The sequence below is a fragment of the Miniopterus schreibersii genome, assembly GCF_964146895.1.
Source record: "Miniopterus schreibersii genome assembly, chromosome: 15".
Classification (NCBI taxonomy): Eukaryota; Metazoa; Chordata; class Mammalia; order Chiroptera; family Miniopteridae; genus Miniopterus; species Miniopterus schreibersii.
In genome coordinates this window covers 48140333-48275645 of record NC_138115.1, presented here as the reverse complement: position 1 = coordinate 48275645, position 135313 = coordinate 48140333, and the positions used below count along the sequence as shown (strand labels likewise).

Below are 135313 nucleotides of genomic sequence, written 5' to 3'. Positions count from 1 at the left end.
GCTAAGCATTCCTGAGCAAGGGTTCTTTCCTTTTCCTGAAGATATGGAGGTAATGTGTACATGGGGACCCAAGAAAGGGAGCCCGCCCCAGTGGCCCTGCCCACGTCACAAATCCAAACCTAAGTCAGCAGGCACTTACTGGAAACGCCTCAATGTTGAAGAAACATAACATACCCCCAGCATAATCCTCCAACTCCGCCTCAGCTAGCTCACCTTGCCCCCGAAAACAGGACCTGCTCGCCTTATACGGAAATCCCTGTCCTTGCCAGCATGCCCTGTGTCCACGGTGCCCCCTCTGCGGCTCTGTGGAACTCACTCCTGCCCCAGGCCCCTCGGGAAGAGTCCTCTGCTGCTAGTGAGGCCCTGCCCTCCCCAAGTCCACACTGTTTTCCCTTGAATAGAAGACACCAAATTGGTTACTCAATTGTATTATTTTTGTCATTTGATATCAGCAAAAAGAGAGCTGCAAGAAATAACTCATCCATCAGACTGTACTAGGAGAAACCTGGGGGGAGAGAGAATTCCTATGACAACAGGGCCATCAGCGGCAATACCTCGACAGGCCACAGAAGGGGCACTTGTCCCGTCAGCCTGGCCAGGCTCGGTTATTGTTTTGATCCATCATGTTAAGAGAAATGATCCAACACTTGAAAGTTAGGCAAAATGAGAGTGCTGTCCTTTCAGACATCACTCTCTGGGGCATCATCTATCAAACTCACACGCAGATCAGTTAGAGCGCAAAGAAATGAAACTTTTGCTTGACTTGCTATTGATGGGGTCCTAGACTCAGTCAGGGTATATGTCTTTGTAGAAAGTTGAGAAGTTGCCGCCTAACCAGCGTGGCTCAGCAGTTGAGCATCGATGCAGGAGATGGAGGTTTGATTCCCGGTCAGGGCACAGGCCGGGGTGCGGGCTCGATCCCCAGGGGTGGCATGCAGGGGGCGGCAGATCCATGACTCTCTCTCATCATTGACGTTTCTATCTCTCTCTCTCCCTTCCTCTCTCTGAAATCAATAAAGATATATATATATTTTTAATAATAAAAAAAAAAGTCACTAAGTTGCAAAAGATTTTGTCAAGTAGAGATGCGGACGAGCCCCGTCCCACAGAGAGGAGCGGGTGGCCGTCCCCCTTGGCGGACGTGGGCCAGTTGTGTGCCTTAACCTTGCCCTTGGACTCTACCCGTCGGCTGTCCTGCTGAGGATACTTTTACTGTAGATTGTGAGCTTCAGAAAAACAAAGGCTTCTTGTGGGCTAAGTGTTCTTCTAAAACAAGCTGCCACCTTCAAGGGAGAGAGAACAACGCGTATCCGAAGCGCCCAGCAATCCTGCCCCCGCGGCCACCCACCGGGGCGCTGGGCTGGCGGCTCCCCACGCCGTTGGCAGGAGAACACGGAACAGAGGCGACGTCGCTGGCCGTCAGCTGCAGGACGCACAGCAGGAATGTCCCCGTCCTGTTGGGAGACCCATCTGTTCAAAGAAAGGAGGAGAGGCAGGGGAGACCACCAAGAGCGGCTCAGGGAAGGGTTGGGGACCCTGAGGGAAGCGGGACACCCCGATGGGGGGCAGCCCCCAAAGGTCTAGACAGAATCTTGTCTCCTCACCCAGTGGCAGCGGCTGAGTTAGTTAAACTGCGGCTGTGCCAGCTGAAGACCCGCTTGCCCTCCTCTGTGTCCTCTGTGCCCCTGGCAAGGTCCAACGGTGGGATGCTGGTCTCTACCCTGCAGACCCAGCCTCTTGAGGACTGGCTGCGAGGGGACACGAGCGAACTTCCTGGCTGGTGGAAATGTTCTGGGTGGCGATGGGGGTGGCAGGTTCTACTGGGGGTAGACATCTGTCAAAGCCGATCAGCTGTATACTTAAAATGGGTGCATTTTATTGAATGCAAATTTAACGTCACTAAACCTGATATAAGAAGAAAAAACACTAATCAGGATTTCCTGTGTTTTTTAAATAGTCTGTGATTCACTCTAAGCAGTGACTGGTTTGCAGAGGCCAGACTTTGATCTCCTGCCATTTGCAGTTTCTGCTTGAAATGCAAATGCTGATGAAAACAAATACTGCAGGATACCCAGCAGAGGCACAGCCATTCCTTACATAACCACCTTTACGAACAAAACCTCACATGGATTCATAATTCAGTATTAACTGACCCACTGCCCTTCGTTTCAACTGGCAAAAAGCAAAGACTTTGGAAAAATTAGAATTAGAAGGAATGTTGAAGATTATCTAGTGACCCACACATTCATTTTACAGATGAGGAAACTGAGGCCCAGCTGGAGAAAGGGTAAAGGGGAAATGTGTTCTTCAGAGGTGATCCTGACAGTCAGGGGTTAGATCTTTCCAGAAAGCTTCCTCACCACCTCCGGAAAGGCAACCCAGTGATATTTCTGCAAATAATCTCTCGGACAAACACCGGCAACAGAGATACTTCCAATAATGAAGACAAAAATGGCTCTTACCTTGTAAAAAAAAAAAGTCTAGTGTCAAGTCACTCTGGTATACCCAGGATGAAGTATTTCCAATTATGCTTCCTATAAATAACCCAGATAACAAGCCCCCTTAATAAAGTCTTTGTCTTTGGTGTTTAAAAAACAATCGTTCTAATTTATTTCCTCCAGGCCGGGGACATTGATTCTTCAGATGAAAATTTACACTTGCTCCAGATGCTGCAAGCACCGACTTCTTGCACGAATAGATCAAGATGTTTCTATTTGTCTGCGGGTCCTTGCCAAGGGCTGAGCAGTAACCAAGCATGGCATCACACCCGCTTCGGCCTGCATGAGGGATGCCAGTGTGGGCAGCACCAAACCGTGTGGCATTTATTCTGCGCTGTGTCCAACTCAGTTCAGTTGCTTCAGTTCGCTCTTATTGAATACCTACTATGTGCAAGACACTGTGCTAAGGCTCAGTGGGGAAGCTGCCCTGCAAAGTGCTATGAGGGAGGGTTCAGCAAGGGGGGGGGGATTACAGATCTTAGGTGGTGGCAGCCACTCATTCGCTCATCAGGCGTGGCATGCTTTCTTGAGCTGTTAAGACCCTTTTAGGCGAGAAGCGTGAATGTGGGACCGTGCCTGGAGGAGCAGTAATTAAATGTGATGCGGGCCCTTCACCAATTTTTATTCCGTGTTCCAATGCAGAGCTTTTGTTCTTAGCCCTGTTCCCTAGGCAACAGACTGCATTGCAAGTTATTTAGCAAACGCGCTATATTAATCTATAAATCAATTAAGGCATATTGCGGCGATTTACCACTATTATTCTTTAACTAATAACTTTCCTTTGGGGTACTGGGAAAGAAACCCACGCGCTCCCTCCTGGCCTTCAGGAATCCTGAAGACCGGAGCAGCTAGAAGGTTATAGGTTGTGCACCTGTAAGAGGCAGGCTCACCTCGAGATCTCATCTCGATTCCAAACCTCTGCAGAGAGAGCGACTGTTTCTTGAATAGCAACCTAGCCCTGGCCGGTGTGGCTCAGTTGGTGGAGCGTCGTCTTGTGCACCCAAAGGTCAGTAGTTCAATTCCCGGTTAGGGCACGTGCCCAGGTTGCAGGTTCAATCCCAGGTCTGGATGTGTGTGGGCGATGTTTCTCTCTCTTGCTCCCTTCCTCTAAAATCAATTAAAAAAATATTTTAAAAAATAAATAAAATATTCTGCAACCCTGCTTAATTTCCTTTCTATTAAAAAAAAAAAAAAAAAGAATAGCGACACTCTGGGGCATTCTTGGTCCATCCCGTCACACCCAGGATTTCCGTGGGGAGACAGCGGGCGCGTCTACGATGCTTTAGTTCATCTCAAGTTTCTGAATTAACATTTTCCAGGTCCCCTTCCCCAAGGTCTTTGAGGACCCAAAGAATCAGGAGGAGGGCTTGAAGATACCGGCTGTGCCAGGGATGAGCTTCGGCAGAACAAGCACTGCCCTTGACCCGTGTGAACCTAAGACGCTGCGTTAGTGATGACAAGAGGAAAGGAGAAGAAAATCCAGGCCTTTCTGGTTTTAAAGGTCAAGCTCTTACCCGGGGGCTGTGAAGCCAGGGCCCAGCCTCCCCCCGGCCCTCCCCTCCCCCTCTCCCGGTGGGGCCCTTCTCTCCATCCAGTCTCCCACTTCCAAGCTACCATTTTAAACTGCTTAAAATGGACCAGGGAGAAGACAACTGCCTGAGCCTGAGAGGCCTGCGGAAGGGAGCCTGAGGTCTTGAGAAGGGGGAGGCCCGAGGGCCGCGGGCCAGGTGGGGGGAAGGGGTAACGGGGTGGGGTGGAGGTGGGGAGGGAGGTCCAGGATGTAGGGCGTTGGGGGAGGGGCGCATTGGAGAGTCAGGGATCCAGGGGGACGGTTGGTGTGGTTAGTCTCGCGGTGGTGAGCTGGAACCCTCTGCCCAGGCCCGGGTCCAGGCCCAGGCCCAGGCCCAGGCCCAGGTCCGGGTCCAGGTCCAGGTTCAAGTCCAGGCCCTGTCCACACACAGTGGGGGAAACGAGGACAGCGCTTGGCCAGGATGGAGCCCTGCAGAGGGGCCTGGGGACCAGGCCTTGCCCGCCTCCCAGGGTGCCTCCCACACAGGCCTCCAGGTAGAAGAGAAGAACCTTGGGCCCTCATCGGGGAGCAAAAATAAACCCCATTAAAACCAGGTCTGAGGCCCCCAGCGTGAGAGTGAAGAAATGGCTAGGAGCCTGATCAAGGACTCAGGCGGATGGAGAGCCAGCGGAAGGGGGGGGGGGAGAGGAGAGGAGGGGGAGAGAGAGAGAGAGAGCCATCGATTTGTTGTCTCGCCTGTCTACGCATTTGTTGGTTGATTCTTGTATATGCCCTGATTGGAGGTCGAACCCACAACCTTGGGGTATCGGGATGATGCTCGAACCAGCTGAGCTATCTGGCCAAGGCTGCAGAGGAAGTTTTAACTGATGAGGAGCTCTTGCTTACGGGTGGGAGGAATGGGCAGGATCAGTTCCTTGGTTGGGGTAGAATTAGAACCCTAGTCAGGAGTCCCGTGTCTACCTCAGCTGTACGCACCTGACACTGTCTTGCCTTTCATAGGATGGAGACAGAGCCGAAGCTGGAGTGGGAACAGGCGGCCCGTCTCTGCCCCATAGCCAAAGGCACCTGGAACGCAGCTGGAGCGGTGCTTTGCTGCGAGGAGCAGGCCACTGAACGCGGCGTATACACGACGAGGAGCCCGGGGCATCTCAGTGCAAGGCGTTTCGGGGACGCCTGACAGAACACAAGCTCGGGTTCAGGCTGTGGGGGAAGCTTCCAGGAAGCGGGGTTTGCTCTGGATTGGTGCTCCCAGGATCAGGTCCACGTGCGGTTTTTACCTACAAGGTGGTCAGATGAGAGCAGCAGAGCTAGGGCCGCGGTTGGTAAAGAGACAGACGTCACTTGTCTTAGCTGGGGGGGTGGGGGGGTGATCGCTGTGGTTTGCGCTGTGGCCTCTGTGCTCAGACACGATTCCAGAACCATCTGGTTTTGTCTGCCCTTGTCTGATGTTGGCGGACCGGGATCTGCGAGATTGGATTCTGCTCAACCGGAGACCGTGGCGGCCCAGCTGTGAGTGCCTGGCCGGGGCTGCTCTTCCCTTTCTCACAACAAAGGCAAAGCCTCGATCCCCGAGGTCCAGCCGGCTCTGCACCCCAGTCTCACATCTTCGTGGTGGGATAAGCATCATTATATATGACGGGGGGGGAAGGGGGAGGGACAAGAATGAGGGGGTCTGTTTGGGGGTGAGACAGCATCTTAGCCCAGAGCCTTCATATCTGTCATGGGAATGGACCCAGGGCTCCACTCCTCTGTCTGGATAGAGTGCGATTCCAAAGCCATGCTGGGGGGGGGGATTAGGAAAACGTTGGTGTGCCGGTGTCTTCCGAATTGCTGGAGGAAGTTCCAGGTAGAGGGGTGGGGAAGGCAATAAGAAGTGGCCGCTCTTGATATAGATGAGATCCTCACGAGCCACAGAGGGGAGTCTTTCTAGATTCTTCCCCATCTGCCACACTTAGGTCACATTATGATGCTAAGGTAATGCTCCCTTCCTTTAAGCAGGTAATGGGAAGAGTCACGCTTCTTCCTGGGTCTTTGTTTCTTAAAAATAACCAGCTTAGCCCCGGCCAGTTTGGCTCAGTGGTGTGTCAGCCCACAGACCGAAGGGTCTCAGGTTCGATTCCCAGTCAAGGGCATGTACCCGGGTTACAGGTTCCCCGGCCCTGGTAAGGGTAAGGGCACCTCGTTGGGGAGGCAACCAATCGATGTCTCTCTCTCATGTCTATGTTTCTCTTTCTTCCCCACCCTCCTCTCTCCTTTCCATTCTCTCTAGAAATCAATGGGGGGGAGAAGGGGGAATAACTAGCTTAAAATAATTGATATTCCCAAGCGGCATATTTTGGCAAACCCTGCTTCCCCTCACTGGCCACTTAACCTCCCCGAGCCTCAGTTCTTTCATCAGAAGATGGGATTGACCTTTGATGTGTTCTCACTGGCTGTGTTCTCACGTTGCATGAAACACCAGTGCATTGAAGTGGAGAAAACGGTGGTTTTGTAGGTTATGCTATGATTTGTAGATTGAAAGAAAGATTCATAAACCATGCTCATAAATGAGTCACCCATGGAAAGCAGGTGACACAGAAGTAGCGTCAGGCTTCAGAAATAGCCCCAGAAAACCCGGAAGGAAAGCCTGTTTTACAGGATCCCCTACCTCCCATCACAAGTGCTGTCTGTTGGAAGCCTTGTAAAAGGAGTTTCACCTGGTCTTTCGCCGCTTCCTCATTGTCCCTTTGTCTGACCAGGCAAAGAGGGGAAGGGGGATTGTGGAAGAGGCGTCTGCTGTCGCTTCTAGTCGAGCAACGCAGAAGTTGCAGATCTAGAAATTGATTCCTTATCACTCTTCATGTGCACCCTGGAAAATCCTCCCAATTTTGTGAGCCAGGGCCAGGACTAGTGAAGTGAGTGACGGACGCTCTCACTTGGGGAACAAAATTCAAGGAAGCACCAAAAAACCCTCAGTAATCATGATAAATAATGCTTGGATGTGATACTTTTAAAAATCGAAATTAATGCAAAAAAATTCACGATGAACAAAACATCAAAATTTAAAATAAAGATCCCAGGACAGGTGCGCCCCAGCTTGAAGTCCACAGGCCTGGGTCGGGAAGGTAAGGGCACTGGTGGCTGGTGAGCACGGGTAATGATTCTCTTGCCAATACTGCCACCTGCTGGGGGAAGTGAGTAATTCTCGCTACCTGAACAACAGGTGCCCACAAGGGCGCTTCTCCACCAGGGCCCACGCTCAGGCACAGAGGCGCGGTGCCCTCTTGCCAGCAGCCGCCCACTTCAGGAACTTTGAAACGCCCCTGGCCACCTACTTCCTGCCAGATGGCTGAGTGGGGGTAAAAAGAGCCCAAGACTCAGTTGCAAGACCTACATTTGAGTCTCGGCTTTGCCTCTGGCTTGCTTGGGCCTCCTTGAATAAATCACATCACCCTCCTGGACCTGCGTTTCTGCACCTACAGTGAATCTCATTAGCTCTTCCCTTAATTATGGAATTATGTGAGAGGCTTTCTGTGACAATGCCAAGCAGACTGGCCCAAAATATGCTGCCTCCACCAGCCCGCCCACTACCATGGATCGAATCAAACTATCACCAATTTATTACCGAAGGCGAGACAGCCCAAAAGACAGCCAGGCAGAACAAGGTGCTGCGGAAGTCCAGGCCGTGGATGGTGCCGTGGCTGATGGGATGGGGAAGGCTTCCCCTAGGAGGTGTCGCTGGAGCTGGGCCTACATGACTGGAAGGGCCAGGTCATGCCAAGAGCTGGCCAGTAGCCTCTGGGGACCGCTAGGCCACTTCTCTCATGATCTATCTCAGGAACATTCAGTACCTGAGGTAAGAATTTCTGTGATGGCAGGAAGGCCAAGGTCCTTGTCATCAGCCCTGGGCTAAACCCTGGCTCTGCCACTTACCAGCTGCGTGATCAAAGGAAAGACCTTGAGCCTCAACTTACTTTTCTAGGAAATGGGGATAACACATCTCGTCCTGGGTGGGTAAGATGAAAAAAGACAGCATCTCCTGCAATATGATGGACTCAGCGAGTGGGAGCTGTAATTGTTCACATGAGTTTTCTGCGAGGAGCAGGAAGGAGAGGGGCCCACCAGTCAGGCAACGCTGGCAACCCTCACCTTTGGCTTCTGGCCCCCCCCCCCAGTGTGCTGAGCAAAGGGGGGGTGCCCATCCCCCTCGGAGCAGCCTCTGCTCTCACCCCAGCCCCCACCCCAGCCCCAGCAGGACTCAGCATGTCAGCGCACCCCAGAAAGGGACTCAGGACAGGAGGGGTTAGGGGTGGGGGAGTCTCCCCGGCCCTGAAGTTGGGCGGGGGGTGCTGGATTCCAACACAGGGAATGGGGTTTAGAAAAAGAGGCCTGGAGACCTGAACACGGCTGTAACTCAGATAACGCCGTCGGACCGGCGTGGGCTCCCCACCTCGACAGCTGTGCTGCGCTTGTGCGAAAACACCTGCTTTCGGGAGACACTCTCAGGTACCTGGGGGTGGGGGCTTCGCGCCTGCAATTCACCGTCAAACCGCTCAGAAAAAAATAAGCAGAAAAAACATATATGGGGCAATGCTATGTTTGGAGAATCTGATGGAAGGGTGCACAGGGAATGCTTGCAGCTGTTCTGCAGGTAGAAAACGATATAAAAAGCAAAAGTTGCCGGGCCTGTGTGGCTCAGCGGTTGAGCTTCGACCTAGGATCCAGGAGATCCCCGTTCGATTCCTGGTCAGGGCACATGCCCGGGTTGCGGGTTCGATCTCCAGTCGGGGGTGTGCAGGAGGCAGCCGATCCATGACTCTCTCATCATTGATGTTTCTCTCTCTCTCCCGCTCCCTTCCTCTCTCTGAAACCAATAAAGACATATTTTAACAACAACAAAATATATATATATATATATAAAAAAATAAAAAGCAAAAGTTATAGAAAGAAAAAGGCAGCAGCGGTCCGCGTGCTCTTGCGCCCGAGAGCCCACTCGCGACGCGAAACGCGCGTGTCCCGCCTCCGCCCGCCCGCCCGCCGGTCCCCGCACGGACGCAGCCACGCCCCGAAAGCTGCACGGACTTTATTTGCAAAAGGAGGCTCCAGGCCCTGGGGGGCGCCCGCGAGCCGCCCCGCCCCGGCCCCGCCCCGCCTCGGGCCGGGCTACACGATGGCGAACTGGCAGGCGTAGGGCAGCCGGTCGCGGCAGCGCCGGTCGAACCACTTGCCGAGCGCGCCCAGCGCCGCGCAGTTCTCGGCCGCGCCGCCGTCGGGCTGCGCCGTGATCTCCGCCTCCCAGTTCTCGAAGGCGGCGCGCGCGCCCGTCATGTCCGCCCAGGCGCCCTCGGCCGCCAGGTCGTTGAGGCCCAGCCAGCTCTGCGCCTCGCCGCCCACGCTCTGGCGCAGGTACTCGTGCAGCGCGTCGTTCTCCGCGCCCGTCTGCGGGGTGCCCAGCGTGCCCCCGCGCGAGATGCAGTCCTCGCTCGCCTCGTGGAAGGTCTTCGCCTGCGCGAAGGCCAGGAAGCACTTCATGTGCACCTTGGTGCCCTTCAGGCAGACTGGGAGGGGGAGACACGGCGTCACCAAGGTGCCCCCCGCCCCCCGCCCTGCCCCGGAGCCAGAGAGCCCGGCCATCGCTCAGGTCCTCTTGCTGGGCCCTAGGCACGGTCCCGGGACTCATGCGCCCCCTCCTCCTGGCGGGCAGGGCCCTGGCTGGGTGGCCCCTGCCTCCTGGTGCCTGGCAGAGGCACGCTGGGTGGGGATCTCACGTGGGGTTGCTGACTGGGGGAGGAAAGGGGCAGATGCTGGAGGGGGGTTGCTCCCCTAAGCCCTCAACTCTTTGGCTAGGTCAACAGAGCTCAGGTGTGCTTTGGGTGGGCTTTAGACAAGGTGATCTGCAGGCTGTGGTCGTGAAGGAGAGGACAGTAGGAGGGAGAAGGTCCCCAAGCAGGCCAGGAGGCCGCGTGAACCTCCTGGGAATCAGCAGAGAAGAGGGGGGTGCTGGGACTTCCAAATGCCTGGGCTTTGTGCAGGGAGGCCCCCACCAGGTTCCCTCACCTCGGGGAAGTGGCATCTGGGTTCCATGGACTGTGCATAATCAGCACAAAGCTTAGACATGAGCGACCTTAGAGCTTTCCTGCACATGTCCCCACCCCTCCCCCTTTACAGATGAGGAAATTGAGGCCCAGAGTGGCACTGTGCTCATCTGGACACTGTAGTTGACCCAGCCAACACCCCTTCCCACTCCCCCCTCCTTGTCTGTCTCCGCTGCGAAGGCTGGGAAAGCTCGTTGTTCTTGGAGCTGCAGAGCTCTGGTAGGCTGGAAACGGGAGACCTTCGCTTTCCTAACAAACGGGACAGGTGTGGCTGGTCCCCCTACCCTCCTCCTCCTTGCCTTTGATGCAGTCGTGACACCTGGAGCTGGGGCAGGCATCTTGGGGTCATGCAGTGAAGCTTCTGAGCAAAAGGAGCTACCTGCTTCCAGATCCACTTGTTGTCTAAGCTACTGTTAGGTTTTCTATTACTTGAAGCCAAAGCATGGTGGACACTCCCTTCCTAGAGCCCCTTTCCCCACCGGCCCGGTTAAGCAGGTTGTCCAGAGTCATGTGCTTGTCCTTCCTTAACAAAGACGGCCACCTGCACTCACCCGTCTGCAGGGCCTGCTGCTCCTTCAGCAGGGCCACCTCCTGGGCCAGGCTGTCCAGCTGGCTCTTGAGCTCCTCAAGCATCTTTGGGTTCACGACATCTAGGGTGAAGTCAGAAGGACTTGGAGATGATCACAGACAGGTGAGGAGAGCAGTAGAGATGGGGGTAGGGCAGGGGCTGGGTGGGGTGGATCCTACCTCCATCAACCACAAAGGACAAGGGGGAAGGACTCCCCTTGACCTTGATCTCTTGGCACGCTTTGTGTCTCTCTGTCCCTGCTGGTGATAGTACGAGTCATTGTGATTTTCCTCTACCAGGGAGCAAGGGGCTAATAGTGCTCCACCGAGGAAGGCGTGGGAGGAGGGGGAGCCTCTCCAGCTCCGGGTGAGTCAGGAGGCCCTCGCCCTGCCCCCCTATCTCAGAGGCTCAGATTCCTGGTGTGTGTTTGAAACGGATGCTGTCCAGGTCCCCCCGTTTCTGTTCTAAGGGCCCGTCACCCCCTTTGTGGCCATCCTGCCCACCTGCGCTCCTTGACCAGGTGTGGCCACGTGGCCCCTGGAGTTCCAGCTGCCTGCGCCCTCCCTGCGCATCTCACCTCTGGCCGACCCTGTCTTCCTCCCCAGAGGTGATCACTGTTACTAACTCTTGTAAGGCCTTCCAGGAAAATTCTGTGCTTATACAAGTAAATGTGTATCTTCCTATAAATCCCCTTTTCAAAACAAATGTCAGCATGATATCCATTCTTTGTTCACTTTATAAACCGAATCTTGGAGATTATTTTCCATCGGTTCAGCCCGTTCTTTGTTGCCGCCCTGTGGGCCTCCCTGGTCCTGATGTACCTTCACCCACTTCACTAGTCCACGGCCATTGTCAACTGTCCACTGGCAGAGGAGGCCCAGAGAGGGGCCTGAGGGCGGCCCACACACCCTTTCCCTGCTTCGTGCTTTCTGTGCTCTTGGACCTGGCCGCCTGCAACTCTGCCTGGACCGCTCCTAGCCTCTGAGCCCCGTGGGGGTGACAGCTGGTGCATTGCCATGGCATTTCACAGATGTTGTCTCAACACAGCTCGGGGTGACTTCACTGCGGGCAAGGCTCCAACGGCAGGCCTTGCTGCAGCCAAGGCGGCCCAAGGACACCCCAGACCCCAGAGGCGACAGAGGGAGAAAAAGCTGCTTCCAGTATCCTGGTCTGAGTTTGAACATTTTTATTTCCTCAAGGGTGGAATACACTATAGAACCAAGAATTAACGAATTCCTTTCCCCACCCTGTGCATCAAGTATATCTTATGTGCCAGGCACTGTATATGTTTTGTATCATCAAGTTCTCACAACCTTTGGGGCAAATGCCACGATCCCCACTTTACAGCTAAGAAGCCTGAGGTTCGGGGATCTCAAAGCAGAGCCCTCGGCTCTCTCCGGTGAGGGTTGAGCGTCTCCATAGAGGTTTGATTTCATTAAAGTACTGACGGGGAGAGGAGTGGATGCCAGTTCTGATGATCTGGAAGATTCTTTCTGACCCTGAGAGTCATTCTGGCAACCACCCCTGCTATTGGAGAATGCCCCCCAGGCCTCAGGGGGAATTTCACTAAAGTTCTCTGGACTCATCCAGAAGAAAATGAGCCCGAGGATTCAGCAAAGGAGAGGGTGACCAGCTCCCTGGAAGACGGAGAGGGGACCCTCCCCCTCCTTACCTTTCTTGGCATTTGCAGCCTTCTTGACCTTAGGGGATGGCGGTGGCTCCGCGGTGGCCTGGGCCAGGAGGGAAAAGAGGCAGAGGAGCAGGTAGGCCCCCCAAAGCTCCATGCTGCTGCTGCTGCTGCCTGCGGGGCGCCTGGGTCGACCTGAGTCGGAGAGCAGTGGCGCCAGTGACCAGGGCTGCACAGCTCAAGCAGCTGCCACGAGGACCTCTGTCCAGGAAACCCTCCCAGACTCGGCTGCAGGCGTGCCAAAACAAAACAAAACAGAAGGCCTGCAGAAGGGGGAAGGCCTGGGAGCCACAGAGCCTCGCCTCCCAGGGAACACCCACCCAGCATCCTGGCCCTGCCTTCTGAGACAGTTTCTAGGGTTCTGAAAAATACACGATAGTCGTCAGAGCTCACACCTTGGGCAGCTGCGGAGTCACGCCCTTCCCTGGCGTTAGCTCAGGCCTCCCACCAGCAAGAGGAGGGGAGTCCTGTCATCTCCCCATTTTACAGTTGAGGAAACTGAGGCTCAGTGGGCCTTGCCCAGGAGCAGCACCAGTATTTAAACCTAAGCATGGCGGCTCCAGAGCAGTTACACTACATTGGGGATGTTCGTTACGATGTTGCTTAAGGAAGGAGGCCAACATGCCATTATGACACAGGGCCAGCATGGATTTAGGTCCAGGGGCCAAAAGCAGGGACGATTTGAGCATCAAAATAGTGATGGGTACAATAAAATAGGGAACTGTGAGCACACACAGATATGAATAAGTGCACACACAGAGTCTGATGAGGAACAGGGATGTTTTCACAGCTGGAGGCCAGCGATCAGACCACACTTTTGGGGAGAGCACTGTGGCTGCTGAGTGGGAGCTGTATTGGGGGCCCCAGAGGGGTCGCAGAGACGTTAAACGTCTGTCCAACACTAGCTCCCGCCGAGGCAGGCGCACACCTTCCCTTTTCCTACCTTACCCGGCAGCTGGCCCCTCCTCTCCCCACGGCAGGAAGGAGACTCGCTTAGAGGGCTGTCCATCAGCGGAGAGCCGTGGCTTCGAGGTTTTTCACCCGGCAGTTTTCACAGGGGTGTGTGTGTGTGTGTGCAAGCATATGCGTGCACGCAAGTGTGCCCTGCTTCATATTTTTGTGTTAAAAGTGCTGTTTCATTCAATGTAAGTGTTTAAAACATATCACTACTTTTGGGCAGCCCTGATTTGCCATGTCATCGTTTTTTCATTGCTCCAGTGGCCCACTGTCTGGACCTCGGAGTTAAAAGCAGCTTGGAAGAGGCCGTCTGGTCTAACCGCCCCTGGATGTGGGATGCCACTTCCCACTGACCCTGCCAGACGTCCTGTGCTTGCTTAAATCCTTCCTGGGACAAATGGCTCATTACTCGGCAGAGCAGCGGTTCCATCATGAGACGCTCAGCTTGTTATAAAGTTCCCCTGTGGTGAGGCCGGCAGGCTGATGAAATGTCACCCAGTCCCTGGCACTGCCTCTGGAGCAATCTTGTAAGAGGCCAGCAAATATCTGAAACAGGCATCGAGTCCGTCTTTGACTGGCTCTGCACTGTGTTCCTTTCCCCTTTTTCTCACAACTATTCCTCTCCCATATGGTTCCTGGGCTTTTAGAACCTTCTGGAGAGTCACCTCTGGGTGGAATTTTGCTTGTTACTGTCCAAGCTGTGGTGCAGCTCCCCGAACAAAGCATGTTCTCCAAGGGCCTGCCTGCGGTCGGGGTGTGTCTCCTGGGGTCAGGCCGCACGCTCCATTCCGCAGCCACAGATGCAGGGGCTCTATGTAGCAACCACGTCTCACTGTTGCTAGTCGTGAGCTCATGGCCATTAATCCCCAGGTCCCCTTGACACCAGCCGCTCTCCCTGGCCAGGCGTGAGGACCACGTGTGCCCGCCTGCAGTGGACTCGCCCACGGCCCTGGTGGGGTCTGTGGGCCTCATCCTCCCAGCACGAAAGATCTGTGCTGGCACCTTTCCCCCGGCCTCTGCCCGCCAGTAGGGCAGCAAGCAGGGGTGACTTCAGCCAGGAGACGATGTCAGGCTAATGTTCACAAGTGACCCACCCTCACAGAAATGTCCCCGCACTAACGCACCACCCCAAGGACCTGGCCTTTTCATACCAATTTTCCTGCACAAAGAATGACCTTCCTGACGAAATCCAGAGGCGGCAAGATCAGCAGAGAGCTCGAAAAGGCACATTTCAGCTTTCAAGTTTCCTTTTGCTGTTTGTTTTTTCCCCTCCAAACTGTTGGAAGTCTCGGTTATAGAAAACAGGCTCTGGCCACCCCACCCATGTCATCCCAAACAGCATGAAAACCTCTGGCCCAGCATCATCCCCACCCCCGACTCTCGCCCTGCACAGATGTTTCCTCTTAGCTCCACTGGCCCTGCGTCAACAGAAACTGGCCCGCCCGTGGGGGCAGAGAACCTTCCACGCTCTCTTCAAAGGTAAGCGCAGCCAGGGTGCGCATCTCCAAGGATATCGCCAGGGCAGTCTCGGCCCTGAGTGAAAACCAGACAGAGGGCCTGTAATCTTGGCCTCAGCGACCCTCCCTCGTTAGGAAAGTCGTTTTTCCCTTTCCAGACCTCGTTGGCCTGGGGCTGCCCTTCATTCATCACTCAGCAAGTGTTGCCTCTGCTCAAGGTCTATGGTCTTGTGATGAGGTCCTTCAGTGAGCCTGTGTTCCTGGCCTGTGAACTTCACAGTGCTTCTCAGTCCAATCGCCCCCACCCCTTAGCGGGGACAGGATGGCTGGAGTGGGCTGCAGGGGGGTATTTCCCTTCCTCCAGGGCAGTCAGGTCCTGATAAAACCCCAGCAGGTGAGGCTGTGGTTCAAGTGCTCCTGAGGGCAGACCTTGTGAAATAGAACAGTGTTCTGACGTATTTCAGAACGGTCCCTTGGCCCATCCTCCTGCACGAGGGGAATTTTTCTCCATAATTCACTGTGAGAACCAGGTGGAGCTCCTGGAGGTAAAATGCACAGACGTGTGGGGCCCCTGATGCCCAGGTTCCCCTGGAGTTTTAACTCTGAGCTGCGGGCACCGAGCCTCCAGCGACTCACCAGTTGTAGCTCAGCTTTCCCTTCCCTGGTTCTGTTTCCGCAGAGGTTTCAGTGGGTTTCTGCCTTAGTAAGGTGTGTCTCTCTCCAATTTGGGGAGCAGAGGTTCACCCTGTGACCTCGCTTCTCTCACACATCTAAGAAGAGTTGTTGCCTTTCCCATTTGTTCAGTTCTGGTAGCTCCTCCTCGTTGACTCCATGTGACCGGCAGGTCCATACTCCAGGGGGCAGCCCAGCAGTGAATCAGGAACAACTTCAGGCCTCTTTGCTGGGACGTTAACCCGCTTTCCAGCCAAGGGGCTGGTCCGACACCCTCAGGATCCGCTCCCCGTCTATTCCCCTGGCACATGCCAAGCCAGGTCTCGCCGTTACTCTGATGAGTAATCTAGTGCTTCCCACAGCAGGGACGTGGCTCCTGAAGGCAACGAGAGAAGGGGGCAGAGGTGAACAGGCACCATCTCCCAGGCCTGACTCAGGTATGGCCTTTGCAAGGCGAGTGGTAGAATGTTCCTTTCAGGAGATGGCTGCTTTCCCCAAGCTAGGTGGTGGGGGCTCCTGCCTGCCCAAAGCTTTCAGAGAAAGATGGGGGACCAAGACCCTGTCTTTACCCCAGGCCTGAGTCCCTTCCTTTCCTGCCGAAAGCCGACTTTGGCAAAGGAAACCTGCCAAGATGCACCTGTGCCGCTCTCACAGCAGCAGATCTTGGGTCTGAACGCCAGCAGGTCTACCCAGCAGCTGCAGGTCAGTCTACACCATGCCACAAGGTCTTCTGGTCTTTAGAGCACACAAGGTGAGAGTTGGCTGATGAGACTGCCATCTTTTTTTTTTTTTTAAGGTTTTTGATAGCAATGTCAGCCAACTAAACAATTTTTTAAAATGTATTTTTATTGATTTGAGAGAGAAAAACATTGATGAGAGTCATTGATTGGCTGCCTCCTGCATGCCTCCCTGCTGGGGATCGAGCCCGTGACCCAGGATCGAACCTTGATCTCCTGGATCACAGGTCAATGCTCAACTGCTGAGCCATGCTGGCCAGGCTCAACAATTCTTATGACCACTGACTCATTACTATGGTGTGGTAGAGCTTTCATATAACCCAATGCTCCACTCTCCTCCTGTACCTTCCTTACCTCAACCCACCCAGGCAAGTCTTGGGGTAACGATGCTACTGGATGTCCTGGTATCACCAGCCCACTTACGACCACCCACAGAGCCTCTGCTGCCCTCTGCCAATGACTGACCCAGTCCCTAAATCCCATTTAGAGGGCCTGCTTTCTAAGGCCAATTCCAGTACCGATTGCTTCATCTGGGTTCTCCCCAAAAGCAAAGCCTGAGCCGGACTCATGTTCGTAGTTTATTTGGGGGGTGGTCCCACAGGGAGCTGGAGGGAAGGGCTGGGGAGAGTAAAGGGGGGAGGAGTGGTCACAGTCATGGGCGTAGAGGTGCGGCCCACCTGCACACTTGGATGAGTGTATTGGATGCCTCAGAACCATCCATCCCAGGATCAAATGGAGCAGCCCCACGCCCAGTCCCCACTGGCACCTGCTCCGAGGCTTATTCAGAGGCGTGAAGTCCCCGCACTCTGGGCTGCACACAACCTGATGCCTAGCAGGCTCCTGCCAGTGTCCTGTGACACGGGTGTCAGAGAAGCTGAGTAGCAGACAGCAACAGGTCTTCAGGAAGCACTGGAAGCAAGCCACCCGGACCCTGGCCAGGGGCTGAGGGTGGAGCTGCCCGCCAGAGGCATCCGCAGCCTGGAGCTTTATCGACCCATCTCCCCATTGACTGGCACTTACCCGGTGGCCACTCCTCCTGGGGTGAAAATAATCCTGCGACGAACTTTGTTTCACGTTTTCACTCCCCTCGTGTCTTGAATGAGGTACTTTGGTTACATTCCCAGAAGTGGAAATATTAGGTCAAAGGGAAGGAACATTTCCAAGGCCTTTAATGCACAATGCCAGACCATTTCTGAAGTTTGGAGTAGCACAGATTTATGCTCTATTGGCAGTTTATATGTGAGACCACTGCCCGAGTGAGCAGCATGCAAACTGCTGTTAAGTCTAAATTCATGTGTTTTACAGGCTTGAATTTACACGATTTGGGAGACCAAGGAATCACAAATACAGTAAACTATTTTCAGTGTCCCCTAACACCGCACTTTCCACACCCAGCCTCCCCCAAGCACCTCACTGACAGCTGGCGGCTTCAGAGGCCCTCTCCCTGATGCTTTCTAATGGCCGCGGGGTCTGCTGAAGCTGTGGGCTCTCCAGGACAGTGTTTCCCCGTCTCTGCCTTCGGTTTTCTCTCCCCTTGTTCTGAGGGCTAATCAGGGATAACCACACATTTGTAATAAATGCCTCTCCTGGTGTTTTTCTTCATTTGTGAGGTACACCTCTTACAGGCAGGGGTGGCCTTCAAGGAGAGGTATGGGTGGGACAGTCAAATGCTAACACACAAAGTAGGTTTACAGTTGTAATACAAATAAATACAATTAATACATAAGACAATAAACTTTTGCGTACTCACAACTGTAAACCTACTTTTGCCCACCCTGTATTTCTCTCTTCCCGCTACTTGCACTGTAACTGCTTGGCCAGGCAGCCCCGTGGGAAGCTGCCGTACAAGCATCCCGGCCGTGCCTCACTTGTCTCGTCCGTCTTTAATCATCAAGACCAAAGGCTTGTAAACTACTCAAATCCTGGCTGCCTCTTGACCACTGTCAATGTTCTATCAGGAGCCGGAGGACGGGGCAGGGGGGAGGCAGGCTGGTCTCTGCGTCGTGAGCACTGTGATGGCACCCATGGGACAATCACTGGAAAAATGCTAAAAAATAATGAAAACCCAGGCTGTGCTCTCAACAGGGCAGCAGCGCCAAGTCCAAGTGCAGGCAGTTGCTCCTCTGCCAGGATGGACCTGGCCACGCGGGGGGTGCCCACGCCAGGAACTCTGGAGCCAGGCTGCCAGGGCTTCAGCTCACATGTTCTTCCATTAGGCAACACGTTCCAAACCCCTTACCCTACTTGTCTAACTGAAATGCAGACAGCAAATGCCGTGGTAAATACTCCCCTTCGTGAAGCAGCGCCTTCCCCAGGGCTAAGATTGACTGGGAGGATCTGATCCCCTGGAGGAAACAAGACTGCTCCCTCCGCCTGTGGGCAGACCTGATTCCAGCACACTGCGCTCCGAGCAGCATATGGGCTGACAGGGGCCTTCTGGGGCCTCCGAGACTGGCTTTCCTGTCCCCCGAGGATGAAGGCAGGCTGAGTAATCAAATGACAACATCTCTAAAGCAGCCTTAATGCTGACAGAACAAGAAAATCTTACAAAACACCAGGGAGTGGTTATAAAACAGAGCAATTTCAAAACAAGACTGATAAGAAAAGTTGGCTAAGGGCCACAGTGGCTGCCAAGCCCCTCATCCTGGGGGCTCGGGCTGGATCTCTGGGAGGGCAGGAGGCAAGAACTGGGCTGCCCCAGGACTTGGGGAGGCTCACCAGCCAGGCAGAAGCCCTGGGTGGATGCCTGGGCAGTGTCTCCTCTTTTCTCCTCCTGCAGAAGCACCCAAATGCACAAGGCAAATGAATCTTTGTGTGTGATTCTTATACTGTAAGGTCTCCAGGGGGAGGAAATTTTCACAAAATACATATCATAAGCATTTCCTCTAAGCCATTTTTCTCACGGGTCCTTATTCCAGTGTGTTCACTGTGGTTCTGAGCTCCTGCAGCAGGAGATAAATGAGTCCCCTTGGGAAGCCCATGACCAGAGCCCTTTCCAGACTCCCAGAGGCATTTTACCGAATGGCATCTCAGCTTACAGCTAAAGAATCCTAGCCATACCAAACCAGACCAGAAAATAGACTTTATTTCACACATACAAATGTTGCTTTAAATTCATAATAGTTAAGAAAAATATATACAAACTTCATCTTAAACATAAGTGAAAACCAGCACTCTGTAGTTGGGGGTTGATGTGCCAGTCACCCCAGGAAACCAACCTTCTGTCTCTTGGGCCCCAGGCTTTCCTCCTTGTGTAGGATGCTCTGCAGCGAGGCGTGCAGCACCTTGCCCACACGCTTGCTGGTCTGCGGGGCAGAGGGATGAGAGAGAACACACGTGAGGCACACGCTCTGACTGGGAGCAGCTCTGCTCTCGGCCAGCCTGCCCTTCTAGGGCCATGCACATGCCATCTGCCTTACCAGGCCTTGATTTAATTAAACAAAGCAATATAAAACAAACTCCAAACCTTGACAGCATAATAGTTCCCATCTGAAAAAACCATCCTAAAAAAGGGGGGGGGGGATGACTCCAACCCCCAGGCATCAAGCAGCAGAGGCTGCCTCAGCCGTTAGCTCACGCTGAGCATTCCTGCTGCTGTTACAAGAGCAGCAGAATTGTCAACCAAACCTGGACTTGGTCACCGCCAAGTCCCACAGTACTGTAGAAAGGCGGCAGAGAGACCACAGAACGTGCACGTGCATTCTGTCTGATGAAGGAACAGACAGTGCTGAGGATTTGTCCTGACAAGCAGTTTCTAATGTACCTGCCAGCAGGTCTCTAAGCAGAACCGTGCAGAGGAGACCAGTCAGTACCTGGACAGGGTCTCTGGTGTCCTTGACACTATACACACCACCCATTTTTGCTTTCAAATACAATGATAAAGAGAAAACAGGCACCAAGGGCTCAGAGTCTTTTGTGAAAAGCCAGTGTTTCCAGGAATGAAGGAAGAGAGTAGAGGGTGACCTTGCCTGCTGTGAGGCAATGACCTATAGACACATGTTGTGATGTGACACAGCAGTTACCTAAACAAACAACACCTGCTCTGGCTGTGTTCCTGGCAGGTTGGTCAGTCAGTCAGTCAGTCAGTCAGTGTCGGGGTCCTCAAAGACTTCTCAAAGTCGCAGTGGATGGAGGAAAGAAGGTCTAGGAAGACACAGGTAGGCAGGACCCAGTCCCTGGGGCAGAGGGGCTTCTGGGCCAGTGAGGCAGACAGAGCAATGAGTGCAGAGCAGCTGGAAAGAGCCCTAACGGTGCTGCCAGATGGGTGCAGGGGCCCGAGGGAGCAATCCCCCCTCACCGCGGGCTGGAGGGAGGACTTCCCACCACTCCCACTCATCCCCACTGAGACACTCGAGGCCCGTGAAGGACGGGGAGACGGCCATCCTCCAGCCCCTGGCCCCGCCTTTGCTGACTTCAATTCCCTCATCGAATCACCAAAGCTGGGGGCCTTAGAGTCACCAGTGACTCTTCACATTATCAGCTCAACACTTGCATTTGGAAACGTGGGATCAGGGAGAAGATAAGCAACTGTCACTGGCAGGTTCCTGAAAGCCCAGAGCCCCACTGCCCACCACTGCTGGCCACGTCAGCGGACACCCTGCAGGCCGCTGGTCTGGGTCAAGGGTGTAACCGGAGGGTTCTGATGGTGTGGCCGAGGCGGCAGGAGGCAGCAGGCACTCCCGCCAGCCCGGAGCCAGCCTCACCTCCATCATCTCGAAGATGCTCTCCGGGTCCAGGCTGCCCTTCCCCACCTTCCTCATACATGTCACGACTCCCTTGCTGGTCACGGACACCAGCAAGCTGGCCAAGGAGCAGGCCTCCTCCCGGAGGGTAGCGTCCACCACATGCCGACAGCCAATCTGCAGTCGGGCGACAGGGCGTATGTGTGGGTGACCCCCCCCGATACCCCCAGGACAGCCCCCTTGAGGGAACATCCACACCAGCAAAGGGATCCTGCCCATGCAGGATTGAGCGCTGCAGATTCTGCTCACATGGAAAATATTTGAACAATGTTCGACCAATGTGTTGCTGGCCATGGTGTGAGCCATGAAGCATGGAATGGAAATGGGGGCGGGGGAGTTGTAGGGGTCTCTATAATTCAGAGACCATCCAAGTCAGAGGCCACCGAGGGTTTCTGACAGTGGGCACAGGGAGAATTTCACACGGGAGGCCACATGGATGTTTCCCTAATGACAAAGATGAGAACAAGTGGGAACATGCTGAGGGACACGCTTGAGAATGAGTCAGGTGTAGGTGGCTTGTGTCAGTCCCAACGCTTCACCACAGCCCAGGTTTATGAAGTGATTTTCGTGGAACTAAACCCGGCCTGTTCAGTCTTATTTTTAAACAATGAATCCTGCGTGGAAGCAGCGACAATCTCAGCCAATACAGCCCTGGGCAGAGCCCTGGGCACAGCTGGTTACATATCAGCATCAGCAAGATGTTGGCTCCACAGGCCTGTGCTCGTGTGAAAACCACATTTGACCCATTAGACACTGGGAGCTGCTACAAGCCGTTAGTCTCACAGATGTGGACGCGGGCTCACAAAGGGGGCAGTAATCGCCTTCCCACGGCATTATTACCATGTGACCAGCATAGACCCCAAGGAGCTAAGAAAACAAAAGGAAATATGCCTCGGGTGTCAGGTATGGAGAAGGAGCCTAACAAACTGAACCCACTTGTGTGCTCCTGGGAATCTGTCACCTCTTCTGATTAAGGAGAAAGGGCTGCACATGGAAGGGTCTCCAATACAGCCAAGTACTGGATTCCGGCTGAAGCCACCTCTATACAGTTTGTAAAACCTACTTTCCAATCTGTTCAGTAACCAGGGTGGAAGGAGACCCACAGGGAAGAGGAGAAGCAGCAGACAAGCTCACACCTTGCAAAGGGTGACGATGCAGGGGACATTCTCCACACTTAGCCGGACGCAGTCATAAGGGTCATCGGACAGCTCAATGTCCTTCGACCCCTCTTCATCCTGCCGCACACGAACTTTTGGTACCCTGGGGGCAGAAGCACAATTAAAATCCCCACTGGCTGAAAGATACTTTCTCTAGAGGTTGAGAACAGGAGTTAGAATCCCTGTGACTCACACAAGTCACGCTTTGCCTGCGCGCCCTACCGTTCCTGTCAAGAGCACACGGCGACACCGCAGAGCAGTGAGAAAGGCTCATGTGCAGCACTATCTGCAGCAGCCCCGACTGGAAACTACCCAGACGCCCATCAACAGCAGACTGGACACATAGCCTGGCAGTCACACAATGAACAGCAGACAACACATACGATACGGATGTCTCAGGACTTAATGTTCAGCCGGCCGGGCGTGGCTCAGCGGTTGAGCGTTGACCTAGGGTCCAGGAGATCGAGGTTCGATTCCCGGTCAGGGCACATGCCGGGGTTGCGGGCTTGATCCCCGGTGGGGGGCGTGCAGGAGGCAGCTGATCAATGACTTTCTCACATCACTGATGTTTCTATCTCTCTCCCTCTCCCTTCCTCTCTCTGAAATCAATAAAGACATATTAAAAAAAAAAAAGTTGGCTCTGTGGTTTTAAAAAAAAAAAGACCTAATGTTCAGTGAGCGAGGCAGACACGAAGAGAAAACACTGTGTGATTCCGTTTATATCAGTACAAAGCCAATCAATTGTTTTCGGACAGTGGTTATCCTCAGTGGTGCAGTGACTGCATGGGGTACTGGGTAGGAGGGATTGTGGAGGGAGGCAATGTCCTGCTTCTGGAGCTGGGTGCTGAAAAATACCCTTAACCATAGTCAATTCATTCCAATCTAGGGTGGAGGAGCCAGGAAGGAACATGTGTAACGGAAACAGCATTAGTGGTAATCTAGGGACTGACCTGCACCCTTCTGAATGGCTCTGACTATACAAAAGGTCTCTCTACAAGCCAGGGGGGCCCAGTGCCTTGCAGGGTCCCCCTTCCCTGCTGCCTGCAGCGCTCTTTTTGCTCTGAGGATGAGACTGCGGCTATGCCCACGCCAGGTGTCCTCTCCAACCTGAGCAGCTGGGTCTTACCACCCTGCTGCAGTTTGCCTGACACCTCCCCCAGAGCCCAGCAGCCTCTCCTCAGCTGGTCCTACTGTCTTTTTGCCACGGTGCCCATGGAAACTAGCTGGCAGATGGGGAGTAATTTCTGAGGCTTGAGGTGCAACAGATGGCAACTTCCTTTCTCCAACAGAGCCAAGCCCAAGCTGCTGCTGGCAGCTGGCACTCAAGCCCCGCAGTGACCACCAGTGCCAGGCCCTCGACTATCTCAGCCAAGAGTCTAGTCACACAGCTCTGGGTGAGGACTCTACAGCTGTCATTCTCAGCAAACACTCCATCCCACAATTTCTGACTCAAATTTATTTAACTTTTTTTGTTTTGTTCAAAATTATGCAGGTAGTCTAAATTCAACATAGAAAAACTCTAAAATACAGATCAATGTTAAATCATTCATAATATGAGCACTGGAAAACTGTCACATAACCATTCTGGGACATACATGTATATTTACAGACATATTAAATATAAGAATTAGCAAAAGTAAAATACAACAAAACAACAAAACAGGATGAGAGGACTGTATCTAGCGGCTGGTTCTTCATATTAACAAACCTCTACACAGGCTGCTGCGTCGATTTTAGTCCCCCACGTGGGGACACTGGGTTGTTTCCAATTTCTTACCACTACAAAGCTGCCACGAACATTCCTCAGATAGTATCTTCACTCACTTATCCAATCACTTCCTTAGGCTATTTCCCTAGAAGCTCCCACTCCTCACTTCCCAATACCCCAGGACCCCCATTACCGTAATGTAAGCTCTCTCGTGGAACGAACACCTACCCCACGTTTACTTTCAAATGCTGCAAACTTTCCTCAAAAAACTTGGTGCACAGAGCAGGGGAGAGGCTATATAATCAAACAGTCTGAGGAAAAGTCAACTCCAAAAAGGCTCAGTGCCTTGTCCCTGGCTCCGCAGCCTGTCGGGGAAGCTGAACCTGCTCTTCACTGAACTCGAAGCACAGGTTGCTGCCCTTATAGAACATTCACGTATCCAGTAAAGGGTTCCGTGAGCACCCGCTGTGTGTCAGGCACTGTTCACGGTGCTGGGGGATGGCACAGCAAACGGACAATCCCCTGCCCCATGGAGTTTTGTCCAACAACAGTGTTTGGACAGCTAACCTGTAGCTGGTTTCTACTCTTTTTGCCTCTCTGTAGCTTTCTAGTATTTTTCTACATAGTACATGTTTACTTATGAAAATAGCAATACAAAAAATAAATACATAAATAGATGCATAGATTTAGTTCTAATTGATGAAATCTGTTTTCTGGAGCTTGACATGCAATATCACCATTTTCAATGCTAAACCCCCTCGTGATCTTCACCTATGAGCTACAGTAGAAATTTCCTTGGTGGTCCATCACCAGTGTCTGCCTGGGATCTCCAAGGGCCCCGGGGCTGTTTCTGGAAGACTCACCTTGTATTGAAGAGAGCGGCCTTGACAGCGATGGAGATGGCATCGAACAAATTTCCACCACATTCCAACAGCTAGGGAGACAGGGATGAGCAGGGAAGAAAAGGCAAGCTCATGTCTTACTTCAGTATCACCCCCATGAAGGATACTGTTTCCTAAGACATGGTGACCAGTGATGCTCCAAAGAGCTCCCAGCTGTACCGCACGCATTACTCTCATCCTTGCTAGTATCTGCCCAGCTTCCAAACAAGTAGAGAATGATGGCTGCTGATGCTGCAGCTGCTACCAGGCTCACAGTCACTGGTGTCGTTACCCACTGCATGTCCTATCAACATACACCTGATGCTCCAACAGGCAACCCTCCCTTCATGCTTTATATTTAGTATAATAAAAGCGAAGGTCTTTTATACCATTTTCGCCCATGAGCAAAAGTGCCGACTGCACTTATGCGAGCTCATTCCGCAGGGAAGCTCAGAGCACACTAAGTGGAAGGTGACACATCCTTCTGTCCTCGTTTGAGAGAGGCCTTGGCCCGAGTTCACGGCATAAAGCCGCCTGGGCGTGTACACCAAGGGAGAATGGAGAGGAAGCCCGTCGTAGAAAGAAAAGCTGTGTATGTCCGTGCTTCTGCACAGTCTGTCCTCTCCTCGCGTGCACTGTGAACTCCTGAGGGCTGGACCCTGCGGGTGTGTTCTTTCCTTTACCCTCAGAGTCCAGCAGAAGGGTTGCCGTGAAGGAGGAGCCTGGAGACTATTCATAGAAGACAGGCGGGCCCTAAGCCAGGGCCTTCCAAACTCAACTAACAGTCGGCAGCGACGCCTGGCCCCTCTCCTTCGAGTACTTCATTCATGCCCAGTGCAAGTCTCCAATTCCCACCTTCAAGCTTTCCGAGCCAATGTCGCGTGCAGACCCTGCCTTTCCTACAGCTTGTATAATTACTGCTTATTAAAATATGATCCCCTGGCCCGCGTGACCACCTGGCCTTGACTGCAGCTCATTTGTCTGGCAGGCGCGCTAACTCTTCCTCCAGTAGGGATCACGCTGCAGGGTGCGTCCTGCTTACTGGAGACGAGAAAGAGCGAACGGACTTGCAATGTTATGTGTCACCCATTAGCACCGGCATTCAGAACAGCCCTCACCTGCTGGGCAGTGGCAACCAACCACTATCCACTGTCTGTTAGCTGTGTTCCCTCCACTATCGAATGAACTTAAAAGCACCCAGACAGCCCTTCCCTGTTTCTTGCAGGACTGGCATTTAGAGACGGCTGGGCTGTGCCTCCTCAGGTCACTAGTGGTCCACAGACCTGCTTTATCCTCGGGTTACTAAAGAATCTATTCGGTCAATAGCTTAGCCTTGTGTCCTCGAGCTGAGTGGAAGAGGTAGTCACTGATCTCAAGGTTCATAAAATTTAATTAGAAAGAACAAAAGAGACCAATCAAGAGCCTCTACATGAACAAGCAACTGGCAAAATTAATTACAGCTCTAAGAGGAGTTACTGTCTGATCCAAAAACCGGGCAGAGGAGTACTTGGAAGGGAAAACACCAGAAATGAAATGAGGGTGGGAACAAAAAAGACTCCTGAAGGAGCAGACTATGGAGTGGGGAGGCAGGGCCTCAGGGGCCTCACTTGGGAAACGAGAGACTCAGGGTAGGTGGGCTACAGGGTGTTTCCCAGGGAAGACGGCTTAGTGAGGTCAAGAGCAGACACTGGCACTTCTGGGCCCACTACCTGGCTTTGAGGCCTAATACCACTACTCTCGAGCTGAGACCCCTTGGGTGAGTTACTCTACCTCTGTGCGTCTCGGTTCCCTCACTTATACCTGGGGAAGCTAATTGCGCCCACTCGCAAACATTTGTACGGGATAAATGAAAACGCATGTAAACGGCTCGTTGTCACTCCACGCAGAACGTGCCCACTTGTCTAGATTCTGCCAACGACTCCGGCACCATCTAGAGAGCATCTCTTGCTTTTTCTTCCCTGACAATCTCTGTGGATAACTTTAGGTGCTACCATGATATGCTGCTGTAACTTTATTGTAGGATGGCGCTGTATGTAGGCTACTATACACTACCTTTAATTTAATACATATATGTATTACAGGAAATAATCTTTTCCCAACTAATCTCACCCCGGAAGTTGAAAGTCTCCACCTGAATAGGGAAAAGCACCAGGAGGAAAGCAGGCCGGCGGGTCTCCTGCCAGCACAGCACAGTGATCCTTACCAGCACGTCCACATAGAGGACCCAGCAGTGCTCCCGAGGACTAATGCAGAGGGACTTCAGGTCCACGCTGCTCTTGTTGAATATTCGGTAGAGGGTATTAGCAATCTCCGTGCCAAGGTCATCGCCTCCTCGACCTTCAAATTCAGGGGTAGCATTGGCTGAACTGCACAGAGGGGCAACAGAAAAGCTGGTGAGTCTTCTCAAATGCAAAGAGCAAAGCAGGGAGGCTTTATTCCAGTTGCCTGTAGAATGACGGAAGAGCCGGTGCTACAAGGGAAGTCACTGAAATGAGGACAGGACGGCATCTGCCACTTTTCCAGCCTCCAGACAGACACATACAATGGGCCAGACCAGCACCGGGCCCTGGATTTGTCAGTGTGTGTGATGGGAGATCCCTGACTTCTAACAGAAGTTGTCTTTATCCAAAGAGAAACGAGAGAGCAATGGTAAAGTGAACTCTGGTCAGTGATAGTTAACTACCTTGAAACTATAATAAAATACCTTCTCTGGCTGGCCCAGGAAGCTGGAAAGCCGAGAATCAAACAGTCTGGCTTTGGAGGGGCTGCATTATATACACCATCCCTAGTTTTCACAGCCTAAGAATGCACAGTGTGCTCTCCAAACAAAAGCACAGAGTAAGTACAGTAACTTTCCTGGAACGTTTGTGTGGTTTTGTTGTTAATCCTCACCTGAGGCAATTTTTTCCATTGATTTTTAAAAATTTTTTTAGAGAGTAGAAGGGAAGGAGGGAAGGGGGGAGAGAGAGGGAAAGAAACATTGATGTGAGAGAGACATATCCACTGGCTGCCTCCCACACGTGTCCCAACCAGGGCTGGGGATCAAACCTGCAGCCCAGGCAGGTGCCCTTGGCTGGGAATCAAACCCGAGACCACTCGGCTCATGGGCTGACGCTCTAACCACAGAGCCGCACTGGCCAGCGCTGGAATGCTTCAGGAGCTACGTAAGAGAGTACGCCAGAGCCTTGTCATGAGCTCTAGATTGTCACTGCCCTGAAAAGCAGGAAAAAGAAATAAGACAAACAGGCTTCTGCCTGGTTAAATATTAGGTGCTCTCTTTTACTTTATTTGCTATTTTTCAAAGAGAACACCTTTTCTATTTGGGCCTCTTGAATTTTATGCCTAATTACCTCAACAAAGAAGGAAGACACATCACATTTGCCACCCTAAGCATCACTCAAGTGTTTAATAGGAAACTGTGGAGGGCTCTGGCTTAACAAAAACAAACCCTTAATACCTCTGTGAGATAAGCCAACATTCCAGTAGTCACCTAACATAATGAGTAAGGCCCAGAGCGGTAGGAAGCCAGTTGTTTCAGTATGGTCTCTGCCAAATCCCACAGTGAGGCTCTGACCCCCAGCCCATCTGTGCATCCGCTCCGCCATCCGGAAGGTACCCAGCCGAATGCCAGGCACTGCAGACCCAGAGCCTGTGCACAGAGGATGCCCACCCTAAGTCAGAATTCCAGTGAAGTAGGGGGTGGTTTCATGGCTGGGAGGGAGCAAACAGCAGGAGCCCAGGATCAGGATCTCAGCAGTGTTGAGGGTTATAGGAGACCTCCAACCTGAAGATGAGCAGAAGCTGGTCAGGCCGCAGGCAGGCAGGAAGGGGGCGGGGCGTCCAGGCAAAGCTAAACCTGTGTGGAAGCCATGCCCACCCTATTTGTGTAATGCTAAGAAATGTCACCTAATATAGTGAAATATCCCTTTTGTCTAGTCCATTTTAATATAGGTATAAAAGTGAATCCTAAAACAACCAGAGCGTCCTGTTGTATAACTTTGCTTCTCTAATCATACAGTCCTCCCTGACTACTATGAGTCAGCAAAACCCCAATTAAAAATCCCCAAGAGAAACTTCATTACTGCCATAGCAACCTCACTGGTCTCTCCCTGCCTCTGCTGGACTCAGGCACTGAGCCATGAAAAAAAGCTCACTTATGGCAAAATAATCAAGTCACCAGGGACCAAGTTAATTTTGCACAGCCAGCAACACACAGCCTATTCCTAATTCAAACACTAAGCAATCAATATGAAAGCTCCATCTTTCAAGTGTTTAAAACACATCTACATAGGTCTCTGTGTAGAGGAATCCAGTCCGAGATGCTAATGCTGCAAATGTTTACCTTCCCCTGATTACAGTGGGGCACATCCTCCAGGGTGTGACTGATGACTGGAGAGGAAGCAGCAACTCCCCCACAGCCAGCCCTGAGGGGTGGCTTACAGACTTCCCAGGCCCGACTGGCTAAATTAATCGACCTACAAAACCACGCCCCATTGTTTTTTTGACACTGGGCTAATTTAAAGTGAAAAATTCCCCAATTTTAAAAGTCTTATTTTCTTTCCTTAAACATATCTTTCTTTCAGCACAGCTGGTAGACAGGCAGAGAAGACCGTTTTGAGGCGGACGAGACCACAGAAAGCTCCTCCATCTGGATAGTGCCCTGGTCATGGAGTGAATCTGGGGAGGAGGCAGGAAAGGACACTGTCCAAGGTGGGGATGGGTGCAGTGCTTTGGGTACAGTGAGAAAAGCCAGAGACTGGATTCTGCCAAAGGATGAAGAGAAGGGCTGCAGTGAAAAAGTGAGGGTATCGCCTTATCACTAGGGGCGCTCACAGCACAAGGACCCTTTCCGACAGAGTGGGTCAGAAATTCAGACCTGGTGAGGGCCTTAGAGTCTCCAGAGGACTACAAAATCAAATGCCTACAAGGGCTAGCCAGGTAACTACATGCATCTGAACAAAGGGCCATATGTAATTAACAGGGAGTGATGGAGACTGGCAAACTTTCAGGCCCTGTCTGAAGGCATTTTAATTCATCTTTGATAAAAGCCTTCATTAGTGAAACAAAAATCTTGCAGATGAATTGTGGCCTCAGGAGGACACTGTGAGACCTCAGACGGTCTGATTCTCTCACTTTACAAGGAAGGAGACTGCAACGAATTTTTTGGAAAGTGTACCACGTGCTAGACACCACTCTGAGCATTGAGATGTATTAACTCAATTCCCACAACAACCTTAGAGATCAGCACTGTTATTGACCCCATTTTAGAGACAATGAAACTGAGTTGCAGAAAGGTTGTGTAACTTGCTCAAAGTCACACAAATAGTGACTGGGAGCTAAGATTCTAGACCCAGGCAACCTGACCCTTGTCTGCGGAGCTTCGCTGGACTCTCCCTGAGTGTGCAATCTAGCACGTCTGGCTCATAGCCTAACATCAGTCAGGTTAGCTTTCCTTGGGCCTGTCTTATGCCTCAAAGTAATAAAGGGGCACTCTGGTCCTGGGAGTTATTACTAGAGCACAAATGTTGGAGTCCAGGAGTGGAGACCAAGGGAGACCTAAATAAAAGACTTCTCTATTAGGTACAAGGTTTAAAGAGAGAGAGAGGAAACAGGCTGATAACCCCCCTGCTCATAGACATCACAATCTATTCTTTCAGTGGGAGAGAGTATATAGGTCTTTTAGCATAAAACCAAATGCCTTTTTATAGTTACCCAAACCAATTCAGACCCTTTGTAAAGACCCACTCCCTCCAGGGCTGTTAGGAAATTGCTTATTGAGCTGGATAAACTAATAAAATCCTGGGAATGCGGTCCCTCCCAGTTCTCCACCCCTCCTGACTCACAGCCTCCACTCCACTCCTCCTGCTTGGCACCTCTCTCCCTGGTTCAACTGGGGTAGACTGAGATCAAGGCCACGTCTACTTGCAATGGGACTTCAGACACTAGGCCCATTGTTGTTTCCCTTACAATCAACAGAGACTGCAAACCCTGGAGTCTCACAGTCAGATCAGGCCAGGCCCATGCAGAAGTGATTTGGTGGGTATCTGGGCCGAGGCTGACTAAGGACCCTTCCCTCCCTCAGTCACCCAGCCCCAAGGCAGGTCCTGATGCCTCTGACTCATGTGCTCATTTCTGAGCCTACCGAAGTGTCCTCATAAATGGGTTGGGAATATAGCACATTTAGAGCTTGTCACCTAAGCCCTTGTTTGAAGTTTCTGGGAGAATTATCGCATCAATTCTGGAGACTTGCAAAGTACAGCTAACCTCGAATGGCTTCTGCAGGTTCTGCTCTGCTTGGCCCCCACCCCTGGCCCTTCAGCCAAGAACAGTGCCCCCTTCAAGGAGCACTAAGCAGGTAAGGATCAGATCAAGTGGCTCCACCCACCAATTCAGGGCTCAAAGCTTGTGGTTCAGTATTAGCGTAAAGCACAAGCGATCGCATGGAAAAGTAGTGAAGTCCCAGGGAGAAGTGACAAGTACCAGGCATACTGAACCGCCTCTGAATGAAACGTACACTCCTCAACAATTAAAAATCCAAGCCCCTCTGAAAGGCTCAAGCCAGACAGCTGAGAAACGACCTGATGACCGCCACCTAGTGGTAACCCAGCGTGACACACCAGCTCATTCAATTCTGACCTTTCCCTGCGCTGTAGATGGAAACCATCTTTTCCTGAAGTTTCAGAGTTTTTATTTAAATGGCCTATTTTTAGGAAACAACTAACAAAGGCATGAGACAGAAGTGAGACGGTCCGAGCTGGCTCCCAGTTTAGTGAAAGTGCTGCCAGCTTCTCTGGAGCGGAGCTCAGGAACCCAGGCCTTTACCCCTCTACTGGTAGGGGGCAGGATCAGCGCAGCGGGGTGGGAGGCAGTGTGTGTCTACCTCAGACTCCGTGTGTTATTCCAAGAGGACAAATTGAAGTAGGATGAGTTAGCAGAAAAGCAATTCGTTTTCTGAGACCACTCTACCTCTGGGGATTTCAATAATTAGAACCTGGAAGCAGCTGATAAGTACTTAAGTCAAGCTGGGCTCAGATTGGCAGGAGCCCCCCCGCCCCCCAATACTTTCCTCCCACTGGGTAAGAATTCTGTTTCAGCCTGAGCTCTTCAGCAGAGGCCCCATCCCCGGGGCCCTCACTGCTGGGCACTCTTCACTAGGTCAGAATGAAGGGGTTTGTCTGTACAATTTAGAGTAGCTCCTTGCAGACTCAAATGAGGTTCTGAGAAAAGGGGCAGCCGGCAGTGCTTAGTAATCTCTCCCTTCTCTAGGAAAATGGAGTTTTATGAATCTCTCATGTAATTCTACCTGCTGGGCTGATGGCACTAACTGAGCCACTTAAAGATGCTACAGTGTGTCATAGGAGATGATCAACCTTGAGAAAGAGATTCAGAACTCCCCGGGAACTAGAACTTCTAGGCTTGCGGGTTCTCCTGAGACTTACAAAGGGGCAAAGAGACCAGCAGGCAGCCATTCTCAGCCAGGAAAGAGGCTTAGACCTAGAAGCCAGGTCTTAGAAAAGGCAGCTCACAGGCTCCTCTCAGCCTAGAGTCACCCTCCCTTTAGAGCTGGAACAAGAAAGGGACACGAGTGGCAGGCAAACCTTAAGCCACACGCAGACACAGGGCCACATGAGATGTGTCTGCTGTGCCAAGCACCTGAGTGTGAAACCCTCCCTTTGGCGTGCCTGGTGACTGTCTTTGGTCTAACGCGAACAGGTGGACGGTAATGAGGAAGAAAGGAAAGCAGATTAGCTCCTCACACACACGGGGTCTGCCCCTCTGTGACTGTTTACTGGCCTGAATTAGGCAGATCATGGCCGAGAGGGGCAGTTTCCTTCCTCCAAAAGCAAAGGAAGCGGTAAGCTGGAAGCCTGAGCAAGGCCACCATCGTGCACAATAACAGGCCGATTCCACTGCACAACCCACAGGTGAGGACCAGGAGGAAACTGCTCCGGGGCCAGCGCAGGGGGCAGGAACGGGCAAGAAGGAAAACTGGCCAGAAAGGTGAATGCAGACATGCTCTGGGACCTCTAAGCACAATAGCTCTACAAAGCTGGCCGCCATAGGCTGCATAAAGTACAAAGAGCAAAGACTCACAGTCGGACAGACCTAGCTATGGGACCCCCGGAAAGTCACTCACCCTCTCTGGCCGCGTGTCTCTCATAAACAGTTTGGGAGAGGTGACCTTCTGTTTGGAAGCGAAGACTGGAAGACTATACTTACTATACTAATGCAGGCTAGCATCTGTGCAGAAAAAGGATGACAGCTTGGCTCTGACTTCTGAGTCAACAGGAAACTGTGTCCACTGCGCCTAGACTACTGCTGCAAAAATATGATTTATGCTGGACACTTGCCTTCCTTTTAGGAGGCTGGAATTGTGGTATGTGCTAAGCAGAGGGTGCTTACATGACCAGTACCCAAAAATATCTTGGGTGCTGAGTCTCTAATGGGTTTTCTTTCAGAATCATGTTGCTGCATTTTTGTTGCTGTAATAAATCTTACTCATGAGTACAATTATACGCTAGTCCTGTGAGTCTTTCCAGCAAATTTCCGAATGTGGGGGTGGTCTTGGGGACCCCCAACACAGTATCAATGATATATACCTGCACCTAACATGAGCCAATAGAGAGCCTTACCCACCTCAAGAAGGCCCACTGTCACCACCTCGTTAGAAATGAAGCTATAGACAGAAGATGAGACTGGGCAAGCAACCCAATAAAAAGCCCCAACCCCTAGAGGGAGGTAACCAGAGGGAGAGAAATAACACTGACTGAAAGCCCACAGGGAGCCAGGAGTCATCCTAGCCGCTCTATCTTCATGACCCCACTTCCTTATCACAACAGTATCATTATTCCCAGTGCTTAAAGAAACTAGGCAAAGAGAGACGGAGTAACTAGCCTGAGGTCACACAGCTGGCCACAGAGACTGCAGTCTGCTCTTCCCAGCACCCACGCTGCCTGCAAAACTGCCACTCCCTCGCCTGTCAGGCCACTTGGAGGGCCCTAGTCTTTGCTCTGCCAAGCAAGTCATGAGAAGTTTTCTGGAAAGCTAGTGCAGAAAGGGCATTTTAGACCAAATGATCCTTATCATCTGCATTTGATATTTTTCAAAGCATCATCTCACTTGACTCTCATGACCACCATGTGCTGGGCTGCCTGGCAGACACCCTCCTGTCAGACTGGAAAATGAGGCCTAGCGAGGGCCAGGTGATTAGGACAAGGGCAGAACTTGACCCAACGCCTCCTTCCACATATCCCAGTGCCTGGCACACAGGAGAAACTCGGTAAATGCCTGCTGGCTGGATGAATGACGATTCAGTACAAACTAAAAGTGGACTCAACAGGAAACCAGAGGTTCATCCTCTGAACCTTCATCTTTTACACTGTTTTTCTTTAAAAACATCTGCATAGTACTAACCAGTCAACAAAGAACTCCAAGTAACCTTCATTTGGCTTCTCCAGCTTCGGCGTCCCCATTTCTGCTTTCACTCCCACCAAGATGTCCGTGTGACCCTGCAGACATATGCAAGAAGGGTCCTCACTCCGGGCAGGCAGCCAGGTACCCAACCATTGCCCTCCTCTCCCAGACGTACACCCCTGGGGGACTCTCTTAAGAGCAATGCTGGGACTTGGAAAGTGGCCCTTTGAGAAGATGAAAGGTTCTTCAGATCTAGACAGACCCCCTCCCAGAGTTTGGCTTGGGTCTTGGATTTTCCCAGGACAACTGTGCCACAAGGGCCTGGAGGGGCCTGTGGCTGGCTCCCTAGGAACTCCTCATTCTTCCACCTGGGCATGGACGGACTGTGGCCACAGCACTCACCAGCTTGACCCTAGCAGACCCACTGGTGTTGGACACCACGTCGGTTTCCACTTCGACACATCGGTAGTCCTCACATCCACGGCCATCCACGCGGAGGTCTTCCTAAGTGCAACAACCATAATCCTGAGGCTGTGATCCCAAACCAACAACACTCCCAAGCCAATTCACTCCTCTTCATTCCCCTAGAGAAATATGCAGTATATCTTTTTTTTCTTAGTGAATCATCCAAGTTTGCCACCCCTGATGCTGAAGATGGGTTTCAGAGTGGTCTAGGCAGTGCTTGCCCCTTGTCTTTTTACTTCAGTTATTTACTGATATCACTGTAACTCACAGGTGTCTGTTTTATGCTGTGGCTATAATCCAGTACTACCAATATTATCTTGTTGCTCCAGAATTGGCCACAGGGAGCTCCTTTGGGTGGGTTCCTAAGTTCTTTCAACATGCCTCCAATCTTTTTCTAGCACTTCTTTATTTTCCAACAACACAAGTCGTCCCAGCCTCTTGTATTTCCCCTGCCCCAACCCTGGGATCAGCCCTTTCTCCAAAGAGCCCCGGTTCCTTTTATTGGGGGGGAGAAAAACCAGGATCTGGATACTGGGTAGGTTCATTCCTGCTGGGGCGTCATTTCTTCCAGAGCTTCTCAGCAGACAAAGCTAGAAAGCACATGCATGTACACTCTCCCCCTGCCACCAGTGTTTATTTCTGTATAGCTACACATCTGTTAAAAAGCCATGTGTTCACACTGACAGTTGTGTCTAACCTTCTTCCTTGCCTTATGTGTATCTTCTCTCTCAGACAGGGAAACCTGGCTTTCACCATCTACCATGTACTCAGGTATTTGTTAAACCTTAGTATATATACACTTTCAGAATTGCTAACCCACACCCCTGTGAGAAACAAACTTACTAAGAGCACAGTATTTGTATCGAGTTATTTGTATCGAGTCCTGTTTAGCTCTCTTATTCATCCCTGGCAGTCTGTGTTCCAGTCTGGGTCCCCCACACCCTGTTACTTTTAATTACTTATTTACTCTTTGGGTACGTGCACCATCAGCAAAGCTATCAGAAAGGGTGTGCCCAGAGACAGGGCGCTCTCCCCTCATTCCTTCCCCCCTTTCCCACCCACACCAGGCAGGAAACCAGTCTCTTTAGCTCCAGGCAGGAAACCAGTCTCTTTCTGTATTTCCTTTGCACAAATGAGCAGATATCTGAATATTTTAAATATCCCCTTCTTCTGTAAGGGCGGCTTCCTACAGATACCCTGTGACACTCTGCCTCTTTTTAACACTTTACATACACAGGAAGTCACCCCCTATCTGAGCACGGAGATCCTACTCACTCTTCATAAACATTTTTGGAAAGCATTTTCTTTTTTTCCAGAAAAGGAATCATTAGGATTATCAGACTCTCAAAGGGGTTAATGTTCCTCCAAACATTAAAAAACACTGTCCTGAAGAATGTTAACCGTCAGAAACTTATCTTTAAACTACCTGGTTAACTGCATGTGACTTTTTTTATTTTGAGAAATTAAAATACAAAAAGGCAAAAGCTGTGTGCTCCCTCCACACAGTACTGACTACTGCCATGTGTGTTTCAGCCCTTTTACTACTCTCTCAACTCCTGTTAAAGGAAAAAACAAAACCAAACCAAAGCATCATAAGTCCGGTTGAAGTCCCCTTGCTCATCCATGCACCTCCGACCCATTCCCTCCTTGAAGAGAATCCTTATCTTGAGTCTGGGGAGACTTGGACTTGAAAAGCAACAGAATTTCAAGCCTGGGAGAATGAGTCTCATGAGACAACTCAAAACTTCAGGGCCCATCCACAGAACAGGAAGGCTTTCTAAGTCAATCTGTGACTCCTTGTTTGCTCCATCCACCCAAGGCGTGCCCCGATAGGAAAGTGAAAACCTGGCGGAATCCTTCACAGGCTGCAGGCATGGAACAACTGTGAACAATCGCTAGGAGCACTAGTCATGGGTTCCAGGCCTGGTCCTGCCATTAACCAGCTGCTTGACCTAGGTAACCTAGGACAAGTCCCTTCCCCTATAAACTAATTCCCACATTTGTAAAAAGATGGAGACTGAATTAAATGACCTCAAAGGTGCTTCTCTAACTCTGCAGATCTATATATCGATAGCCACCATTATTTGCAAAAATAGTAACTACTATTTAATGTGCATTTACCATATATGCGATAATGTCCTAGAAACACTACACAGTTAACACGCTGAATCCATTATGCAAACAGAAAAAAAGGTTGAAAGATACTAAGTGGCTGGCCCCAGGTCTCACAGCCAGTAAGCAGCACTTGAACTCCAAGCCAGAGCTCTTCCCCACAATTCCCCGGGACCACCTGCATTCTACAGGGTCTCTTCACTGTCCCTCAGAGGATGGCCTGGCTGGCAGTACCAGTTGGTCTTAATGATGATGATAACAGCTCTGAGAGCAAGGAGACCACAAGGTGACAGGGCTCCCAACTACTGCTTTAAAATACCACTCACCCTGGAAAGATCTAGTGACACCTTTGCAGTAACAACCCACATACTTGTTCCTGGGTAGGGGAGGGGAAGAGTATAAAAAGACTGGGCCTCCCCAGCTCCTGCCTCTGTAGCCTTTGAATCAGTCTCTGCCCCAGGGGAAGGCTCAGTGAAAAAGGCTCAAGTGACAAGAGGTAAACAAAGAGCTACAAATTATCCTTTCAAAGAATACATCAACTATAAATTATTTTCAAAGAAAAAAGCATGGAAAGGATAGAAGAGAAATAAACCAAAACACCAAACAAACTAGTCCACAGATCACTGCACCCAGGGCAACTTTTTTAAAAATCCAGTTTTCCTCCTAAATGACAGGAAATCGCTTAAACCTGCCTGACAAGCCTCCAATTTTTATTCATCTGCAGCACTCAGGAGCAAGGGAACTCATCCATGTGCAAACACATAAGAACAGGGGCTGCCCTGAAGTGAAGGCTTCATTTAAAAACCAACAGAGATGTCAACAAATGATGGGCAGTACCTTGGAGGGGCACCCAGTCCTTCTCAGCTGGGGGACAAAAGCACCTTTCCAGATAAAGGGCTTCAGGATGCTGGAATGGCTCCAGGTGAATTTTAAGTTGTTATCTCTGTGATCACAACTCTGCCTATAGGGTGTGGTGTGGTGGAGTCACCTCCAACTTACATTTAATTTTCTGCTGCCACAGACCAGCTTTGCGACCTTGAGCAAGTTCCTCAACAGCTCTGAGCCTGGCTCATCGTCTAGAAAGCAGGAATGGACCCTGACCTTGCAGTTATAGGAGAATCTGAAAACTCCAAATCATTTACAGGGACCTCCTCAGCACAGTGTAGCACATGGGAGGCCCCACTGGCAGTTTCCTCCTCCTACTTCTGGGGGCAGGTATTAGCTCACCAAATCCTCAAAGCCGACCATGGAGAGAGGTTACAGAGGAAGATGTTGAGGTACCACAGTTTCCTGTTTGTGACCGAGGGGAAGGACATGGGACTCAGCCCAGAGCTGCTTGACCCAGTTCACCCAGTCCTGTTTCTCCTTTACAGAAGCTGACAAGTCAGTTCTACTGATCCAACACACTTGGGAGGGTTTCAGACTGCAGAGGTCCTCTGAGGCGATGGTGACCCCGCATGACCTTGCTGTGACTGCCCAATACCTTGGAGCTCACTAGAGAACTGAGACTAGAATGCCTTCTCCCCGGAGGAAATACAAACCACTTAGGAAAGGGGCCATGACTGGTCCAGCGTTGCAGGCCCAGGCCCAAGACAGTGGGCAAAACTAAATGTCAACCTTCTTTTCACTTTCCATGCCTGTTGAGTAGCCCCTCCTTCCTTTGACAGGATGTGTTTCCATTCACCTTGAGAAGCGCCTGGGTGCAGCCTTTCTGTGCCACCAGTCGGTAAACGGAAATGGCACAGGGCTCAAAATCAAGTGTCCTGCACTGTCGATGGAGCAGTTGAGTCCTGACTGCTCAGTCTCACAGCTGAGGACCAGGCTCAGGCCCTGTTCTCCCTCTTCTGTGCTGCCCACCATAGGGGTTTACCATTAACCCCCCATGAAAAAGAGACCCTGTCCCTGGGAGGGGTGTGGATTTTTCCCAGCCGCCGCCACAGGGAGCAGCTGCTTTGCTCGTCTATGTAAGTTTCTCCTATTAAAGCTCTTATGAGTTTGAATAAGGCCTCAGGTCAGTTCTTCAGAATAGATCCCGAATTTAGATTTCTGGGGCTCTCCCCCCGCCCCCCCCCCAAGAGATAAGAGAATACAGCAGATGCATAAAAATCAGCAGAGACGAGCAAGGGAGATGAGGGTCCCACTGCCCTTGAATTCCTGGAGAGACGCTTACACAGCCTTTGCATATACACTTTTTTGCTTGAGCCTGTTGGTTGGTTAACATAACTAGCAAGTGAGTCCTCAACACACAGTGAGGTTACCTTCAACGGCTTCCAACTCCCACCCAACCAAGATGAAACATGCGGGAAATAGGAACCGAAGAAAGGCTGAGGGCGAGGGAGGCCGGGAGCTGAAACTGACCCAACAGGACACAAGGTGGAAAGTGAAACAAAATGGTGCCCTTCCCGGGACCCGGCGAGGCTCTGAGCAGACGTCGCTAACGTGCAGAGGGCGCAGGCAAGAAGCCGCCCTCGGCCGCTCGCCGCCAGGCCCAGCTTCCCCGCCGCGGGCTCCGGCGCGGTCCCACCGCAGAGCGGGCGCGAAAGGTGCGGAGCCAGTGCAGCCACAGCCGCCTCTGGGGCTCCGACGCCTCCCACCAACGGGAAACTGCAAACGCCGTGCCGCGGGTGGTGGGGCCGCTTTTCAAACACCTTCCCCCTTTGCTCGAAAGGCGATTTGTATTTTCACAGCGCGTTCCCCTCGGGCGCCCTCTCTCCCCGGCGCCTCGCAGCCGCAGGGGCGGAAGCGGGCAGGAGGCCCCGGCGGCGGGGGAGCGCGGGGCGCGGGCACAGCGGGCGGCCTGGGGCCCGGGCCTCCAGCTTCCTCCCCGGGCTCGGCACCTGGCAGACCCGAAGGCGGCACGTGCGCTTCCACCCCAATAGGACGCCCGCCGCCGGTTCTCAGCACGCCCGCGTGGCGGGCGGAGGCTGCAAACGCTGGCGGCGGATCGGTTGAACCCGCCGGGAAGCCCAGGCCCGCGCTCCGCCCGGGGAGCCGAGGGCCGGCCCGGCCCGAACCGACCCTCCCCGCGGGGCCAGGGGCGCCAGGGCCACCCGGCGGCCGCCGCCCGCGCCGCCGCTAGAGCTACCTGGACGCCGTGCACGATGTACACCTTCTCCGCCTCGCTCAGCGACACGGACGCCATGCTGCCCGGCCGCCCCTCGCGTCATCAGCCCGCGCCCGCCCCGCCCCGCGCCGCGCCGGCCGCGCCCCCCCGCGCTCTGCGTCATCAGCCCGCGCGGCGGCCGCCCCTGCAGGCGCCACCGCCAGTGCCGGGAGCTCCATGGGCTTCTCCTGTGCGCCGCCGGGTGTGTGGCCGAGTCCGGGGAGCCGCGGCGCCTCGTGCCCGGGAGCCATCGCTGCGGCCCGAGGCGGGGTCCCAGGTCGGGGGCGGCAGGGGGAGGCGACGGCGGCTGCGGCGGGAGCCTCACGAGGGGCCTGGGACTGGGGAACTGCGTCCGACTTCACGGTCAGTTGGGAGGCGGAACTGGGGTTGGGTGGAAAGGCTGGGGTGAGGCGGGCGGCGGGCGGCGCGGGCCGGGGGCGCGCGGTGGGAGGCGCGGCGCGGGCGGCGCCGAGCTGGGGTTGAAGCAGCAGGTCGTGTGCGTGGGAGAGGGAGAGACCCCGGCCCTGCGTTTCCCTGGCCCCCGGGACGGGCTAACGAGGAGGCGATGGAGCCCGTTTGGGCCGTTCTCGGCGGGAAGGGTCCGGGCCAGGGCTGAGTCCCGCGGCGTCCTCGCTCCACCCCCGGGGTTCTCCCTCCGCAGCCCCGCTCTCCTCCCCCGGGGCTTGCCTAGCGCTGACCCGGGACCTCGCAGGACCCCCGCGCCCCGGCTGGTCGCCCGGAGCGTTATCCCAAGAAGAGTAGCGGGGAGAGTCTTTGGAGCCCGGCGCAGCGCCCGGGCGTCCCCCGCGCTTCCCAGCGGCGGCTGGAAGCCCTGGCCTGATGGGGTGATTTCTGGGAGCGGTGGACAGCTGCTGGGGTGATTTCTGGGAGCGGTGGACAGCTGCTGGGGGGGGGGGCACGGGCCAGGCGGTGGCGGGATAGGACTGTGGGCCTTGGATAGCCAAGAAAGGATACCTGCAAGGTGAATATGGGGTTACTGAAGGAGCGCATTGAGGCGGGGCAGATTTTAAAGGAGCCATGTGGGTAAAGGCAGGAAAGTTAAGCAAAAGTAGCAAAGAAGGGATCTGGTGACTTTTCCAAATGCCCCGTTTTTAATTTTTTTTTTTTTTTTTAATTCCCACCAGAGGACATGCCTAGAGAGAGGAAGGGGGAGAGAGAAACATCGATGTGAGAGGGAAGCATCCATCGGTAACCCTCCACATGCTCCTGAGCAGGGATCGAACCCACAACCCAGGGTAATCGATGCTGGTGCACGGGAGGACACCCAGCCAGTGGGCCACTCCTGCTGGGCCCAAATGCCCTATTTTTGAAGAACCTGCTTGTTCTCAAAACAAGATGGCTCCATCATGCAAAGAATGTTTGGTGTTTCGCAGATAGCATCTTCATTACAGTTTCACAGATAACTATGGAGCTTACTACGGGTGGGCTTTGGGCTAGCTTTGGAAAACTAAGACAAGGAAAACACAACGTCTGCCCAGAGAAGCTCCCCAGGCAGAAGGGAAGGCCCCAGGGCCAACGTCACAGCAGAGCACCGCTGCTAAGCGCTAGGATGGTGGCACTCGTGAGCACAGTGGAATAGGGAGGTGGGTCGGAGGACGGTAGGGAAAGGAAATACCCTCCCACATTCTTAAGGACTAAACGGCTGAGTCCCCCAAATAGATGGTCACTTCTTAGTACACTAGACATCATTTGTTTCTTAGGTCTCTACATTGTTCCTTACAGGGAGGACAGGATTGCAGGGTTGGACTTTGCCCTCTAGGGAAATTGAAAAAGGTGAAGCTGGAAGGGTTTCCTTCCTAATGAAAGCAGAAGTACCCCACCTGTTGTGGCACATAGATGCCTTTGTGTTTAGTTAGACGCCTGGATTCCATGTGAGGATCTCTGTGATGAGATAACAAGGGACCGATGATGTTTAAAATGGTATTTTGTGCTAGAGATGGCTCAAGAAGGAGCGACCCTGGGCGTGGAATTTTAATAGCTAGGGATATCTAAAGATTGACGATTTTAAAAGTGGAAGCAAAATGGACAGATCAGAAAAGGCACAGAAAGAAAAGGCCGAGTTTGGATACCACGGAATCATTTCTACATAAAAATCTTTCAGTATATCTTTAAAAATATGGAACATATCTTTGAACTGTTTCCCTGACAACTGACTAAAGGGTCCTTGATGGAGAAGGGTTGGCAGTATTTGCTAAATAATATTATGAAGGATGTCTGACATGTTAGCTAAGTAGGTGTGAGAGGCGGAAACAGTAGGATGTTCATTTAAAATTCTCTACTACAGTGGCTCCTTCACTAGTTGTTCTACGTCAGTGCAGCCAGGACATTTTCACCCCATTTGTTGTGATAATGCATTCGACATTTTTAAAACCTCTAAGTTCGGAGTTCTTTTTTGGTTTATTGAAGCAATTTAAAGAATGTATTTTAGCCAGAAAATCAAGAAGCCAGGGATGGCACAATATTCTATTAAACCAGCTAATTTTTTCATCGCTGTCAGGTTCTTTGGGGAGCATACTGTTTTGTAGGTCTGTCTATTCTAAATCTCTGTGCTCTATTAATTCTACTTAACATCAGCTTACCCACTGCTTGTTATATGCCAAGCACTGTTCTAAGACACTTTACGAAGACTACCTGATTCAGTTCTCACAATAGCTCTATGAGACTGATACTGTTATCTGTTTTACAGATTGGGAAACTGAGGTGCAGAGAGGATAATTGTCTTGACCAAGGTAGTAAGTGGCACGGCCAGGATTTGAGACCAGGTAATCTGACTCCCATACTTGCACACCTGCCATCCCTTTGTGCCGTCTCCCCCCAGGCCCCATTTCATTACGGGAGTATTTGGTGAAGAAGGCCTATGTTTGTAATGGACTTGGTAACTGCCCTATAAACTATAGTTAGCTTTAATTCCAAAAGCAAGGAGTCTGTTCAAACATAAACTTCCATCCCTTGAATCTTTTTTTAGAGGAACATAGAACGTGTTGCTAATGGGAAATTCCTCTGTGTAGCCCTTTTAGATAAGGGAAAGGTTACATACAGGCTGAGTAAAGCTTAACTCAAAGGAGCCCAGGAGCCCTCAACAGCAGAGCAGGCCAGTGGGTGGAGGGTGGTATGGAGGGTTGAGATAGGCATGGAGACCCAGATTCCAACCACGTGCCTTGCACCCGGAATAGACATCTAGAAGTTCCTCAAACAGTCAGGAAGTATTTGTTTGTATGCTCATGAGTAGTGTTCTCGTGGGCCTGAAGAGTTAAACTGAAAACACATGCCTGCCTGAGAGGAGTTTAGGATTTATTATAGCTGGAGGGAGAGTCCAGGCTCTTGAACTAGTACATGAAGAAGACAATAAAATAAAATGCTCAATTGACACATGTGGTAATTAGACGAGAGGCCAGCCTATAATGAGGTGCTAATTGCACAGGCCAGGCATCAAGGGCAAGAGGTAAAGAGCTGCTGCTGGCCACCAGCCGGCAACCAGAACCTCAGAGGTGGAGTGGATCTGTCCCACCTCCCCTTGGTCCATTAAAGCGTTAAAAACCGGTGGCAGAAGAGCTTCGGTGCCAAGTCCGTGGTGCTGAAGTTGCAGAAAGCTCCTAAAAGCCCAGCAGAGAAATGAACATTTTATTCCCAGTCTTAAACAGAGGTGGCCAAGTTTTAGGTCTTTTCCTTTGCATTTTCAGAATTAGCGCCCCAGAAAAGCAAAAGTGTGAGCTACTGTTTTTTATACATCTGTTTCCTTTGAACCCTTTGCATTTGTCCTGCCTGTACCTTGTCTTAAAGAATATTCAATATAATCTGTCACAGTCTAGCCAGCAGCTCTGTGTCTGTCTTGCTGTTCCAGAAGTGATAACTTACGATTACAATGATAGAAAAATTGGTAGGAATACATGGGTAAAATTTATTCTCATTTACAGGAAGGGTCTTCACAAGTGTGTTTTATTTTGAGAGGGTGGCAGGGTGCTTCCTTTGTCTTTCATTGGGGCATATGTAAGAAAAGGGGTCACATGTCCTGATTAGCAAATCTGGAAATATTTAAACACATACACGCCCTGATAGCCATAGAATAGTAACAGAATCTGAAATAGAAATAGGGGAGTGATGTCAGGATATTGACCTGCTGGGGGACGGGGGAGAGGCTACTCCCATGCTGCCTCTAGTTTCTTCCTGTTTTTACATCTTTTAATCCTTTGCCTTCCTCTTTGGAAGCAGATTTGTGGAGACAAATGGCCAGGTCGTCCCTGGCTCTGAAGGTGCTGTGAGCTGTGAAGGTGAGAAGGCTTTATTTGCATGCCCCACCTAATAGTCATTCATCCAGGAAATGCCAGGGAAACTACACCTTTTCATAGTCTTCTCCAAACTGTAAACTTCTTGCTATGTGGAGACCTGGTGATTGAATTCTGGACTTGCTCGGTACCTGAGACGTGACTATCTCTGCAGGGTCCGAGGAGATGGAGTGCCTTTGGGTGGGATCCATTTTTCACCTTAGCAAAAGAGCCTAGTGGGACAAGCACAGTCCCATTGCAGTAAGTTTTAACTTAGAAATGTACACTTTGTCAATAGCAAAGCCAAGAAATAGTAGCAGGGAATCCAGAAAGGCAGGTTTGGTTGGGAAGATAAGGAGCTATGGTGGCAAGACTACTGGGCATCTATCTTTTCCAATGATCTGGACTTTGCCAGTAACTTGTTTTGTGACTTTGAGCAAGTCAGTTAACCACTCTAAGCCTTATTTTACCCTAAAATGCATATCTTACCAGGTTGTAAAACTTAGAATTGGAGAAATGTCTGGTAAGGTCCTTTGCCCATTTTTAATTGGATTATCTGGGTTTTTTGCTGTTGAGTTGTATGAATTCTTTATATATTTTGGATACTAACTCCTTGTCAGATATAGTTTACAAATTTTTTCCCCATTTTTTGGTTGATGTTTCTTTTGTTGTGCAGAATTTTTTTTAATCCTCACCTGAGAATATTTTCTCCATTGCCTTTCAGAAAGAGCGGAAGGGGAGGGGGGAGGGGGGAGGGGGAGAGAGGAAGAAACCTCGATGTCAGAGAGACACATTGATTGGTTGCCTCCTTCAGGAGCCCTGACAAGGGCCGGAGATCAAGCCTGCAACTGAGGTACGTGCCCTTGGCCGGAATCAAACCCGGGACCCTTCAGTCTGCGGGCCGCGTGCTCTAACCACTGAGCCACACTAGCTAGGGCTGTGCAGAATCTTTTTAGTTTGATGCAGTCCTACTTATTATTTTTTGTTTTATATTTATCTTTATTGTTCAAAGTATTACAAATGTCCCCTTTTTCCCCCCATTGATCCCCTCCCTCTGCACCCCTCCCCCCAGGCCTTTCCCACACTATTGTCTGTGTCCACAGGTTGTGCAAGTATGCACATAAGTTCTTAGGTTAATCTCTCCCCACCCACCCACCCTTGTCCTACTTATTATTTTGTATTTTGTTTCTAGTGATTTAGGTGCCATATCCAAAAAATCATTACTAAGATGCATGTCAAGGAGGAGCTTTATTCCCTTGTTTTCTTCTAACAGTTTTCGTGGTTTCAGGTCTTAATCCATTTTGAGTTAATTTTTGTGAGTGGTGTAGGATATGGGTCCAGTTTCATTCTTTTACATGTGAATATCCAATTGTCCCAGCATCATTTAATGAAAAGACAGTCTTTTCTCCATTGAGTATTATTGGCTCCCTTGTCAAATATTAGTTGACCAAATATGCTTGGGTCTATTTCTGGGCTTTGGATCCTGTTCCATTGATCTACTTGTCTTTTTTTATGCCAGTACCATACTATATTGATGACTATAAATTTATAGTATAGCTTGAAATCAGGAAGTGTGATGCCTCCTACTTTGTTCTTCTTTCTCAGGATTTCTTTGACTGTTTGGGGTCGTTTTGGTTTCATGTAAATTTTAGGAGTATTTTTTCTACTCCTGTAAAAAATGCCATTGGAGTCTTGATAGGGATTGCATTGAATCTTTTGAAGGCTTTTGGTGGTATTGACATTTTAACAATATTCTTCCAATCCATGAACATGGGATACTTTTCTGTTTATTTGTGTCTTTGATTTTTTTCATCAATGTCTTGTAGTTTTCAGAGTAGAGATCTTTCACCTTCTTAAAGTTATTCCTAAGTATTTTTTTGTTGATGCTGTTATAAATAGGATCAATTTCTTCATACCTTTTTTAGAAAATTTGTTACTGCATAAAAATGCTACTCATTTTTATATGTTAACTGTGTATCCTGCAATTTTATTGATTTAGTTGATTAGGTCTAACAGTTTTTTGGTTGAGTCTTTAGGATTTTCTGTATGTAAAACTACGTTATTTGTGAAGAGACAGTTTTGCTTTTTCCTTTCCAGTTCCGACACCCCCCCTTTTTTTTTTTAACCTCGTTGCTCTAGCTGGGACTTCTCGTGCTGTGTTAAATAGGAATAGTGAGAGTGGGCACCCTTGTCTTGTTCCTGATCTTAGAGGAAAAGTTCTCAACCTTTGCCGTTGAATATGATGTTAGCTGTGAGCTTGTAATATATGGTTTTTATTATGTTGAGATATGTTCCTTCTGTGCATAATTTAAGATTTTTTAAAAATCATAAATGGATGTTGAATTTTGTCAGATACTTTCCTGCCTCTACTGAGATGGTCATATGATTCTTTTGTTTTATTCTGTTGAAGTGTCACATTGATTGATATGTGTATGTTGAACCATCCTTACATCCCAGGGATAAATCCCACTTGGTCATGGTGTATGATCCTTTAAATATATTGCCGAATTCAGTTTGCTAGTGTTTATAGAGAACTTTGCTCTATTATTTATCAGGGATATTGGCCTGTAGTTTTCTTTTCTAGTAGTGTTCTTTTCTGGTTTTGGTATCAAGATAATACTGGCCTTGTAAAATGAGTTGGGGAGTGTGCCCTCCTCTTGAATGTTTTGAAGGAGTTTGAGAAGGATTGGTGTTAATTCTTTAAGTATTTGGTAAAACTCACTAGTGAGGCCATCTGGCCCTGTGCTTTTTTGGGAGGTTTTTGGCTACTGACTCCGTCTTCTTACTAGTAATTGGTCTATTCAGATTTTCTGTTTCCTCTAGGGCGTCCAGTTCGTTGACATATAGTTCTTCATAGTAGCCTCTAGTGACCTTTTGAGTTTCTGTGATATTCATTGTAATGTCTCCTTTTTCATTTGTAATTTTGCTGATCTGGTTCCTTTCTCTTTTTTCTTTGATAGTCTAGCTAAGGGTTTGCCAATTTTATCTTATTTTTGTTCTCTATTTTATTTATTTCTGCTCTAGTCTTTATTATTTCCTTTCTTCTAACTTTGGGCTCCGTTTGTTCTTTTCCTAGTTCCTTAAGGCATAGAGTTAGGTTGTTTAGTTGAGACCTTTCTTGCTGCTGCTGCTTCTTTCTTTTTTTAATCCCACAAATTCTGGTATACTGTTTCCATTTTAGTTTGTCTCAAACTGTTTTATTCCCCCTTTAATTTCTTCTTTGATCTATTGGTTGTCCAAGTGGTATCCCTTCAGGAAACCTGGTATAGTTACAGTAACTGGTTCTTCATTCTCTTCTGTAGCTCCTTTTTCAGATCCCTCCAAGTGCTTTTGCTTTTAGTCTCTAAAAAAAAGCAAACAATCTTTAGTCTGGGTGATGTCACAGTGGCTGCATGTCTGCACATGGCACAATGTGGTGTCGGGTGCTGTCTTTAACTCCCTTACGTGGGGAGCCTTTGCTGGTTGGTCTCTGCCTGGCATGCATGGGCTTTCTCTCAGAAAAAGCAGTGTGCTGGAACTGGGCCCCCCAGGAAGTGTTTGCCAGCAGAAGCAGATTTTAGGGACTCAGTCTTAGGGTCACCCCTGACTGAGGCTTCATAGCCCTCCCGCCTCCTAAGTTAAATCAGGATCGATCTGTCTTCTAAATGTTGGCTGGTGTTCAGCCAGGGCCCCACCTTAAAGCACAAAATGTGTAAGTTCAGGCCTGTGGCCTGTGGATGCTGCTGCGTGGGGCCCCCCCGAAAGTGCCATCTCCGCACAACCATGTGTAGGCAAGAGAGCCAAGCTGTAAGTAACCCAAAGTCATTTGTGGAGAAACATCAGCACTCCTTCCTCTTGTTTTCTAGTTACCGGGCAAAATTAATGGTTGTAGAGAGTAGTTAAAAGTAGGCTGTGAAATGAGAGCAGGCTTGGGAGTGTATCACTGTTTCCTAGAAGTATGAACCTGGGCAAATCTTTCCATGCCTCAGTTTCCTCATCTCTAAAAGGGGTGGGAAACTCAGGGTTTTTATACCTGTAAGATAGAGTAGACATGGGGATCAGGCAGGATGAGGCATATCTAGCATACAGCCCATTGGCTGGCAGGTAGTAGACATTCAGTGGACTTTGACTTTCTCGTCTATAAAACGTATTTGACTGAAATCTACTAGATGGTCTTTAAGGTTCCTTCCCAATCAGATTCTGACTCAGATTGTGATTGTTTTTTGCCAGTTAATCTTGTGCGCTGTCTTGTTTTAAAGTTGTCTCATTAATTTTTCTCAATGTTGCAACATGAAAAGCACATCCATAAAAAGAAAAGTAGAATGTGTTCCCCCAATGAGCAGTAGTTTCTGCAGAACCCCAACATTTGTATCACATGTTGTGTCATCCTGTAGGTGGGTGTGTATTTTTGTTAATAGTTCTAGAAAGCTGGGAGGTGGTCAACGAGCCAGTTGTAAGTGTAAGAACTCTTAGCCTGTCCAAATCCCAGACTTGGTTCTGAAATGAAGACCCATTGTTGGGCGTCTGAGTTTGTACATGAGTGGGTTTGATAAGAAGGCGGCCAGCTAGGAGGCAGGAAAGCAAATTTAACTTCTGCCTTCCTGGTTCCCTCAGTGAACTTTAATGTGTAGAGTTTGGTTTGGAGGCACAATATTTTACTTTTAAAGTTTTTTGTTGGAGGTTGAGGATGACAGAGACAGGAGGGAGAGACGATGTAAACCTCTGTAAAGCTCTTCCTGGAGAGACTGGAGCACTCTGCCTGTCTGGACACCTTCCTTGGCTGGCAGATCTTGACGCAGAAGATAAAGTACGTTCCTCTGGACCACACCCTTTGAAAAAAGTTTAGTGACTGAAACGTCTCATAAAACAAACAGAATGAAACAGTGATTCATGGTTCATTCTTTGTTTTTCTAAGAATCATCTAAAATGGGTATAAAATGTATAGTCCTTTTGGATTCTTACACAAGTTAAATTAAGATGATTGTAGCCCAAATAAATTAATTTTCTTCTTGCTTGGATTCATTTCTAAAGCCAGGCAGAGATCCCACCTCTTCAGAAGCCCTGGCCATGAAAAAGTCTGTTTATCTCACTCCTGCGTTTTGGGGGTACTGTTTGCTTTCTGCCTTGCTACTCATTTAGAAACCTCTGTTAGGATTATTGTGGGCGTGCCTGTGATTTACATATCCACTCATCAAATACTGATTTGAGCATACGCTCCTGCCAGTACCGGGCTACAAAGCTCCACACATGGGACTGGCAGGCAGTGGGGAAAAGCCAGCGAGACTGGTCTTACCAGGTTGGGAGCTGGGAGAGGCATGTGGCAGGGCCTGCGCAGGGCAGTGCACACGCATTATTGGCCTCATCCTCCCTTGTGGGAGCCCCCTACACAATTCCTTGCATTTAGTGGCTGCTTCCTGGATGTCTTTGTGAGTCGGATTGAATTGAAGACACGTTAGAGAGTAAACAGGGCAAGGGAATGGGATGAGGCTGCTCCCTGAGGGTATGAGTGGCTGGCAGGAGTGGTATTGAGGGTTCTGGGACGCTCCAGCCTCTTTGTGTGCCTGCTCCAGGCACCTGAGCAAAGGCTCGTGGGGCGTGGGTCAGTGGCAAAGAACCACCGCTCAACACCAAGGATCGGAGCTTTCCTAACATAAAACAGGAGGGAAAGGAGGTGAATGTTTGCCTTTTCTGTTGTTAGGGGCAGAGTGAAGGGAGTGTGTACAGTTTGTGTCAAGGTGGGTTCCCCCCCATATTTCTCAGATTTTCATTTGGCTAATTTAAGAAACAAATTTTGTTAGAGAGCTACTTCCATTGCCTTTGGAGGCCTGAGTGTTAAAAATAAACATTTTTATAGCAGTGGGCCTTGATTCATTCTGAAACTCTGAAGTGTTGGCATCTGTCCTTCAGTTCAACACTGAGTGTCTGGCTCTGCCAGGTGTGTGTCCCCATGGCTGGGCGCTTTCCCAGATCACAGGTTCTCATTCACCAGTGAGGGGTGACGAGAAGACAGAGCTTCTCTGTCTTTGGTCCCACATTGTTCAAGGATGGCACATTCTGGTTACTTGAGTAAGAATCACTGTGCATCTCCGCCATCTGGAATATGGCCACAGCCCTGGAAGTAAGCAGACGAGGCCTCCACGAAGTGGGCCTGGGGTCACAGAACTCATGCATTTTGCTCATGTATGTGTGTAATGAACACATGTAGTAAGTGGCTACTATGTGCCAGGCACTGGGCTAATGAAAAGACAGGGCTTCCAGCCCCCAACAACTGAATGGTGGGAGAGCATAGCAGGTGTTCCCTAAAGGCCTGCTGCCTGAAATGAGTCTCCTTCTACAAACAAACCTAACAAGATTTTGTTTTATTTGCTTTTCCAGCCCACAGCCAATTAGTCTGAACAGGCCACTTGGTGCGAGGTGGCAAGCCCAGTGAATCCCTGTACCCCTGAAGACATAGTTACCTAACTACTCCAGTAATTGATGTTCCTGGTAATGACTCTAAATCCTTACAAAGAAATGGATGGGTATTGTACTTAAGACAGGAAGTAAGTAGCCAGTTACCTGGGAGATCTACATGCGGAGGTGCCTGTCAGCAAAACGACACGTGAAATACAACTCTACTCTAGGCCAGGCCATTGCCACATGTGCAGTCAAGACGGAGCAGCCGTCAGAGGACAGAGCAGTCCTCTGCTCTGAGCACACGGCCAGCACAACTAGTCACTGGAAGTATCCGAACGTGAGCATTGCTCTAGACCTGATTTTCAGTGGTCCTCCATTTCTGAAAGCCACACCATTTATAATCACTGGCGAGCAGTTTGATGGAGCACACAGGCCATGACGAGATGACCCCAGGCTGCAGATGACAGGAGGGCATCTCGCCGCCACAGGCGTGTCGTAACTGATCATCTCTGCCACACCGAGCTGTTCTGCAGGGAAGGGGGAGTTGGGGTGGATCTCAGTTGTTTTCAGGATGGGGTAAAAGCAGGTTTACAGTTGCGAGTACCCGAAACACAGGAGTTTATTCTTGTATTATTATTGTACTATTTTCCATACAAACAACTGTAGGCCTACTTTTGCTCCACCTTGTATTTGGTGGGTAACAACTGCCCCAACAGACTTCTGTAAAGTGCCAGAGAGTAAGTACTCTGGGCTGGCAGGTCACACAGTCTCCGTCAGAACCACTCAGCTCTGCCATTGTAATGGCGAATCAGACATGCAGTGTGTAACCGAATCATATAGCTGTGGTCCAGTAAAACTTTATTGACAGAGCTTAAATGGTAATTGTGAGAACATTGGCGACATACATACAAATCTGTAGGCAGCAGGAAAAACCAAGAGAATGGTTGTATCTAGAAGGTGTCGAAATGTTGCGCTTCAGTCAGCCTTTGAGTCATTGTGTGATTTCATGGGATTTCACTTTTTGTTTGTTTGGTTTGGGTTGCACAGTTTAGAATTTTCAGGGCACAAGTCAAGGTGTAGACATCCCTAGTCTGTGATCTCTTGCTGTCCTGTTTGGTGCCCCAGAAGGTATCTCTGCATTTTTTCATGCCTCCGGGTTGCCACTGGCACCTTCCCGTCTTGTAGAGAGCACAGGTTGCTGTGTTAGAAAGTTCTGGCTGACGGACATCAGGAACCACTGCTTTTACTCTGCTCGTGACTTCTGGTTCCCCAGCTCCCAACTCAGTGTACCCAGGATACAATAGTCACTCTGAGTATTTGTTGAGTCGATGTTTTCTGGACAGGTCCACGGTACACATTTAGCTGCTTGTGAACCATCAGTTCTCTGCCGCCGTGGGAGAGGAAGGTCTGACCTTCCTTTATTAGTAGTAGGTGCAGCCTTTGACTCCAGAATGTCTGTCGTTTTGAGTAGTGGTTACTGCTCTGCCCACTCAGCTTTCTGGGCACATCCTACTTTTCCTGACTGTGCTGCATTCAATCCAAATGCTCGCTCTCTGTTGAGGGCAGTGGAGGGAGAAGGAAACTTGGGCAGAGGGTAAAGATAATCTAACAGCCATTGAAAACTTGCCCTTGCCGGCAGAAAGGCAGCTGGTGCTGCTTTTGAGTGACTGAGGTGACTTGAGGGTTTTTTCCCTTTTTATTGAATGTATCAGGGTAACACAGGTTAACAAAATTATACAGGTTTCAGGTGCACAATTCTACAACACATTATCTGTCCACTGTATTGCGTGTTCATCACCTCAACTCAGGTCTCCACCCGTCACCACTTATCCCCCCGGAGACTCCAGTTTCTGAAAGACTGAGACTGTGCTACACAGAGGTGGCTTTTCCATGGCACCTACATCTGGAGGTGAATGGAGCCATCATCATTTCTAACTGAGGAACCTGGGTAGTGAAACAACAGGCCATGGCATTTGAAATAAAGAGAGAGAGGCAGGAAATCTGTTCTTGCTGTGCCTCGCAGAGCATGCTCTGGACTGATAGGCATTAGTGATTGATTCTTAGTCACTTCATTGCCATATCCAGAGACCTGGGCTGCAGCTGTTAGGAAGAAGATGTCTATTGCTCAGTACTGGTTTCTGCAGGAAGGGGTGTGTTTCCTGGGAGGGACATGTGAGCACAGTCTGTGCTGCATACAGGGTGCTCCAGTCTACAGCGTCCATCACAGGCACCTCCAGCTCCCCAACCCTCACACCAACCCTGTGAGGATGGTGGGGAAACATCTTTGGACTCATTGTTCAACATTCCTACACTTTGCCCCATCAGCCACATCCTTGGTCTCTTATCCCCCGAGGAGAAACCATTTTGGCCATAGGGCTGAAAAGCCTGGCTTGTTTCAAGAACATTCCCGTCCTAGGGACTGTCTTCCCTTGTCACCGGCTAGTGCAGTGCAGTAAGTTGGACTGTCTCAATGGTTGCAGCTTAACGCTAGCCCTGGGCAACCACTACTTTCCTCCTACTCACCCGTTAACCCCAGACAGCCTCAGCATCGGCCTCTGGGTCGGTCCATGGTGTAGAGGTGTTACTGCTGGAGACAGATTTCCCAGAGGGCTTGCTCCCCTTTGTCTTTTAGGTCTTTACTTGCCTAAACATGCCTAGTGAGACACTGTTTGCAGCAGATCCCTAGTAAACGCAGAGACCTGGTTCTAGTCCACCTCTAAGTTGGTGTGTGTGCTGCGCTGCTCTCGCTGACCCTGGGCAAAGCATTTGCCCTTTGAAGGCTCACTTTTGTTATCTGTCACTTGACTGCTTGGGGCAAGGTGGCTCTGTTTCACAAGGGCTCTTAGTGCTCAGGAGTTGGGCGGGAACTCCCATTTCAAATGGACGGAAGGTTTAGGCAGCTTGTCTGCAGGAGGTTCACTCAGATACTCCTGGCTCACTTTGGTCATCTCGTCGAATCTGCTTGATAACAAGACAACAAATTCTGGGTCTTCTCTCTTCCAGATGCCAGCATGGACAGAATAGCTTATGATGCTTATCCCCACCCACCACTTCCGAGACATTGAGCGGAAGCCAGAATACCTGCAGCCGGAGAAGTGTGTCCCACCTCCCTACCCCGGCCCTGTGGGAGCCATGTGGTTTATCCGCGATGGCTGCGGCATCGCCTGTGCCATTGTCACCTGGTTTCTGGTCCTCTACGCAGAGTTTGTGGTCCTCTTTGTGATGCTGCTTCCATCCCGAGACTACGTGTACAGCATCATCAATGGGATTGTGTTCAACCTGCTGGCGTTCCTGGCCCTGGCTTCCCACTGCCGGGCCATGCTGACGGACCCCGTGAGTATGTCTGGGCTTGTTTTGACCAGCCCACACTCTCCTCCTCTGGCCCTGGCATGGCCACAGCCCGCATGCTGCCCCTGACCTCAGGAATGTGGAGAGCAGGAGGTCCAGGGCTGGGTGGGGGAGTGGATTCAGGCTCCACGGAAGAAACACTGTCTGTGCCGCAGCCTCTCTGTCTTGGGTGAATGATACTCTCTGCACATTATTGGATACTATGTATACATTGTTAGATACACTGTGCACATTAATGGTTACTATGTGTGCATTAATGGAACCTGCTGGGGGAGGGGCTTGTTCTAGGGGAAGCCTGGCCTCTAGTGAGAAAGGTGCGGTCACAACCATGAAGCCGGAGCCAGGGGAGGAGCAGAAAGCATTCTGGGGCTTGGGTCAGGACAGGGCTCCGCAGCAAAGACAGGACTGGAGCTAGGTGGACTTAAAATTAAAGCCATATCCAGTTCCAGGAACCCGCATGGGAATGGCCTTCACTTTGGGCGAGGCTCATCTTTTCCTGAAAAGCTGGACAAGCCCGTTTCAGGCCTCAGCAAGTGCCTCCTGGGGAATGTCATTGAGTAGAGCAGTGGTCTTCTGCTGGATGACTTAGCTAAATGTACCAAGCTATGCGAGTGGCTATTGAAGGTCAAAGTACCCTGGTAATAAGTCCCCCCTTCCTGCTCTTCATTGGGCATGGGAAAAGCAGGAGAGGGTGCTGTTTGATAAAGACCTCCTGTGGCTTATTGTGTCAGTACTTGGGGCGAGTGTGTTTAAAAGAAGAAAGGGAAAGCGCTCCCAATGATGGTGGCAGTAGGCACGCAGATTTCGATTCTGTGCGCCCCAGGGGTAGCTCAGTAAAGACGCTGCATCCTGAACTAGTTCCCTTCTCGAAGGGCTCCAGTCCTTGCTGGTTCAAATAGTAGACTATTAATACGTCCCAAGGGAAAGCGGCTTTCCCAGCTTGATTACATGTCAGCAGCCAGCCAGTCCAGACAGTGCCTCCCCTCACGCATGTGCCCGTGGAGATCGCATACCGGCAGGCGGCGGCCTGGCGGCCCAGTGTGAGTGCTGTCGCCTGAAGGCATGAGGTACATGGTTAGACTCGGAAGGGTCCCAGAGCACAAGGGTATGAAAGAGTTTTCCCTGCAGCATCAACTTGGTTATACTGGTAACAAGTTAAGGGTTTATTCGGAGAAATTTTTGATGCCCTTGCTATTGGGGATACAAGAGCAGACTATATTTTGCTCATCTTAAATTTGGTTTCTGTTAAGCCCCAGGCACTGTACCTGCCTTCAGAGTGCCCTCTGTCTAGAGAAGCTAGCCCCGCGTGATAGAGGCTGTGGCAGAAGGAAGCAGCGGAAGAACAAGGATGGGACGTTAACCTGTCTAGGCAGGGGGGACTGCTTGGAGGAGATGATACCCAAACACAGTTCTTATCAGAGAGGTGTTTGTGAGCTGGGGAGGGGAGGGCTGTAGGGCAGGAAGGCACTGACAACATTCCAGGCAGAGGGGGCACCATGCACAAAGACACAGGAATGCAGGAGTGTGGCTCCTCTGGGTGATGATGTGTTGTTGGGAATAGTGAGGACTTAGGAGGAGAATGGGCCAGGGTTGGCCATGTGGGTGGAGTGCCTGAGAAGCAGGGCAGGTGATGGGTGCTGAGGGGCAGTCTAGAGCCCCTGAGGATGTTAAACAAGAGTGACATTTTACCAGGACCACTCTGGCAGCAGTGAGGAGGAGCCTGGGGGCACTGAGGATGGACTAAAATGAAAGGCATGTTTATTGAGAGACAGGTTAACTATGTGAGAGGTTCTACTCTGAGCAACGGATACAGCTGTGAGCAAGACAGACCCAAATCCCTGCCCTCCTGAAGCTCACATCCTCACATAGAGGGTCAGGCAGTAACATCGTGACTGAAAGAGGTAATTTCAGAAAGTGCCGAGTGCTGTAAGGCAATGAAACAGTGCGATCGGGGTGATGTGCTGGTGAATTTTATGGGGCGAAGGGGGCTGCTTTAGATCAAGGCGGTGTGAATGCCTCTCTGAGGCAGTGCCATTTGAGCCGAGACCTGAGTGACATGACGTTGCAGCTCAGGCAAGTGAAGACCTTAGGGCAGAGCCTTCTGGGAAGAGGAGGGAGGAGGTACGAATGCCCAGAGGCTGCAGCATGTCTGAGAAACGGGACTGAGACCAGGGTGACCGAAGCATGGTGAGTGGGAGCAAGGGGCTGGATGAGGCGGAAAGGGCTGCAGGAGCCAGGTCCTGTAGGGCCTGTGGGCTCCTGAGAGCTCTGGTCTGTATTCTGAGGGCAGTGGGAAGCCATCAGAAAGACATGATGTGACCAGGCTTTGTGCTTGGGTGGGACAGGAAGGTGAGAGGTACTGTGGTCCACCCAAGACGTGTGGCTCAGACCAAGGTGGGAGCAGTGAAGCTGGAGAGAAGCTGTTGGATTTGGAACATATTTTAAGCCACTGAATTCTCAAGCCTGACTGTACATTAGAATCCCTTGGGGAGCTTTTTGAAAGTACTGATGCCTGGGCCCTTCCCCCAGACAGTCTACTCTAATTGGTGTGGGGCAGGGCCCTGGGTATTGGGATGCTTTACAGCTCCCAGGAGTCCCTCAGGTTCAGCCAGGTCTGAGACCCGCCATTCAGAAGAGCTGACAGAGTGGATAGGATCAAAGAGTGTGCCTTCCAGAGTCTTGGCTTGAGCAGCAGGGGCATTGATTGCTGCTGCAGTTATTGAATGGGGAGAGTCTGGGGAGAGTAGATTTTGGAAGAGAAATCAAGGCTTTTGTTCTGGCCAAACAGTGTGTATATTACAGGTAAGCAGAGATTCCAGGTGGGCAGTAGATAGCCAGGTCTGGGGCTGGTGAAGGGGCGGGATCAGAGTGGAGTGTAGAGGTCACTGGTTTCTAGGAGGCGTGTGAGTCAGGGAACTGGATGTGGGCTGAGGCAGGGGGCCTCCCCCTTGGCATTCCTGCTGCCTTCAGACGTGTGTGTTCTTTTACGCCACGTTGTCTCCAGGGGCCTCCTGGGTCTGGCCCCTTGCAGTTGGGTGCAAGAGAGTATGATCCTCGCCATGGTGTGTTGCTCAGCTTCCAATCCCAAATGAATGAGAACCATAGTCTGTATCCCACACTCCAGCCAACTTCTCATGGGTGTGTTTTGCTGGTTGGCGCCAAAGAAAACTGGGCAAAAATATGAAGCATCTGTCAAATATCTACCACTGTAAAGGGAGCAACTTGAAGCATATCCTGTAAACAGGCCCAGTCTCGGCTCATCTCAGGCTCTTCCTGCCCCCACCTGCCTAGCCCCATCCCAGCGTGTGACATCTTATGCAAAACCCAGTATTTAAGCAAAGAGAGGTGGAGCTGTGACTTAAGAGCCCCTGGGGCACCCTGTGCTTCCTAGGAGCAGAGTTGGGAGCCCAAATCTCACACAGAAAGCAGATCAGTTAGGGATTCCTCATTAACACCGCAAGTTAAGGCCCACAGGGGGACTTTTTTTTTTTTAAATATATCTTTATCGATTTAAGGGAGAGGGAGGGAGGGAGATAGAAACATCAATGATGAGAGAGTCATTGATCGGTTGCCTCCTGCACGCCCCCTACTGGGGATTGAGCCTGCAACCCTGGCATGTGCCCTGACCGGGAATCAAACCTCATCTTCTAGATCATAGGTCGATGCTCAACCTCTGAGCCACGCTGGCTGCTCAGGGGGAGTCCTTTTATAAAGGCGTTTCTGCAGGGTTCTAAGTTACCTAATGAGTTTATAATGTTTTGTTATCTCAAGAATTTATGTGGCCTATAACTTCCAGGAAAAGTAATACCCTAAGGTTGTAAACAATGTATGACAATGTATACATTGTATATCATTTTGGTTTGTTAATATTACTAGTAAAAAACCAAAAAGATCTTATAGTCTCCCCCAAATAGTTACTGTACCACTTCTAGCTTTGAACTTCTTATTCCAAATGTAACATCAAAACAGTTGCAGCCACCACACTTCTGGACCATTTAGCAATCACTTAGTAAACTTGAGCAGAAAAGGGAAGAGGGAATTGACTCACAGATGTTTAGGCAACCCCCTCACAGGTGAAACTCTCATTTGAGAAATGAGATAAAAGGGGCAGGCTTGTAAAGAGGGAAGGGGACAGATGCAGAGGGGCAGGTGCCTCACTTGGCAGGTGGGCTGGCCTGGAGGTGGCAGGAGCATGAGTCAGACTGGTGTTTGATGTCAGGTGCCCTGTCCTTGCTCTGAGGTTGTGTAATGTCATCAAAGGAGCTTTCTTTGTTCCTGAAACACTCAGATGTTTAGAAATCTAGAGTGGTTCCACATGCCCGACAGCCTGGACTCAGAACCCTCGTCTTGTACCCCACTCTCTCCTTTCCTCCCTCTCCCAATTTCACTTTTTCTTTTCCAGTTACCAGCACATTTTAGTTCCTCATCCTATGAACTCCCTCAGGATTCCTGAGGGATTGATTGAGATATGGGAAAACTGAGATATGGGAAAGTGCCTGTCTCCCAGAAGATGCTTAAAGCTGAGAGCATAGCTTATTTCTTTTAGTCCTGACTGCCAGGCAGCTCAAAGCCAAACTCTACACAATCACGGCAATTGTGTAAATCCTTAAGATCAGCGTTTCTTTTACCCCTCTATTCTTTGGACCTAATGTATTAACCTCGTAAATTCTCTCAAACCTTAGACTTGAGCAAAGGAGGACTATGAGCCAATTCGATTTAACCACATGGCTAAGGAAAAGGAAGTTCGCCTGCCGCCTGCGGCTGCCCCTCCCCCCTCCCTCCCCCCTCCCCCTCCCTCCCCCTCCCCCCTCCTCCCCTCCCCCCTCCCCCCTCCTCCCCTCCCCCCTCCCCCCTCCTCCCCTCCCCCCTCCCCCCATGTACTCCTGCTGTAAACAGACTTCACATGACAACCTCAGACCACTGCAGGCCACCGATTATCATTTCAGTTGCCAAAGCTCATCTGTGCAGCTGCCAGGCTCACGTCAGCGTGCAGTTGCCATTCCTCTCTGGAGCCTGTGTTGAGCGCACGCTGTGTGAGAATCCGGTAGCGGGCATTTCCTGGGGCCAGTAGCGTGGCAGCGTGATGCCAGGCCCGCGGGAACATGGAAGAGGAATGGCGCCCGGCCCTCCCAAAGCATGCTGGGCCGTAGGCCAGGGACCAGGTGCGGCCAGAGAAGGGCCTTGCCCATCTTGCCCAACGGTATTGCCACATTCCCTGTGTAGGGTCAGGGACCTGCCTCGGGGCTCATTCGAGTAGGGTGCTTCGTTTCCCCTCAGGCCAGGCAGCTTCTCACATCTGCCATTGAGTAACTTCCAAATGCCAACCTAAAAATTTCTGGTTCCAGAGAACGGAGAGTGACCAGTTGGGGATTAGCCCAAAAGAGCATATTCTTTAACAAAAGAAGAAAAAAAGCCATCTGAGGCAGGCTGGAAGGCGCCTGTGTCACAGACCCCTCGGTGTCGGGGCCTCGGGCCAGCCCGCTGGTGTCTGGCTCTGAGAGATGGGTCACCAGGCAGGTGGGAGCGGACCTGGGTGGAGCTAGGCCTCCGGAAGGCACCGGCAGATGGAGTCCGGCGGAGGGGCCGGCTTTGAGGAAGGCGGACTCCTCCATGCTGTCTGCCAGCTCGGCTGGAACAGCAGGCCCTGAACACCAGATGAGGCCTCCGAGTGCCCTTTGCGGTGCGGGGGCTTCCTCTCCCAGCCCTCTGGGGCCTCCTGAGGTTCAGAGCACATTCTGTGGCTGGGCCCTTAAACACTGGACATAGCGGGGGGGTGACGAACCTCAGCCTGCGCCTCCATGTAGGAAAACTTTCCCACGGCCTCGTGTCCCAGGGGAGGGAAGTTCCCTCGTGCTTTTCCCTTGTGCGTGGGACAGCAGTGACTTCCAGTTGTAGTTGTGTGGCCTCAGGAGTCCATAAAAGGTCACACAGTTGCCCAAACTCAATTACTTTTTACTTTAAAGAGAATTAGAAGTAAGGCCCCTGGGTGTTTGATGTTTTTCGTATCCTCAGTCAGCCTGAGGTGTCCACACACAGTCTACTGACCACACGAAACGGAGCCGTATCACTGAACATTTCAGAGTTTTTTGTTGTTTTGTTTTTATTTTGTTTTTTATTGGTTTCAGGTGTACAGCTTAGTGTTTTGCTTTTTGGGTTGGTTGTTTTTTGGCTTTTTTAGGACCCTCTCGTCTGCCTGGGCCCGTGTTCCTCTCAGCCCCTTAGAGTCTGCTGGTCTGGGTGGCCTGGGCCCCGCCTTCCCTTGTGAGTCAGACGTCCAGACCCCGACCTTCCGCTGATGCCTCACGAGGGGACCCTCAGCTGTCTCAGCATTTTGGTTACAAACCTCAGGAAAATTGGTCATATTCCTACTTTAGGTAGCTTCTTCCTGAGGTGCATTTTTTTGCTTGTCTAATGAGGTGTGTTTTGGGGGGTTTTTTGGTGTGTTTTTTTTCTCCAAAAGCTGCATGTTCATCATGATAGAACATTTAAGAAATATAGTCAAGAAAAGATGTTCCTGTGATTCTACTATGTGAGATAACCATTAATACTTTCATGTGTATCTTTGTTTTTTTATGTGTGTATATATAAAATCTTTACCAAAGTGGGCTTATATCTATATACCGTTTGGAAGTCTGCGTTCCCTTTAACAATCTAACATTTGTGTTTCCCGTGTCAATAGCTGTGCGCTGTACTTTTGTGGCACATTTAATGTAAAACTATATCCTGAGTAGCATTGGACACACCGCAGTTCTTGCCTACCAAAGTCTGTTTGCTTTAACATTTCTGTCAGGGGCTTTTCTGGCATCTGACTTCTTTTTGAACTTATAGAAAAACTTTTAATGAAATGCTTCAGACAGTTGAAAGGGTGTAACAGGGTAATATGACAAGCACCCATATGTGCACCTTTTGGCATTTCCTCAGGAAAACTGTTAAGTATTCATCGGTGTTGGCATAATTCTCAACACAGAGCCCACGTATTGGGATGAACATGCCCCATCCCTTTGTAATCGCTCCTTTGAAATGACTGTGTCCACTGTGGGATGTCAGAACGGATGGAACCCCTCGCCCAGCCCTGAGGCCTTTCCTCTTTCTTACAGGGGGCAGTGCCCAAAGGAAATGCCACTAAAGAATTCATCGAGAGTTTACAGCTGAAGCCTGGCCAGGTGGTGTACAAGTGTCCCAAGTGCTGCAGCATCAAGCCAGACCGAGCGCACCACTGCAGGTACACGTGAGCCACGGAGCTCACCTGCACGCGCACGCGTGTACACACCCACACATGCACACACGCTTCCCCCACACGGCCACCAGAGCGGGACTTCTGAACGTCCCCTGCTCTAGGCACCGAGTGACCATGGAGTCTCTCTCCTGATCCCAGGAGCTCACTAGATGGGAAAGAGCATTTGCTTTGGGCTCAGGACACCTATCTCAAGACATGGCTCTGCCACACCTGACTTAGGACCCTGGGCAGGCCCTTGACTCTCTGCCTTTGTGTCCAGATGTGTAAAATCCAGGAGATTCCTGTTCTTCCTACCTCTCAGCTCTATTTCTTTGGTAAGGGCACCTGAGAAAAAGCTGTAGAAAGTCATTCTGTGAATGTCTAGTACTAACCTATTTATGAGGTGGGCCCTGCTCTTAAGTTTTACAGGGAAACGAAGGGGTTGTCCTCCATTGATGACTTTTCTTTTTAAAAATCTATTGTTTTAATTGATCTTTCAGAGGGAGGGAGGGAGGGAGAGAGCAAGAAACATCAATGTGAGAGAGGTGTCCATGGGTCAGCTGCCTCTTGTACACTCCCCAACCGGGGATCGAACCCGCAACCTGGGCATGTGCCCCAACCGGGGATCGAACCCGCAACCTGGGCATGTGCCCCAACCGGGGATCGAACCTGCCACCTTTCGGTGCACAGGACGATGCTCCGACCAACTGACCTGCAACCACGGGCCAAGGCTGAAGGCTTTTCTTTAAAACAAAACTTCAGGAGGTCATGACATTGTAGAATGCAGCCCAGAAGACATTTCCCCTTATCTGTGATTTTTCCCTTTTGGTTTTGATTTCTTTGACGAAGTCTAGCTAAAAATTGCACTTTATCACTGCAAGGGAACTTTAAATGCTAAATTATAGAAATACAAACATATCACTTGGTCCCTTTTCCAGACTGGTGTGTGGAGGGATTTGGAGGAGTGAACTTCTGGTGTAGGGAGGTCAGAGGATGCAAGAACAGCAGGGGGGCATTTCTGTGTGTGTCCCAAGGCCCACCTCTTGGGGGAGAGTCAGCCTCCAGCACCGGTCTGTGGCCAGCTGCTGGGCGCCTCAGCCCACTGGCTCCTTGTCAGTCACCTGCCGTTGTCCCCACGGTCAGTCTCGGAGGTGGCTCTGCCATAGGAACGACTCCCTGAATGAGAGCTTACAGCTCAGGGGGGTGAAGTGGCTTTCTCCTTCCCGGAGCCCTTGGATGCCTCCACTGCCTGGCATTGTCCTCGCCGCCGCTGCCTCCCTCTCCCAGGGCCACCTGAGGGAGGTGGTATTGAGGGCTAGTAAACACATCAGCCCAGAAAACAGGAGCTGCTGTGTCAGATGAACTCGGGGAAAGTGCCCATGTGCTTCCTGCTCCTGACTCGGGAAATGTGTGCTGACAACTGCTGCTTTGTGGCGGCTCATGGTGGCCCACGCCGTCTGGGGACCACAGTTTCGGATACACAAGAGTCCTTCCCCGGCACCAGGCACCACACACCAGGCAGAGGTGGGTGTATGACTGGGTGAGCCAGGAGGCCTGCTGTCTGGTTAGAGGAAGCTGGGAGCCCGGGCTGCTGGTTCCTGGTGTTGAGGACCATGGCAGCAGGTGGAAATTCTGCGGAGGGGGCCGTTTATGAAGTGGACAGCCCAGGCGTTAGGTTCATGCCTTAGGTTCTTGCACAAGGAGGTGGAGGCCTCTGACCTTGGCAAAGCGTCACTCCCCTGCTCTCCCCACAGGCACACATACGCCGAGGCTGAGCCAGCCATGGACTGCTTAGGGCGTCGGCCAGATTCTTATTTTGTCTTTCTCTGGTTATGACTTTATAAAGGTTGTAAAGCTCTCGTATTGTTAAAGCATTTTCTTTATAGACTTTATCTCAGCCTTGGCAGGCACCAGGGCTAATTCTGCAGAGGCTGGTTTGGAGAAGCTCAGTTTCTTTGCCCAGAGCCCGAAGCGGGGTCCTGAGAGCAATGTTCTCTCTGCTGCCTTACCCAACGCCCTTTCTCAGCGGGGCCGGGAAGGGGTAGATGCCTTTTTGCTCATATTTCTCATCGTCGCGAGTGAGGTGTGAGATGAAAACACCACATGGTGCCGCTGGCCGAGTCTGTTTCTCCTTCCTTCCGGGGCAGCCCTGTCTGATGTGGGGGGGCGCGTTTCCAGGCTGGCTCTTCCCCGCCTATAGCGTCTCGGCCTTCACTAACCCCCAGCGCGCACACACGTGCATCACCACGTGGCCCAGGAGGCTGCTACTTCGAGCTTACTCAATAAGCCAGAGGGAGAGGTGCCATCTTGGCTTTTCGTGTCTCTGCAAACAGCAAACATGGACTCACACTCTGGACCAAGCTTCACAGCTCTCAGTGCGCCGGACTCACTTTTCCCTGCTCCCTGAAGGATGAGTAGCTCTCCAATTTGGCTGCCTGGTGAGACTGGGCCCTGTGAAAGCCAGCTTCCCCGTGTGCCCCAGGTCTCTGCAGAGAGGCTGGAGAGCAAAGGCTAGGTTTGCCCACAGAGCTCATGTTTGCTCCTGGGCAGCTTTCAGGGGCTGTCCGGCCAGTGGCCCCTCTCTGCTGCTGAGCAAACACTGCCCCAGAGCACCCACTCGAAATCCCCTTAGAAGTAAGTGCAACGGAAGAGAAACTGCTCAAGAGCTTGAAGTGGGGGTGGTCACCCTCAGGACTTTCTTCCCCAGACAGGGGAGGGCTCAGAAGCCCCCGAGCTGGTTGTCCTGGGAAGGGCATGCAAGAAATAGACTTTGCATGGTGACTCCATGGAGGGAGGTGGGGCCTGGTGGCTGAGGCCCAGGATGCAGAGAGCGTCACTCCTCACTGTCTGCTGGTCTCTGCTTTTAAAGTTTGTGTCAGGAACAAGTGCTACCCACTGAAATACAGGGTGGGCAAAAGTGGGCTTACAGTTGAATACAAATAAATACAGCTCACCTCTGCACCCACGAGAGCCCCTCCTGCACCTTCCCTGCCCTGTCAGCCAGACCATCACTGAGCAGGCACCCTGTGAACCATAGAGCCTTTCTCCTCCCAGCAGGGCCTGAGGCCAACCCTTCCTGCAGCCTCCTCCCTCCCCCGCCCCCCTGTGCACTGTAAGAAACTGAGATAAAGTTAATTATGGAAACTAGTGGAAAGAAAAGCTGGTGTGAACTAAGGGACTTTCAAAAAAAGAAATTTAATTGTATTACTTCTGAGCTCGTATTTATAGTATTTCCAACTGTTTTGAACAAATAATGCCCCCAAGTGTTAAGGAGCCTATTTTAATGAATTGAGAAGAACCATTTTGATGAATCCATCTATTGGCAAGTGGGTCTCTCAGCTTGACCTTTGGGAGGTAGTTGCTTTCAAGCCGCTGTTAGCCTTCTGCACCTGTTCATATTATTTGTGTTGTCCCAAAAGGGGCAGGGAGGTTATTTGCTGTCAGATAAGCTTGAAACCTTCCAAAAATGATCCCAAAACAAGTTAATAATTTGCAAATTTTTTAGATCATCTGATCAACACTTAAGCTCAAGTGACTTTTGTGCTTTTTTGGCAAAGTGGATGTTATCTTAGAGCAAAAGGTTCTTAGAGGGGGACTTCTGCTGCCCTGAGACATTCTGCACTCTCGACCCTGCTCTGAACCCTTCCAGCTTTTGCTTCCAGCAGCTGCGCCCTCCCAGAATCTTCCGCTGAGAAGCTCTGCTCGCCCTCTGGGTTTGGATCTTTCTGGGGATTGGGAGCAGCTGTTTTCTGTGTCCCATCTCATCCTGTCTAGTTTGTTCTATCCTCTCTGAACCACATTCTCAGCTCAGCATCAGTCAGGAGAGCAGCCACGTCAGTTCCATCCCATTTTTATGTTAAACTAGAGGCCTTCATGAATGGCTATGACCCTGGGGGTCCTGATTACTTCCAGCCCCTTGCCGCACACACCCAGCAGGAGGCCACTTGGGAGGAATGGAGCTGGAGCAGGTCTATGGTACCCCTGGGCCCTCCTGCCACCGCCAGGACACTCCTAACGGTCTGCCTTGTGGGCTGTTTCAGTGTCTGTAAGCGGTGCATTCGGAAGATGGACCACCACTGTCCCTGGGTAAACAACTGCGTGGGCGAGAACAACCAGAAATACTTCGTCCTGTTTACAGTAAGTCGCCTCCCAAATTCTGCCCACCTCCGGCAACCAGCGGAGCGCTTTGTTCCGACATTCCCATACTGGCAATGACCTCCTGCTGCAGAACAGCACTGCCAGCCACGCAGACCTCCCTCCGCCTTTCTACCAGTCTCCTTGTCTCATCAGGGGCCTGCTCCTGAGCACCTAGAAAACCGACTCCAATTGATTAGCTATAAGCGAGGGCCGTGTTCTGGGCCCTATCCCTAGTGTCCAATCTGAGTATCTGAGGGAGGCCGTTTTGGTGGTGACTGCAGGTAGGTGGGGTGTGTAGTGTGAGGGCTGGGAGTGTCATTGCCAGTCAGCACCCTGACTTCCCGGGTGAGGAGAAGCAGCGGGCCTGGAGCACCCTAGGCAGCCACACCCACCTGGGGCCCAGGTCACGCCTGGTGATGGGGCCTTTGTCTCTCTTCTTGTCCACACACTCACCTCAGACCGGGAGCTGGGGGCAGGACCAGTGGGGGGATCACCAGATGCCTCTGTGGCCCCCTCCTGGTCATCCCTCATCCCGAGTGTTCCTGAGGGGGATGTTGAGCACCCGTCCTGAGGTTCTCACGTGAAGTGACGTGCACTGCCTCCTGTTTCAGATGTACATCGCGCTCCTCTCCCTGCATGCCCTCATCATGGTGGGATTCCACTTCCTGCATTGCTTCGAAGAAGACTGGACAAGTGAGTGTGGGCCGGGGCTTTCCTCCTGCTGGGCGGTGGGTGACGTGAGCAGGGCAGACTCTTTGTTTCCATTGTGGTGCCAGGAGCCAACCTCAATTTATTAGATCTCCTGCGAGCCTATGGACTGCCCAGGGAAGGAACAGCAGAGGCCTGAATCTGTCCTTATGAGAAAAAGCAGCCCCTTAAAGTCAGTTCCACAGGTAAAGTAGTGAGCTGGACAGACCCTCTTGTCCACCTCAGTGTGCCCTGGGGGAATGCAGGCCCCAGCCAGGAGGCCAGGTGAGGCCCCAGCCAAGTGGCGAGGCCCCCCCCACGAGGAGGCCAGGGAGCGGGGCCCTGCGCAGAGAGGAGGCCCTTTGTTCTGTCCTTAGGCAGGCACTTCATTCAAAGGTCACTTGTTCCGGTCTTGCAGAAACTCATTTTTAACTTCCTGGCTGGGATGTGGAGGCGTTTTGTTAATTTGTTTTTCGAGGTGGTTGCTTTTTAACTGCATGGTCACCAATTTACATTAAGATTGTAGATAAAGTTTTTGCTGCTTTAGAAGTATTCCATTTACATGCAAATACCTAGGAAGGACCGCCAACCAGAAAATTACAGAAATTCTGAGGGACAATATAGATGCTAAAAAAATACATTTAAACAGAAAATAAAAGAAAAAATGTGACTTGGCGCTGAAGGATGTGCCAGGCCAGGTCCTTCACACATGTGACCTGAGACACGTCTGGGGGCCGAGTGTCTGTCTTTGGAATGGAGCTGACAGGCCATTTTCTTAATGCCCACTAAGAGCCAGGCATGGCCACAGGGCGTTCTGAGCAGTGACTTATTCCAACCTCTTGCCAAGCTTGCAGGGCAGGAGATGCTCTCACACTGCAGGTGGCAAAGGCAGAGGCTCTCGAAGGCTGAGCAGCTTCTGAACTCTCACAGCCAGGAGGGCCTGCAAGTCGAGCCTCAGCCTGGAGCAGGGTTGTCTGCTGGTGAGGCGGGGGAGGGGGCAGGGGCAGTGAGCAGGCCTAGTGCTCCCGTGTTAGGGAGGGGAGGCCCTGGCGGGGGCCCGGCCGGTGAGGAGGTCTCCCCTAGGGAGTGTTTGTGCAACCAGGTGTGGTCAGGAGGGTCCTCACCGAGGCTTGGAGGCCAGAGACATGTGGCACCCAGGAGGACGCCCCTGCGGGACTTGCGGCAGAGTGGGGCCTGGGGGCAGCAGGCGCAGCCCTGAACCCATGTACCCTCGTTTGCAGAGTGCAGCTACTTCTCACCGCCCACCACGGTGATCCTCCTCATCCTGCTGTGCTTCGAGGGGCTGCTCTTCCTCATCTTCACGTCGGTGATGTTTGGCACCCAGGTGCACTCCATCTGCACGGACGAGACGGTAAGCAGGTGGCCTGCCACCGCTCCGCACCTGGGGTGGGGGTGGCCCCGGGCAGGTGTTGCAGGGAGGGCTGCCTACAAGCCGCCCCGGTGTGCAGGGCACGTTCTCCATTAGCGGGGACGCTGATCTTTGTGCACAGAGTCCTCCCCCCCTTGGGGTTGGCATGGTGGGTCACACCAGGAGTGGGCCCAGCAGCCTTGGTCACGGGTTCCCTTTGTCACAGGTCCTCCCATGAGGGTTCTGTCTGTGCACTACCTTGTCGGGCACTCTTCTGGGCACTGGGATGCCTCCTATCCGGGGGCCATAGGCCTAGAGACTGGGTTACAGCACCCTTTGTTGACCACCCTGAGGGCACAGGCAGTCAGCTCCCCAGAGGAGGTGACTTCATGACTAGGTCCCGAGGACAGAGTTGGGAGACAGCCCTGCCTGAGCCTTGGGTAGCAGGTTCTCTCCTGGCCTCTGGTCACCTCTGCTTGGCCCAGCCCTGGGCCTCGTCCATTGCTTCTCCCTGGCCCTGCCTTCCACCTCGGGAGCCTCGAAGCTGCTGGGCTAGAGCCCACTCCCCTGGTGCCCCTGCCACCTCCTCCCAACCTTCCTAAGATGTCCAAATGCCTGAAGGTATGCAGCCCACAGCTGTGATGTGGGCATCTCTTCTCTTTTTGGCTTTGGAGTCCCCTGTGAGATGCCCAGGAGGGAGCAGCAGAGTCATGAGGTCAAGAGTCCATCCTAGCTTCCCAGGGTCCCCTCAGGGGGCAGCTCTCAGCAGTCATCCAGGGCCACTGTAGGGGGCTGCAGGCCACCAGGTAGTCAGCCTTGGAGGCTCACATGAGGCTCACATGCTCGCTGCTGCTGCTGAGGCCCCTCCCCTCGGGTGTGGAAAACCAGCGGCAGAGGAGGTCAGTGCGCCGGGGCTGCCTGGCTGCCCACGCACCACCGTTCGCACCCGTGGGAACTCTTGACAGTTTATAGAAGGCTGGGGGCTCTCAACAACTTTGTCTTTTATAAGAAATAACATCTTTGCAAATGAGTTTCTATAAAAATAGTAGCCAGTGGCGGATCCAGCTGTGAATCCAGGCAGTAAACACAACCAGCTTCTCTGTGGGAGGCCTGCAGGGGACCCGGGGTGACTTCTGGCCCCCGCCTGCTCTTGGGGTGCTGCCAGGCCTCACAGGCCATAGTCCGAGGGAGCTGAGAAGAGCCTTCAGAGCCCTGGCCCTAGCTGTTCTGCCCCTCAAGGAATCATGTTGGAAAGGAAAGAAGAAAGGCAGGCAGGCAGGCCCCACGGCTCATGGGAAAGGGGTCTTCCCTTCACCTGTCTTCTCCAGGTCTCTGGGCTGAGAACAGAGCCTCAGGCCCCACCCCTGCTCTCCCTCACCGGAGACCGCGGCACAGACCAGCTCCATCCATGGTGGGGGCGCTGACTTTTCCCACAGCCCCCATTTTCCCTGTGAGACTTGGTGGGGGGATAGTGCAGGCTCTGTGACAACTGCTGAGGTGGCCTCGGGTCACACTTCTCCCCACAGGAGCCCTGGGAGGACCTTTGCCGTGACTGAGGCTGACTGGTCTGTCCGTGTGGCCCCTCTGACCTGTACTAACCCGTCTCCTTCCTCCTCTGGTGACTTCTCCCTGACCCAGTCTGTCCCTCCTGTTCACCTTCTCAGTTGTGCTTCCTGACCCTCCAGGCTGGCGAGTCTGACCGGGCCAGAGCTGCCCTTTGACTCGTTCCTTTGTTTTTGTCTACAAAATGGTCATGGTCACTTCACACTTCCTGTGAACCAATCCCACGTGAGCAGCCATCATTGGCTCTCATGATCCCCAGCTCTGAGGCTCCCGTGCCAGCGCCTGCGGGCCTGGCACCCCCACTCGGCCCAGCACCAGGTGGAGCCACCCCGCCCAGCCGGCCAGGACCTAACCCGCACCTGATGGACGGACTGGGAGTCAGGGCCCAGGCACCTCCTGATTTGCTCATTTCCTGCCCTTCCTGGAGGGACTTTTAAATACCCGCCTGCCCCCCCCCCATAAATTTTTTTTTTAGCACAGGAGAGCAAGGGAAGGAGGTCTGTCATGTAGTCGGCTTCACGGCTTTAAACGGGAAGCACCAACTCCACCCGCCGCAGGCCAACGGGCAGCCCCAGCCCGCAGCGCGAAGCGCTTGACTGAAGTGTGGTTGTTCTCGTTTTCAGGGGATAGAGCAACTGAAAAAGGAAGAGAGAAGATGGGCTAAAAAGACAAGGTGGATGAACTTGAAAGCCGTTTTCGGCCACCCCTTCTCTCTGGGCTGGGCCAGCCCCTTTGCCACGCCAGACCAGGGGAAGGCAGACCCGTCCCAGTACGTGGTCTGAAGGACCCTGACCAGCACTGCCACTCACACACCTCCCAGCACCGCCTCGGCCCGTTCTCACGCCCAAACCGAGAGCAAACGGCTGCTCAAACTCCTTTATGTCTCGAGTAAAATGGCTGAGCATTGCAGAGAAAAAGGCCCCATGTTTTATTTTTAAAAGGTCCTCCTTTCTACTTTTTGGCAACCGAAGCTGCTCTTCTTTTTCCTTTCAAAAGTCACTCTTCTGGCCTCTGGTTTCCTCTCTGCTGTCTGTCTGGCGTGACTAACGTGGACGGTGCTGTCTCCGGGCCCCCTCCTACTAACGAGTGAGACGTGAGGCTGGTGCGTGGAAGGACCGATCCCGACGCCTGGCTGGGGAGGCACAGGAGGGCCGTGACCCCCCGTGGTCGGGAGGCAGCGGCGGGTGCCCCGATGTGACTCAGACCCTCACAGAAGATGATGCTTGCCCCTTGTTGCCCATGGGGCAAGATCAGGGCTGGAGCCCTAAGAAGGGCCCCTGGCACCGCAGCCTCCTCCCCCGTGTGGACACGGTTTGCCTCCTGACCCATGAATCAATTGCCTGTCTTGTACTTTTTGGACACGGGGGGCGGGGGGATGAAAGGGGTCTGGGGTCTCATTTGTATTCTGAATCACCAGTTATATTCCCTCTGATTATTTGGAAGAGTGTGAAGGAAATAAGTCTTTCAGGTTCAAAATGCCTTACACACAATCAGAACAGGAAAAAGTGCCAGTTTCAGGCGAGCCCCACCTCCGTCAGCCTGCTTGCTCTCACCCCCTCCCTGCCTCCTAGCAGCCCTACCATCAGCCCTTTCCTCGTGTTGTAAGTCGCCAAAGCGGGTTCGCTTTCTGATATTTAGACCCATAAATGTGCACGTACCCATGTATTGTCTGTATTGATCTGGAGGCTGCCGCCCTGGCCTGGGCTCACCAGGATGCAAGGGCGACATCCCAGCCCCCTGACTTTTCTGAGTTGCTAGGTGGCCATGCCAGCCTTTGGCATCAGCAGGTCCACCTGAGCCTCGGGTGCTGCGACTGGACGGCTTCCCCTCGGAGGCACTTCCTGTCTGCTTGCGAGAGGAAGGCCTGGAGACGGGCTGGGGAGACAGCCAGTCAAATGGGGAACTTACCTGAATACTGATCATCAGTTCTCACATGGATTTGTTTTTTCAGGCAGTGGCCACAAATCTTTTTAGCTCTTGCTTGGGTGGGGGTGGGGGGTAAGGTTTATTAAATGCAGTTGTGGGTGGGGAGACTGTGAATCCAGCCATGTGGTTTTTCAGAGAAGTGGAACGTGCGCCTCTTTTCAATTCTGTCAGTGCTTCCACCTGGAAACCAAATGCAATAAACATTTTCCAAAACCTGTTGTGATTGAGCTCTGCTTCTGCTCCCTTCCAGTGTCACCTGCGGCCAGGACCAGTGACCGGTCCGGCCAGTCTCCGTGTCACCTGCAGCCAGTGACTGGGCAAGCCAGTGCGTTTGCTCTGTGGCAGCGTTTGTTTTCATTGCCTTTAAAGGACATCACTTGTATGCTCCCTCTCTTGAAGTTTTTATTGTGTCTTTAAAGGACATTAGGAGCCCTCTTGAGCAAACTTGCCCCACCAGCCTCTCCTCTGGCTTTCTACGGCCAAAGCCCTTGTGTGCTCATGGGCTCTCAGTTGCTACGGAAAAAGCTGTCAATCTGCGGACTTTGCTTCTCAGGTTGGGCCTGGGGGAAGAGACCCTGTCCTTGCCCACCCAGCCGAAAGCCAGAGGAAATCGCTGAAAACCTCTACAAACACTCTTGTGTGTTGCTTTGAGGAGCTCCTGTCAGCCCTTCCGTGTTTAAAGAGCTCTGCGACCTGGGTCAGTTAACTTGGACTCGCCCCAGGAGTCCCTGCATTTTTCCTGCTTCATGTTCATTGAGACAGAAGACACTTTGCTGAGAGCACCGTGACTACAGCGGGTGGCTGTCGTCCGCAGTACAGTGAGTGGCCTCCTGCGTGCTGTCCACACAGAGGAAATGGGCCTCCCCACGCTGTGTTCCCAGACTGGGCTCCTGAGAGGCCATTTCCACACAGGCGGGACAGTGCTGAATGGCTCACGCGCGGGAAGCGGGCCCGTCGCAGCCACAGTCTTCCCAAGCACTGTCCTTGGAGAGGAGTGAAGGACCGGAGGCAACGGCGAGTTAAACTAGGCGACTCCGTGTTCATGGCAACCGGGTGAATGCAAAAGGCCAGGTCCAAGCAGGTCTGCAGATTTGCATGGTGACTGGTGCACGCACAGCGAGTCGGGGTAGCTGTGCCCGGGCCAAGTCCCCCGCCAGTCGTAAGCAGTGCATCTCGGTTGTACTTTTTCTTGGAAGAACCCAAAGTGAGACACCTTGAGGGGCCAGCTTTTAGCTCCTGGCTAGGCTGCTTAGTTAGAATCTGCCTTCCTGGTGCAGAATCTTCCAGATGAGGCCGATTAAGCATTTATCACCTATGTGAGGTGCGGCACACCGAAACCCAGGCCTTGGAGGACTGGTGGCGCGAATGGCTTTTAAGTTGCTCTCTTTTCAAGACTTGCAGTGCGTCAGCCTACAGGGCGAGCCAGCCAGTAGAGGTGAGGGCCCCCAACCTAGACGGGGCCTTTAAATGCCAAGGAAACGTGAAGAGAGGCTTTTGTTAGAATTCCAACCAGGAATCCTTCCCACATGATGCACAAAGCCAGTGCCTCTGACGGTGTGGCCCCCAGACCAGCAGCCTCGACATCACTGGGAACTTGTTAGAAATGCGCTTTCTCAGGCCCCACTCAGGGTGGGGCCCCGCAACCTGCCTTTCAACAGCCCTGCCGTGATTCTGACCCATGCACAAGTCTGAGAATCCACTGGGGGGTTGCCCTGCAGGTGGTCCTGTGTGCTGCTGAGCTCAGGGTGATGCTGAGCCCCTCTTCCTGCGCCGGCTTCCCGGGTAAATGGAAGCTGAGAAACAGAGCGGGGAGGGAGCCACATCATCAGTGTGGCCCGCAGCCCTGCACGCCTCGTCTGGCTGGTTTCTGGACCGAGGGGCTCTGGGTGGAGAACCGTCTAGAAGGGTGAGGGGGGAAAAAATAGAGCCGGGGTCCTCCAAGTAGGAATGGGGGCTCCCAGTGGTGAATGATCAGAGCCTGGGCAGACACTGGCACTCGTCCTGGCCTTTGGTTCCCACCTGGGGACTTGCACACCCGGGGACCCCTCTTCATCTGCATGCACAGGAGCCGGTGGAACTGACCCAAGGAACCATGAAAGACCCGGGCAGGCACATGCTGTCAAGGACAGACAGGGAGCCTGCGTTCCTGTGGCTGGGGTCCTGGAGTCTGGTGTGGGACCCTGGGCTCAGCCTGTGGTTCTGATCCCTGCTCACCACTTACATCCTGTGACCGTGGGCAGTGACTGACTCCCACCCACTTCTCTCTTTTGTAAAGTCAGGATGGTGCCCCCAACCCCTGGCTGATGTGAGGGCTGAGGGGAGTGAGTGTTAGCACAGCGTCTGACGCGTCGACGGCCTCATAGTGGTTAGAGCTGCGCCTGTCAAACCTGGGTCACAGCTGTTCATGATTCTTGAGATCAGGTTTGCAACAGCATTTTTATAGCAAATAAGAGCTAATGCATTACACTGTATAGGACCAGCATCGGTCCGTGAAACTTTGGGGGGTATCTGCTGGGTTGCAAGACAAGTATTTCCTGTTGTGAGCTGCAGTAAAAAGGTGTGACGCCCCGGTGAAGGGAGTTCTCCGGCTCCGCGAGGGGCACGTTTTCGGGCTGCAGCGTCTCTGACTTTCCACACCTGGGACCTGGGGAGCAGGGGCGCGTGCTGCTCTTCTCTACGGGCCTCAGCTGAGTCCTAACAGCGTGAGCTGGAGTCGCCGTCTCCCTCGGAGTCTAGGTCCTGGTATGTTCATTGTGGGTTATTCGTAGGTTTGTTTACAGATCACAGCTCGCGTGTCACTTAGGCCATCCAGGCCCACAAGGCCCAGGTCACACGCTGCCTGCAAGAGGTGCTGGTTGGGCCGGTGCCGGCTGCCAGGAGGCGACGGGTCCGCCTCACCGAGCCAGCCTGCTGCCTCCGCCCGCACCCCTCCAGCTTAGGGCCTGCCCTTCAGGACACCTCCAGATCCACACAGAACTCCGAATCGAGTCCTTCCAGGAAAAAGGAGCCCCCTGGGCTCCTCCTGAACCCGGGAGTCCGGCCCTTGGGCCTTTTGTGCATCAGACTTGAAATTTCTTCTCTCCAGGCTCAGGTGACGTCCCACTCCTCACAGGTTTGTCCACTTGAACTGCCCAGGAGCTTCACCTGGTGGCCGGGCCGGGCTCTGCCTGGAACTTTCTCCAGGCCCGTGGAGGCCGAGTGTAACCCGCAAGCCCTCGCCCAGGAACGGAAACCAGTCATCCCGGGGCTCTCCTGTGGCCCCCTCCCCGGCTCCCCTCTGCCTTTGAGATCAGCACGGGCAGGGCGAGTGTTTGCAGGGGGATGAAGAGGACTTGGGCGGAGAGAAGACACCAGTTCTGAGGCATGACCAGCAGGACAAGCTTGGCCACTGTCATGGCCTTTCAACCTGTCTACTCAGATTTCGCCAGTTGTCCCACTAATATTCTTTCTGTGCCAGGATGCCCCGTGGCATCCTGTCACGCCTCTCGTCTGCCAGTCCGCGGGAGTCCCCAGTCTTTCCTGAGCTTGATGGCTTTTGTTTTGAGGTGAAATTCACGCAACGTAAGTCTAACCACTTTAAAGTGCGGCCCTGCCACCCAGTACTTTCGTGATGTACAACCACCACTTCTGTCTGGTTCCAAAGCATTTTCACTAGACTTCGGGCCTTCTGGAGCTCAGGAGCCTCATGCCCTGTAGAGCACCCTCCCCACGCGTCTGCTTTCTCGCGATCAGGGCGAGGCTGTGCGCGGGGCGCCCAGTGCACAGGCGCGGGAGGGCGCTATGTCTCGGCGATTTAACTGACTTGGTTAAGGTGGTATCTGCGGTTTCCCTATTGTCAAGCTACTGTTTTGCCCCTCGCAGTTAATAAGCATCTTATGAGGAGACACTGAGGTCACATTCAACCCACATTTTTTAACCCTCACCCGAGGATATTTTCCCATTGGTTTTGAGAGAGAGTAGGAGGGAGGGAGGGAGAGAGAGATGTTGATCTAAGAGGCATCAATTGGTTGCCTCCTGCATGCGCCCCGACCCAGGTGGGGGTCAAATCTGCAACCCAGGTATATGCCCTTGACTGGGAATCGAACCCACGACCCTTCGGTGTGGGGGCTGACACTAATCATTGAGCCACACCAGCCAGAGCAACCCACAATGTTTCCAGAACCCAAGAAACTTAAGTCTCTGAGATGGTGTGGGGAAGAAAGTGCTGGAGAAGTGGCCCAGGGTGTGGTCGGGTCTCTGTGTGCACACCTCCGCTTCTCTGTCTGCACAACAGGAAGGGTGAGACCGGCTCTGTAGGGTCCTGGGTGGGAATGAGCAGTACCCACACCCGACAAACCCGCAGCGAACCCCCGGCTTCCGGAGGAGGTGGAGAGGGCAGAGGCCGCGCTGGGCACCGACAGCCTCTGTGGGGTGTTGCGGGCCTGCGGAGCGGCCCGGCTGCGCCTTTAGCCCTTCGGCGCTTCTCCCTTTGCCCAACACCTCCCTTCTGTGGCCTGGTGGCCGAGTGGCAGCCGACACCCAGAGGTAGGTGAGTGGGCAGCTTGCGAGAGGCCGCAGGGGGTGTCCACGGCATGAGCAGGCCGGACACCAGCGCCTGCCCCCCACGGTGGCCCCGTGCGCCCCCGGCTGCCCGCTGCATGTCGCTCGCCGCCCACCCATCTGCTTCCTCAGCTCACGTGCTGTTTGCACCCTACGCTCAGCCCCCTCGCCCCACCATCTTCATGCGCGTGCTGCCCCGACCGCCTCCCGTGGGGGAAGTGGCCCCAGACGCGCGGGGAGGAGCCACCTTTATAGCGGACTCGGCCCACGTGCGGAGAGGCCTGCGCGCTCCTCCCCGGCCACCTGAGGCCTGGCCCCGCGCGCAGCTGGCCTGACTCAGGCGTGAGGCTGGGCAACCCTCGAACCTGGGGGGGGTAGGGGGGAAGCACAGCCCTGGTCCCGTGAAGGCCCTGCCTGCCTTGACCCTCCGCCCCGCACCCCTGCACCCCCCAGCCCTCTGAGGGGCCTCAGCGCTCTGCTGTGCCAGGGCTGGGGGTGCACCCGAGGGGCACAGCCCGTCCCCTGCTGACCCTCTATCCCGTTGTCCCTCCAGGGCATCGAGCGCCTCAAACGGAAGCACCAGCCCCGGGAGAACCAGGCCAGCTGGAAGAATGTCAAAGAGACCTTCGGTGGGAGCTTCTCCCCGAACTGGTTCAACCCCTTCTCTGGACCATGTCAGCCACAGCTGCTCAACGACAGGGACTGGGTGTGGCAGGTGTCGTCCATCTCGGACACCACGGAAACGGAGACAGAGGAGCAGCTGGAGGACAGGAACGAAGACTCTGTGGAGGTGACAGACGAGTGACTGCTGTGGGCAGGGCCAGGCCGAGGAGTCGCTGTCACTGCCAGCGCGGCTACAGGGCTCACGGGCATGATGCCCCCCTGCACCCAGTGACCCTCGCTGGGCACTGCCATCCTTGCACCCCTCCCTCTGCCCATGTTGGGCCAGGTCTGGGGGTGGGGCCGGGACCACGGACCACAGGGGAGGACATGAGACTCTGAGTTTGTCGAAGTGTCCAGAGCGGGGCCGCCAGGAGCCACCCTCCAGGGCTGGGCGTCCTGCAGCCTCACCCAGCAAAGGAAGCTCTGAACCAGGCAGCAAAGAACTTGCCTTTGGCTCCTGGGATGTGTGTCCTCTCTTGGGAAGGGAGGCGCTGCCTGCTGGCTTTTGAGAACTCGGGGTGAGGCTGTGATGGAAGACTGAGCAGGGACGGCCTCGGGGACCTGGGCGGGACACTGACTGGGATCCCAGACCCCCTGCTGCTGAATTAGGAGAAACGGGGCGGTCACAGCTCCCTGCAAGTCAGGCTGGACAGGTGGGCTGGACACACACCCGGGTGGGACGCGTCCAGGACAGACGAGCCTCCGTTATGACGGCAGCAGCAGACTGAGCTCCTGCCCACAGACACCGGAATCGGCCCCGTCCTGCCTTCGGCTGCAGCCTCATGCGCCGGGGGTGGGAGGGCCGCTCCTCCCAGGTGCACTTCATTCACTCCTTCCTGGGGGGGCGGAACCACCACGTGGGCAGAACTGACGGATCTGCCTGTGTTTTAGGCCATTTCTCCCAAGACTGTGTCCCTCTTGTCTTTGAAAGGGTGGGAGGTGGCCAGGGCCTGCTTGTTGATGACCCAGGACGACAGACACCCCCCCCCCACACTCTACCAGGAGGCCTGGACCCTGTCACCCCATTTGAAGCGTGAAGGCCTGAGCAGGGGACCCCATCTCAGTGGTTGCTGGAGCATTATCACCTGCACAGAGGGGTTCAGGTCCCTGTTTGGTACAAGAGTGGGTTCCGGCTCCCGCTCCCAAGCTCAGCCTCTGTTCTCTCTGGCGCGCTGCCGGCTGTCGGCACCGGGTCGCGGGCTCGGCACTGCGGCGGCGCCCACCCCTGCGCGGTGTTTCAGGGCCCCTCCCAGCTCCAGGCAGGAGAGCATCCTGGTTGTTCCAGGAAGGGTAAAGGCTGTCGGACACCCCTCCCTACACCTGGTGACCCCCCAGGCTGGGGCTAGTTACTAAGAGGGCTGGCGTCCACAGAGCCACTCGGTCCTCCCCGATGACCGCCCAGGAAAGGGTGATGGCGGGGCTGGCAGAGGCAGAGCAACCGGAGGCACAGGCCCCCACCCCTGGGCTGCAGGCCTGCTTTCTTGGTCCGTATCAGCTTTAGTATTTACTAATATTGTGAGGAGCCTGGTAGCGTGCAGTCTGGGCAGGGCGCCTCGGCTCTGACCCCGGAGGCTGGCATTTGTGGTCCTAGCCCAGAAGGCAGCCCTGGGCAGCACAGTGGGTTACACCCGAGACTCCATGCCACGGAGGACCGCAGTGCGGGCCCGGCGGCCCCAAGGAGGCAGGTTAGGGTTTAGAATAAGGGAAGAGGTTTGCTGGTCTCTGCTGAGCTCAGAGGTGTGTGGAAACTGGGCCCGAGACCTGTCCTTGCACAAGGGCCTAAAATGCTCTTCCTTGGGCCTGCCTGGCCTGAAAGCAGAGGGACCCAGCAGCCCCAAAGCCACCGTTTCAGACCCAGCCCCCCTTCCTGGGCCCATCTCCACACCAGGCCTCAACCGCAGCAGACCCTGCTCAGCCCTGAGCCTCATGTCCTTACACCAGTGACGCAGTGGGCTGTCTGGTGGCTGTCCGGAGGCTGACATCCTGCTTGGCCTCAGGCAGAAAGCATTGCAGCTGACGTCAAAGCCAGAGGAGGGCCGGCAGGGAGGGCGGCCAGCTGGGGAGGGGCGGCACTGACCTCCACCTTTCTCTAAATAAAAAGCTCTTCGCAACCTCAGTGGCTGGAGTCTCCCACCTTCCAAAGGAGGTCCCAGCCCAGACCCCTGGGCAGCATCCTTCACAGTCACCCCGAAGCCTGTTTTCTCCCATTTCCCGCGTGGGAGACAAGTGAGTTTCACACACAGGTGCCAGCTACGTGTGGGGAGTTACTAAGCAAACCCTTCCCTCTGGGTCATCGCCCCATGGTATTTGCAATGAGCATTTACTGAGCACCTGCTGTATGTCGGGGGTGGGCATTTGCGGCAAGTGTGCCCAGGATTGAAGGGTTTTGAATTTAGAGCCCAGCCCACCACCGCTGAACGTCACGTAAGTCATACACAAAATAACCGTTCAACCCACACATGTGCCTCTGCCACGTGTACCCCTGGGGTTCCAGCCTTTGAGGGAGGGGCTGGGTGTCCTGAACAGGGCCCTGAAGAGGCCCGAGTCCTTGGAGAGGGAGTCCTTGGACCTGGAGAGTTCGGAGGATTTGATGGCTCCCCAAGTGCCCACCTGACCCAGCAGAAGATGCTACAAAGCTTGTTCACTGAAGAAAACAGTGACCTGGGGACCAGTCATCTTGAAGCAGTCTGTTTAATTAAAAGCATATTGATCGTTTGAGCACGTCTCAGGGCAGAGCGGGCAGGGCTGGCAGTTGGCATGGGGGGGGCACCTCCTGCCAGGATGATGGACCCCTGCTCAGGGAAGGTGGCCTGTTGGATGCAGGGTTTCCTTCCCCTGGGCCTGCCCAAGGCTTTTGAGAAAAGGGCAGCCTCCTCCTGGAATCTTTGGAACCTGCTACACGCAAGATCACATCTCTCTGAACAGAAGTAATTTACTTCCTTTCCGACTGCCCACCGCCTCTTTTTCTTGCCCAAGGGCGCTGGTGGGAGCTGCGGTGAAAGTGGGCATCCGCCTCTCATTCCTGATCTTGGAGGGAAGCTTCCAGTGTTTCACCACTGAGTGACGTTCACTGTGATGGCCGTGGTCATATCCTGGTCATATTAAGTTTCCTTCTGTCCCTAGTTGGATGTTTTACCACAAAAGGGTGTTGAATTTTTTCTGCATCTGTGGGGAGGACCCCCCCCCCATGCATCTGATCTGCTCGGGCTCCTGCCCCCGCCTCTCCCGAGAGCTGCTCTGGGCGAAGTTCTGTCCCCGAGTCCTATGGCCAGTTCTCTGTGGTCACGCTGACCCTCAGCATGAGCCCGGGTGGCCGCTGCCGTTTTCTGGAGGCTCCCAGGATGCCACGCTTGCCTGGTCATCCTACCTCGCCACTGGCGGCTGCGCAGTAAGGACGGAAGGGCAGTGAAGGCAGATGCGCACGGAGGACGGAGCAGCCGGGACGTGACCCTCTCTCCCCCAGCCTACCGGACCCAAGTCCCTTCCTGCCGCAGGAAACGTTGGCAGGGGACCTGGGGCCAGGGTCAGGGGAGCTGAGGGCTCTCAGATACCCAGGGAGCCCCGGGAGCCCGGAGCAGGTGAGGGTCGCACTTCAGCTACACACGGGGCGTATGCGGGCAGCAGGCAGTGGACTAGGAGTTAGTCATTCACGTGGCGTAAGACACAGAAAAGGAGCCTGGGAAAGAACCAGAGGACAGAAGGGCCTAAAGGTGAAGTGAGAGCGACCTCTGTGCGTTTTCTTTCCTAATAAGTAAAATACAACTAGGCCCCCAAAGTGAGCTCAAGTTTTTCCCCATGAGCACTGAGAGAATGGACAGACCCTCCTGAGTCTGAAGAGCGTCAGCTGGGTGACATCAGGAGCCACGCGCTGAGTTTGGCAGGCCCGGCAGCTGGGCGCCAAGCCTGGGCAAGGGGGGACCCACTCCACTCCAGGGACTGCAGCTCGCCCTGGCTCCCTCTGACTCCAAGAAATTAGGAAAGAAAAATGGATGTAGGAAAGAATTAGGATTCCACACCTGGTAGTTTTAATTTAGAAAAAGGTATTAATCCACTCGTTTCTCTCGCCACAATACAGAGCATGACACAGCCGGCCCCGTACAGCAGGAGGCTGTCAGAATGTCCCACCACTCGCCGACGTGTCACCTGACTGGCCTTTGTTAGGACACAGGACTACAAGTACAGCGTAGTTCAAGTCCCTCCACAAGGCAGACCAACCCCAGGGACGCCAGCTCCTGCCAAGGCCCCGGGGGCCCCGGAGGGTGCGAATCGAGCACCGAGCAGATGGGTCAGATGGGTCAGATGGCCTCAGGCAGAGCCCTGCGTGCGGTTCCCTCAGAGCAGCCGCAGCCGCCACCCTCAAGGCTGCTCGGTCAGAAGCCTGCAGCCCCTGGCAGCATCTCCCTCGGGTTGACGGTCGGAAGGCTGCAGCCCACGTCCCCTTGGGAAGCAGTCCCCATGCCAGCCCAAGCCGCCATGTGTCTTTCCAGCTGGTCACCCAGCCAAGTGCTGCTACTGCTGCTTGGGTGGAGGGGTCTTCCTGTGGATCAGGACGAGTCCGCAGAGGATGAGTGACACTCCTCCCCACCACAGGGCCTCCTGGCACTCTCCATACAGCACGAAGCCCAGGAAGGCCTGCGGGACAGACAGCTGTGAGGCACGAGACCCGTGCCTGCGGGACATCTCCACGGCCAGGGGGCAACTTCGCCCCCTGGGGCTGACTGGCTGCCCTCCGAGGGCAGGAGGAAAGGTCTGGGGCTTGAAACCCTGCTGTCAGACTCACTTTGGTCTCACCTGTAGAGGTGGGGAGGGGACCTTCCTCACAGCACTGGACCCCAGCGAAGGGCACAGGACCAGCAGAGGCCGCAGCCAGGCCAGCGAGCAGCTGGTGCCTGGTGTCCGCTGCCCCCAGTTGGCCTACCGCGACCTCCCTCCCTTGACTGCAGGACTGACGGCTCGGCCCACCCGGCGTCAGGCCATCAGAGGGAGGAACCTAGACCCTCGCGTCTCATGCTGGAGGGTGCAGACCCCTAGGAGACAGTGGCTGGGCAGAGACCTGAACAAGGGCTGCAGCCTGGACAAGCAGCAGGCAGGTGGCTTTACAGCTGGACTTCGCTCCCATCCAACTTGAGAATCCCTCAGTTTGAGACACGAGGAACAGCCACCAGGGGTCAAGCCATAGCACCACCTCTGCTTTGGCTCCTGACCCTTCTCCTCTCTGGGGAAGCAGCGGCTGCCCAAGGGTAACCCACCAGAACCCAATTTGGGGCAGGGGGACCAGACCCTCAGGCTACTCACCGAGCTGAGGATGTTTGAAAAAGTCACCGTGACAGACGCAATGGCTGAAGACATGGAGAAACTGAGGCCTCGGCTGAAGAAGGTCCACATCAGCGAGTTGGCCGTCGCCATCACAATGATGCTGAAGATGCAGAAGCCCACGTTCACCTGCAGGAGGCGGCGTCACTGCAGCTGTGCACCCAGCAGCACACCCAGGGCCCTGGGGACCGGCAGCCGGGCAGGCCCCTCCTGAGACCCCACCACAGCCTAGGGGATCCCCAGGGCTTTCCTGCCCGACTTCACCCAGTCCTCCGTGGGCAGCATGTCCATTTTACAGCTGAAACAAATTCTGAGATGACACTTTTTTGGCCACCTTACTGGCCATGTGACCTTGGGCAGAAGTAAAGTACTAATCCATGACCAGTATTTTCTACTGAGCACCAGTCCTTTAGCGGTCCCACGGTGACCGATGATGGAAGTCAGTCCCCAAGGGCCAAGTAGCTATTATGCAGTCTGTGGTATGAGTAGAGTCCTCACTCCCCGGAATCAGGTGAAACATGCACTAGTCCTGTCCCTCCCATTCCGTGCAGGCTGCATCCCTCAGGCTGGTCCCGCTGCGCATTCTCGAGCTTTTACTCTGCGCCAGGCCCTATGCTAAGTATTTTAAATGCATTCTCATTTACTTCTTAACTTCATTTTACAGATGAAGAACCTGAGATGTTAAGTAACTTGCCTAAAGTGCCACAGTGGATGGGAGCTGCCAGGATTCAAACCCAGCTGTGTGGGATGCTCTTAACCAGGACACAGGGGAAACCACCCAAGGCTATTTGGCGATCGGAGGCACCACTTGGAGAACTTGCCGAGTTTTCCCTCTTTTAAAGGCGACAGCCTTGAGAGGAAAGGATCTGTAGAAGCCGTCTGCACTAAGGATTTGCAGACCCCCTTGCTTGGTTTCGAGGTAGCAACCCGCCTGCAGACAGAGCTGCTTCCTGGGGTGGGGGCTGTGCCCATCTAAACCCCACACTCAATTCTCTAACAGTTTTCCAGCAGCTGAATACACAGTGTCCTGAGGAAGGGGCATCTTTGTATGATTTACACAAAAGCGCTGTATGTGCGGGTGGCAGCCTGCTTGTATCGGAGGTTACCAAGGCTGGTGCACAGCGTGAAAGACCAGAAAACCTTACGTCTCAGGGTCACTCATCTCATTTTAAACCTCTTACTCCAAGAATCATACCCAACAGGATGCTAACCTCAAGCGTGGAGCTCCCACTGGATTAGCCCTAAATAGGCTTACACCTAGAGAACCCGCTGCTCCCTCTCTAACTCGGGTGCAGACTCGGGAGGGGCGCGGCGAGGTCACCCAGGGGCCGGCGTGGGGGGCTGAGAGCGCCCGACATTCCCCAAACCCCAGGCCGGTCGGCACACCCGGCAGGCAGGGAGTCAAGAGCTGGGCAACCGGCGTCTCGCCTTCAGTCACGTGGAGAGAAGCGTTCGGGCACCGGGGGCTTAACTGAGGCCGGGCGCAGACGTAGGAGGGGCGCGTACCCCCCGCCCCCCGCCGCGCCCCACCGGAGCCCCGCTGCGCCCCACCGCCGCCCGCCCGCCCGCGCCCCAGGCTGGACCTCGCTGCCGAAAGCCAGCTTGGCCGAGGCGGCGGCCAGGGACCCGAACGCGCCGGCACACAGGCAGTTGAACACGCCCCAGCAGCGGCGCCGCATCGCGCCGGCCCGGAGGGGCAGGGGCGACGGCGCGGGGGCGCCGGGGGAGGCGGCCGCACTGCCCGCGGCCATCTCTCCGCGCGCCCGCCGCCCCGCAGCCCGCAGGGCCGAGCGCGCGCCGTGATTGGACAGCGGCCTCACGTGACGCGTCGCTCACGTGAGCAGAGGCGAATTCGGGTCCCGCGAGGGTTTCGCGGGGGGGGCGGGGCTACCCCGGCCGAGCCCCCGGCGGCCTCCTCGGGCGGTGGGCGCCCTCTAGCGTTAGGTTTAGGTTCATCCGGGGGCGCGCCCGGCGGCGCGAGGCCGGGACTCCGCGGTGCTGCGGCTGCCGCTGTAGGATTCGCGGCGCAGCAGTTTCAATCCCCGCCACGTGGTGTCCGGCACCCGCTTCTGTGGGCATTTGTTAAAAATGCCGAACCCCAGCCCCGCCCCACACCCATGGGATCAAAATCTGAATTGACGAGGTGCCCCGGAGAGTCACCGGCGCCTTCCAAATGGCGAAGGGCAAGGCGGGGAGAGGCTTCGGCAGGGGGCGCTCGAGGCCCCGAGTCGGCAGGAGCGCGGGCTCCAGGGAGGGTGTGGGGAGGCCCAGCGCGGCGGCCACTAGATGTCAGCCAGCCCGGCCGGGCGCGGCTCAGCGGTTGAGCCTCGACCTAGGATCCAGGCGATCAGGGTTCGATTCCCCGTCAGGGCACATGCCCGGGTTGCGGGCTGCAGCCGATCAATGACTCTCTCATCATTGATGTTTCTATCTCTCTCTCTCCCCCTCCTTTCCTCTCTTTGAAATCAATAAAGATATCTTTAATAAATAAAAAAAAGATGTCAGTCATAATCTCTCCATTCGGATAACGTTAGGATTAACATTACTTCTAATTTCCTGGGCTCTTAAAGATGTTTAAAAGGTTTTGTTTAAAAAGCCACATATTTCTTTGAAAATAAAGTGCTGTTGAAATGTATGAAGGAAAACCATGGTTATACAGTACTTTCTACGCAGTTTTATATATAGCACACATCTCAAGTTTACATGTATGGGACTTTTAAAAAACATGATTCACAGTGAACATTCTGTTCAGTTTGTTTCCTTTTTATCCACGCAGGAAGTTTTTGTGGAAGTCCTTCCTTGCCACCCTCTGACGGTGGTTTTGTGGCTCAAATAAAAGCACGGAAAGCCCTGTAACTCCTCTGGGTGCGAACTGTCCCATTTTGCAGTTAAGGAGGTTGAAGCTCAGAGAGGCACCACGCACATGCAGGCGTTCTGGGGTCTGAGGCCCATGGCGGGTTCTTGGCTTCATGCAGGAAGAAATTCGAATGTGAGCCAGAACAGAGGTTGAAGTGAGAGTTTATTAGTGAAGCCGTGAGACAGAGTGGCTACTCCACAGAAGGAGCAGCCCCTCCATAGTGGAATTTACTTTTTATCGAGGCTCACCTAACTGAGGGGTAGGGCATTCAATAAGGGGGGGATAGTCAGGATTTTTCCAGGGGGAAGGGTGGAGACTTCTCTGAAGAGCTCCCTTGGCCATTCTGTGTCCTTATATGGGCTTTCCCTTCAACCCTGGCAGTGTGGGGTGTGTTTAGTGTGCTAATGTACCATAAGGAGCACATAATGAGGCTAGGGGTTACTGCAAGGTGTAGGAGGGAGCTGGTCTTCTGCAGGTTCAAAGCCACACATCCACTGGGGGTTGTTGGTCTGAGTATCTCCTTGATAGTCTTTGTAAGCCCTTATCGGCTACAGCCATTCTGCCACCCTATCCACTGGACAAAGAGCTGTAAGAGCCCAGCTCAAAGATGCCCCTCTGAAAGTTTGTTACATGGAACATAGGAAATCAAGTGGTGACCATGGTGACTGGGATGGGAGTGATGCAATATACAAGCCAAAGAATGCCAAGGATTGCTGGCAACACCACAAACTAAGAGGCAGGGAACACTTTCCCCTGGAGCCCTCAGAGGCCAGCATTAGCAACACCATGATTTTGGACTTCTAGCCTCTGGGAGAATAAATTTCTGTTGTTTGAAGCCACCCAGTTTGTGATCATTTGTTGCAGCAGCCCTAAGAAACTCACAGGGAATAAGATGCAACCGTCCACCTCCTCCCACCTCCAAGGTGCCACAGTGTCTACCCTCCTGCTCTCCACTGAGCTCCATTTCTTACTCTTAGGGATTTACTACTATCCCTTGAGAGTTCAACTATGAATTAATTTTTTTAATTGTTTTTCTTTAGCTTTATTGAGGTATGATTTACAAACCATAAAATTAACCCATTTTGAATGTAGTTTAATTTTTAGAAAATTTATCGAGTTGTGCAACCATGACCACAAAGCAGTTTTAAAACATTTTCACCACATCACAAAGTTCCCTTGTGACCATAAGGTCATTCCTACTCCCATCCAGCCCCAGCAACCAAGGATTTGCTCTCTCTCTCTAAAAATTTGCCTTTTCTGGACATTTCACTTATATGGAATCATACAGACTGCGGTCTTTTAAGTCTGCCTTTTCACTTAGCCTTTTTTTTAAGTTTCATCCATGTTGTAGCATATATCAGTCTATCTCTTTTTATATTGCTGAGTTGTATTTCTGTAATATGTAAAAGTGTTCAATATCCTTAGGCACTAGGAAACTGTACGTGGTATTGACCAGTACACGCCCACTAGGATGGTTATAGTAAAAACCCTGAATAACAAGTATTGGTGTAGATGTGGAGAAATGGAGCACACCGCTGGTGGGAATGGAAAATGGTGCAGCCAAACAGTGCATTTGGAAAGCAGGCAATGTCTTCAAAAGTTAAACATACGCTTACCACGTGACCCAGCAATCCCTCCTAGGTTTCTACTCAAGAAGTAGAAAACATATGTCTACACCAAGACTCATATTTGAATATTTATGGCAGCATTACTCAGCATACAGACACTGCAGACAGTTCAAATGTCCATCAGGCGGTAAGTGGGTAAAATGCGGTATGTCCATACAATGGAATATCATTTGCACTCAAAAGGCATGAAGTGCTGATACACAGAAGTCCCTGGAGGGCAGCAATTTTTGTCTGTTGTTCACAGATGTCCTGCGCCCAGCATACAGTAGGTGCTCATTAAGTGTCTGTTGCATGACCAGGTGAATAAACCATGTGAATCACTTTATTGGACTGTTTATTTGAAAAAGATTGATTACATTTTTTAAAATCGCCATGTTTGCAGTCACAAAAATGCTTATGAGAATACTTCCAGTAGAAATACAAAAATAATCTGTATTTACAAGTTTGCTTTTTACCCACGCTGTGCAATCAGCCATGACCCCTACTGCGATTTTGGGACCACTGACTCTTGTGAGAGCTTCTAAGACTCATGGAGATCAGGTTAGTATCTCAGGAAAAAAACCACCTGGCCAGCATCCACTGTAAACATCAGCTACAGGCTTTTATTTAAAAAGGCAAAGGGTTTTTCCCAGTGTTCACAGTTGATTGAGAGCCTTGCAGTGGGCGGTGCCCTCTACACAGCAGAGTGCTGACTGCCGACTGCCACCAGACGTGTACGGCCGCAGAATGCTCATCAGAAACTTTTTTTCATTTCTTTCAAAAATATATTTTCTGCACGCAACTTTTCTGTCTCCTGGTAAGACATTTTTTTTAAAAAGGAAAAGAAAAGAAATTAAGGCTCTAATTCTTACTAGAAGAGTTATTCTTGGCACTCATTAAATTTATATTTCAAATTAAAACTACAACTTTAAATTTGTAAACTACTCAACATTAACCAGAAATGTGATGTATAAGAAAACTGACTGAATTATCCTTAGAAGAGCAATGACTGAATTGTTTTGAATTCAGGAAGTTCCCTAAAGAAAGCAATTTAAGTGATCAATAATTAAGAATTTTTGGACTTTACCCCGGCGAGCCGGACATTTTCCCTCTTCAGCCGCATCACGTAGTGAATCTTCTGGTTTGGGTTCTGGTGACCTAGCAACTTGCCATTTTCCTCAGCGAGGCACTCCACCTGCTTCCTTAGCATTTCCATCTCCTGCAGGTAATCAATCCAAGAAGGAGAAAATGAAGTGCTCTTCATTTTTCTAAAAAGGTACCATTATTTCATGCCTTTGGAGAGCGCAGGGAGAGACAGACACACAGACATCTCTGATACGCTACAGCGAGTCTGAACCACAGGACACCCAATCAGATGTGAGTCTTACTCCGACTTGTTCTATTAACTCATGAGGCCTAAGTATAGGAAAAAACACACACACAAATGCACCTGGAGTGTTCTCTCCCTTTCTTCGTATAATTCTTCCAGCTTTGATCTCAGTTGCTCCTTTTCTTGGAACGCTTTAGACTCCAACGTTCTGGTTCGTTCGACTTCCTCAGTCATTCTAAGGTAGTCCGCCTCTTTGTTCTGCAGGGCACTCTGGACTTCTTCTAGGCTGTAACAATAAGTACCCCTTTTTGATATTCCTAAGGAACATAAGTCCAACAGTACTCAAATTATGCTTCACCTGAGCCCACAGTGTTGACTTGAAAGTATGGCTAATCACTGCCCTCCCTCCGACAGCACAGGAAGATCGCCAGGCTACAGGTACGCTTTGTTGTTGCTTTAAGCCAGACTTTCATTTTGGCAAAATCCTCAAACCATTTTTTAAATAATGAAAATTCAGAATGAAAACTTTCCCATTCAGCCCACATGGAGCAAATATAATTGAAGTGTTACTAGGGCTACATGGTTTATTTAGTGCCCCACACCTAAGAGTAATCGTTTCTGATGTCAAACACTGGTCAGACAGTGGGACAGTCATTTCTCCAAGGATATGCAAGGCCAAGACCTAAAGAAATCAGAGTATTGATCTATGGGTCTCAGAGGCCTCAAGTTTAAATCAGAGAAAACCAGAAATGAAAAGGGAAAGCTGGTCAGTTATTCCTCAGTATCCATGAAGAGAAAACCAATCGATTCCTCCAGAGAAGCTAAGCTAAGCTTCTCCTGGCACTTATTTCCTAAAGGTGATTTCTGGAATGGCTTCATGTGAGGAACCCCTGCAGCAAGCGATATTTAGGAAAACCATTCTGTGAATGTCTGTTACATTCCCCCACTACTTCAGAAGGAAAGAAGTTCCTTACCTTGTGGATGTATTTCTTCCCTCAGAGAAGAAGAAAGAAAAGACCAGTAAGAGCTCGAATTACAAAACTGCACTTACTCTGCTTTCGTTCTCAGCATTTCTTCAACTAACTTATTCTATAGGATTAAAAACAGAAGGAAAAAGATGGCTGAAGTTCTTAACATTGCTAAAGAAATCGACTGAAAGTAACCAGCCCACTCGCCCTCACAGTAACAAAACCCATCAAACCAACACCCTCATCCACAGCTCAGCTACACTCACGACTTCACAGGCTGTGCCCTGCAGGCCTCAGACAGGCACCCACTCCTCGCTTCTAACTGGGACGTATGCCGAGCAGTGGGCTCACCACCACCCAGGCATGAAGACGAAACTCTTAATTTTCAGCTATGTCTAAATGCTGATGGTGACTATCAAACTTAACAGTGGGAATACGGAAAAAGATAGACATTTCAATAGTAAGTGGTTTCTAACTACAGAACCACAATGCTAACTATAAAAGCACTTCTCGGACAGTTAAAAATTGGTATGAAAGAACAGTCATACTTTAGCAAGTCTTTCCTTGGTAAGTTCTTCATTCTCCAGCTGCTGCTTGTCGGGAGCGCTGTGTTCACTGCATGGGTGAGGAGGGGGTGGGAAACAGTGTCAAGGACACCCAAGTACATTTCATGTCTATTACATGCAATGGTGCCAAGCTGTGCAAAGAAAAGCCAACTCAGTGGGGACATCAAGTTACCCACATACAAGGACGAAAGGCACCTCCCCAGGATTCAGGATTCCTCCCGCACAAAAGTGAGGTGAGCAAAGCTGAGAAATCAAAGCAAGGCTTGGTTGAAAGTAAAAAAGAGGGGTATCACCTAAAGACCAAATGTGAGCAAAAGGGGGCTGAGGGAAAGGGCAGTCAGGAGTCTGTATGATTGTGATCAGTTGGGAGGGGGCACCTTTGGGGTTGGGGAGGATTCCTCAGACTGGCCTGGCCCCTAGAGCCCTGAGGGCCTTTTCGTCGGATTTCACAGCCAGCTGGCAATTGCTGATGACACTGGCTGCCCATGCATGCTGACACCAGGAAGCGGATTCCCTAAGAACCAGACATAAATCTCTTTATGAAAAAACCATTTGTATAAAAAAAATTATATTCTGGGTGAGATCCGTCTCATGTGAATTTGATCAATCTGAGTCCATTTGAGCCTGACTAGGTTAGGATAAGAAGCTGAGTTGCTGGGAGCAGCCTCTGGACCCAGGAGACGCCCCCAGGAGATTCTGCTTGATCACCACAGGCTTCTCTAGGAGTATCTCTCACTGAGGAGTAAAAAACAAAAAGATAATTTCTTGAAGGAAAACAGAAGACAGAGTAGTTTCTTTCACTTAATGAATCTGGCAGCCTAGACCAAAATGGGGGATGAGACCTCCGTAGGAAAACACCCGAAATCATCAGGGAAGCTGTGTGCTCTAATCCAGGGGTGGGTAAACTTTGCGTGTCAGGAACCAGACAGAAAATATTCTAGGCTTTGCAAGCCATATGGTCTGTCATAGCTGTCAGGTTGGCTGTTGTCATACAAAAGCAGCCACAGCAATATTTAAATGAAGGGGCAGGACTGTGCTTCAGTAAAACTTTATTTACCAAATAGGCTACGGGCCAGATTTGCCCCTCGAGAGTTTCCCTTCCCTTCCCTTATTCACACAGTGATTTGTCTTTCCTCTGTCTAACCCTGAGCCAACCACTTTCCCCAGGCAGCCTAGGAGGCAAAGGAAAAGGAACACACAGGGCAGATAAGACAGGAGAAAGAGCTATGGCAGGTGGAGACAGTTCTTTCACATGGTGAAGGGAGTGAAAAAGGCCACCATCAGACAAAAGAGCCCCATGGCCCCTGGGAGGGCAAAGCCCAGAATGGTGCAGAAGAGCTGTTGCTTCAGGGAAGGGTCCCTGGCAGAACCAATGATGAGGCTCCCAAATACAGTCCCAATTCTAGCCCCAGAGCCTGCCACCCCTACTGTGGCAGCCCCAGCCCCAGCGAACGAGGCTGCTGTGTCGATGTCCCTTGAAATGGCGCTGGTTTGGAAGCTGCAGCTAGATATAAGCGAGGTCAGGGATGTGGGGCTGCCAAGCTGCTGAGGCTCTCATCTGTCAGTGTCTTGAGTTGTCTCAGCACCACTGCAGACAGTGACCGGCTCAGCAGCTGAGGGGTGCTGCTGACCAAGGAGGTGGAGACACACTTGGCGCAGGTGTACACTTTCAGGGGATGAGGGACTCTGGCAAGAGAGCTGCTCCCAGTGTGGAGAACACAGAGAAGGGCGGGGGCTAGTTTTCTTCTACCCTAACCTTTCATGAAGTTTCTGTATAGCTCCTCAAAAAAGGAACATGAGGTATGAAATACATTATTTCTAATTGTGGTTTTATAAATGATCTGAAACCATTCTGTTTTCCATGATCAAACTAATTTGATAAAAGATAGTATACCACGTACAATGCTTTTCTTTAACATGACTGGACTATCTGCATCAGAATCACCCAGAAAAGGAAGTGAAATCCATAAAGAGGATGCTACTGAAATGAGCGTCTCTAGTGCTCAATAACACCTGAAGGGAAGCATTCTGGAACACAGTCACGTGCTGCTTAAGGATGGGGATACATTCTGAGAAACGCGGCGTTAGATGATTTCATTGTTGTGCAAACATCACAGAGCAAACTTACACAAACCTAGATAGTACAGCCTATTTCACACCTAGGCTAGATGGTATGGCCTATTGCTACCAGCCTGTATAGCATATTACTGCACATAACAACATGAGATTAAAAGCAATCAAGAGACACAGTAAACGTGAGACGTATGAGGCTGCTGCTGGTGTAACATGGCATACTGTTTCTTTGTAAGTAGAAAAAGTAGTCTAAAATAATACCAGCGACAGTCATTTATTATCACTATCAAGTATGTACATAGTTATATAAGCTATACTCTTATACAACTGGCAGTGTAGCAGGCTTGTCTACACCAGCATCACCACAAACACGTGAGTAATGCATTGCACTACGATATTATCACAGGTATGATGTCACTATGATGTCACTAGGTAACAGGAATCTTTCAGCTCCACTATCATCTTATGGGGCCACCTTTCTATATGCGGCCCGTTGCTGACTGAAATGTAGCTATGCAGCACATGACCGTAGACTGTCAGCATAACCACCATCACCATCCTCAAATATCTGTTCTCTCATTTAGGTTTTGGACAGTACAACTCAGGGCTGCTTCTGGACAAAGACATCAGTAGGAGGAGCAGACACCCCTGTTCTGGGAAGGTGAATTCAGTAAGGGCCTCGATCCCAAAGAGGCCCTCTTTGATTCACTTCAACTTGCTGCATAATTTTACAGGCCACTCTCATCTCCAGTCTCACTCAGCAAACTGACAACAGGCAGGATCACAATTCTTTCTTGTGTACTTAATAACTGCCATGTACTGAGAGACTGCCTCTGCTAAGCACTGGAACCTGTCCTTTATACACATTATTTTTGGTCTTTAAAACACCTTGTGTGAGAGCTATCATTTTCTTCATTTTATTGCTAAAGAAACTGGGGCACCCAAGAGGCTTAAAAATGTGTGCGAAGTCACATGACTTTCATGTCTCAGAGACAGGATATAGCCTGGGTGTGGTTGCCAGCGACACTGTGACATCAGCAAATACAATTCAAAAACTGCTTGCCCAGCTGGGTGTGGCTCAGCGGTTGAGCATCAACCTAGGATCCAGGCGATTAGGGTTTGATTCCTGGTCAGGGCACATGCCCGGGTTGCGGCTCGATCCCCAGTCGGGGGCATGCAGGAGGCAGCCGATGAATGACTCTCTCATCATTGATGTTTCTATCTCTCTCTCTCTCCCTCTCCCTTCCTCTCTCTGAAATCAATAAAGATATATTTAAAAACAAACAAACAAACAAACAAAAAAACTGCCTAAGCTGAAGCCAAAACACAAACAAATCTAGAGACACCAAACCCAAGGAAAGGCTCCTCTGGAGTGCTGCTACCCAGGAGCTTTCCCTGGACCATGAGTCATGCAGCAAAACCAACTGGTAGGACAGTCTCCCTTTTCTGCAGGACCTCTTAAACTTCACCTTGTTGAGAGATTTGCTCCCTTTTTCTTTTTAACTAGAGTAAACAGTTTGGTTCAAGTACTTCTTGCATCTGAAAATCACTTCCATAGCTCTACAACAATGCAAAGTTAAATAAAGTAGGCAAGATCACAAATGCCGTACTCTCCCACTCTGGGAAAAGCAACCCTTATCAGACCTGGTTCAAACCAAGGGGAAAAAAGATAAAAAATATGAGCAATAAAATGGCAATCAATACATATCTATCAACAATCGAATCTAAAAAAAACAAAGTAAATAAGAACAGAAACAGACTCATAGATAATCATAGATACAGAGATCATTTTGACAGTTGCCAGATGAGAGGGGAGGTCGGGGGATGGGTATAAAAAGGTGAAGGGATTAAGAAGTACAAACTGGTTGTTACAAGAACAGTCACAGGCTGTAAAGTACAGCACAGGGAATACAGTCAGTAATATTCTAATAACTATGTATGATGCCAGGTGGGTACACGATTTACTGGAATGATCACTTATTAAGTTATATAATGTCTAATCACTGGGGTGTACACCTAAAACTAATATAATATTGTATGTCAACTGTAATTGAAAAATAAAAAACGATTTAAAATAAAACAAACAAAGCAACTGATGGGAAACCAGTGTGTATTCTCCCCTCCTTCATTTAACGACACAGGCAGGCCCACGACAGAGCCCAGAGTTCTAGCAGCTCTTTCTCACCTACTGTCCTTTTGTCTTTTAGTATCATCCAGCTGACCCTGCAGCAGCCAGTTTTTCTCTCTCAACTGCTCAGCTTCCAGGCGTAGGTTTTCCATTTCACTCAACTGCTCCTAATAACACATGAAATCATGGTTTTTCAGAAAACGCATGATAGCAGGCAATATTTTGCTCCCCAAGGCCATGACTGAGGCAAGTATTTCTCTTTTAAGCTTCTCCTATGCACAGAATACTGCACTGGATGACAGTGGATGCAGAGTTAATTGTGACAAGCTCTTAGGGAACTGAACTGTGTGACTCAGTCTCACAACCAGTGTCTTAAACATAGCCTCTGATCAATTATCACTGATTCATTAAAATTCCTTTATGAGAAAAGATGACAAAAAGTCTCTACTTTGGTAAATGTTCTATCTGATAGACCCTAATTTAAATACTTAACTGGATTCTAATTGAAATCACGAGCATAACCATCCAGACACCATACCCCTAAACACCTGGGTAAAACACTAGAAGGTAGTCTGAAAGAATGGCAAACAAGAGAAAAGTAGTTTTGGCATGCTCTCCCTTCCGGGCACATGCCCACGCCTTTCTCTTCCTCCTCTTCTTCCCCCACAGGTGGGCATCTCCTAAACTCTAAGGGACTTGAAACCAGGGGAGCAATGGGCAGCGACAGCTCATCCCAGGCTAAGCCCTGAACCTGTCCCCAAGACCCCTTTTCTCTGGCTCTTCAGTGAGCTGACAGCAGCCCTGCCTTTGCTCACTTCTTTCCCACAGCCTCCCAGGGAGCCACGCAGCCCCGCCCAGGCTCCCTCCTGTTGCTTCTTCTGTCCTAAGCCCTTCCTGCTTCACTGTCCCCAGCTTTAATAAACATATTCTCAAAATAAATTTAAAAGATTAAAAGAGAGAGAAAAGTATTTTTAACTATCATAGACAAAAGCTAATCTCTATAATATGTAAAGAATGCCTCCACATCATTAAGAAAAAGTTTAACAATAGAAAAATGGTAGGAAGATAGTTCATAGAAACTTACTCCTATTAAGACAAATACAAACTCAAACCCACAAGGAGACAACACGCTTTAGCCATTAAAACGGCAAAGAGCTAAGTCAGACAGCATGGGGACGAGTCGTTGGTGCAGCCTGTATGATGATACGAACCCTCGTATAAAAACCAAAGGGGCAGGGAGACGGTGCTGACTTGGTTATAGCCGCACTGAAAAGCTCTAAAAGATTGATAAGGAACCGGCTACACTGGGAGCCTCCAGAACAGACGAGTAGCTTGGAGTCAGGGTGAGAGGAAGACTTTTTGCCGACCCTGAGTTCTGTGCCTTTGAATTTTGCATCCTCAGCACCATGAAAGATACTACTTATTTTAAAGCATTAAATTTAATGGAAACAATCACCCAGTTACCTTCATTCTGAGAATTTCAGCATTTTTTATTTCTCTGTCTTCATTTAGCTTTGTTACAAGGTGTTGCAAAGAAATCTTAGAGGCTCGTCCATCTTCTATCTCTTGTTCTTGTGTTTCCAGGAGTTTTGCCAAATGTGTTTGAAAATGAGGTGGTGTTTTAGGGCTCTAAAATAAAATAAAATTTCACCCAAACACCTGATTAAGTGACGTTATAAAGATTTCATTTTAAGTATATGCCAAGCATATAGAAAATAGGCTATTTAGTTTGTTATTCTAAATCTTGTCCAAGGAAAAGATCTAAAACACTGGTACGTTTTTATCAAGTAAAAATCAGAAGAGATGCTAATGAAAATTCTATAAAAAGACAAAGCTATGGTCTTAGTAATTTCCAAACTTTTATCACTCACGAAACTTTGTTCATCCCGAGACGCACTCCTTCTGGACAGTACCTGGGGATACCCAGCAGCAGAATCCATCGCGTGGTCTAGTTGCCTCAGTTTGAAGTTATACTCACTCTTTTTCTGCTCTACTTCCTCTTGCTTTTGGTTTAACTGGGCAAATCAACAGATGTCAGGTTACAAGTTATAAAACAATGGGGCCCATGGTCCAATTAGAACAGCCAATCTTCCCAAGGCATGTGGAAATAGGCTTTTTACATTTTGGGGGATTTAATAATTTGAAAAGTGGTAATATATTAAAATGAAAACCAGAGCAATTTTTAAGTAATAAACTGTAAAATCTGGGCTGCCATTTCTGTCTGTATACCTTAACTGCTACTATAACCCTCTCATCTCCCTTTCTCATGAATTTATTTACACTTAAAAAAACAACGGTTTTTAAGCTTCAAAAATGATCAAAGGGTCATTTGAGGAAAAATACAAAGCATAAAACAGCAGCAGCCAAAAAGATGAAAATCAGCCATAACCTTACCACAGTGGTTAGAAATTGCTGGCACATGTCAAAGGTTGGCAGTGGGCAGGATGACAGCCAAGCAAGTCTGAACCCATGGGAGAAACCAAGTCCTTGAGAGCCCACAGAGCAGCTGCCAACCACCTTAGTACCCCATTAGCCAAGGGAGGGACCTTACAACATGCCCCAATCTGCGTGGCACCTCCCCCTGCAGCTCACCTCATGCTGAAGCTCCTGGATCAGGGCCTCCTTCCTGGTCAGCTCCTCCTGGGCAGACTGCAGGAGCCCCGAGTGCTTCTTCGAGGCCTCAGTGAGCATGTTCAGCTGCTCAGTAGCATGAGCCAGGTCCTCACAGAGCATATCCCTCTGTTAGGGGACAATCCCCACAAAAGCAGAATTTCTTAATTGTGGTTCTCCAATAAGGACTTGCAAATCATTACTATGTGTGATTTTTAAAGGGTTAAGAAAGTTTTAAGTGAGAACTTTTTTTTTGGCTTGTGTGATAATTCATTCCAAGATAAACCAAGCAGTTAATATTAGTGAACAGGTACAGAAATAAATATTACAGCATACTCATATAGGTACCCCACTGAGGTTTAATTGCACTCTACTTTCCCTTCCCCACACCTCATCAGTTATAGGAACTTACTGAGGTGTGAGCACAAATGAATGAAAATAAGTCAACTAGATAAAATGTAACAATGTTACTCTTATTAATGCCTAATTACCCTAGGGGAAATGACTCCAACTATGACTTATTCCTTTAAAAAGTCCCCTATTTATTCATTAAAAACCTCCATATACACATATACATATTGACAAGTAATAAAGAAAAAAAAAAAAAAAAAAGTCACGATGTGTTAACATTACCTCTATGTCTTCAGAGAGTATTCTGAGTCTAAGTGTTTCTTTCAGATCCAGAATCTCCACTTCCTGTCTCTTAATCAACACTTTACTCTCGTCTTTGTCAACCAAAGCAGAGTTGTATTTACACTGCAGAAAAGAAGGTTATGATACAAGAGCTATCTGCTGTATGATCTGTATTTTTAGATTAAAATACCTTAAAATGAATCCAAGTTCCAAGGTGATGACCATGTTAACACAAATTAATTCAATAACTACTTGTTGAATTAATGAATGGAAGGATAAATGCATGGATGGCAAAAAGGAGTGAAAAAGTCCAACAGGTATCAGTGAAAAACCATCTGGTTTTGTCATTGTTATCAGGAGACTGCGGCAGAAATAAAGGTGGAGGGCAGCAAGCTCCACGTGGAGCAGAGGACGGGGGAACATTGACAAAAACCCTCACCTTGACACAAGGGAAGGAGCAAGCACCACCATTTAACTGAGATGTACTCACACTGCATGTTACAGACCCTGCTGAGCGGTAACTAGTGTTTCCAATCTATCTGACCACAGAATTTCTTTTCTGATGGAGCATCTGTAACTTCTTGAGGAGTCTATGAAGTGTGTCTTGTGCTCAAATTTAACACCTTGCTGGTGACAGAACTTACATTGATGTCCTTCAGCTCTTGCTTCAAGCTGTCTATAGTTTCTGTTTTCTCGCAGACTGACGTCCTCAGCTCCTGAATCTGGCTCATGAGGTCAGCTACAACTTCCTGATGGGGACAGAAACAGTATCTTCACGCCCAGTGACAGTAAGGAGATCATTTTTAAATGACAGATTGTTTATCTTTCCTAATTACAACAGAAGTCAGTTTCATTTGAGCAGAACATATGTTACATTACACTCTTAATGTTCTCGATTTATATTTTAATGGCTTTATACCATTTTATTTAATCATTTGCTTTGGTTTTATAAATGAATAAGAGCTAGACATATAAGGAATTTACACCTCATTTTATACTTGGACATACATATTATGTTTATTATTCTAGCTAAAGTCAACACCAGGGATTTGAGAATTTGTACCATAGGACTCAGAGTCAACAAGAAAGGGCCACGCTAACAGTTAGGAGGGGCAGGATGCGTTTTAGAAACACTGCCATCAAGAGAAGTAGAACAGTTGGTACTTGAAGTTATGTGGAAAATCAACTTAAATAAAAAACCTCATTCTCTAGTGACCTTGACAGATGAACAAGGCATAGGTGTGCACAGAAATGCTAGCTATCAGTCACCCTGGGAGGAGGAGACTGGAAGGTTAAAGCAGCATTTATGAAGAAAATACAGAGGGATGTAGCTTCAACCGCTACCCACCTTGTCAGCATCTCTAGACTTCTCCAGAGAACAGATGATTTTTTCGGTGGCATACAAACTCTCTTCTAGTTTCTGTATTTTTACCATCTATGGGGAAAAAAGTATTTTTAGAAAAGGAATTAAATCACAAAGTTAATTACACACATTAAAAAAATAAAAATAAAAAGTTGAAGCCCTGGCCGGGTAACAGCTCAGTTGGTTAGAGCTTTGTCCGGATACACCAAGGTTGTGGGTTCAATCCCCAGTCAGGGCACATACAAGAATCAACCAACAAATACATAAATAAGTGGAACAACAAATCAATGTTTCTCTCTTCCTTCCTCTATTAAAAAAAAATAAAAATAAAAAATAATTTTAAAAAAAGTTAAAATCTGTTTTTCATATTATACAGTGTACACTGGGAGTAATACTTGAAAACAATAAGCTGGGTTAAAAGATACTTGTTATAATAAACCATTTGACATCAGGAAAAAATGACAAAGCTCAAACTTTAGAGAGTAAAGTTTACCTGCTGCTCACACTTGGCCATCTCCTTCTGTTTCTCCTGACGCACAGCCTCAAGAACGTCTAAGATTTCTCTGGAAGAGAAGAGTTACCTTTTACTACTGACTTCAATCAATAAAAACAGGAACTGGGTCTATTTGTACAGAAGAGATTCAATGCAACTAAACTTTATTGGGCACAAACTTAGTGTGAGGTGTTATATTCCAGTACAAGTCAAAAATCTGAACCCATTTCTTCAACAATTATTGAATAAAAACCCATTTTCGTGCCACAAGTTTATTTTTCTTCAAAGTACTATGGAGACCCCCAAACACAGAATATAACACCTAGTATTTATTACCTAACTCTCTGGGCTAGAAAGTAAAACTCATGAGGACAGGGACATTTTGTTCACTGTCTTATCTCTACATGTTCTGGTGTTTGCCAGAGCAGTGCCTGGCTTGCTGGGTGTCACTAAGTGAGTGAATGACTAAATGTTAACGGTCTGTTTCCCAACAAGATGCTCGTATCCATTATATGTATTCACCACTGTGTACCAGGGCCTAAAAGAGACTCTATCTCATAGTAATAACTCTACAAGCATCTGCTGAACAAACAGATACAGATTCTTCTCATTAGAGTAATAATCATCCTATTGGCTGAGGCTAAGAGACTGACAGAGATCACCGAGGAAAAGAACTTGGAGAGAAAGGGAAGACAGACAATGGCACTCATATTAAGGGACCAGGGGAGAAAAAAAGAGCAACTAGAAAAAGAGTAGAGACAGAAATAAAAATCAACCCACACCTTCCAGTAATAAATGCTGCAATTTATTTATAGAAGGTCCTGAGTTCTGATCACCACCATTCATTTAAAAAGTACTATGGCTAGTTATTGACTTTTAAAAAATTAAGTTTCTCTACATAGCCATTTATACAAAAACATATTACTCATTTTCAGAATGCTTTAGAAAAAAATAACTTTACAGGGTATTAGCAACTAAGAAAAACAAGATAAAGAATGTGGTAGTAAATAATATTCTGGTTAACTAATGGAAAAAATAAATAGCACTCACTTAGAACTGTTTTCTTTATCTTCTTCAAATTGTAATAATAATTTGTTATTTCGTTCTTTTTCTGCCTCAAAAAGCTCCATCAAATTCTAAAAGACAACGTGACATTAGATTTTAAGTAACTGTTACTAGCAATGTGTAGTCAACAAACACATCAAGCACCTTCTGTGTGGCAGGCACCACGGGCCAGGCCCACAGGGGAAGTTAGGAAGAGGTCGAGACAGTGCCTGCCCTGCACTCCAGTGAGCAGTCCCACGTCCAGAACAAATTCAGGCACAACCAGTACCCTTCTTAACTTACATTCAGGTCAGCCTTCAGAGTCTCATTTTCTTTTTTGCAGTTTTGGAGGTTTTTTGAAAGTTGGTCAATTTCAAACTTCATTACTTCTTGTAAGTTTTCATAGGAATCCTGCAGGCAGGCTTTGCTCTCAAGAAGCTTTTCATTTTCTAATCTTTATCAGGAAAACATTTTTTACAATGGTAAATATAAGTATTACATGTAGTTCTAGTCAGATTAACTGTTCAATTTATCCCAGCTACAGACCATTCTGGGCTTACAGAAGCCTTGACTGGTGTAAAGCTCAAGAACATATGTAAAATGTTCACGATGCACAAACATGTAAGACAGACGAAAACCACAGCATGTGACAGAAAGACAGGGTGGGCGGGTTGGCCTCGAGCCATTATTTCTCTGGTGGTTTCAAACCGACATGCTGAACTGACTGGCCATCTAGAGAATGATGCGATTCATTTGGGGGGTTCCAGCCCTAACCCTCAGGTAACCTAGGAATTCGCCATTTAGTTTTATTGGTAGCTCAACTCTATCCATTTATTACACAGTCTCCCAACTGTATGAAGATATTTCAAGGTGACAAATGTGGCTTCAATCTGAACAAGGTGTAAACTCCTTGGGACAGAACTATCTTTTCATTCACATGATTATATTTACTACTTCTTAGGTTTTCATCTTCTGGTTCTGTTCCCCGACATACTGGGACACGCCCAAACATCCAGAGCTCAGCCAAGAAGTAGTAAACAATAAACCTGACCTGTGGGCCACCCAAACAGATGTCCCAGCTCCTACACAGGCTATCAGAAAGGGGTCTATCTGCTTTACTAATTGAACGCAGAGCACAAGCAGCAAATCACAAAGTGGTAAAAATCAGTTGCTAAAGAGAGGTGTATGGACAATAGATGGGAGGGAGGGGGAACATATGTATTTACGATACAAACTGTATAAACAAAGAAGGCAAAAGAATTCATGAAACAGAGCAGTGTTGTGCTGTTTCATGCAGGGAGAGCACCACGGGGGCATGGTATAAGCAGCCCAATGAGTGGTGTGCTCAGTGTTGAACTGAGACATGGAGAACAATTAAATTATGTCCAATTTAAAAAGTGAGGAAGCACCTGATATTTTAAAGACAGAATTTAAGTACAGAGCCAAATATAGTGGCTCTGTACTAATGTGAGGAAAATAAGATCCAATGATTAGTGGAGTGGCTTTTCAAAAAAGTCACCCAGAATTAGTTTATGACAGTGCCAAGATTAGACTCAGTGATTAGACTCTGATTCAAATGTTAAAAACAAATGACAGAGCCCAGCAGGCACGGCTCAGGGGTTAACCATTGACCTATCATCCAGGAGATCGCAGTTTGATTTCCAGTCAGGGCACATGCCTGTGTTTTGGGCTCAATCCCCAGCAGGGGCATGCAGGAGGCAGCCGATCAATGACTCATCACTGATGTTTCTATCTCTCCCTCTCCCTCTCCCTTCCTCTCTCTGAAATCAATAAAGACATATTTTTTAAAAAAATTAAAAAACAAACAAAACCAAATCCCAGATGTAAGAAAAACCAACAGTGCACCTGATGATAAATGGCAGCCCGCAGTCCTGGTGCTGGGGAAACAGCACAGAGTGGTGAAGGTTGTGCTGAATCAGCATGTGCCCTCTGGAGGGAAGGGGTGACTCACAGGGCAGCTGCTGGTCCCCCTAAAGTAACATGGACCCTGTGCCACCAAACTCTGATTTTTAAGAGGATGCTGAAATATGGATTTTTATAAGAAAGCTTCTCATTTTAAAAAACACTATGCTAATTTTTTAAAACCTCACTGGGCAGGCCCAATAAAAACACGTCTGTGGTTGAGTTTGGCCTGCAGGTCTCATTTTCCTCCTCTAGCTTAATTTCTTGTTGTATATTCAGAAAACACTCAAGACCTCCAGATTTTAATTTTGGCAACTTCTATAAAAATTAAATTCAAGGCTATTAGCAGGTTCTCTAGATTGAGTAGTCACACTCATCACACTCACAGCCTCACATTCAAAATGTCCATTTTTAAGTTACTGCCATAGACCCAGGAGACAGTATCAAAAACACAAAATGGTTTTAAGTCATGTTTTACAAAAGGCTGAAATTAGCAAGGAAAACCCCCAATAAGAACAATTTACATCTTAGATTACTTTGTTTCTAGGTTGCTAGCATTTGACTAACCAGCCAGCCTCTGGAGAGATACTGTGGACAGTGGTGAGAACTACTGATTTGGTCTCCTTTGTACTATCCCTTCTTCTCTAAGATCACACCTTTCCCTGTGAAACAGGCACATCACCTTGTTGCGCCAATGCTACCTCACACCCTTGCTAAGTGACTGGTCCAAAGGTAAGCAGATGACTCAAGCAAGACCAATTCCAATTCTCCCTGGGATTGACATATGGTGGCTGGGACAGAGGATCCCTTCACAGGAGCTGTTAATGTAGGAGACAGAATATGGAGCAGTGAGGCCATCTGTTCCCTGTCACACATAGGAAGGCCCTCAATAGGACAGAATGAGGGCAACACAGAGGGAAGCAGAGCAGAGGCTAAGAGAGAGGGAGACAGAGAACAGAAGAGAAAAGGAGCACACTGACAATACTGAGAGACATGTTTCTAGTTTGTCCCTGAAATCACAATCACTTCTGAGGCTTCCCAATACTGGGGGCCAATAAATTAACTTTTAGTTTGTTCAACTAGTTTGAGTTGGGCTTACAGCACATGCACTTCAAGGAGTCCTGGGTTACGGGCCAATCATAACAAAACAACTCTACCTGACGTTATCTAGTTGAAGCTGTATGTGCATGTGCCTTTCGGAAAGGTGGTTGAGTTCTTGCTCCTGACTCTCCTTGAATGAACTGTACTCCAACTTCACAGAAGACAGCTCCTTGTCTGCAGAATGGAGCACTACTCGCAGGTCATGCACCTCACTTTTCAAAACTACAAGGCAAACAAAATAAACCCTCAACAGGCTTCTCTACACTTATTTTTTACATAGTAGGCAAGTAAATTTGATAGTTAACTTCACACAATCAGCAAAAAAAGGCTGATGAACAGCTAAGTGGAAGGTACCTAGAAGTAATGAGATTTCTAGTTTCTTCCTTGCCCTTGCTCACAGTTTCTGATCTATTTCTACCAAAAAAGGAAGAATTAACATCTGACTTATTTCCTACATTTAAGATGTACACCAAAGCTCTTTAGTTAAATGAGTTCCAGCATTCAGTTTCCAAAGCTCCCAGTTGTTCACACTTACAGTCATTCTTAGTCTGAGTGTCCCGAAGCTGCTTTTCAAGGACATTCAACTGTGAGAGATGCTCTTGCTGCTGTTTGGTCCAATCAGTTCTCTCTGATGAGAAAAGCTGTGGGAAAGGGATCAGTTTACTGGAAAAGGCATGCTGGCATGCTGAGACACACTCCAAACCATTACTTTGTTTCTGCTTTTAAAATCGTTTTACAGTATCTGACCGGAAGAAATTCACTGTTCCCATTAACTACAGTGAGGCTGCCCAACAAAAGAAAGGAGCCCTGCAGGCACCCGAACCGTCATCCCGCTTTCTTCTGGACAAACAGCAAGGGATCCATGTGCACTATGGACCGAGAGGGCCAGAGCTCAGACTGGGGCGGGGGCCTCATTATCAGAGCAGGATAGGAAGCATCAAAGTAGAGAATGCAACTCAAATCAGCCTTGACTGGGCTCTGTGAAGTCAGATCCCCTTCAAGGATCTGACTCTCACATTTCTGAGGCTGAGCCCTCGGTCTCACCTCCTGCATTTGTGTAGAATGATGTTCCAGTTTGTCAATGCGCTGCTGAAGCTTCAGGTTTTTATGCTCTTCTTCATCCAACTTGGCCTGAAGGGTACTCATTTGTTCCTGCAACACAAAAACTTCTGTTGTCAAAAAGTCTTTTAACAAAAATCTTACATATTCCACCATTTCTTCTGTTTTAAAAAAACAAAACTCAAAACCTTGTCTGGACATAGGTTATCAAAGGCCAGTTTGGAGCCAGAAAACAATTTCAAAAGACTATACTAATGATTTTGCATAATTCAGAATTACATTTGTGGTCCAACAAAGTAGATAATTTGAAACATGTAGGAAATAAGTGATTAAAATTAAAATCATGGATTAAACCACAAAGCCAGCTTGAGACTTCTGAGAAGCTTTCTCAGGGCTACAGAGTGACTTCACCACAAAGGCCTCCATGCCAGAAAAAGGGCAAAATTTTGGAATTTGGAGTGGTCTGGCTCACTCTATACATTTTACTAGACAGTAGAAAACTCAAAGAAAAAAATCAAATCACCGAATTCTGAGATAAGCAAATTTCACGTTATTTCAAATATACCAAAAGTTGTCTAAAATTTCATCTGTAATAAGATTCTGCCAACTATTTAATTTTCTTTACGGCTCTGTGCCATGTAAACAAACCAGTTCTGGAACCTGAATCTAGTGGCAAACTGGTCTGTTTCCATATAAGAGAACCAAAGACACAGGACATTGGACAACAACCTGCTAAATTTGCCAAATGAATGAGAATTATTTTTTCTGAAACTAAACATTACCTGCACCATCCTAAGCTCTTCGGAAATGGCCTCAAAAGCTTGTTCACTCATCTCAGGTGGAACTGGCTCATTTGAGATGTCATTGCCTAATCTGCTAGAATTCTGACTGCGCGGAGACCCAAAGCTCCCCGTTTCAGGGCTTAATTTGGGTACTTGTCGAGGCCAAAGTTGATGAGCCTTGGTTGGTGTAGTTATAATCTGCAGCAAAAAGTGAGTCGTATGGAAAACAACATTAGCACACATGAAAAAAAGAGCCCACAGGAGAAAGATCCTCGTGTGAACAGAGAAGGTAAAAGAAACTCTGCTCCTGAAAAGAAGAAAGCGTCCCTGAGATAGCACAGCACTGCCCAAGCAGAGACAAAGCTACCAACTTAAGGCTGACTTAAGCGAAATTCTAATAAGATCTAGAAAAAAAATGAGACTTGATGGGCTGATTCCAAACTTTACAGAAAGAATAAATGTGTAAAAAGACAGAAAGATAACTGGGAAGATTTCCATGTCCAACATAAAAGTACATTATAAGGGTGTGGTCGTTTAAAAAGTATATTATTAGGATATGAATAGTCAAATAGAACACTGGAAGGAAACACAAAGTCCAAAAATAGAATAATTTATACGTGTAAAGCTCAAATTCATGACAAAATCATGGACTATTAAAAAAGTTAAATCCCTATGCCATACCATACAAAAGTAAAATAGCAGATGCATTAAACACCTCAACATAAAAACAGAATTATAAAAGTAGTAAAAGAAAGTAGAATATACTGATGACCTTGAGATTGTCTCGGCCTTTAGAAATGAAAGGAAAAGAATGAATAAACCTGGGTTTGTTAAAATGTTTAAACTTCTGTTTAACGAAAGTATCACATCCGAAGATGAAAGACAGGGAGCATGACGGCAGAATATACTGGCAGTAGGTGTAACAAACTAGATTAACACAGAAAAACTCCTACAAATCAGGTAGTAGGAAAATGGGCTCTTTTTTCACAGAAGGGGACAAATGGACAATGAACACAGGAAGATCTGTGACCTCACTAGAAATGAGGGGAATGGAAATTAAAACCTTAACAAAATACCATTTTTCACACATCAGATTGTCAACCACTAAAGGGCCTGTGTCGGGGAATGCAAGCTCCCTGACTTCCCGGGAAGGCACATGGTGCAGCTGCCGGAGGGGGTACTTAAGCAGACTCGCTCCAATGCTGGGACATCCTGAGACTTCTCCCTCACAGGCACCCTCCCGCCTACCTGCCCCCCGAGAATGCTTGCACTGGAAACCACCTAAATAAGCCACAGGTCATCCAAAACATGGAAGCTTAGGTTTAAAATAAGGTAAGCTTCTAGGTATTAGTTAATATGGAAAGACCCAAGTCATATCCCTCACATAACAAAAGCCCACTGCAGAATAACATATGTAGGATAATCCACTTACTTTTAAAAGCAAAGCACAATAAAAAACAATCTATGAAATAACACTACATATCTTTCTGGGGATACATCAGAACACTGGCACTAGTGTTACCCTGGGTTAGCTGCCTGCAAAGGATTCTGTCTGTATCTGGAGATCATCCGTACTGACTGCATTACTAACAAAATGAGAAAGCAGCGATTGAAGACAGCAGCGACTGAAATACTGCTTCAGATTACCTACCTTCAGTGTTTCAGCATGAATTTTATTCAGCTGAGAAACTTCTTGCCGCTTGCAGGCTTTTGTTGCTTCCAAAAGGTTTTCAAGATTAAGGTTCGCTTTTTGCAATGACTGAAGTTCTGATTCTAATTCTAGCTGCCTTTTCCTAATAGATATTAGAAAATTGAGTATTTTAGGTAATAAGTAATGTCATACATTTGTAGAGCACTTCATATATTCTCACTTAACTTTATCATTATCTCAAGTCAGAGATATTCTTAGATTATTACCCTTAATTTCCAACTGAGTAAAATATAGCTCAGAGATTGATGACTGTTTATGGTGTTCAACTAGTAAATGGCAGAGCTCCAATTCAAAAGCCCTAACAACCTAGCCAGTTTGGCTCAGTGGTTAGAGCGTCAGCCTTTGGACTGAAGGGTCCCGGGTTCGATCTGGCCAAGGGCACATAGTTCAGTTGCAGGCTCAATCCCTGACCCTGGTCAGGGCACATACGGGAAGCAACCCATTGATGTGTCTCTCACAGTGATGTTTCTCTGTCTCTCCCTCCCTCCCACCCTCTGAAAAGCAATGGAAAAAATACCCTCGGGTGAGGATTAAAAAAAATAAAAATTGATTTTTAAATAAAGCTCAAGCAGTCCATGATGGTTCCATATGTGATACGTTATTTTTAAATCATTTATATTTTAGAACAGGATAAGTCTGAGTTATAATATGAATGCGGTTTTCCTTTGTTTTCTTTTACGCAGAGGGTCAAGTAAGAATATTAACAAATCAGAAATTTCTAAAAACCCATATTTAATTCATAACAATGGTGATTTAAAATGTGGTGGCTGGATAAACAATTTACTGTGTAAGTTCAATAGACACTCATCGCAACATTAAAACACTCATATAATCTTACTTCATTAAATATATTAAAGAGCTAGAAGTTTATGTCAATTATACTTCAATTTAAAAACAAGGAGTAAAAATAAAACTGGCAGCAAGCCCTTTTCCCTCATGTCAAAACAAGTTAGTTGTTACCTGAGAAGAGCGGAAGTGAAATGCTCAGTTAGATGGCCAGCATGACCCCTAGAGCAAATGGGCACTGAAAGGCATGACAGTGGGGGGGGGGGGGGGTTCATTCAGCCTCACCTCGTGAGCTCTCTGAATTCTTCGTGTTCCTGCTTCGAGTTATTCAGCTCAGTCTGAATCTGCAGGAGCTGTACTGATAGCTTCTCAGAGCTTGCTAATGAACACGACTCTTTCGCAAGTTTAGGAGAGAATCCTTGCTGGCCTGATAATAAGGAAACAACATGGTCTTTGAAAGACAGAAATAATAGAATACATTTTCTAGGTCTCTGTCAAGTGTCCATGTTTAAGCAAAGGAAAAAGGAGAAATGGGTTGGAAGGTGGACCCTACAATACAAGAGCCATAAGAAGCATAAAATACAACGCAGTGTGGCGAAGAGTTATTAGCAGTTGTTTTGAGAAGCTGAGAAACTGAGAAGCCACAGGATGGGACCGGGGCAGGTTTAAGACAAAAGCTTAGGTAGAGCTAGCAATGACTGAAGTACAACAGGCAAAATGCTAGAGGGAGAAACATCGCCAGGTGAGTCTGGCAGGAGTTAGCACTAGTGGCTAATGTTAAGAGTAAATGAATTTTAGGAAAGGAAACAAATAGCAAAAGCAGCAAGTTGAAAGAACCTGGTATCACCAACCAGGTAGGAAAGATTAATTTTCAAGGATTACTGAGAATACTGGATATGTTGAAGAGAGTCCCCCTGAGTTTCAGTGGGGAAATACCATGTCACGTTGTCTAGAGAGCGGTGGCAAGTCAAGGTACAATTGAGGTCAAAATGGCCAACAAAATACACAGCATTGTAGGGAAAAGTAGTTGAAACAATACAGAAAACCTGATTTTAACTTTGCATCTAAAATCTTAGTCTCTCCACAACCCAAATACTGAGGGTTTTATTCTTTTATTATGTCATAAAGAGAATGGAAGAGGGCTTAGAAAAGAAAATTTTAAAAACAAGCAGACAAACAGGCTTCTTTATGAGTGTAGAGTAAAAAGGTTAAAACTTTCTCAATTTCAACCTAAACCGAAACAAAGGCTGAGACAGGGTATGATAAAAGACCACGGAACTATTCACTCTAAAAATGGAGCAACCACAGACTTTCCTACCAAATTCCAGAGCATGAATACCAATAGCTGCCAAGCCTGTATGTTAGATTCAGTGCTAACTAAACCACTTCCGCAAAAGTAAACTTATAGAAATACTGTATAACTAACAGAGTGCACACTAGCAAGCATGACCAGCAACCATGACACCAGGACCCAAACACTGCGCTGGGTGGACCATGAGTCCGATCACGCCGACATCTCTCACTGCACAGACCGTAGTCAGGTGGGTAAACACTTCAATTCTACATCCATTCATCTTGTGCTTAGTTAGCATTCTTCATTTCAAATACTTAAAACAGGAAAATTCTATTTAATAAAATTAAAAGTAATATCTAATAAGTCTTTTATTGACAAAACAGAGATATCTATTGCCCTAGCTGCATAGCTCAGTTGGTTAGAGCACCGGACCCATACGCCAAGGTTGTGGGTTCAATCCCTGGTCCGGGCATATACAGAAATCAACCAATGAATGCATGAATAGGTGGAACGACAAATTGATGTTTCTCTCCCCCACCCCCCAATCAATGAAAAAACCCCACAAAGATATATAATGGGTATTTCCTTGCTATATCTACTAGCCTACATAATTTACTACTGTGATTTTTGAGCAAAAAGTATAGAAAATGACTTGATAACATAAAAGAAGTATGTATATAAGAAATTAGTATACCAGGTCTAGAGGCTAACATGAAGACCCTCAATGCCAGGCAACATAAATGCCCTTTAAAACAGCCCCTGCCCTTTCAAGGCATATATTCAACAATCACTTCTTACTTTTGTCATTTTTCTCTGTGCTAGACATTTCGAGGAAAGCTTTTTCCAGCTTTGCAATGGTCTGCGCATCCATCTCCTGAGCTCTCTGCACAGGCTTCAGTAACCTCAGTCTTCTATTCTCCTCCCTGAGGGAGTGGTTTTCCATAGCGTATTTGGCAACTCTGGGGTGGTGCTCTATCTGTGTGACACAGAAGGATTACAGACTCATATATGTACAAACATGTCCTTAATGAACAAGTCTTTCTGAAAAGCTGTTAGAAAACATTATGAATGCCGCATGCACTGGTGGTAGCCTGCTGTGACCACCACGGAAAGCAAGTGGCCCTTGTGATCACGGACTGAGTACGTGCATATCCTACAACTCCATGTTCTATGTCTGGGTCTGCAACCTTGAAACTGTCACTCAGGCCCCTAGGAGATAAACATAGGGGATAGGTTGTGGCAGATTCTTCGTGCAAAGGAGACTGCTTATGTTTATTGCACAAAGCAATGAAACTACTGACCAGGATTGAGTGCCCTCCAGGATATACTGTGTGAAAAGGGCAAGGCGCGGAAAAGAGTGTATGATGAGCTGCCTTTTGAACAAAAAGAAAAAAAGTAAAAATATCTGTATTAGTTTGAATATGCATAAAACCTCTGGAAAGATACACAAAGCTGAATACCAGTTATATTTGATTTTTAATTATGTGCCTATATTTGATTTTTAACTATCCATCCTTTCCAAGCAAAAGAAAAACAACAATAAACAAAACTTTAAGGGCTGAACTGTAGAGATTACTGATTCAGATAACTGTAGTGTGCACCTGGCTGAATGTAACTTGGCCTGCTGGGCCAAGTGTTTTTCCTTCAGGTTTTATTATTTTGGGAAAGTGTGTGTGTGTGTGTGTGTGTGTGTGTGTGTGTGTGTGTGTGTGTGTGAGAGAGAGAGAGAGAGAGAGAGAGAGAGAGAGAGGGGTCGGGACTATGTAATCATCCTGTCAGTTTAATTTATTTAAAACACCATCTGTTGAATTGAATGACAAAAATTTAGTGACAAGTTCCTACTTGCCTCGGGCGTCCTTTACACTGGGAAATGCTACAAATGACATGTACTCACTTGCTCTCGCAGAGTCTGAACCTCGTCCCTTAGTTCCGACAGCAAACGATCCTGCTCCTCCGGCAGGAAGCTTCCCCGAGCTTCCTTATGGAGCTTCTCCAGGCGCATTATCTGATCCTCTCGGAATTTCACAATCATTTTATTAGACTGAATGAATTTCTCTTTTTTGAGGGTGAGGTCTTCTAACTGGGTAACTTTTTCTATCAGAGACTTAAGAAATACATAATTTGGTTAAACATGAAAAATAATTCACCTACCCTAAATTTTCACAAACCAAGCAATAAACATTAGCTTTCCATTTAATCTCAAAGGCAAAATTAGATCTTTCACGGCCTCCCCCTGTTTTATTTACCGGTGCCGTTTACTCCCCCCAGAAAGGCACTGATCACACAGTAAAGCCTTAAATGTTCCCTTGACACTAGTTCAGTTTCCTACCTTCTTTTCCTGTTCAGACTTCTTCAAGAATAACATTGCCTCCTGGAAACACTTCATATAATCAGTCTCGCCTTTGTCTGTAACTGGTCCAGTAAGAAAGAGAAAGGGGAAAAATGTTTAGCTCTCACATTTGAAGACCACGAGGTGAGCTACAACAGCCTTTGACTGACTGCTCTCAATTAACCCAAGAGAATCAAACTATTATCACGAGATCACGGGTTTTAAACTAACCCAACAGATATTAGCTAGTCTAGGAAGCCTCTCTCGTCCTGTTTAATAAACATATAAGAATTGCATATCATAAAAACAAATCTTAGAAGTGGATCAAAAAGAAACTTATTAGTATGTCATTTTAGCACTTTTATTATTCAAAATTATTTCTACTCCTCCCTTCCCACAGATCACACAGAACTCAGTACCTATGGAATCTGTATCTGGTTATAGACAAAGTACTACGTTCCTATGTAGGTGAAATAAATAGAAAGATACTTGTGGAAAAGTTTGGGTAGCCTTATTGTGTTGTGCCTGTCTTTGGAAGGTTCCAATACCAAGGTCTGCACATGGCCTTCCTCAGGATACAGACCTCTGTACACAACTTACCTCTGGTCAGAAGGCTTCCTGGTAGTAACTGCCCTGAAGTGAGCCGGGCCAGCTGTTCTTTGAGCCTTTTCACTTCAGCTTGGAGCTGGCTCACATTGCCTTGCGTGTCTTCATTTACAACTGCCTGTTCAGGAATTTTTAAAGAAGCATTAAAAGTATGTTTTGTGGCCCTGGCCAGGTAGCTCAGTTGGTTAAAGCATTGTCCCGATACACCAAGGTTGTGGGTTTGATCCCCAGTCACAGCACATACAAAAATTAACCAATGAATGCATAAATAAGTGGAGCAACAAATCAATGTTTCTCTCTCCCCCTCTAAAATCTATAAATAAAAGAACATTTTTGTGAAAAAAGAAATAAAATAAAAACAAGAACAACAAAAAAAGAACGTCTTATGAGTTGTATAGTCTTATATTTTCATATGTATGATTTGGAGCAATTCTAACAAACAGTCGAAAGGCCACTGGGACCAGAGTGCTGCAGTGGGGAGGACGTTTCCTCTCCGTGTTCAGACCCATAGCCAGAGATTCCTCCCCTTCTAGCCACTCCTCCCTTCTGCTCCCACTTATGTCTCAGCTCTGCTGACTAGCTCTGGGCCCTGTTGGGCTGGGTCACCCTGCGATCTGGACATGTTCATCTCTCACTGCCTTCTTCCTGAGACCTGAGACAGACAGCCCCACCCCATGGAGAAGAGCAAAGCCCTCGATGGGGATGATCTTCCCTGTCTTAGCTTACTCTAAGGGTGTGATGACTGCAGGGCTGCCTGAGCTCCATGAGCTTGGCAGAAAACACCCTCTCCACAGGAATCCAACCCTGTATTTCCTAACAGCACTTCCTGAAAGGAAGGTTTGGTGTTATAGCTCCGTTTCTGTTTTACTACCACACTTAACACTCTTTTTAAAAAAGTCTCTTGCCCAGCCGGTGTTACTCAGAGGTTGAGCACCGACCTATGATCCAGGAGATCGTGGATCACTGATGTTTATCTCTCTCTCCTTCTCCCTTCTTCTCTCTGAAATCAATAGACATATTTAAAAAACTTTTTTCTTAAAGAAATGTCTTATTTGAGATGATGTTTAGGAAGTTGAAAAAGATCCACAAAACCTACAGGGTGACAACAAGAGCCAACAGCTGAGTGAGTACTAACCAGATCAAAGGGACCCATTGCGAAATACCAAATTTTTCAGTGAAGGAAAAGCCCCAGGTCCCTGTGTTCCTGTCTTAAGCCAGGTCTGCGCATTGGGAAAGATCTAACTAGTTCACCCTTAAACAAGTCCCAATATCCCAGCCACTTCGCTGCAGCAGGGGACTTACCATTGACAGTGACTAATGTAAGGGCCCCGGTTCTGTTGTTTCATGTGTTAAGAAGCCATTCTTAGGTGCTTCTGATTCTCAAGGCCAGCTCATTACAAGGCACTCCTGTACATTCTGACATCACTGTCACATCAGTGACCTCATAAATCTAATTACCCTTGCAGTTCTCTACTCTCTAAAAACTTCTGGTAAGTCCCAAGAGATAGGGCCAGGAAGCTCTAATTACTTTTCCTCCTCATATTACATATACTCCACAAGTGGGTCATAATCCAACAATATGAATGAATGACTAAAGCCTACACTCTTCCGACCTACCCAGGGGAGGGGCAACATGGAACCTTCACTCTTACCATGATACAATGATCAGGGAGTCTGCTTAGGGGGTAAGAATGATCAATTTATCCTTTGAATGGTAGAAGAAATTAATCTACCAATTTAGGACACTACAATTCTTTAGTTTGGAATCAAAGGGGCCTCCAACCCCTCAAAACAAATGGGGGACTCCCTGGTTTTTGACAGTCTGCACCAGGAGCTGGCAAAGTGCTCCTTGCTCTAGGGACACAGACAGTCTGCTGCCTGCTTTGCAAAGTTGTACTGGAACAGTCATGGCCACGTGCCGACATACTGCCTATGGCTGCTTTCTCTCACATGGGAGCTTCTTGTATACAAAGAAAAATAGAGAATCCTTGTAGTTACAGGCAAAGTGAAAGACAAGGTTTGTCAACATCATCAAATTATTTTCAGGGTGAATCCCTACCCGCCCCAGCTCTGCTAGCAAGGTTCAGGTACATAAATTAAGTCTCCAACCTCCACGTGGTCACAAAGGAAACACTTTGCCTTCCCTTAAGAAAAAACTAGGCCAACAATAACTTCATAAGACCCAATCTGGGTCTCAAATTACATGAGTGACACAGAAGACTGGGAAAGATGAATAGAAATCTTGCTTAGAGTTAAGCCTTCATTGTGAAATAAACAAAAGCTACTATTAATATTAGGGAAATCACAAAAGTGAGATACTGCAAGTGTAACTATTTTTCTAATTTACCTCATTGTACTCAGAATTTTACCTTATTTTTAATCAGCTTGGCCCTTTGAGCAAAATTCAGCGTTGATAGGGTTTCCCCAAAACACCTGGATCCAGGATGAACGTTTGCGACTATGGCTGTTCTAGCATTACCTCCAAGGGAATCCTGTTAAATGATGTGAATGTACACATTTTCAGGGAAGAAACCACATCTTTTTAAAGCAAAGAAAATGTACACTCTTACCACCAAGGCTGAGAAATTATCCAACTATCAGCCAAAAGAAGGGCCCAGGAAGCCAATGGTGTACTTTACCCGGAGTAAGAAAGTGAGCTTGGAGTCCCTGTAGCAAACATGTCTCTGTTTCCCATTTCCCACATCGACAAGGGCAGTAATCACTTGGCCCAGGCAGCTCAATGATCGGTTTATGTTACCTGCTTCCTAAGGCATCGGGGGAAAGGACAAAACTTTAGGTGCACTAGTTTCTTTTTAGTATTTTTAATTAAAATATACCTAACAAGGTGACAATTTTGAGTGGAAAGGCAAGTCAGTATTTGGCATGAATTCAAATACCTCTTGCTGTTAACAAACTTGTCCTACGTTTACTGTTCCTACCCCACAAAAAAATGTCTATATCTTTACAACTTCTTATTCCTTTGTAGCCCTCAAAACACTTAGCTTGTTACTGATTTCTAGAAGAATTCACACACAGGTTCACCTGAAGACCACAATTCCATTCTTACCTTCAACCTCAGCCCTTCCGTATGGGTGTCTTTCTGCCTTTCGGATCCTGCCAAGTCCACCAGATTGAGCAGGGAGGTTCGGATATTCACGGTCTCGTTGCTTTCCTCCATCGACTCTACTGTAATTGTAAAGACTGCGTGGGACCGCGAGGATTCTCTGTTCATTGACGTTGACGCCACACGCCTGTTTCTCCATCCTCCAGACAACACCTAGAAAAACGGAGACACATCACAGCCCCCAAGTGGCCACAACAGCCACTAGCATCTGCAGGAAAACTGTAGAGTAGTGAGGAAAAATCCTGGTTCCTCAAGGAATGTACTCAAGGTATTTCCCTGTCCCTTTCCTTGTCGCCCCTCCCTGTATTACGGAAAGACAACAAACGGAATCAGAAACCACAGGATCAATAACTGGTTTTGCCTTAATGCAAATCACAGAATCTCTCTGAAGCCCTCCCCTCCCGAGACAATGAGAAAGCTAGAAAGATGTACCTCAACACGACCTTCAGGCCCCTCCTGTCAGCTCCTTTGGGCGCCCATGCATTTGTTCTCCCCCACTATTCCCTATGGCACACAGGACACCTGAAGGTTCAGTCTGCATGCCTTAGAATCCATGAACGTGAGGTCAACCCTCTGTTGTGTGGCCTGGGGCCAGCTGATCCTTTTCAAAGGTCAGTCCCATTTGTAAAATGGGGTTATGGGTCCTACCCCATGAGGCACAACATCTCAATCTGTAATATGCATACTAATCACTTGGGGATCTTGTTAAAACTCAGATTCTGATTTAGTAGGTGTGAGGTAAGGCCTTAGATTCTGCATTTGTAACAGGTGATACTCACAGTCTGAGAAGTATCTTTTGAGTAGCAAGGTCATAATATCTACAGCTGGTTTAGAGAGCAGAGATCCTGGTAGCTCCTCAAAGGAGCAGCTTTCAGGAAGAACCACTAAAGAAATACAGACACTATGAGATGTCCCATGTGATCCAGGATGGTTTTAGGAGTGCCTGAATGGAGTGAATAGCACCAAAATAGTGCAAAGTCAAGAGGGACAATGTTCCATTGTAACTAAGGGGAGATGTGTAAAACACTGTCATACTCCATTTTCCTCTCTTTTCGTGAACGTTCTGTTATGCATTTACAAAGTATTTTTAGTAGCTCAATTCTTGCTTTTGTCGAGATCAAGGTGCACTTCACAGCATGCTCTGGTGTCTAAGGATCAAAACAGTCAAGGCCAGATACCTGATAGGCTCCAGCCGCTGAGGTCACCACCTGCTCCACCGCACCAACAACAAAGACCCCCTTCTTGATGTGCTCCCTTAAGTACAGTCCAGCCGATGCAGAGTCCAGTAGGTCATAGATCTGCTCGTTGTAGATTTCAATAAAGGAACACTTACAAAGGAAGCTCTTTCCAGCACCAGCCTGTAAAAGAGAAGCCTGGTTTAGATATATTACTTTCATGCAGTCATCCCTATCTTTCAAGAGCATTAATCTCTCACTTGCTTCACAAGTGTAAATTTTCTAGTCTTATTCTTTACACCATAAAAATAAGAGTTTAAAAAACCTAGGTAACTAGTTTCAACATATCACTACATTTTAAAACAGCATCACTTTGGTCCCAAGAGTGCTAGTTTCCAGAGGTGGTGAGAACCAGGACAGGGAGATGGGAATTGGGCAGTCCAGTTGGGCAATTTCATTTTTATATGCCTTATATACTGGAATTCCTCATAAAGTTTTACTCAAAGAAAGTGTTATATACTTCAAAAGCTCCAAAATAATTTATTTTAAAAGTCTCTCTACAGAATTTTCAACCACAGAAATGCCATGGCACTACTAAACATTTCACTGGCATGCAATATGCACGTCTAACTGCAGTTATGGATAGTTTTTGCAAAGGAATAAATGGTAAACCAATGTTACATATCAGTCTCCTTAAAATATACAACATGAATGGCTGTTAAGCCTGGAAATCACCAAGCTAAAGAACACAATTGTGAGAATGGCCCAACTGGGAGCCAATGGAAGAGGGAAGCCCACTCCCCAGGATGATTGAGCCATACCACATGTGAGTGAGGAGATCACAGTCTTTTAAACCAGCAATCTGGGTTCATGGATGAAGCATATTTTATAAAAACTAAAAACTTTTAGAAAATAAAAAACTCAGAATCCTTAAATTTATCTTAAGAATTGACAGGTGTTTTTTTTAAACCACACTAGCCTCTCCACACTGTACAGTACAACCCCCTCCATGTGTCATCACTACTAGCTACATTCTCAAAATAGAATTGCTTTATTTTTATAGTAAGTTTTACCTTATCTTTTTCACGATCAATTAAGGAAAATAAATATTCAAAACTGCGTGGGATTACTCCTCTCAGGTTATGAGAAAAATTATCAGATTCAGATGGTCCTAAAAATATATAAAAATATATAGCTGTTCATTTTTCTTCATATTACAGTAGTCCTTCAAAATGACAACACTGAAAGGCAATTTACATAAGTCAAAAGAGAAATGAAAAACATACAGAAAAATCTGTAATCTATATCATAGACAAAGGGCTTTATTTATTTCATAAAAAATCCCCACAAATGAGTAAGAAAAAGACAAGCTAATTTTTTAAATGGGAACAAGCTTTACTGGGCATTTTACAGAGAAGCTATTCAAGTGTCCAATAAGCATATGAAAGGTGCTCAGTTGTTAATAGACATCAGGTAAATGCAAATAAACACACAATGAAATAATACTATAAACACTCCAGAATGCCTAAAACTTTCAAAACTGATAGTCTCAAGTGTGGACAAGGATGTGGAGTAACTGTAACTTCTATGTATCACTTTGGAAACTGTTGGCAGTATTTACTAAGCTGAATATGCATATACTATGATCCAGCAATTCCACTACTAGGTACATATCCAACAGAAACTACTTTAAAAGACACATATGACAAAAAATGTTCCCAGTACCATTATTCATATGGTTTAAACTGGAAATAATCCAAATGTCTATCAACAGTAGAGTGGAAAATTGTGGTATACTGATACAATAGCAGACAGCAACAGAACATGCAACATAAGGGAATCTTGAAACTTGATGCTGAGAGAAAGAAGCCAGACATAAAGGAGTACATACTGTAAAATTTCATTTGTAAAACTTCAAAACAAGCAAAGCTAATGATGATAGATGTCAGAAGTTTCCTGACATACTTCAGAGGATGGGGTGGAGATAGTTACTGAATAGGAATCTGGATCTGGGTTGTTGTTATACAGGTATACCCAATTCAAAGACTGTTTATTGAGCAACTATTTTGTGATAGGCATTGAGCTGGGAACAGAGCTGCAAACATGGACTTTGCTTTAATGGAACTTGCAATCTAACAGAAGCCTGAGAAATACCCCTAATTTTATGAGGGCAGCATCATATATGTATAGAAATTATGCCCTTCCAAAAAATGTGCTAGGTGCTATTATCACAGAAAGAGTAGATTAAGCCAGCAAATGTTAATCATTAATTTACTTACCCATCATAGTAAATGTTTTCCCTGAGCCAGTCTGTCCGCTGTAAAACGAATGTTACATATTATTTACACACGAAGTTTACTACTGTAATATGGCCTACTCCTATACAAGTTTTCCCCACGAAGAGCTGACTTTCTTTCTTTCCCTGAATTACGTTAGGTAAAACGTGAATGACCCATTTTCTTTCCCTCCTCTTCTACCACTAAGGGCTAAGCTCCACTGTCTGATAAATGCTTCTGGGTTATACAAACAAGCCATTAGGCTTTTCCTTTAGTTTTTATTTACAACATTGGAATGATGCTCTTAAGACTGCTCTGCAACCTGTTTGTTTTCCCCTAAATTTTACCTCAGATATTTCCCTAAGTTAGTAGAGATCTACTTCATTTTTTTTTTTCAGCTGCATACTATTCTTCAATGTATCATAACTTATTTAACCAGAACAAACTGGACTTTTGTTTCTAGTTTTTACTATTCTGAATACTGCAGCCATTCCGTTCCTAAATTCTGCCTTTAAGATACTGAAATGTCTTCACTTAAAATAAAGCAATTTTAGCCCTGGCCAGTATGGCTCGGTTGGTTGGAGTATTGTCCCATGCACAGCAAGGTTGTGGGTTCAATTCCTGGTAGGGGCACGTGCCTGGGTTGCAACTTCAGTCCCAGATCCAGGTGGGTGCGGGAGGAGCCAATTGATGTGTCTCTCATCGAAGTTTCTGTTTCTCTCTCCCCCTGCCCCTGCCTTGCTCCCTCCCTTCCACTCTCTAAAAATCAATGGAAAAAATATATCCTCTGGTGAGGATCAACAAAAAATAAAAATAAAAATAATTACACTACAAATTATATTTGTATTTATGAAATGAATCTGAAATAATACTAAAATTCACCTTGTATAACTAACTGCCAAGGTTGTCTCAATGCTTCCTGGACCTCCAGCTTATAATCCAACATTTAATCTCTAGCCATATTTTTAGGCTTGCCAACATTTAGAAACTCAGGATCGGCACTCCAATATTCAAATGTTTGTAGCAATTTTATTTATAATCACTAAAAACTGGAAGCAACCAAGAAATCCTTTAGTAGGGAAATGGATAAACAAACTGTGGTACATCCATACAATAAAATACTATTCAGTAAAACAAAAACACCACAGAAATATACTATTGATACATGCAACATAGATGAAACCTAAATGCATTCTACTAAGGAGAAAAAGCCAAATTCAAAAGGCTACATAATGTATGATTCCATTTAAATGACACTCTACAAAAGCAAAGCTATAGGAATGGCAAATAGATCAGTATACCCTGGATATCAGAGTTTGGGGGAAGGGAAAGTTGCTGACTACAGAAGGGACAAACCGTGGGAACTGTTCTCTTCAGTACTGGATGGTAAATACATGACTGTCTGCATTTGTCAAAACACTACTAAGTGTTCACTACAAAGGTTGAACTTGAAAGTATATGCAAACTCAATAAGTAAGCAAAACACATCAACCAGATGTCAGAGATCCCAGGATGGAATGCATCTAGCTGCACTGCATAGTGCATGACATAAACGCACTGCAGGGGCTGGATAGAAAAGGAGCTGACCTAAGCAACTGCAGAAATGAGGTTTTTGCCTAGAAATTGTTATGGCTTAAAAAAAAATAAAAGAGCCTGGCCAGGGGTGGCTCAGCAGTTGAGCACTGACCTAGGATCCAGGAGATTGCGGTTCGATTCCTGCTCAGGGCACATGCCCAGGTTGTGGGCTCGATCCCCAGCGGGGGGCCTGCAGGAAGCAGCTGATCAATAACAACTCTCTCATCATTGATGTTTCTCTCTCTCTCTCCCTTTCCCTTCCTCTCTCTGAAATAAATAAAGATATATTTAAATGAATGAATGAATAAATAAATAAATAAATAAATAAATAAAAGAATCCTTACATAACCATTGTATTCAGTACATTTTTTTCCTCATAGGGATACAGGTTAACAATTCTGAAACTATTTCCGTGTGTACTGGGGTTTAACACATAGATAAATGTATGAAAGAAGGTGGGAGCCAGGTCTTTCACTGTCAGCAAGGGAAGTTACAGATACACAAGAAAGACTAGCATGAATCCTATGGATTCACTGGCTTCTAGAATGAATCCATGTGAATTCTAAACCCTTGGGTTAGAGTCAGAGACATCAGTATGAACTGTTATTTAGTTTAATGTAGATGCAAATGGATAGGTAAAGAAACAACTATAGATATGACCGTATACATGACTTAGTATTACCTAGCTCTGTCTGGGAAGGCCTAGAAGCAGTGATACTCCAGTAGCAACAAATACACCTAATGCCCAGATCTTGGTTCCAGGAAAAAGAACCAGGGCTCATTGGCGAAATGGCTGATCCTAGGCCTAGGACAGGAAAAATACAAGATGAGCCAGGAGCATCTTGTAGCACCAGAAAGTAGGCAAGTGCTAAAAAACCCAAAAGGATGTGACATGTCAGTGGGACACAGAAACCAACCTCAAATAGTTCCAATGGACAATCTAGAACAATATGAGCAAAAAGATAAATATAATCCAGAGTAGTGGATTATAACCCAAGCTATAAATATACATGCATCCATACCATATATGTAAATAAGTGGGAGAGAAAAGACGATCTTCCTTACAGAATTCCAAATTCAGTAAGTCATCACCTAATGTTGTCAATGGGTTCTGCGACTTTAAGTGAAACTGATGTATAACAAAACCAATTTTACCATAGGCTAATCAATATAAACAAGAGTTAAGTTCCTACAGCATCTTATCAAAGTTATAACTAAATATTACTTAAGAACCTGCTATAATACAAGTAGATGGAGGCAATCTAATCACACAAGTCCTTAAAATTAGAGAAGATGTCCCATCTCTAGTTAGAGGGTGAGTGACTAAGGAAGAGACGAAGTTGCATGTTGCTGGTTTTGAAGATAAAGGAGCTGTAAGCCAAGTACTGTAAGTGGCCTGTATTGTGAAGAATATGGATTCTCCTCTAAAGCTTCCAGAAAGGAACCCAGCCTGCTGACACTTTTATTTTAGCTCACCGAGACCATGCCAGACTTCTGACATGCATAACTGTGAGATAACAGATTTGTGCTGTTTCACCACTAAGTTTGTGGTAATTGCTATATCAGCCATAGGAAATGAAGAGAAGCACTTGTCATTGTACCCGTGTACCTTTATACGCAACGCAGTCAGCAACTTACTATGCAAAGATGGTGCCATTATACCCGCTCATGCAAGATTCCACAATGCCTTTGGCCACAGTTGAGAACATAGACTCCTACAAATGTAAACACCAAGTATGTTAACATTTCATAAAAATAAAAATGTTTCCTAAACTACATTCTAAAATATAACAATAAAAGTTGTGTGCTTAGCCCTAGCTGATGTGGCTCAGTGGGTTGGAGCACAGTCCAGTCAAACCCCAAAAATGTTGCGGGTTCGATTCCCAGTCAGGGCACATACCTAGGTTTTGGTTTGATCTCCAGTCGGGGTGAGTAAGGGAGGATCTCTAAAAATCAATATAAAGATATCCTCAAGTGATTAAAAATTTTTAAAAAGCAGTTATTGACATAATAGTAATCTTAAATCAATCACTTTCTATTATGGACTGAATGCATCCTCCCCAAAATGCATATGTTGGACCCCTAATCCCGAATGTGGTGGTATTTGGAGATGGGCCTTTGAGAGGTAATTAGGTCTCCCTCTCTCCCTTACTATCCCATTCTGTCCCCTGCCTCTCCATCTCGCCACCAGTGAGGACAGTGAGAAGGCAGGTGTCTACAAGCCAGGAAGTGAGTCCTCACCAGACACTGGATCTCCTGGCCTTAATATCTTGGACTTCCCAACCTCCAGGAACTGTGAAAAATCAATGTTTTTTTTTTAGGCCACCTAGTCTATGATATTTTTGTTATAGCTGCCAGGGCTGAATAGGATACTCTCCTTAAAGTAGGCAGTTTCACTGTGCTTATCAATCATCCAAGTGGCTCTGAAAAGTACACCTTCACTAATCTCCATCAATGGATGGAGAGGAAGAGTGAAGCAAGGCTTGTCATTCTGACAGTTTAATGAAGGAAGAAAAATTAGTTAATAAAATTAAATTAAAAATATTTATGGAATGTCTGAGCTTCCTTATGTGAGATCTATCAAACTAAATAGGCCGGAAACAAAATCCTCACAAATAACAGAATCTTACATGTTCCAAAAGGAAAAGTTACACTTCCAAAATGATAATTACCTGAGTGGTGTCCATGCCAGCAACATGATCAAATGTGAAGGTCTTGGGCTCTGGGTTGGAGTGCAGCCGGAGAGTCGTAGAGGAGAGCACACTTAAGCATAAATTTTGCTCTCCATCAGCTGACCCGGAACCCTCTGTAGGTGGACGAATTCGCACAAAAACTTTGATGGCATCACCTTCATTACTGAAGACAAAAAATGTAGTAGCTGAGTTAATTGAAGAAACCTAAAAATGGATCTGAGGCTCACATTGCCTCTAATGTTTCTATACTGAGAGTTTCCCCAACCAAGCCCAAGATCTACCCCATTTACATTTATCTCTTTTAAGAGTCCCACACAATCCACACCCTTTACTGATTTGCTTCAGGATAGTCATCCTCATAAGCCTTTACTTGAAATCAACTCAAAGGCAGTTGATTCCAAGAAGCTCCAAGCACTGCTTATCTCTAATTCCCCTCGTAATAGCAATAACAAAATGAGTCATCCAAGGGAGAATTATGGTATTGATTCTATCTTTTAAGCCTGGAAGGTGAGAGGGCAGGGTAGTGGGGAGATGTGATTTTTCCAGGATTCCAGGTAGCCAAGGACCAAGCTTAATTCTGAAACAAGCATCCCTTGTTTCAAGTACCCCTTACTATGCTAATTGGTTATTTCAGGAAAACTATATCCCTAATTATTTTGGTCTCATTAACAAGGTTTTTCCTTACCTTGGCTGGTTAGACTGACAATTTGTCACACTGCGTAACTCAGCTAGGAAAAAAGATAAGAAGTCATTAAAGGTGTTTAGAAGTGCAATATAAAAAATCCTAGCCCCAGACTCTCACATCTAATTGCCTACTTGACATCTCCAATTCAATGTCCAATAGGCGAGGTCATCCCTGATGTCCTTGTAACATGGCAACAGTCTGCCCCTGGAGTCAGAAGATATGAAGACACGGCTCTGCCACTAATATTTCCATCTCAAACAAATGACCCGCCTCTCTGTTTTTATTTTCTTTATCACAGCCACTGGCTGAATTTTCCTTTAGGACCATGAGATTAGGCACTAGGGGGAGGTCCTTCTGGGTGACCAAGTGCACCGCTTTACATCTCTCTTTTAGGTGTCACAAGAAATAACCTTCATGGGCAAGAAAGGAAAAGCTGCAGAGAGCACTGCATGGGCTCTCTCCTCCCGTGTTCCCACATCATGCTCCAGGTCTCTGGACTGCTGAGAACGCAAGGGGCATGCACATCAACCTCAACCCTGCTAACAAACTTAAAGGAGCGGGAGAGCTCCCCACGGACATCGCCACCAGCGCGAAGGGGCGCTGTGAATACCCCTGCTCCCATCACGTCTAGGAGAGTGAAGTATAGAGACAGGGCTGAGCCCTTTAATAGACATGCACATACCACTTTGCACTAATTATATCCCAGGCATCAAGTCTCCTGCTTGGATTCAGATTTACTGAACAAATACTGTGGTTGTACAGGAAGCATGATGGACATTTTGGTCCAACAATGTACTCATCTGTGTGCTAATAACCCCTAAATACTAAACACCGTGGAGGAAAAGGAACACTTTTAGGTGGAAAAGAGAGCCTAAGGAGGTGTTCGGGGAAGGTTACAACTGACCTAAAAGGTTAATGAAACAAACACATCGGAAGAGAATTACGGTCGATCGACAGCTAGAAGCACTTAACGGTGCTGCAAGGCTCAAAGGCCTTTGAAAGGTCACCATTTCTTCAACCTTCATAGGCTTCTGCCCTTTGCCATTCACACCCTTCCCCGAGATCCACCAGCTCGGCGCAAAGTCGGCGCGAGGCAACGGGACTTTTAAAGGAGCGGGCGATGGAAGGGGTGGGGCATGCAGCACGCAGGAACAGCAAGGGACCAAGGAATCAGCGAAAATTAAAGGGTTTATCCAAAGGAGGAATGACAGCGCCCCTCTCCAGGGGAGGAATGAGCAGACGACTATTTGGGGAGAAAATAGGGGTTGTGAGACTATAAAGACCCTGCTGAACTGTGATTTAAAGTCCTCCCCCTCAGGAAGGTGAGCAACGTGGAACTAGCCAGGGCCGACCCTCAGGCACGGGTCCCGAGAGGGGCAGCCCGGGAGGGACACGGCGGGACGGGACGGGCGACGACAGCCGCGCCCCCCGCTCCCGGCTCAGCCCGACGACCCGGAGCCGTCCCGGCTCGCGGCGTGCGCCCCAAGCGCTGATGGAGGGAGAGAAATCTCTGAGGGACAAAGATTCCAAACGCCTCCAGCCATTCAGCTCCCGCCTTTCGCACCGGGCGGGAGGCCGGGGGCGGCCACCCTTTCACCGCAGTATTTGGGGGCGGGGACGGGGCCACGAAGCCGGGGCTCCACACTTACTTTTGGAGCCGGGCGCCATGGCGCCCTCACCTCCGGATCCCGAGATCCACGCGGGGACACCCTCAGTTCCACACGAGCGGCGAGCTCGGATTCCGCCCGCTCAAGATGGCCGCGAATTTGAATTTGGCGCCCGGGGAGGACGTTGACGTAAACACCGAGGCCGCCATGTTGCCCGGCCGGACGCCAGGGGGCGGGGCTGCGTGACGTCACCAGCGGCGCCGCGGCGTCTGCGCAATCGCGAGGCGGCCCGGGGAGCCGGTGTTTCCCCCGCGCGGCCATGAGCAAGCGGAACCAGGTGTCGTACGTGCGGCCGGCCGAGCCGGCGTTCCTGGCCCGCTTCAAGGAACGGGTCGGCTACAGGGAAGGGCCCACCGTAGAGACCAAGGTGAGCCCGGGCCAGTCGCGGCGCGGAAGCGCGGCCGCCCCGCCGCTTCCGGCTTCTGCTTGGCCTCGGAGGCCGGGTCCTGACCGGCTCGCTCCTCGCGCCCGCCCCCGCCCCTCCATCCGAGTGGGCCCCGGACCCCGGGCTGGTCACACGGCTACAGCTCCTTGCGCGCAGGAACCTCTCTGTCGTTTTCAGGGTGCTGCTCTGTTCTCGAAAATGACTTGACGCAGGTAAAGCGCCTCGTCCCTGGTAGATGGTTAAGAAAGATCGCTTTCCTGTCTCTTCTTTTCGCACTCGCTTATTCCAATACTCATGGTGAGCAGGGTTGGTGGTAGTGTCGTCCCCGTTTTCCAGATAAACGGGGGCCACTCGATCAAATGACCCGGTGGTGTCTGAGGCCTCGAGTCTGGAACATTTTTGGAGGAACGTCCCCGGTAAACAAAAGCCACATCTGATTATTTTCGGGATGGGGTCAGTGGGAGTCAGCTTTTAAGCTCTCGCAGGCTTCCACCGTAACTGGTTCACACCAAAACCTACCCTTCCTAACAGAAGGAGACCATTGTGCATAGGGGATGTGTGGAGAAATAATTGATTTAGCACCTTGTGTCTTGCACTTGCACCAAGACCCCACCGCTCAGGTCCCTTAGAGAATAGTGAAAGAGACCGGCTGACTTGGGGAAATCATTCGATCCACCGAGTATGTGCTAAACCCAGGCACTGTGCCAGGGTCCGAAACGACAAGAGATGGGCTCTCCAAGTGCCCTATTCAACACCTTCCTGCCTGCCGCACCGCTTCCTTCTCGGCCCTTCGCTTTGTCCTGTCATCTGTAATAACTCGCCTCACTTTGCACTGCAATCACTTGCTCTCCTGTGTGTTTCCACCACCAAATCAAACTCTCTAAGTATCTTAATCCTTCTGTGTTTCCCCCCCCCCTCACCACCTAGCTCAATGCATGGTATCAAATACTACAGTGGGTGACAAGTTGCATGGGTGAGGTGACAGTGCCTGTCATCAGGCAGGGCTTCATGGAGGAAGGGATGTTTAGATTGAATCTGGAGCGCGAACAGGTCAGCAGATAGGGATGGAAGGAACAGCGTGGGTGACATTGTAGAGATGGACTATTCATTAGGCAACCAGGAGCTGTTTTGGGTTAGAGAGAACACAATCAGGGCGTGACTGTTCCCTTGGACCAAAAATGGTGGTGACGACAAAGATGATGAAGTTTGAGAAAAGGGACATGGATTCAGCAATGGGAAAAATACGAAGACCTGATTTTGTAGTTTGAGATCCTAGTAGTGATCATGTGTTCATAGTTGACACCCTTATGATGACAGTAGGAGAACTCTGAAAAGTTTTCCAATTAATACCAGTGATTTCGACTTATTTATATAATCAACAGACTTTTTCTTAAAGAGATACCCCACGTTCCTGTGTTTGTGAAAGCAACTTCATTCTTAATCGGCTTGGTAATATAATCATCATTCTAGTGACCTGTTAGAAGAAGAGAGTTCATTATATAATTGGGTTCTAAACCATCGTATTCACCTTGAGAGTTAATTCAGGAGTGGCTTATAGCAGTCCTCGGGTTGCTGCCACTGTTCCTAGACTCTTTCATTTTCTAGCCAGTTGCATAAACAAAAAGTCAGAATTAACAATCCTCACTCTGATAAACACTAGGAATGATTTTATTTCACTTTCCCATTTTCTTGTCTTATAGTGCTTATTAACAACCTGTTTGTAGTCATTTATTGGAACCTTTCAGAGAAAAATAGGCAAAACTAATGAGTAATTAGGGAATGGATATCATTAAAGAGCATGCACTTGTCAATTTCATAATTTAAAAAGCACAAAATGTTTTCTATACTTCCATAATTTTATACACTTAGAACACAGCTGATAGGATACCTCCTAAACAAGCTGTTGGGAGGAGAGATGAGCAGAGGTGGGAGAGAGTACCTTTTACTTGCTGCTTTCTGTGCTTGGTGGTGGTTGCTTATTTTTTGTCATATTTTGAGAAGGGATGGAAGTGAAAAGGGTTGATGAAGAGCAGAATTGATGTAGTTCAGCACTGTCCTTAGTAGGCTGGGAGCCCTGGAAGAATGTGAAGCAGAGGGCCCCATACTGGAAACTGCAAGCTGGGGTCATGCTGAGATAGAAACTAGTCCCACTGGATAGGCACGCCAGGGTAGCTGGCAGCCTTCCCTGACAGGTTAGGCTCTTGAGTTACTTGAGAATTTATTGCCAAACACATTTAGTAATAAAGTTACCCTTTTTACTTTAGTAATTAGTTTCTCGCAGAGACAATGCTTGTATTTGGTTTGGGGTCAGGGCCTACAAATCGTGTTCGTGTTTTCCCCCAGAGAATCCAGCCTCAGCTCCCAGATGAGGATGGTGATCACAGTGACAAAGAAGATGAGCAGCCCCAAGTGGTGGTTTTAAAAAAGGGAGACCTGTCAGCTGAAGATGTCATGAAAATTAAAGCAGAAATAAAGGCTGCCAAAGCAGGTAAGTCTGAAAGTAATGTGGTTTTTCTAACAATTTAAGAAGCCTGGAGTATGGAATTATTTTATATAATAGTATGGTATGTTAGAAGGAGACAGTCCTAGGTGCACACTTTGGCTTTAACACTTACCAGATGTGTGACCTTGAACAAGTTATTTCACCTCTCATCCTCAGTTTATCTCATCAGTAAAGTGGGAACAATAATTGTGCCCACCTTCTTGGGTTATTATGAGGATTAAATGTGAATTTAAATAAAAACATTCTGCTTTTTAAAACAATAGGTGGTTAGGTTCACAAACTGGTCAAGAGGTCTCTAGTTAATTAGTGCCTGAAGTGTGGTGTACCATGTAGTATATTTTTTATTATTCACAACAATTTATTACATGGCTTTGGGGGAAATGTTGGGAGTTCCAGACAGTCACTTTTCAAAATAGTTATAGAAGTACAGCGTGATTGTAATCAATTAAGGACTGGCAATATTATGGACTGCTTCAGTGAGCTTTTAGTAAGGGACTGTGCACGTATTGTTTCTTGTAGCTAGAGGCAGTGGAGAAGAGCAAGCTGAATCGACTCAAGTATCTCATACTTAGATATAGTATGAGATATTCTTGCCAATTAATTCTCTAATAAAGGCCAAATTATGAGGGGGAAAAGAAATTTCTTTAACTTTGTTTTTACTGCAGATGAAGAGCCAGCTTCAGCTGATGGAAGAATCATGTATCGAAAACCAGCCAAGCGTTCTCCAGATGAAAAATATTCAGGTTTAACAGCAAGCTCAAAAAAGAAAAAGACAAATGAAGATGAAATAAACAAGCAGGACTCAGTTAAAAAGAACACACAAAAGCAAGTAAAAAACAGTAGCCTCCTTTCTTTTGACAGTGAAGATGAAAATTAGTAAGTATACATTTTTTGGACTGTCTTGAAGAGCCTATGGGGTGTTTTGAAAAATATTTTTTTCCTATTATAAAGATAATACAAATGTGTTATAGAAAATTTAGAAAATACCAAAAAAATTTAGTAAGATAAAAATAATGTCCATCCACCAGTACCCCTTTAACTGGAAATGCTAACTCTGTAGATGTTAACTAGTGTTAACACTTTGTTGAATCCTTTATGGGGTGTGTATGTATGTAAATTATATTTTTTAACAAAATTTCGATTGTATTGTGTCTGTTCTCTATCCTGCTTCTCAGCTGACATTATATTGTGAATATTTTTCCAGGTCAGTAAAATTAAAAAACCTGACTTTAATAGCTATAGAGGATTTTGTAATTAAACAGATGTCCTACTGTGTGTCTTCCTCATTAGCAAAATTGCACTTTGGGTTGGGGAGACAATAATGCATGTCGTCAAGAGTACTTCCCAGCTCCTGCTACGGGAAGCCCTATGACAGTTCTGGCAAGTTATGAGAGACAAGTGGGTCTTGTACAAGTAAGGATCTAATAGGAATAATCTTGATACAAATTAGGATCTGATGTATAACATGGTGAGTCTAGTTGGTAAAACTAGAGAGAGAGAGAGAGATACAAGTGGAAGTCTGCTTAATAAAGCCACTAGGGTTTTTGATACAAAAGGACAGATTTGGCAAGCATGTACCTTTGTCCAGTTTTATTGAGAAATAATTGACATAAGTGTATAGCATAATGGTTTGATTTACATCTGTGAAAAGTATTCAAATATTTTTAGTTTTTCATGCTTACTGTCAAATTGCCTTCTAGAGAGGCTTTACATTTTATTCATTTACCATCTACAGGAGCCCACTTTGCCTCATCCATGGTAGCAGTGCACCAGCGATGGGCTGGAACCAGCCTTTTCATTTTTGTCAATTTGATGTATTGAAAACGGTGTTTAATAGTTGACCTTAACTGACGTTTGATTTACCAGGGAGGCTAAACTGTTTTTTGTATTCAACATACCATTTTGTATTTTTGTCCAATTAACTTCATTTCCCATTAGCACCGTCATGTTTTCCTTACTGATTTGTAAATTATGTAATCTATCTTTTTTGTTATTGTTTCCCAGTCTCTGTATCAGATAAAGAGTCACTTGTATTCTCTTGTTGTTTTTATTTTTTACATTTTAAACTTTGTTCCCTCTGGAGTTTATTTTGGTATACTTTTTTCTTGAATAATTAACCCTTTGCGGTCGTATTAAATTTGGACATGGGTGTCGTACTGGTCGGAATTAATTTCCATTGAAAGAGCAGTGATACATAACATGCAAGATTATGAAGGATAAACAAGATTTGTGAACTGATACATGAATGGAGTTAAGATTCATACGGTTCCTTGCTGTGGTGGCTGAGAGCAGACATACGACCGGAATGGTAAAAAAGCTTTGGTGGCTGAGAGTAGACAAACGACCGCAAAGAGTTAATTTTCCTAAGACCACATCTGTTTCTCACTTACTTGAAAGATTGTCTGAATGAGAGATTTCTCTCATTTTCAAGGTTGGGAACAGATTCTCCTGAAGTCTTCATAGGGAGCACAGCCCTGCCAACACCTTGACTTCAGCCTAATGGAACTGATTTCAAACTTCTGGCTTCTAGGACTCAGAGTGCATTTCTGTTCTAAGCTACCAAGCTTGTGATAACATGTTACAACAGCCATAGGAAACTAATACATAAGTGATGTTGGACAGATTCATCAAAAGATGTCAAAATGAGCCCTGGCCAATGTGGCTCAGTTGGTTGGAGCATCGTCCCGTACACCAAAAGGTGGTAGGTTTGATTCCCAGTTGGGGAGTATACAGGAGTCAACAATCTGTTTCTCACATTGAGGTTTCTCTCCCTCTCCCTTCCTCTCTCTCAGATTAATAAAAACATATCCTCAGGTGACAGTTTTTAAAAAAAAGTCAAGATTAGTGGCCAAAACATTGAAAAGTAGAATATTTACAGTCTCAAAGTATCTCTCAAGATAACTTAATTACAAAAGAATTAGTAGCTTTACAGTAAAGAAACCAGAGATGCTGCCTTATCTGAATGATCAAAGACATGTTACCAGGAAGAAGTCATACTTGACATCATTACCTGACATGATGCACTGAGAAGGGCACATCACTTCCAAAGCCCAAGATCTTTCTAGGGACTTCCTGTTGCCCTTTTCAAAGACAGAGCTTATCAAGGGCAACCCATGTCCAGTACTGAAGAAGCCAAAATCCTAGGATGTGGAAATGGTGCAAGAATGTCAAGAATGTTTGTAAAAAAAATTACATTATGAGAACCAAAAAAAACTAATGCTGAACTTTGCTTGTTTGTAATAGCCACATTTATAAACTTTTGGAACATCTATAACTCAAAACTAATTAATGGCAGTTATTTATTATATACAGCCCATTTTATTCTCAAGACAACCCTAGCAAATATTCTCATATTCTTTGGGGGTAGAGGGGTGGGGAAAACAGGCTCAGCAAGGATAAGGTCACACACACACACAAAGTGGCAGAGAGGGCATCAAACTCAAGTATTGAGTCTATTTTCTTAACTTCTAGAACACACTACCTCTTGCTCAACATAGAAAACATCCCAATTGAAGACTCAGTCTTAAGCTCTAAGAATTTAAGGGAAAAGAGTTTTCACACAAGTCTTTCCACACTGGTTATATCCAAGTTTTAGTCTCCAGCATGAAGCTTCTGATGTCGAACAAGTGCTGAACTGTGCCTAAAGGATTTCTCGCATTCAGCACATTCATAAGGTCTTTCTCCTGTATGGATTCTGTAATGTTCACTAAGGTGTGCTTGCTTGCGGAAAGGTTTTTCACACTCACTACACTTAAAAAGTTTCTCTCCAGTGTGAGTTCTCACATGTTCAACAAGGGATGAGTTCTGAGTGAAGGCTTTACCACATTTATTACAAGTGTAGGGCTTCTCTCCTGAATGAATTCTCTGATGCTGCACAAGGCATGCACTCTGATTAAAGGCTTTCTCACATTCGTTACACTTATAAGGTTTATTCCCAGAATGACTTCTCTGATGACGACTAAGGCATATGCTCTGACTGAAGGCTTTGCCACATTCCTTACATTTATAAGGTTTCTCTCCAGTATGAATCCGCACGTGTTTAATAAGGGATGGACTCTGACAAAAGCCTTTGCCACATTCATTGCATTTATAGGGTTTCTCTCCAGTGTGAATTCTCTGATGCTGGACAAGGACTGCTTTTGTTTGAAAGGCTTTTTCACATTCATTACATTGATAAGGTTTCTCTCCCGTATGAGTCCTCAGATGTTGAGTAAGACTTGACTGTTTACAGAAACAAGTTCCACATTCACTGCATACATAGGACTTCTCTCCTGTGTGAGTCTTCTGATGCTGAGTAAGAGATGATCTCTGGGTAAAGAATTTTCCACATTCACTACACTTTGAAGGTTTCTTCTGCATGTTAAATCTCTGATGTTTCATTTGCAGTGGAATCTGACAAGAATTCATGCTGCTTGTAACACAACAGGGGTGTTTGTCCAATAGGTTCAGGTTTAAAAGAAACCTCTCAAATTCATGACAGTTAAAAGGTACTTTCTCAAAGATGATTATCGTTAGAGTAACACTGTTCTGGGAAAGGGCTGTGTATATGTGCGCGTGTGTTGTCCTCTCAACTATTCCTGCAGGATTTCCCCTCCTATTCCTTGTTCAGCATGCTTCAATTTCTCCAAAGATGAACCCCTGATGACCAGGCTCTCTGACTCTCCACATCTTTCTCAAGTCATTTAACACTGGTCTTCTCGCCAGGAAAAAAATGCACAAAGGAAAATGTCCTCTATGCGGAACAGGGACCTGCATGTGGAGTCTTGATTTTTAACCTCTTTTTAATAATAGAGAAAGATCACAATGACCTGGGGAAAAGATCAGAGGAGGTGACAGGGAGAAGGAGATTAAGTAGTGCCAGGTCCTGGGAAATCTATAAAATTCCCTATAGTGACTGATTCTGAAACATCCAAATACTAAAAACTGCTCTAGGTAATTTAGGTTCAAACAGTGATAAACAGTAGGAGAACATGAAAAAGAAATATACTAATCTTGGGTAAATTAACTGTTGGAGAAAATTACTGCCCACCTATAGTCTTTACTCCTCAAAAAAGAGGTGAAAAGTAATTGTATTTCCTTAGGTTGCCTATAAGCAGTATCTTGGCAGAGCAGTGACAAAGAGTTTCTCAAGATTTCAAAGGTGACCCCAGCTGTAACTTTCATTAGGTCCACTTAACCAATCCTCCCTTATTCACTCACCTGGACAGGTGTCTCTTTGGACCTCTCTTTCTTAAAACATTCAGCATCTATAGCTCTCCCCCTAGGTAAAACCAGGAAATTTCTAGGTTTGAACACTAGAGTCCTGCTTATTAAAAGAAAGTAAGATATGCCTGTTTTGTTTGCAGAAATGTAAGCTACAGATGGTCCTTAGGAAGAAGCTCCCATTGGATAGCAACTTCACAAAAGCATAATGGTCCAGGATCTGGCTCTCACCTTTGAAGCCAAGAAATGCTTCAGAATCTGATGTATACTAATAAAATTCTAAAGGACAGTGATGTAGAAAACAAAGTCACTTAACTAATTTACAATGAAAAATTTTTATGCTCATTGTCAGCTGGTTAACATTCTCTCCACTATAGGAAAACTGCACGGGAACCAAATCATTGTCATCAGAACACTCTTTGGGAAGCAGAGAAATAAAGAGACTGAAATACTTAGACAATCCTAATGGCATCAAACTTTGAATCCCTGGTGCCCTGAATAAAGGCAGACGGAATCCGAGAATGGAAATTTAGGTACCACACATCAAAGCAACCTTTTCCCAGAATGATGCTGGAGACACACATTCTTAGTCTGAGGCTCCTTTTTATTTTAGTTATCTAATTATGTTACACATAAACATATCCTCACTTAAAAATATTTAGATAGTATGGAAGTATACAGGATAAAATAGTAATTTTTATAACCATCGCTATCCCACCCAACCTAAGCAAACCCATTCCCTTCCCAGAGATTATCATGATTAAGTTTGGAGTATATTCTTTAAGTCTTTTTTCTACATATTTTCAATACACACATAGTATTTGATTCTCTAAACAAACAAAATCATTCTATAGGTGCTGCTATGCAATTTGCCCTTTTTTCACTAAAGAATGTGTCTTAGAGATCATTTCATGTTGGTACATACAGATCTACTGGGCTGAGAATGAACTGGTACACACTGGTATATATGCACAAAATGTTTATGGTCTGAGACTGATCTGATTGGGCAGTCCTGTACCATACTGGTTGTTATACATACTGACTATTTTGCCTGAACCTATTTCTCTGTCTGCTGTATAAACTTCCAGTATGGACACATAAAAATAAAAGTCAAGTGGTTTAAACTGCTAAACATAAAACCGAAACTCTAACCATATTTTTATTTCCTTTATTGTCTCAAAATAAAAAGGTGGTTTTTTTAATCATACAAAGAATGCATGCTCATTCTAGAAAAGTCAGTCTAAAACTGAAATTTTCCTTGAAATCCTACCACCCCGAGAAAATAGGTGCTTTCTGGTGAACTTTCCCCTAGGCATTTCTCAATGTGTACATATATTATATGTATGTATTAGACTAGACTGAATTCTTTAGAATATAGTCATGATCTAGTCACACATTTCCCATAATCTAAAAACCCAGTTCACCCAGTACTCTTCCTACTTGGTTTAACAGATACCCAGGCTCCACACTGCTTTCTGATGGTCAATAACAATGGCAGCTGTGATTACTTAGGCTTTTGTTCCAAATAAGGCAGGAGCCCATTGCATATTCTCCAAGGAAACAATCACCTTTCAATGGGTCTTCCAATAACTTACTATCAGTTTTCCCAGATCTGACCACTACATCATTAAGGCACTACACTTAGCAGTTCAGTGAGTGGTTTCAAGGTGTTCCACCAGATTACTGCAGAGGGAGGTAGCTAGTTTTGCTACAGTTTAAGGACATGTGATTAAAATAAAATAATTAGTGCAATGCCCGGCCTGCATGGCTCAGAAATTGAGCATCAACTTACGATCCAGGAGATTGTGGTTTGAGTCAACATCAGGGCATATGCCTGGGTTGCGGGCTGGATCACCAGCAGGGGGCGTGCAGAAGGCAGCCAATGAATGACTCTCTCATCATTGATGTTTCTATCTTCCCTTCCCTTCCTCTCTCTGAAATCAATAAAGATATATTTAAAAACAGAAAAATATTTTTTAAAAGATTAGTGCATTCTCTGATCTGTCCTATAACCCATTATGCCATAGCCTTCTTCCACAATAGGCCACTCTCACTCTGATTTCAATAAGATGGCTCCATTTCTGGGTGGTTCTGTGTTTTCAGTCTGAAGGGTCTCCCCTTCTAGTCTGAAGGGTGATCACTGGTGGACCCACTATAGGTCTGCCACCAAATAACAACCCATCCTGAGCTCTCTAGTTCGGTTTCACTTACCCAGAGAAGAGCTGCTAGGAACACAAGGGATACTGGTTTGTCTCCTGGGGACTCTTCTCTTGAAGGGCAGAATCTGAGGCACAGAGGGGGGAGAAAGAGCACCATAAGTTGTCAGCCTACTTCATACTCAGGATTCAGGGGAACCCAGGAATATCCCAGCCCTAACCAAATGGCTATTTTAAATCTGAATTAAAGAATATCATTGTCTATCATTAAGGACAAAAAGCGAGTGGGTAGACTTCAAGAGATGTGGCAATGCACAAGGGAAAAGGGCAGGTGCCCATAAGGACTAAGCATCCTGGGGAAAAAATTCTTCCACAGAAGATAAGGTTGGAGCCTGAAGCCCCTCTCTCCCCTCACCCCGCTCCAATCTAGTAGAGAAGCCACTGACTTCAAAAGTCAGACTACGGCCACAGTATTCCATTATTTTATTTGAAAGGTACAAACTGAGCAGCTATTATGTCAAGCAATGAGATCGCCTCTTTTGAAAATGGGCTTTGTTAACTGCAGGGAAACGCCCCAGAAGTTATTGTCCCACAACCAGAGGTGGAGGGATCTCAGGAAAATAAGACTGCCTTTTTGTGAAGCAGAAACTCCCAAAAGGACAAAGGGAGTCTGTTGGAAGATAAGGATCCCTCTTAAGAAGAAAGGTTTTAAGAACCCCTCTGAATAGAAAAGAACACTGTATTAAAAGGCATGGACCTGGTTTCCAGGCTAATCAGCCCAATCCAATGAGCACCTCTTGACACTGAACAAACTATTTTCAAACTCCTAGTCAAAATTTAATATTCAGGTCAAATGTGAGCCACCACACCTCTTCCTTGTGGGAAAATGTTCACGTTTCAATACACTTCCTCCTCAACGTTCTGAAAGAATTTCACGTCTCTACTGTAGCACTTGCCACTCTGTTTTAATACTGTACCCTGATTACTTCTGTCTTCCTCCACTCAACGTGAAGCCAAAAGTAGCCTGGGCGCTGGAGATAGCGCCCTCTGGGTCTGAATCCCTGCTCCACCATTCATTAGCTAAGTAACCTTTCTGTGCTCCGGTTTTCAACCGTTAAATGGAAATAATTACTTCATATGGTTGTGAGGACGCATAAGTGAGTAGAGTAATACGGCAGGTAAGCATTCAGTAACCACTACCTGCTGTTAAAGCATTATGGAGTCTGTCTTCATTCAGTACCTCTTCCGCTGCTTTAAAAGAACAAGAACTTTAATGAAAGAACGGCGGTAACTCACATGCTGTACTCATTCAACATGCACAACTTTGTGAAGCGGCAAAGCAAGGAACAGCATTCGCTTCTGCAGGTCAGAAAATGTAGTGCCCAGAAGTTCGCTCGCTCGCTCGCGTTCACATGAACAGGACCCCG

General features: G+C 48.5%; 6 protein-coding genes and 1 pseudogene across 19 annotated transcripts; 2 read left to right on the top strand and 5 right to left on the bottom strand.

Annotated features, from left to right (window-relative positions):
• Positions 1–9075: 9075 nt before the first annotated feature.
• On the bottom strand, positions 9076–12577 carry CLEC3B (C-type lectin domain family 3 member B). The gene is made up of 3 exons (XM_081159996.1): positions 12344–12577; positions 10655–10753; positions 9076–9566 (listed from the first exon to the last, which is right to left on the bottom strand). The coding sequence occupies exons 1-3, from the start codon at positions 12453–12455 to the stop codon at positions 9172–9174; spliced, it is 606 nt and encodes a 201-aa protein (XP_081016122.1). The 5' UTR covers positions 12456–12577; the 3' UTR covers positions 9076–9171.
• Positions 12578–19248: 6671 nt separating this feature from the next.
• On the bottom strand, positions 19249–39839 carry EXOSC7 (exosome component 7). Of its 2 annotated transcripts, XR_014000424.1 has the most exons (9): positions 39746–39839; positions 34486–34587; positions 34084–34178; positions 26873–27035; positions 24652–24722; positions 22060–22183; positions 20885–21040; positions 20204–20373; positions 19402–19486 (listed from the first exon to the last, which is right to left on the bottom strand). XR_014000424.1 is itself a non-coding variant. In XM_081160239.1 (8 exons), the coding sequence occupies exons 1-8, from the start codon at positions 39800–39802 to the stop codon at positions 19382–19384; spliced, it is 873 nt and encodes a 290-aa protein (XP_081016365.1). In that variant the 5' UTR covers positions 39803–39839; the 3' UTR covers positions 19249–19381. The 2 variants fall into 2 exon arrangements, 1 of the variants encoding a protein (XP_081016365.1); XM_081160239.1 differs by lacking the exon at positions 20204–20373 and having other exon boundaries at positions 19249–19486.
• A 49-nt stretch (positions 39840–39888) lies between these two features.
• ZDHHC3 (zDHHC palmitoyltransferase 3) lies at positions 39889–78472 on the top strand. 7 transcript variants are annotated; one of them, XM_081160237.1, is made up of 9 exons: positions 39905–40126; positions 43994–44052; positions 53425–53516; positions 53624–53754; positions 60867–60991; positions 65026–65122; positions 65734–65815; positions 67051–67181; positions 75760–78472. In XM_081160237.1, the coding sequence occupies exons 4-9, from the start codon at positions 53644–53646 to the stop codon at positions 76009–76011; spliced, it is 798 nt and encodes a 265-aa protein (XP_081016363.1). In that variant the 5' UTR covers positions 39905–40126; positions 43994–44052; positions 53425–53516; positions 53624–53643; the 3' UTR covers positions 76012–78472. The 7 variants fall into 7 exon arrangements, with proteins under 7 accessions (XP_081016360.1, XP_081016361.1, XP_081016363.1 ...); XM_081160238.1 differs by lacking the exon at positions 75760–78472 and adding an exon at positions 69365–71095; XM_081160232.1 differs by having other exon boundaries at positions 53425–53754; positions 75760–78469.
• A 70-nt stretch (positions 78473–78542) lies between these two features.
• TMEM42 (transmembrane protein 42) lies at positions 78543–82966 on the bottom strand. Of its 3 annotated transcripts, none has more exons than XM_081159367.1 (3): positions 82766–82966; positions 81165–81311; positions 78543–80501 (listed from the first exon to the last, which is right to left on the bottom strand). In XM_081159367.1, exons 1-3 carry the CDS (start codon positions 82931–82933, stop codon positions 80379–80381), a joined length of 438 nt encoding a protein of 145 aa, XP_081015493.1. In that variant the 5' UTR covers positions 82934–82966; the 3' UTR covers positions 78543–80378. The 3 variants fall into 3 exon arrangements, with proteins under 3 accessions (XP_081015493.1, XP_081015494.1, XP_081015495.1); XM_081159368.1 differs by having other exon boundaries at positions 78543–79545; positions 82766–82960; XM_081159369.1 differs by lacking the exon at positions 78543–80501 and adding an exon at positions 80508–80660 and having other exon boundaries at positions 82766–82960.
• A 3003-nt stretch (positions 82967–85969) lies between these two features.
• KIF15 (kinesin family member 15) lies at positions 85970–123729 on the bottom strand. 4 transcript variants are annotated; one of them, XM_081159285.1, is made up of 35 exons: positions 123623–123729; positions 121974–122016; positions 121268–121451; positions 120234–120310; positions 117024–117061; positions 115818–115915; positions 114748–114927; positions 113513–113722; positions 113085–113210; positions 112815–112937; positions 110440–110563; positions 109840–109922; positions 109405–109614; positions 108309–108486; positions 106502–106643; positions 105371–105512; positions 103720–103917; positions 102923–103030; positions 102414–102519; positions 101935–102100; positions 99158–99308; positions 98861–98946; positions 97811–97880; positions 97303–97389; positions 96599–96703; positions 95955–96077; positions 95304–95450; positions 94583–94726; positions 94176–94340; positions 92769–92878; positions 88493–88559; positions 88028–88065; positions 87097–87262; positions 86734–86865; positions 85970–86460 (listed from the first exon to the last, which is right to left on the bottom strand). In XM_081159285.1, exons 1-35 carry the CDS (start codon positions 123639–123641, stop codon positions 86401–86403), a joined length of 4206 nt encoding a protein of 1401 aa, XP_081015411.1. In that variant the 5' UTR covers positions 123642–123729; the 3' UTR covers positions 85970–86400. The 4 variants fall into 4 exon arrangements, with proteins under 4 accessions (XP_081015411.1, XP_081015412.1, XP_081015413.1 ...); XM_081159286.1 differs by having other exon boundaries at positions 94625–94726; XM_081159287.1 differs by lacking the exon at positions 112815–112937.
• On the bottom strand, positions 89138–90429 carry LOC308568138 (ATP synthase F(0) complex subunit C2, mitochondrial pseudogene; annotated as a pseudogene). Its single transcript has 2 exons — positions 90412–90429; positions 89138–90261 (listed from the first exon to the last, which is right to left on the bottom strand). The product of its transcript is annotated as an ATP synthase F(0) complex subunit C2, mitochondrial pseudogene (transcript).
• Positions 123730–123839: 110 nt separating the features above from the next.
• Positions 123840–128561, top strand: KIAA1143. The gene is made up of 3 exons (XM_081160818.1): positions 123840–124007; positions 126369–126513; positions 127194–128561. The coding sequence occupies exons 1-3, from the start codon at positions 123900–123902 to the stop codon at positions 127403–127405; spliced, it is 465 nt and encodes a 154-aa protein (XP_081016944.1). The 5' UTR covers positions 123840–123899; the 3' UTR covers positions 127406–128561.
• Positions 128562–135313: the final 6752 nt, after the last annotated feature.

Excerpts from the sequence above, each read along its gene's own strand:
- KIAA1143 (XM_081160818.1), top strand. The coding sequence starts at position 123,900 with ATGAGCAAGCGGAACCAGGTGTCGTACGTGCGGCCGGCCGAGCCGGCG. Across the intron at positions 124,008-126,368 it reads GGCCCACCGTAGAGACCAAG|AGAATCCAGCCTCAGCTCCC; the intron begins GTGAGCCCGGGC and ends GTTTTCCCCCAG. Across the intron at positions 126,514-127,193 it reads AATAAAGGCTGCCAAAGCAG|ATGAAGAGCCAGCTTCAGCT; the intron begins GTAAGTCTGAAA and ends TTTTTACTGCAG.
- TMEM42 (XM_081159367.1), bottom strand. The coding sequence starts at position 82,933 with ATGGCCGCGGGCAGTGCGGCCGCCTCCCCCGGCGCCCCCGCGCCGTCG. Across the intron at positions 81,312-82,765 it reads AGCTGGCTTTCGGCAGCGAG|GTGAACGTGGGCTTCTGCAT; the intron begins GTCCAGCCTGGG and ends CGCCTCCTGCAG. Across the intron at positions 80,502-81,164 it reads TTTCAAACATCCTCAGCTCG|GCCTTCCTGGGCTTCGTGCT; the intron begins GTGAGTAGCCTG and ends TCTGTCCCGCAG.
- EXOSC7 (XM_081160239.1), bottom strand. The coding sequence starts at position 39,802 with ATGGCGTCCGTGTCGCTGAGCGAGGCGGAGAAGGTGTACATCGTGCAC. Across the intron at positions 34,588-39,745 it reads ACATCGTGCACGGCGTCCAG|GAAGACCTCCGCGTGGATGG; the intron begins GTAGCTCTAGCG and ends TGTTGCACTTAG. Across the intron at positions 24,723-26,872 it reads TCCTCTATGTGGACGTGCTG|CTGTTGGAATGTGGTGGAAA; the intron begins GTAAGGATCACT and ends CTGTCTCCCTAG.
- CLEC3B (XM_081159996.1), bottom strand. The coding sequence starts at position 12,455 with ATGGAGCTTTGGGGGGCCTACCTGCTCCTCTGCCTCTTTTCCCTCCTG. Across the intron at positions 10,754-12,343 it reads GGCTGCAAATGCCAAGAAAG|ATGTCGTGAACCCAAAGATG; the intron begins GTAAGGAGGGGG and ends ACTTCACCCTAG. Across the intron at positions 9,567-10,654 it reads GCAGCAGGCCCTGCAGACGG|TCTGCCTGAAGGGCACCAAG; the intron begins GTGAGTGCAGGT and ends TCCCCCTCCCAG.
- KIF15 (XM_081159285.1), bottom strand. Across the intron at positions 105,513-106,501 it reads GAATTCAGAGAGCTCACGAG|GAAAAGGCAGCTAGAATTAG; the intron begins GTGAGGCTGAAT and ends AATATCTATTAG. Across the intron at positions 88,560-92,768 it reads AAAAGACAAAAGGACAGTAG|TGAACACAGCGCTCCCGACA; the intron begins GTGAGAAAGAGC and ends TCACCCATGCAG.
- ZDHHC3 (XM_081160234.1), top strand. The coding sequence starts at position 53,449 with ATGATGCTTATCCCCACCCACCACTTCCGAGACATTGAGCGGAAGCCA. Across the intron at positions 60,992-65,025 it reads GACCGAGCGCACCACTGCAG|TGTCTGTAAGCGGTGCATTC; the intron begins GTACACGTGAGC and ends GGGCTGTTTCAG. Across the intron at positions 67,182-75,759 it reads CCATCTGCACGGACGAGACG|GGCATCGAGCGCCTCAAACG; the intron begins GTAAGCAGGTGG and ends TTGTCCCTCCAG.